This window comes from Rhinatrema bivittatum, chromosome 10 (genome assembly GCF_901001135.1).
Source record: "Rhinatrema bivittatum chromosome 10, aRhiBiv1.1, whole genome shotgun sequence".
NCBI lineage: Eukaryota > Metazoa > Chordata > Amphibia > Gymnophiona > Rhinatrematidae > Rhinatrema > Rhinatrema bivittatum.
The window spans coordinates 104,634,168-104,746,111 of NC_042624.1; the positions used below are offsets into that span (position 1 = coordinate 104,634,168).

The 111,944-nt window shown below is 42.6% G+C and overlaps 3 protein-coding genes across 4 annotated transcripts; all 3 read left to right on the forward strand.

The window, feature by feature from the left end:
• Positions 1 to 16,906: 16,906 nt before the first annotated feature.
• C10H1orf87 (chromosome 10 C1orf87 homolog) lies at positions 16,907 to 44,073 on the forward strand. The gene is made up of 12 exons (XM_029618632.1): positions 16,907 to 16,990; positions 17,635 to 17,783; positions 18,029 to 18,188; positions 24,098 to 24,235; positions 25,255 to 25,518; positions 28,059 to 28,180; positions 29,286 to 29,427; positions 30,797 to 30,894; positions 32,701 to 32,771; positions 38,597 to 38,652; positions 40,855 to 41,038; positions 43,329 to 44,073. Exons 2-12 carry the CDS (start codon positions 17,689 to 17,691, stop codon positions 43,487 to 43,489), a joined length of 1,491 nt encoding a protein of 496 aa, XP_029474492.1. The 5' UTR covers positions 16,907 to 16,990; positions 17,635 to 17,688; the 3' UTR covers positions 43,490 to 44,073.
• A 4,633-nt stretch (positions 44,074 to 48,706) lies between these two features.
• PSMA4 (proteasome subunit alpha 4) lies at positions 48,707 to 78,916 on the forward strand. 2 transcript variants are annotated; one of them, XM_029618439.1, is made up of 10 exons: positions 48,707 to 48,859; positions 54,232 to 54,316; positions 54,400 to 54,424; positions 60,472 to 60,514; positions 62,619 to 62,781; positions 66,049 to 66,126; positions 69,774 to 69,862; positions 71,809 to 71,939; positions 76,574 to 76,697; positions 78,592 to 78,916. In XM_029618439.1, the coding sequence occupies exons 3-10, from the start codon at positions 54,422 to 54,424 to the stop codon at positions 78,747 to 78,749; spliced, it is 789 nt and encodes a 262-aa protein (XP_029474299.1). In that variant the 5' UTR covers positions 48,707 to 48,859; positions 54,232 to 54,316; positions 54,400 to 54,421; the 3' UTR covers positions 78,750 to 78,916. The 2 variants fall into 2 exon arrangements, with proteins under 2 accessions (XP_029474299.1, XP_029474300.1); XM_029618440.1 differs by lacking the exon at positions 48,707 to 48,859 and adding an exon at positions 48,905 to 49,196.
• Positions 78,917 to 85,452: 6,536 nt separating this feature from the next.
• On the forward strand, positions 85,453 to 109,899 carry LOC115099988 (cytochrome P450 2J2). The gene is made up of 9 exons (XM_029618110.1): positions 85,453 to 86,124; positions 90,635 to 90,797; positions 91,917 to 92,066; positions 95,148 to 95,308; positions 96,119 to 96,295; positions 100,201 to 100,342; positions 103,111 to 103,298; positions 104,284 to 104,422; positions 107,661 to 109,899. The coding sequence occupies exons 1-9, from the start codon at positions 85,915 to 85,917 to the stop codon at positions 107,837 to 107,839; spliced, it is 1,509 nt and encodes a 502-aa protein (XP_029473970.1). The 5' UTR covers positions 85,453 to 85,914; the 3' UTR covers positions 107,840 to 109,899.
• Positions 109,900 to 111,944: the final 2,045 nt, after the last annotated feature.

Here is a 111,944-nt window from a genome sequence, read left to right on the forward strand (position 1 = left end):
CAGAGAGCCATGCTGGATATGCATCGAAAGTGAAGTATCGGACACAATTGGTTTGGGGTAGTAACCGCCGTAACAAGCCAGCTACTCCCCACTTTGTGAGTGCGAACCCTTTTTTCTTCTCCCCTGCCGTTGAAGCAGAGAACTATGCTGTATATGCATTGAAGGTGAAGCATCAGGCTTATTTGGTTTGGGGTAGTAACCGCTGTAACAAGCCAGCTACTCCCCTCTTTGTGAGTGTAAATCCATTTTTCCACATTTCCTCTTGCTGTTGAAGCTTAGAGCGATGTTGGAGTCACAGTAAGCATGTGTATGTTTATTGAATAAGGGTATTGTCTCCAGGCAGTAGCCGTCATTCTGGCGAGTCACCCACTCTTCATTGGCGGCCTCTTGACTTTATGGATCCACAGTGTTTATCCCACGCCCCTTTGAAGTCCTTCACAGTTCTGGTCTTCACCACATCCTCCGGAAGGGCATTCCAGGCGTCCACCACCCTCTCCGTGAAGAAATACTTCCTGACATTGGTTCTGAATCTTCCTCCCTGGAGCTTCAAATCGTGACCCCTGGTTCTGCTGATTTTTTTCCTATGGAACAGGTTTGTCGTTGTCTTTGGATCATTAAAACCTTTCAAGTATCTGAAAGTCTGTATCATATCACCTCTGCTCCTCCTTTCCTCCAGGGTGTACATATTTAGATTCTTCAATCTCTCCTCGTACGTCATGCGATGAAGATCCTCCACCTTCTTGGTCGCCCTTCTCTGTACCGCTTCCATCTTGTCTTTGTCTTTTTGTAGATACGGTCTCCAGAACTGAACACAGTACTCCAGGTGAGGCCTCACCAAGGACCTGTACAAGGGAATAATCACTTCCCTTTTCTTACTCGATATTCTGTATTTGGTGAGGATCTGTATTTGGTGAGGATCTGTCTCTGCTCTGTGCATGTGACCAAGGTGAGAGATTCTGCTAGCTGTTGTATCTTTGTAGGGATCTATAGCAATCAGGTTTGTTTTGTTTCCCCAGTAGGTGGTGTATTGGTATTCTGGGATCCCGTGTAATATTTTCGGTGCTGCTTTTTCACAGGTAGGGTTCTTGTTTGAGTTCTTGGTGTTACTACTATTACGTTATGATAAGTTTGCAGTATAGATTTTGAGTGTCTTTTTTACAATGTGTCTGGCAGTGGAAGGAGTTTGTGCTGTGAGGTGCCTGTCTGGATGTGGTGTGGTGTGGTATCTGCCTCTCTCTGTGTTTTGTGTGTATCTGATTGTTCCTTTCAGCAACCTGAAGAGAATCCAAACAGGAATTTTGAGCTTCTGGCTGGCAGGGTGATTGCCTGCTATTTGGCAAACGGTTCAACAGCTGATTGGTCGGTGAGAAACTTTGACACATATTATATACACGATGCAACCCAACTTTGGTGGGTGGGGGGGGGGCTCAACAAATTGTGTGGATAGAAGGAGGGGCCGAGGCCCAAAAGGTTTGCTCCCCCCTGATCTAAGCGAACCACCATTCACACCACCAGATGGATTCTCCGGGTCCTCTGTAGCCCCATGAGAACCCAAGGGTTCACGTGTTGCCTCTCGGCAACATCAAGGAAATGCCTTGCTCCACCGGAAAAGAAAAGGCAGAAAAGAGAGAGAAAAGAGTGCAGCTTTGTACGGCGCAGTTCCTTAACTACATATCATCTTCCCAATCCTTCCTTTCTCCCCCTACAGAACAACTCGGACTAATCACCGTCCCCTAACGCCACATTTCTAGTTAAATTAAAAAAGGATTTATAACATTTTAAATCATGTACAATCGACTGGTTTAATAAATAGATTATTCCTGGTTCAAAATAAACTTGGCATGTAGGCTTGTGCAAGGAATTTATGCTGTATCAATGAAGGCATCAGAATTTACTAATCTCATTTTAATGATTAAAATATTGCTTTCATCTAAGACTAATGCATTCGCAAACCCCCTCAGGGGAGGAGGCAGGCTGGATTAGCTGCTGCAGGAGTACGGTGTCTCATGCTAAGCTCCGACAGCTGGGATGTTAGGGGTGGAAAAGAAAGTGGGATGGGGGGGGGGGCAGGTCTGGGGAGTGAGGGCCTGCAGCGAGAGGAGAATTGGTGCGAGAGTGAAGGGGGGACAAGTTCGTGGAGCAAGGCTGGGAAAGAGAGAAGGAAAAAAACGGTAGGAGGGGGACGCAAGTGGGAAGGAAAGACGTGGACCAGAGAAGGGAAGGGGCATAAAAGCTAAAAAAAAAAAAAAAAATGCGAGGCCAGAAGAGGAGGCAAATGAGAAGAAGGGAGAAATGACACGGGACTCCCAATCTGGGTGACCTCTTTATCAAAGTAGAAGGATGAGGAAAGAGTGACTCAGAGTTAGTGAGTGGTGGCGGAGGAAGAAAACCCCTACAGGCCGATGCAATAAAGGTGCGCGTAAAAAAACAAAACGTGCGTCCAAACTGGGCGCCCGTTTTTTACCACGCGCACCTCCACCTCTCTTGGGCGCCCGAATGCAATAGGCAAATGAACCGCCGCACTAAAAAGGCATTGGGCGCTCAGGAGGCGTGGCTGTGCGCGGGTTAGGAAAACGGGACTCTCAGTTTTACGAGCTACAGGTTAGGAAAATGGATGTTCTTAAGCTGAGCATCGTTTTCCTAATCTGACCACCGGCAAGACTTATTTTCTTATTTTCTTCATGTTGCTGCTTTTTATGGCTCCTCCTACTTAGTATTGCAATGATATTAAGGCGAAGGAACCACAGAAAAGCAGAATTTTCTGTTCAGATTATGGGGCTCCTCAAGTCTTATTTACAGCTCCGGGGCTGGCGTTAATTTTTAAGGATTAAAATGTGCAATTTAAGCGCACGTTTTTTTGTTTTCTTTACATTAGGGGTACTAGCTAATAGCCTCGTCAACATGGCTTTTACTTGTGATGAGCGCTATTAACTACGCGCTGGTTTGGACGGGTGTTCTGGACGCGGTGATCCACTTATTGCATCAGGGGTTATGGATGCCCGTCCAAAATGTGCGGCCAACCGCAGGTTAACCTGCGCACGGTATTGCATCGGCGTCCTAGTGTTGAAGATTGGGTAATGGCTGTGGCTTTTGAGCTGTCCTTTGTTTTTGCTATAGGGCTTGCACTATTTTCCTGTTTGCCCTCTATTGATTGCATTCATCTGTACCAGTTATTCCAGTAAAGGATTTATGTTTTGAACACCAGGCTGTGTGGCAGTGTGTTGTCTTTACTGGAAAGTGTCAGGAGAGAAGCCATGGGAGCATGGGTCACAACTTGGCCCCACAGGAAACCCTACATCCAACGAGAGGGGTTATATAGGTACAGTATCTCTCTGTCTAGCTATATATATATATATATATACATTTATTTATTTATTTTTAATTTTTATATACCGACCTTCTTGCATAAAATGCAAATCAGGCCGGTTTACATTGCAAACTGAACAAGCAGGAAATATAATTCCTTAGTCGGATACATAGAACATCTAGAATTAAAAATGTAAAAGCAAACTTTTTAGACAGCTTAATAGAGGTTAATTAAATAACAAACATAACTAAACTTATTTTACACAAAGCACGAAAGTTAGCACGAAGGGGAGCACAAAGGGGAAAGCCCCTTTGTCGCGCCCCTTCGGCGCGCGACGCCCGATGGAACGGCGTCTTTTACCGGCTCTGCCGTTAGCATGATGATGTCATTTTGTGGGCGGGTCTCATTCTCTCTGAGGACTCCCTCCGTTGTCAGTTTCAGTTTCATGGCGATTCTTTTTCATTTTTTTTTATGTTTGTTTCAGCCCGGGATTGTCTCTCAGGGCACCCGATGCTAGTGGGCTGCCCCTCACCCTCGCTGCCCGATGGAACGGCGTCTTTTACCGGCTCTGCCGTTAGCATGATGATGTCATTTTGTGGGCGGGTCTCATTCTCTCTGAGGACTCCCTCCGTTGTCAGTTTCATTTTCATGGCGATTCTTTTTCATTTTTTTTTATGTTTGTTTCAGCCCGGGATTGTCTCTCAGGGCACCCGATATATATATATATATATATATACATACATATATACACACTAAATGAGGTCCCCACTTTGTGCTTACCTAGATTCTATTTCACTTTCAGTAATGCTAAACAGTAAAAGAGCTTGCTTTCGCAATCCATTGAACCTTGCAATTTTTCTACCTTCTGATCAGATCCATTTGTCTTTCCCATCCTGTTTTCTACAAAAATAACCCTTTCACTCTCTTTTTGTAGAAATAAGGTCAAAAAACAAGCTTCAGGAGATACTTTTCATTAGAATAACTTTAGCGAGCTCTGCTGTCTTCACCAGTTCCGGGAGGAGGCAGCACAGTCACATTACGACATGAGGTTGGCTGCATAAGCCACGACAGCAGTGTTTCCGAACCCTCTCCCGGAGGCACGCCTATCCGGTCAGGTATTCAGGATCACCACAATGAATATGCATGAGATAGATTTGCATATACTAGGTCTCCAAAGCATGCAAATTTACCGCATACATATTCATTATGGCAATCCTTAAAACCCGACCAGAAAGGTGTGCCTCCAGGAGAGAGCTGGGAAACCCTGCACTACAGCTCAGTAGAGGGATGGGGGTAGGGGCTTGACAGAGAAAGTAATTTTTGGACTAACACAGCAACCACAGTACTACTGGACTCTTTTTGGAGAGGGATGTGCCAGACCCATAGCATGATCAAAAACCTTTTGAATACTGACCCATTGTATCTCCTAGGGTTGCACATGCAATAAAGAGCTGCCACAGGACCTTACTCAGAAAAAGACTTTTTCCCATTTTCTGCCTCTGGAAAATATCTTTATTGGATAATGCCCATCATCTAAACAGGCCATGATTTCTGCATACAGCAGAGCACAAGAGAGATCATCCGATGTTTCACAACTAAACATCTGCTGGGCAGACTAGACGGGCCATTTTGGTCTTTATCTGCCGTTATTTTACAGTGTAGCACTTCTTTAAATGAGTTTGAAGGCCAAATGGTGCACATGTCAGAGTGAATTGAGGGGAAATTCAGAGAGGACTGACTAGTGTTGGAATCAGGCTGCATGCTGCTGCACTCGGATCATATTCCAGTGTCTGTCTTGACTGTTTAGGTATTTGTAAATTGTTATCCTACTCATCTCTCAGTCCTATCCAGAGTAGACAAACTTTGGTGTCTGTTTCTTCAGATTGGAGGATATTTCGTGGTCCTGATTAGCTTAATTGTTCTTCGATAATGATGTATCTAAATCAAAGCTGCCCAAACCTGTCTTGGGGACCCCCACAGCCAGTCAACTTTTCAGAATTTATCTCATGCTTATTCATGGTGGACAGTTTGATCCCCAGGACAGGGCTGAGCAGCTTCGATCTTGATCCACTATCTCCCTCTTGAAGTAGGGAGGATAATATGGCCAATCTGACAAGTTTTCATCTCGTGCGTTATCACAATCAAGATAAACCTTAGATCCAGAGGGGGAGGGAGGAAGTATAATAATATTTCAATGTGTTCACTGTGAAATTGTTCTTGCTTGGACAAAGAATCGGCATGGGTATTGTCTGCTAAACTAAGACAGACAGATGATATTTTGGGGCCCGATATTCAAAGCGCGTTCAGCGCTGTTTAGCTGGATAAGCGGGACTTATATGGCTAAGTAGCAGCCTCTGAATATGCGTCTACTTTCAGCAGCCACTGCTTAACTGAACTGGTTACCCGCACAAAAAGTAGGCGGATACTGGGTGGATCGGGACGGAGCGAGTTAGCCATATACGTTACTGATAGATCTGAAATTTAATTTTTGTGTTCCTTCAGAACTCTGGGGTGCATACCATCCAGTCCAGGTGATTTGCCTCCCTTTAGTTTGTCAATGTCCCCTACTACATCTTCCAGGTTCATTGAAATTTAGTTCCGTTCATCTGATTCATCAACCTTGAAAACCATCTCCGGAACTGGTATCTCCCCAACATCCTCATTAGTAAGCACAGAAACAAAGAAATCATTTAGTCCTTCTGCAATGGCCTTATCTTCCCTAAGAGCCCCTTTATCCCTTTGGTCATTTAATGGTCCAACCAACTCCCTCGCAGGTTTCGCCTTGGATATAATTAAAAAAAAATTTTATTATGAGTTTTTGCTTCTACGGCCAACTTAATTTCAAATTCTTTCTTAGCCTGTCTTATCAAAATTTTTGTTATTATTTTTGTGGTTTTTTTTGCTTTAACAGAATTTGTGTGTTTTAGTGACATTTTTCTCCTATGGCTTGTAATATGAAGCTGCTATTTCCAAGCACCATTTCCTGAGTAAGAATTCCAGAGCTGTGCTAGAGAATGAGAATACACATCTGTGCGTGCACCAGAGTGATGTGCGGTGGTGAGTGACTGCAATTACAAGTGCTACCATAGAAACATAGTAACACAGAACAGGTGTTCGGCGTGCTTCCGGGTGAGTTCTTGTGATGGAAGAGCTGGATGGGAGTATTAGAAAGTGGGGAAATAAACCAACACACGGAAAACATGAAAGCCTGTCATGTCCACTGCATCACATATACACTCTTGGCTCTTCAGGTCTACCCCAGCAAGCACAGTCTTCATGCTTTACATCTGCCGTTGTACACACCGCCTTCACTCATCCTATCCCACACAGCACATGCAGTCTTGGCTTTTCAAAATAGTTAGGAAACATTTCTCGACAAAATATTTGAAAGAGAGGCGCACCCCCTCTGTGCCGGGCATAGTTCTGCGCTTCACATATCAAGTAATAACAGCCCTCTTTCAGGTTTTTTTAGTTAACCACAATGAATATGCATGAGATAAATGTACATACATTGGGTCTCCAAAGTATGCAAATTTATCTCATGCATATTCATTGGGGATAGCCTGAAAACCCGAATAATAGCTGTGGGCTTTCAGGTTTAAGAAACCCTGTAGGAAGTAAATGTTGATCATTCTGTGTTAAATTCTCTCTTTATTTTATCACATTTATTTAATCATTCAGGCTGGAGGCGATGTACAGATCATAAGTTGCATAAAGTAAACACAAATCAGAAAGTTACAAATATACCAAAAATTATGTAATCCCCCTGCTCGCAGCACATAAAATCAAAACCAGGTGTGGAGCAGTTCTGATCCTTGCTCCAAGTCTGTGGCTTCAAAACTTGGTGGGATAAGATGCCGAACTGAACCTGGCTCAGAGGTTTGTGGGGGGTAGATCTCTGGCTAGGCAAGAAAAAAAAAACCTCTTTTCCTCTTTGTGACGAACTAAGCCATCTCTCCCTCCCCTGTCAAATTCTTCTCCTCCTATTCAAACGTTCCTTGGTTGTCTCTGCTGCATTGAACCCATGACCTTGGGATCAACAAAAGAAGTCTCGCACATTGTTTTTATGGTTCCAACTTATCAAACTTGTATATATTCTTCTGGGGGTTCCAGCAGTAATTAACACACAAATGATGAGTCAAGCTTCCTGGGGTAAGTTTCTAGAAAAGTACAGACAGTGGCTTTTACCTTCCACTGCAGTTGTAATGGGAAAAAGAATGCAAATTCAAAAAAGTAGCAGGTCAGTGACCTGTCAGAAATGTCAATATTGTGCGGCAAAACTCATTATGAAAGAGTCTTACCAACAAGAGCACAAGGTCAGTAGATACGGAGAAAGATCATGTAAGATCTGTTTGGGTTTGAACGAGGATCTGCCCTGTTTGGGGGTTGGAGCTCTGTCTCTGAGCCATGATGTGCAGAGGCAGTAAAGGCTTCCTTACTCTCTCAAACTCTGATTTGCATCTAGGATCCAGCTTTTAGAGGATGGAGGACCAAGCCGTGAAGTTCTGGAGGAGATCCACGAGTCTCATATTTCTGTAGGTTGGGGTAACTGCACCTCTCAGTTAAAGTACTGAGTTACTGTGTGCCCTGACCTGGAGCAGACTGAACTGTGAGTTTGATTTCTGACTCTGTTTAAGTTGCTATTGAACTTGAATCTCCTTGCTCCTGATATATAACCCTGCAAGGGTAAGCCAGGACATTTTTACTTTCTGTTTAAGTAGTATATACTAAACTAAAACTCAGTTATGAAGTCCTAGATTAGAGTAGCTTACCTGCAGGTGGCCCTAGTAGCCTGACAGATAACTCTTCCTAGCAAAAGACGCATTGATGAAAAAATAATATCATTGCATGCAGGAGTGTCCCTGGTAGACAAGAATCTCAAAGGACTGAGGACGTCAAAAATAATGAAAAACATGTTTAAACCTCAAGCTGAATCATGCTTGGCTAACAGAAGAACTTCAATTTATATACGCCAATAAGCAAGTTGAAAATAGCAGCAGAAGCATAAAAGCTGCTGAGATACGAAGAAAACAGAAATAAGAGACATCAAAATATAACTTTTAGATGGATCCCAAATCACTTGTACTGGAAACTGGAAAAGAGCGTTAGTGCTATTAAAAGACTACCAGCCAAGCCTAAATAGAAGGAGGCCGATATCCAGCGCCACTTAGCCAGATAAGAAGCGACTTTGCTAGCTCAGTGGTGGCTGCTGAATATTTGGCTACTTTCAGTGGTCACCACTTAGCTGAATAAATACTTATCTGGCTAAGTAGATAGCTGGAGATCTAATGGGCAGATTTGGAAGGAGCCACTTATCCATATATCGTAGCTGGATAAGTGCCAACATTCAGACTTATCCACCTATGGCATACAGCTTAATTAGACCTGCTTAATCGCAGCCAGATATGAGGTATCCGGCTAAATGGTGATTTTTATGGGAATATTCAGCAGCACAGCTGTGCTGCTGAATATCCCTTATAAATTAGCTTGATAACGCTTATCCAGCTAACTTACATAGCTGTTCAGCTTTGAATATTGAGGCCAAGAGTTTTAGAGAAATTGTACGAGGATCCGCAGAGCACAACAGAGAAGCAGAATGGCTTACCCAGCATATAGGAGAATACAGAAGAAGTAAACATCAAAACTGTGAAATGGCCTCAAGCAACAACAATACACCTGGAAACCAGGTTAAAAAGAGCTCCAAATGGGAAGAGCCTTGGCCTTGATGGGCTACTTTTGGCTCAAATATTTAACAAGTTTCTACCAAGACCTGGCAAACTGGAAAATCAATGGATGAGGCAACCAGAATTAACACCAAAACAGCTAATAACAGGAAGAACACTTCTCTTCCTAAAGGGAAACTCAAAATACATCCTAACAAATTACCAGCCAATAATGTGCCTACCTACAACCTACAGGCTGTCCACTGTGATGGATGCAGATAGAATGCACGATCATACAAATATTACCATCATCATCACGGTGACAGAACAGAAGGGCAATGAAAAAGGCTCTTATGGAACTAAAGAGCAGTTGTCATTGAACAAAGCTATTATGGCCAGCGGTAAGAAAGGTCAAAACCTGAGCAGAGCATGGACTGACTAGAAAAAGATGTTGATAATATCTCGCATTCTTGGAAAATAAATTGCCTTGACGTGTGCAGAGTGAACCCTGGATTGACTGAATACATTAAGTTTACCATGAAAATGTGGCAGACTACACTCTTTCTCGGTTATGAAAATGGGCACTATGTCATTCCTGATATCAAGATCCAGCAAGAAATATTCTAGGGAGATTCACTATCCGCACCCCTGTTTTTTTTCTGGCATTGAATCCACTGAGTCCTCTCTTTAATTCCTTGGGCTATGGATTAAGCCTTAATACTAGAGATACTAATGATCCACAGATAACACCAGTCCTGCTATTTGTAGATGATTTGAAGTGTTACAGCTCCTGTGAACATCATTTAGTGGAACAACTCCAAGTAGTGAAGAACTTCTCAGATAAAACCAAGATGACATGTGGCCTGGACAAATGTGCTAAGGTCACCTTTCCTTTCAGCAAAGAATACTATAGACGACTGAAATTTATACTGAAGTGCTCTAACAGCACAGAATAAGATATAAGCCATTAGTCAACTTGCAATCCCTGCCCCCTCCTGCAGTTTTGGAATTGCAGACTGGCCCAATAAAGATCCCAAGCAGTTGAATGTAAGAACAAGAAACATCTTTAGGTCTATCCAGTAATCTATAAGAATCATAGTATGCCAAGATTGTACATTCCTAGAGCTAAGGATGCTATGGGTCCTATAGAAAAAGATTATGCATATAGAGCTGCGATTATAAGCCCTCAAGCATAGCTAATGGTAGCAACAGATCCAATTACTCAAAAAGTGCCAAAATCAGTCTCCATCCTTAAACCTGGATAATCGTTTTGCTAAGTAGAGGGAATGAGTGAGAATCTGAAAGAACACAAGGAGAAAAAAGAAACAGAATTTGTAAAACAAGAAAAGAATCAGAGCCCGCACCCAAGCTGCAGCAGTGCAGTATATTATGGTGGCTCAGGCGGCTGGAGCAGTGTCGCAGCAGTCAGCTGGAGTGGAGCAGGGCTGCGAGCCACACATCAGCAGACTGCGTGGCCTGAGCAAGAGTAGGCTGCAATTGCAGGGTCCCGCAGCTACCAGAAGCTGAAACAAGGTCTGCGCACCCACCCAAGAAAGAGTCCTGTCCATGGTCCGGACTGAAGAAGGAACCTATTTCTACTACTGTATGTGATTAGGGGAGGGGAGGAGTACGTGAAGAAACTGTGTGTGTGTATATATGTGTGAGTGCTTGAGTCAGTGTGTGTGAGAGAGAGAAGCTGTGTGTGTGTGTGTGTGTGAGTATTTGTGTGAGCAAGGGAACATGTGTGTCAGAGAAGGAGTGTGCGAGAATTGTGTGAGGGAAGGAACATGTGAGAGGAAGCGTATGTGTGTGTGTATGAGGGAGTGTATGTATGTGTGAGTGAGAGAGTGTATGTGTGTGCGAGGATATGAATGAGAGGGGGAGCATGTGTGTGTGTCTGTGTGAGAATGTGAGAGAAAGGGAGCATGTGTGTAGAAATGGCAGTGTGTGTGTTTGTGGGTGTGTGTGTATATATATATATATCGTAACTAACAGAAATTAGGCATTGTATATATAAATGCAAAATGCTCAATGAATATACCAAAAAAGCTTCCTGTGTGGGAAAAATAGCACTGATGTACAATTTTGTCTTGTGGGAATTTTGCCTTTCCAACTACGAGCTCAAGGTGAGCTGCCGATTCAAGTTCAGTTGGAAGTTCCCTGCCCCAGAGAACTCATAATCTGAGTCTGTAGCTGAGGCAATGGAGGGTGAAGTGATTTGCCCAAGATCACAAGGAGTGACAGCGGGAGAAGCAAGACTCAAAGCTTGGCTTCCCTGACCACTCTAATCAATAGCCTACGACCCCACTCCCATAAAACACAGGATTCCCAAATAAAATGACAGGGCACCAGGGCTGGAAACTGTAGCCTGCTCATTGATCCCACCCCACCCCATCCTGAAAATGTTCAATGAAAATCTAACACTTGGAGAAGATTTCCCACATATATTAACTTAATGCAACGGGTGGCACAGTTACCATGCTGTACTATGAGCCAAGGCATGAGTTTTTTCTCACTGCCAGAAGCTGGCATTTCATTCTTTCCTCCTCTGTAAATCAATGCTGCCACCTTGTGGACAAATTATTGCCAAATTAAAATAACCCTTTATAAAATTGATTTCCCTTTAATGGTTCAGGAAAACAGCAAACCCTCAAAAGGGGCGGCGGCCAGTCTTAGACAGAGGTGAGATCTGAGGTCATCTCATTGGATGCCCGACAGTGTCTGGGTGTAGATTTCTAGCTTGGAAAGTGGACTGTTCCAGGCTTTGACTGATGAGGACTAATGAGAATGACAGTAGTGGAGAAAAGATGCCATTACCGATCTCGGTTTCAGACTGATCAACTTAAAACGGTGCGTGGCAAAAAAAATAAAATGATGTTAAGGAGTAACAATGGGTGAACTGGTCAATTCATATAACTTCTATGTGGGATTTAACGTGACTCAGTTGAACCGAACCCGTTTTGATTCTGATACCAGGCCCAGATTTCACATTAAGCTATGCAGGACCCTGATTAGGGGAGCTAGGGCTGTGAGGGGAGCCCACCACCTCCTTTGCAGGGTGGCTCTCTCTCTCTCTTAAGCACTGTTCAGCCTTAGCAGCAATGTCCCATCGAATCCACCTCAAAGGCGCAGGGGCCGGAAGGCAATACTGGACTACTGTAGAACTGCTGCCAGCCTGCCCCAGTGCCTTTAAGAGGGCAGGTTCCATGGGACACCACTACTAAGGCTCAGCGGAGCTTCAGAGAGGAGAGGTCAGCCTGGGTGCCCCTTTCACTGCGACTCGGTCCTCGCTACCACGCCACTGAGCAATCGCCTCCCGCCCAAGAAGCATTGACCAGCTAAGTCCGGCCCTGGCTGGTACACAGCAAACTCGGAGTCTCACAGCTGATGGCTTAACCTGCCAGTAGATTTCCAAAATGCTACACAAATGTCAATGTTGCTTTTGCGGTGGCGGGGTCACGAGCCTAACCTTTCATCCCTGAAAATATCAGAAATGCACTCGTAAGCATGAAGAACAAGATCTTTATCCACCCCGATAAGGTAAATTGGACGTTTTTCTCAGCTTTAAGGAGGGTCGTAATTAAGGACAGGTGAGAGAGACGGGCAGCCACCTAGGGTAGAAAGACTCATGAGGGCAGAAAAATGACTGAAAGGCCAGCATGGACCAGTGCACAAAAAATCCAGGAAGAGCTCTGTCCCTGTCTGGGTTGGAGGGAGGGAAGTAGAGAAAGAGGACTGGGAGGGAGTGAAGACTAGGGATCAGGGGAGGGACTCACTGACACAGAATTGCTTGCCTGCATATCCCTGGCACTAGGGCACCTAGTTACAGCCCTGACTTAAAAAAAAAAAACTAGGCTGAAAGGCAACCTAGGAGGATGGAAATAGGAATGGGAGTCTGGTGCCTCTCCACTCACCTGCCCCAGAGCAGAAAAAGATGGAGAGGAGGTAGACGAAACCCAGACCTTCAAGGCAGCAGGTGTTAGCGGGAGAATAACCTGAATTATATCGCCCCCAGCTTTAAAAACCTTTTGACTCCAGTGTTAGAAACCATCCTCTAAATGGCTGCCGACCCCCATATTGAAAAGAGGGGCAATCACTTTGCGCTCCAGAAATAGTTCTTTCCTCTTCTCAAGGGATTCTTTTAGAGATTCGTCCCCCTAAGGAAAAGGTCTGACTTACAGAGACAAGTAAAAAGGCCGTCTCGTGTGCGGGGCCTTGCATTTAGAATACTGTTCCTCATGAATCGCAGGGCTTAAAGGGCTCTCTAAATCAGGGATAGGCAACGCCGGCCCCGGAGGGCCACAAACAGGCCTGAGTTTCAGAACATCCACCATGAATATGCATGAGATGTATTTGCATACAATGGCGGCAGTGCATGTTAATCTCTCTCATGCATATTCATTGTGGAGCCCTGAAAAACAGATCTGTTTGTGGCACTCCAAGACCCCGATCTAAACGTTCATAAGATGAGCAAGGCCTGGCTATTCTCATTAGATTTTAGCTGATTTAGAGTTAATGTCTGGTTATCCTGATGTAGCTCTTGCTGCTTTATGCTCCAGCAGTTTCCAGTTGAATTTTGTATATCAGCTGTTCTCCCTAATGCATTTACATGTTTTATTTTAATTATTTATTATAATTATTAGTATTATTATTATTATGTGCTGATGTGACTTCTTATGGTTGGCGTTTATTATTGGTTTTATGTGATTGATGTTTACCAGTGCTTTGTCTGTTGATAATTATATCACAGAATTTTCAATAGGAAAAATGCTGAAGCAAAACGCTTTGATAAATCTGTCCCAAATGAATTGCTGCCTTCTTTCAGAGCAACTAGCAAGGAGGAAATTATGACTCCCTGTACTTTTCAATATTAAAACACAATTTGTTTAATTAAGGACCAGTCTGGTGATAGGACTGTGCCTTGCCATGTTGAGGACAGGGGTTTGATTTCCAGGTCAGGACTTCTGCTTCACCTAGGCCAACTGGGGCTGCAGAGGCAGCATTCACAGCCCCTGAGAGAGAGAGAACAAGTTCTGGTCATTACTCAACAGTGACACCTAGTGACTGGGCATATGGTCCACATTTGCCAGCCAAGGGCTTATGCTACAATGACTGGACTGAGTTTGGAGGAGGTAATAGAAAGCATAGAAAAGTGACAGAAGATAAAGACCATATGGCCTATCTAGTCTGCCAATCACACCAACTAATTCAGCTTTACAATCCCTACCATTCCCTCAGAGATCCACTGTATTTATCCCATGCTTTCTTGAATTCAGATACTGTTCTTGTCTCTACCACCTCCATGGGGAGGCTGATCTATGCATCCACTACCCTCTCTGTAAAGAAATATTTCCTTAGATTACTCCTGAGTCTACCCCTTTTCACCCTCATTCCATGACTCCTTGTTCTAGAACCTTTCCTTTGAAAGAGGCCCACCTTCTCTACATGGAACCTTGGAGGTATTTAAACGTCTCTATCATATCTCCCATATCTCGTCTTTCCTCTAGGGTATATATGTTTAGATCTTTAAGTCTGTCCCCATATGCTTTAGAACAAAGACCACTGACCATTTTAGTAGCCACCCTCTGCGCCAACTCCATCCTGTTTATATCCTTTTGAAATTGTGGTATCCAGAGAAATAACCCTGGGATGTTACAAATGAAGGCTCATGCTACCATGGTCTGATGGGAATCTGGCTCTGATTGAGCTAGAAGCCCAAAGAAACATGAAGAAACTACCAGGCCCAAAAGAAAGAGAGAGAGAGTGCTGAACTCAACAAGCCTTAAAATCAAGAGACAAATGATTTGATTTGCTGCAGCTGTTATCTACTAGAAAAGCTTTCAATTTCCTTTAAAAGCAGCTATCCTATGTTGCTTGTGAACGTTTTTTTCTGGCCTGCAGACGGCACTTAGTGTTATTAAGCACCATTAAACTGGCAGCTATTCTGTGTGTGGAACTTTTGCCAGGTTCAGTCAATTAGACAATACGCTGCCAGGTCTAACAGCAAAGACTTCAGTGTTGAAGTTTTTAACAATTTACTATAACAGTTTTGAGAGGAACTTAAGCTGATTGATAGTAAAAGGGCAAACTCTGACTAGAAGGTCTTCCTGATATTACTAAGGTTGCACATTTATCATAAGAGTCATGCAAAGCAGGAAATCTCTGACTGTTGATACCTTCTGCGAATTACCACTTATTTTCCCCCTTGTCATTGATGCAGGTTTTTGCCAAATACCTGACTTTGCTATAGAGTATGTTATGGTGGTACAACATTAGGACGTTCAGGCTTCAATGAACATCTATGCAAATACTTAAAAAAAAAATCAGGGGGTGGAAGTATTTAATAAGAATGGGTGAGCCTTTTTAGAGTCAATCCCCACCCAATCAATCTCAGTCCTCGCTCCAAGTCAGTCTATCCCTAATAAATATGCATGAGATATATTTGCATTAATCATAATCTGAAAACAAGAGCAGCAGGGGTGGTTGTACAAGAAGTGGTTTGAGCACCAAACGAGAAAGACTGAATAATTTGAATAAATCGGAGCCATTTAGGACTTGATTCTGAAAAATCTAAGTTATTTACAAATGAACTCAAATCTTCCTGCGGTTCAGATCTTTCTGAACCAATTCCGGTGCAACCATTGGAAGATCTGTACAAGTATTTGAAGATTGGCACTCTCTTTGAATACTTTGAATGTTCAGTTATAAATCTGAACAGACTTAAAAAAATCAAATTAGAATCCATTAATGTTGGTTCTGATTATCTAAATAAACATGAGGCAAGCCTTTAAAGACCCAGTAGGGTATGAAGGGGTTCCACACATCCCAAAAATGTATATAGGTTCTTTTTGAATGATATGTGTGGCCTTATTTTGACTTCCAGGAATACTTTCACATTGAATAAATGCAAAGTTTCAACTTCCAAAATATAGAATAGAATGGACCCCCTGATCATGCTATTGTAAAAACTAAAAGATGGTGACTGGTACTGGTAGTCTTTGAATAGTAAACTTCCCATGCTGTGTTTTTTTATGATGAGGTAAGCCTCTAAAGGCTATCACATGTAATTATAGGTCAGGTCATAAAGGTCCTTTACAATACATCAGGGAATAGCCAAGGCAGAAAAATGAAATGTGAATTTCATGCTTCTCTCCACTCCAGTTCCCAAATTAAATACATTTAATTTAATATTTTTTAAATCGTCATCTTTTTTGAGCATTTAGAAAATAACCTTTGCTATTAATCAAAACTGATATTAATAAGGAATAGTAGCTTGGCACTATTTAGTGTTTGGGTACTTACTGGGTACTTGTGACTTGGATTGGCCACTACTGGAAACAGGATACTGGGCTTGATGGACCCATGGTCTGACCCAGTATAGCATATCTTATGTTCTTAGACTGAGTACCAAAAATGCCCCTAAAATCTATGGCTTTTCTTTTACTCCAACCAATCCATGATCATCTCCCATGTATTTCAGAGTATGCCAACCCGGACGTTAATTAATTGAGTTTTCTGGAAAGCAACTAACAAAACAAAACAAAAAAAAAGTGGCAGGGTCCCTAGATGTACTAGGACAATGTGGCAAAGCCAAATAATTCTATCTAATGGGGGGGGGGGGGGGGGGTCCTATCCTCCCACCTTTCCGTGGTCCTAACCGAGTGTTTCCTCAGCTGGAAGTACCGGTGGTCATTCTAAGTTAGGCGGTGCTGAAATTGGCAGCCCTTCTGTTTGCCTTCGTATTGGCTCTCCGCATCCGCCCAACAACAGGCGACAGCGTCCTTAACAACTTCCCAGAGCCCGTCCCCTCCCCGCCTCCCCGGCAATCTGGAGAAGAGGATTGGCCAGAAGGGCTCTTCTCTGGTCCCCGCCCCCCAGCCTCAGCCAATGGCTTCCTTCCAGCCGAACACACCTTCGAGCTTCCCGGTGTCTCCAGGTCCTGCAACCTGCTGCTGCCCCTGCTGAGGAGCTTTGTAAAAGCCATCGAGGGACGGCTGGAGTAGCGGATCAGCGGATCTGGGTAGGGATTAAGTTCAGGCTTCTCCGGGCATTGATGGGAAATGGTGTTTCCGGCGGGGGGGAGGTATTTTTAGAACTGATCATCACGAATCCTGATACCTCGATTACCCATTGTGTTGATAGGTTCTTTCACCTTGCCTGGAACTTAGATTTGGGCATAAGTATATGCATGATAAATCATTCAGAGCCCCAACTACCAATGCATACCAAAGAACAATTAATTGAATTGCGTTATAGAGTTTTTACTTTTATAGTTTTGTACTCTGCACGGTATACAAGAATTGTGGTGCCTAGCCATGCCTACTGAAGTTACTTTTGAGTCTGTTGGAGTGAAGGGAGCTCGAATAGAGAAATCAAATTAGCAGCAAAACAATCCCGCATCTTGTACCAACAGCTGTATACTTGTGTAACAGTTTAAATGAGACAAAGATGTGCTTTCCTAGCTCTGTAATCTTTCGTGCGCCTCCAAATTAAGCTGCAGGAGTGCATTTATGTCGTTTGAAATATTTTGCACGGCTACATCGCCTGCTAACGCAATTCTAGAACCAAGCTCCGACTTGTACTTTTAATTGCAACAGGAACACATTGCTCCTGAAAAGCAGCCGGCTGCAAACTTTTGAAAGGAAATTTTGATTGTAACCTTAGGTGGAGCCTTGAATGGATTCTTTGAATTTCTAGCTGTGGACCATTTCATCAACCATGGATATTCCTTTTGGAACTGATGCAACTCCTGAAATAATTGTAAAGATCATTGGAAGCAAATATGTACAATATGTTGTGGAAAAACCTGAAATGTGAGTTTGATATTCAGAGTTGTTTTGGGTTTTTTTTTGTTTGTAAATATATATAATTTTTAAATCTAAATGTTTATTTGGTATTATTCAAATGAAACAGCTGTAGGTAAAGTCATCTTGTGTATATTTGTTCAGACTATTAGAAACCAATTTCATAATCAGGATAATATTGCTGCATGATTGTCCTTATTTTCTACCTACAACATGTTCCATCCTATGCTTTAATCTTTCCTTTTGTTATATAGCAAAGCAAAGCAGTGGGTGAAAAATGACACTCAAGCAGAACAGGTACCAAGCATTAAAAGGCAAATGGGTCAAAGTTCTGTAGATCCTCTCTGTAAAGAAATCAAGAATAAACAAGGGTATGAGGAGCAGGACAAAGGTGTGGAGCACAAGTTTACACAAGTAAGTGCAAGCAACAGCGGATTTTTGGAAGACAATCGGGCTGATACAGTAAAGTCGTGGGAGAGCGGGCAACCTCTCCTGTGCGCGCGATTCAGTATGCAAATTAGGTGCAGCAGTAAAAGCAGGTAAAAGGAGGCGCTAAGGACACTAGCGCGTCCCTAGCGCCTCCTTTTTGACCGGAGCGGTGGCTGTCAGTGGGTTTGACAGCCGACGCTCAATTTTGCCGGCGTCGGTTCTCGAGCCCGCTGACAGCCATGGGTTCGGAAACCGGACGCCAGCAAAATTGAGCGTCCGATTTTTTACCTGCGAGCCGCGGGCCGACTTCAAATTTTTTTTTTTTTTTTTTTTACTTTTGGTAACTTTCGGGGCCTCCGACTTAATATCGCCATGATATTAAGTCAGAGGTGCACAGAAAAGCAGTTTTGAAAATGCTTTCCCGGTGCCCAAAGAAGTTAGCGCCTACCTTTGGGTAGGCGCTAATTTCTGAAAGTAAAATGTGCGGCTTGGCTGCACATTTTCCTTTCTGAATCGCACGGGAATACCTAATAGGACCATCAACATGCATTTGCATGTTGCGGGCGCTATTAGGTTCTGGGGGGTTGGACGCGCGTTTTCGGCCCCTTATTGAATAAGAGGTAACGCTAGTGCGTCGAAAACGCGCGTCCAATCGAGGGTTAACAGTGCGCTCCGTTGGCCGCTCCGTTGGCGTGCACTGTAGTGTATCTGCCCAAAAGTGAGTTCTGTGCATTTGCTGTACTTTAAAACTCTTCTTAGCTCTCTGCATGAAAGATCCATAGTGATGTGAATGTGATCAGAGTTAAAACCAAGAAAACAAAAAACCTCCAAATGAGCTTAGTTTAATTAATGCTGTTACATATTGCTGAATGATTTCTGCCTGGCTTAATTTTCTCTGTGTTCCCTAAGTGGCTCAGAAAGGTTGAGAGTAAGTCCTTTTTGAGGTAGCTGTTGCAATAAGAATTGGAACTGTGAGGTGGGTGCCTTCTTTTCATATTATTTAAAGCAATAAAGACCCATTTGGGCAGGCATTTTCCTGCAGGTAAGGCCCGATTTACCCAAAATTCAGCTTAAAAAAATATAATGCTGACTTTGGTAAACTAAAATGTTCATATCCTATTTAAAAAAAAAAAAAAAAAAGCATGGCTTAGAAACCCTACATATACCATGAGAACTGAATAAATTCACTTTACCACTTTATGATGGCTTTAAGACTGGTCCCCCGCTCTGAATCACATAATGCATTATCAGCATCATTGTAATGCACCTGACTCTTCTATCCCTTTCCCTGATATGCAAGGTCATTCTCCTGGTGTCTCCAACATCTGGAACTGAATGGAGGAAGCCCACTGAGCATGCTCCCGGCATGGTAGCAGCTCAGATTTAGGGCAAGAAGCCAAAGATGCTTGCCAACACTTCAGAATGCCTCATTTAAATATCCTCCCAGTGCTTCTATGACCCAGCCCCCATAGGAACCATTAAGGGGAAAAGGGAAAAAAATAAAGAGAAATCTTTTTTTATTTTTTGTTTAATTCCTGGTAGGGAAAAGAACACACTGGCATAATTAGAAAGAAGGTAAAGCAAACACTGTTCAGGAGCTAGGGATGGCTCACGTGCATACAAACGTCCAAAAAAAGGTAACTGAAGTGCCTCATGGCACCCGTCCCTTTGTGGGTCTGGAGTAGCTGCACATGAACTGCAATGTTTCATTCCATCTGTGACAAAATAACGAGGTGTCCTTTTATCTCCCGTTATAACTGAGGCAAGTTGTTGATAATTTTATTATTCGTGTGCATAATAAAGCGGAAGCCACAATCTTCAAGTGGAGCAGTAACATTCTGTATCTTCCTATGGTTGCCATTGACATAATAACTTTATTCTTATTTCCCGCCTCAGTGTACCATGCTCAACGCGTGTAACGATGGAGAAAAATTGCAATTATAGTAAAGAGTAAAGCATTTTGAACGTCTTGATCTTCCTGGTGTCAGCAGCCTCTCTGCTTGGTCTGATTAAGACCTTCGTGGGGGGTGGGGGATGTTTAATAAGGACTTCATCCCTGCCTAGAATCATGCAGCCCACTAGAGGTAATATATAAATTGCAGACAGTATATGCCTGTGCCGTCCCCCGGAGTCATAGTAAATGGCTCTAAACTTCTCACAGTCAGATGTGCTTTCACCGGTTAGGGTTAGATTACAAAAAAAAAAGAAAAAAAAAGAATGAAATTTGAAATGTTTCATCCAACAGAATTTGTTAGGAAGTTTATAGTTGAGCTAGAAGATGTATATTTATAAATAAACAGACTGTACACACAACTGATTCTTTACTGAATTTTAGGCAATGTGTCAGCCAATCCAGCCTTCAAACACATGGGAGTGTTTCATAACAAACCGTCATTTGGGAACTGATATGGTGCGACATCTTGTGCCTTAAAATTCTTTTCGGAGAGTGATGACAGGGTGCCCAACTAGTAAAAAAAAAAATCCCCATACATTTCTTACAGCAGCTAAGTATAAAGCTAGCTGAGACACTGAGAACAAGCCGCTCAGAACCATGTGGTTACTCTTGTGTTTAAGTCTTGGGGGGGCTCATTTACCGCAGGAGCATTGGGGTACGCAGAGAAATGGGGTGCACCGTGCCGGAGCCATAAAATGAGCTCCGCGGTTACTTAGAGGGAGTCAGATACATCACAAGGGACGACACAACTCGTGCACCATTTTTAAATGGGTCGTCACTGGGCTCCGCCAGACCGGGAAAATAGTTTATGTAAACCAAAAAAAAAAAAGACCCATTAGAAGCCCATTATCAGATTTTCTCAATGTGGATAGTTTTGTGAGGCAACCATTAGTCCAAACAATACATTTTCAAAATTGAGGAACTGCTCAGCTGCGATTAGATTTAAAGTGCTAAATACCTGAAGCGGATGCTGGTGGTCATTTTCTCTACAAATTTCACTGAATAAGCAGGGGGAGATTTTCCCTTCTCGTGCAGTTCCCTTCCACATCATGAGAACTGTGTGTATCATATTGAAATGGCGAGGCATAGAATACAGGCAGCAAAGCAGCAGCTAGGCTGGCCCAGTAATCAGTGGCAGGTCTGTGCACCTCCATTCCAAACAGGCCCCAGTTTGATCCCCAACTCAGGTCTTCCAGACCCTGGGTTGGCTGGGCTGGGGGATGCTGCAGAAGCAGCACCCAGCATCAGTGGCCAGATTAGAAATATTGAGACGGTGGCTCTATTAACACAGGGAAAAATCCCCTGAGTAGTTGTGAATGAAGGCTTGCGACATAAGAATCTCAGCACTGGTACTGACTGAGGAGACTACTCAGTCCAAATATATTTTTTTTAAGACAGCATTGTTTTCAGCACTAAAGGCTTTAGTACTGTTTTGTAAATATATATTACGGCATTAACACTTTGCAAATGAGCCCTAGGGTCTTTATTGCATGTCGCCATCATGACTGGTGAAGTGTGGTTGTATGGCAAGAGTGTCAAAATAATCCAGCTGTAAAGGTCACTCCATTTCCCAACCTTCCCACCTGGATATTCTCGCTCCCTTCCCTGTGGACCTTTCTCTTTCCTGCCCCTATTAATCAGTAGGACCTTCTTTCTCCTCCCCCAACCCAGGACTGGCACTTCCATTAGGCAAACTAGGCAGTCGTCTGGAGCGCCAACCCATTGAGGGTGGCAAAATCCCCAGCACGAGTTCCCCGGTCAGTGACCAAGGACAAAAAGCAGAGTGGGCCAGTGGGGCCATAGATGGAGCACATCCGGCTCGCAGCTGAAGATGACAAGAGGGCTCAGAAAAGCTGCAGGTGGAGCTCATCCTGCCCCTGACCAAAGATGAGGTGTGCAGTCCAGCAGAGCTACGGGCTGAAGATGAGGCGTGTAGCCCAGCCTACCCTGCCCTCAGTCAAAGATAAGGAGGCCACAGGCGGTGAAAACAAGAAGGTCCAGGACGGCTGTGGGCAGACCTCATCCCACCGATGGCTGAAGATGAAGAGAGTGGTCCAAGACAAAAGGCTGCGAGACGTGTGGCCCAGTGCGGCAGTGGGTGCAGCCCATCCTGTCTGTGGCTGAGGATGAGGAGAGCAGTCCAGTGGACCTGCGGTTCCAGGCCATTCTACTACCCACAGCCAAAGATAAGGCATGCAGCCCAGCAGGGCCTTGGGCAGAACGTGAGGCGTGTGGGTCAGCAGGGCCGTGAGCAGATCCCATCCCACCTACAGTGATAAGAAGAAGGCTTGGGAGAGTGGCCCAAGACTAAAGCTCATCCTGTCTGCCATGGAAGAAGACAGGGAAAGGCCCGGAGTGAGAAAGCAAGGGAGCCTATTGTGTGTGAGAGCGTGAGAGAGAGAGAGAAAGAGAGAGTCTGTGTGTGTGTATGTGTGTGAGAGAGCCTGTATGTTTGTTAGAAAGTGAAAGAAAGGCATGTGTGTGTATGCATGAAAAAGTGTGTGTGTATGGGCATGTGTATATGAGAGAGGGCATTTGTGTGTGTGTGTGAAAGTGAGAGTGTGTGTAACAGCATGTATGTGTGTGTAGGTAGGTATATGAGAGAGAGAGGAGAAAGTCTGTGCACAACAACCTTCCCTCCCCAACCCACCAGCTAATCTACAACAATCTTAGGCATCTGGAAATCAAAAATTCCCATGATTGGAAAGTGGGTAGACTTGTATTCTTTTATTTAATATTTTATGAGGAATGATAATGTTTCTGTTTTTCCATTGTTGTGCTGCATACAGAATCTGGCTTGTTGTGGTTTCCAGTTTTTGTCAGCATGTTTTTATTTAGTCTTTAGGGCCTCTTTATTCTGTATTTGGTGAGGGTCTCTCTGTGTTCATGTGTGACCAAACCTGAGGTATTCTGCTAGCGTCGTGTGTCGTTTCTGTGTAAGGAGCTATAGCAGTTTGGTTTTTCCTGTTTTCATAATAGGAGCTATGTTAGGTGTGTTAGAGCCTGGTGTAATATTGCCTTTTCATTGGTCAGGGTTTTTGCTGTTTCAGTGCTGGCAGTTGGTGCTGTTTTGATATGAGAGGTTTACTATAATGTAAGTGTAATTCAGTTTACTCATGGCTTTCTGAGGGCCAAGCACACATCCATCACGTGTTACAATAGGCTTAACACCATATGGTTTCCAAGTGTCTTTCTTGCATTGTAGCAGGGTTTTCTGGTTGGTGTACTGCAGTGCCTGTAAATGTAATATATATGTTGTAAGTTATATTTTTACCTTAGGAAACTGTACTTTGAATGTCCTCTTAATGTAAAATCTGTTATTATAAATGCATATTTGGGTGTGGGGTGAACCAGGGGGTGAGGGAACAAGGCTTTAAGATTTGCCTAAGGCACCTAATATCCTTGCAGAGGCTCTGCCACCACTCCGTGGACCTTCTTTCTCCTGTTAGCCCTCTCCATGAGCCTTCTGTCTCCCCTTCTCTCTCCTCTTCCCCCCCCCCCCCCGACCTTTTCTCTTATCTCTTTGTCACACCACTGATTTTTTTTTCTTTTCACCCCCCCCCCCCCCCTCACCACCTGCCTTCATCCCCACCATGGGTCTTTTTTAATTCTCTCCCCATCTCCCTGGATCTCGCTCTTGTCAGTCTTGAGTGTGACTGCAGCGGCAGCAGATTGTTAAGGAGGGCCAGTGGTGACTGAGCTAATCCAGGCTTCCGGGCCATGCCCCCTCCAGGCTTCCGTGTGTGAGGCAGGACCTGGGTGCATGGGTTAGCCCAGTCCCTAGCCCAAGCTCCCTCACACCCTGCTGCCTTTACCACTAGTGTTGCCAGAGTCGGAATGAGGCGACTCTGCAGGTCAGTGAATAAAAGGCATCATGGCCTTCATGTGGATGTGAGAGCGAGTGCATCCCTTTTGCCTGATTATTGTTTCATGTTCCAAGGTTTTTAAAGGGCCAAATATTCAGTGCATCACAGCCCCATCTGGAGATCAAACTTTGTCCTTCATTCATGTCAAGAACCTTCCCATTGACTATCATCAATCAAGACAACAGGCAGAAATGCTTCCAGGAGAGCAGCAGGTACCTCTAGCAAAATATTATTTATTTTATTTATTTTGAATTTTTCTATATCGGCGTTCATGTAACAAGTACATATCACATCGGTTTACATTGAAACAGAAGTTGCATAAGAGCATTACATGGAACAGAGGTTAAAATGTAACTGGGATCCATGAAGATAAATATCTGGGTTAAATACAAATTGCTAAAATAACATTCAAAGAATAGCGTCACAATAATAATAACATCAAATAATAACAAAAATAACTGATAGTAATAGCAAACAACTAATAAATAATTATAAATGAACTCAGGAGCGTACATTGAACTGTCGTCAACTTTGTTTTCAAAACAGGCTCATACATTTGTACCTATGGAAAAACACTATTGAAAGTAGGGCCCTTTGGAGAAAAATATTCAATTAGTTGCGTAGCTGATAATGTACTTACGTATTTTTTAGCTTGCACAAACCCAGACAGGTTTCAAACACAAGGCACCTGCCTACGCTGTGTTTTGAAGATCATCCTGTTGTATGGCGCATGTGGCCATTTACCCAGTGTTAAATGAGGATGTAAAGAGCAGGCATTAGCAGCATGCCTCCTACACAAGTACACTTTATTACTTGAAATATACGGGTGTGGTTTCCAACCATGTCGCCAAAATATCGCTTCCCCCTTCCTCCCCCCACCTCTTCCAATTCCTGGAACGCGGCCCAAAGTATCCGTGATATGAAAACAGATGGGTACTTTCTGCTAGCTAAAAATCCACTTAGGTCGATACGGCAGATTCATTCTATTTATTTGTAGCCATGGAAAAGGCACCTAAACCTTTGCTAAGTTTACCTCCTTGTGTTTTAGAGACGCAATGGTGTTATTTAAATAACAATGTCGTTTGGTTCATTGCAGTCTTCAGTTAGGCAATGCATGCTGATAAGCAGGCTGTACAATTAGGAGCCCCATTTATTAAGGGCTAGATTTTTCTTTTTTTGCTGGGGACAGAGTGTGAGAAATCTAGCTCGTGTCCTTTTTTGCCTTTGTCAGGATGTCTCTCAGAGACCACCTAGCCCGGCCAGTGAAGCTGATAGTCTTTTCTCTGCCGTCAAGAAGGAACTCCAGCTGCGTCCATTCAGTTTAAAGGCAATAGACGACCTGCAAGCAGAGATCACAACCCAAGACCCCGTCTTGTCTGGTTTTCTTCCTCGCTGGCAGATTAATCATCTCTTCTTGAAGCATCAGTTCCCTCTCCACTCGCCAACTGTGAAGCTGCTTCTTGAGAGGTTTAACGGGACAAATGATCCAGAATTGGTATGGTCCTCTGGAGAGTCTGTTTGTTAAACATACCAGCGTTGGTCCTTATGTACTGGTCTCTTGGCTGACTTGAGAATTGTCTATAACTGGAGTGTATGTAGCTGAAATATAGCACAACTTACCCTTCTGAGGGGGGCTAATAACTTGGGCAAGAAAAGTCATTTTCTCTATAATTTAGGGATTCATGAGTAATGGGGACTCCTCATTTTCCGCCTAGAAGCACTCTGTCAGTCTGCCGAGTCCTATCGGAAAGCTTCATTCTCTGATAGGCCCCAGAAAAATATGAGCGTCCAAGAAGCATGTCACTCACAACTGATCTTGAGATTAGAGAAATAACTTTTTAATTTAAATGCTCAGTTCTCCATAGTAAGGCCATACATTTTAGCATTATACCAAAGGATAAAACACACCAGCCTTGAATATGTAAGCTTGTCCATAAAGGCATCTTTCAGCCCATTACCTGTTAAAATCAAAGACTCCTGATGTTAATAATTACTATGAGGTCAATATTCAGTGAAATGGCTAGCGCGGGCCTTAGGCATAAGCAATGTGGTAGGCAACTGATGCTGGTACCAAATTTTGGGGGTCATTCATCATTTTGCTATAAGGCCTTAACGTATGCCGATGAAGACTAATAGGTCACTTTGCTATTTATACCACTGCAATAGGGGGAACTTTTACCTTGGGGTGGGGGTTGGGGTAGGCTTAGGGGGGCACTTTTACATACACAGTCAGAGGTACAACCTGCAAAGAATACAACATTTTGTGTCATTTTGCATGCTGAAAGGGAAAAGAGAAGTAGATTTGTACAATGTACTCTCGGTCTAGCTTGATTGAAGCTATCTAGAGAGTGCATTAAGCTAGGCTGAGAGTACACTGCACAAATCTACTATTCTTTTCCCTTTTAGCAATCCAAATGACACAAAATATTCAGAGATGTATTCTTTGCAGGTCATACCTATGACTGTGTATATAAAAGTGCTCCCCGAAGCCTACCCCAACCCCCAAACCGCCATCCTGAGGTGGTCTAAATAGTAAAATGACCTATTGGGCTTTCTCTCTCTCTCTCTCCCTCTCTCAACCGCAAAATGTGGTAAAAACATTTTTGGCCGGTACCCCATATAGCGATAATATTGCACATTGCGATCACAATTTGCGGTAAATACCTATGCGATGCGGGAGCTGGGATATTTGCCTAGCCACACCCCCCTTTCTTTACCGCGGGTGCTATGCTTGCTATAATTATAGCAAAATGATGAATCTAGGCCTTTGATAGGCGCTGGAGCATGGCTGACGCTACCACTGTCCAGGCCTGCCGACCCTTTCATTCAGGCTGCACCAGGAGCTTGAGCTAAACTCAGCACGGGCTTCAGTGTGTGTGCTCACAGACCTCCCAGCTGCAGCCCTGTTCCCTGCTCCAGTATGGGGCTTCCTGTTACCAGGGAAAGCCGTGAGAGGGGCAGGGACACCACAGGCCCTGTGCTGAGTTTAGCTGAAGTTCCTGGTGCAGCCCGGAGGACGAGGAAAGATTCGGCAAGCCCAGAGATGAGAGGAGACGTGATGCAGGAATCCAAGGGAAGGGGGAAAGATCTGGATGGGGTCCCGCACCCTCCAATGATTCCTAGCAGGAATGGGATTTGCACACTCTGACTATGGGTATCTAAACTTTAAATCCAGCCCTGGGCAAGCATCACATTTATCTGGAAAAAGTTCTATGCATAACTTGTCCATGATAGTCAATAGTTCTTATGTCTCCCACTGGATATACTGAAATAAAGTTACAAGTGCAATTTTATCCTTGTAAAGTTAGGACTTTGATTTTTACATCCAGACCTATGCACATAACTTTATCCAGACAGTGCTATCACATGAGTAAATTTTGCATGCACAAAAAAATTGTGTACACAAAATGTATGCATTTGGTGGAGAAAAATATTCAAATCTCAGTTTTTGTGTGTGCAATTCAGAAGTTCCACTTACAAAGGCTTTCATTATTGACCTCTTAGCCGATAGCCACAGATGTAATTGATTATGCCTCAGGTATACATAACATATTCAAGGTTCTTTTATTTTTATTTTGAGTTCTTCCCTGTGGTTCCCATTACCTCTCCTTATTATTTGGAATATGCCAAAGGGAGGCATTTTATACATGGGTTTTGAGTTGGCTGTGTTAAAGTTTTGCTTGAAGTAACTGCAGTACATAAGTACAATTTAATATAATGAAATAGCTAATAATGATAAACTCTAATACTAGAGTTTTGCATTCTGCTTGACTCTTATATGATTATACCTGTCAATACTTGAAAAGGGTGAAAGAGTGATGAGAAAAAGAAGCTGCATTTGTTACTGAAATGCACTGGAGTAAGAGAGTCTTTAGGAAGCAGTTGTAGGAAAATGCTAATTTTTGGTCAAAAGAGAATGAAATGGCAGTCTAGTGATAGAGTTGGGTGGAAATAACACCTAGAAGGGACAACCTTTTTTGGTTCTTTAGTCTTTGCACTGCATGATGGTGTGATACCTATTTCTGTTTCTTCTAGGTAAATTACGAAAAGTTGCTTGAGTTTTTGAGGTTATCTTTGTCAAGCAAAATTCAAATTAGTAAGACAATTGCCTCTGGTCTTCCTGTGGACAGTCAGACTTTGATGGATCCCCCAAAAAAGTTTGTTTGATATTTTCATTATATCAAATACATTTGTATTCACATTTTTTTCTTAATTTCAGAAGTTCAATCTAGGTCTAGCAACAGTAATGCACACTCTGTCTGTAGTTAAAAAATGTAATTCTGTATTATCAAATAAAGGGGGTTAGGAGCCTCTCTGACACTGAAAATGAGACGTACGAACAGAACAGTGGTCTCTTGTGAAGATCTGAGGACCGACAGAGAGAGGAAACTCACTCCAAGATGAGAATTGGGCAAAGTTCTCTCCACCTAGCTTGATGTTACCCAGGTAGAGAGTGCATCAAGCTAGGTGGAGAGAACATTGCCCAATTTTCATCTTGGAGTGAGTTTCCTCTCTCCGTCGGTCCTCAAATCTTCACCAGAGACCACTGTTCTGTTCGTACGTCTCATTTTCAATGTCAAAGTGGCCCCTAACCCCCTACACTAATACCTAACCCTCACCTCGAGTTACTAGGTGGGCCTATCATAGGGATACAAATACCTATCTAGGGAGATGACATTATGGCCAGGTTCTCTCTCTCTCTCTCTCTCTCTCTCTCTCTCTCACACTCAGGAAATATAACAGGCCTGGCACCTATCACACAGTCCAATAATGCTACCACAATTTGTGCTAACTGAATATTTGCATAAACCACACCCCCTTTGCTACCACATTTTGATAAATCCAGGCCAAAAGTCTCTATATGTGAGGATCATTTTAAGATAAGTTACTTTCAGTAGCCCTATTCCATGCCAGTAGGAAAAAAAAACTTGATAAATCAGACAGATCCTATATCTCCTAATTGAATATTTGACCTTCTTCTTATCCACTAGATTTTGTTCCTCCATTACACAAACTGCTACAAAAATATGTTAATCTTTACAATTTACATACATAAAATCATATTTTCTTTAAAACATTTGATTCTGATTACTATTTTGATTTCCTTATTCTGAAAATACTGTACTTCCAAATTTCAATACATTGCATTTTTTACCATCTAAAAATATTTAACATAATTGGACTTCAATTTTACCCCATGAACTAAAGTCATCTTTATGTTATAGTCTTGCCCTTCCAACCTTGTTTTGACTAACTTTCCAGCTTTTCAACTAAAGATGAGGGAGCATCATGGATTTTGAAGCAAGTTCTAAAGGAGCAGGAAGGTCTATTGGATATCGAAAAGATCAAACTGGCTTTCCAGACTAACGATAGAGCTTCCTCTGGTCTTCTCCCACATGGTGAGGTAAATATGTCCAAGATCTGAAAGTGACAAGTTCACAGACAAAGCGTGCTTTTTGACCACAGCAATAATTAACGAGCCTTATCCAAAAATGATTTTTCTCTAATCTTTGCCAATAGAAAACAATCTTTATTGAATAAGGCATTATGTTATCTATTTCAATTGCCATTTTACTAAGTTCTGTATGAGTTATTTGCTACCAATGTGGAAACTTGAATAAAAAGTGATTATCCTGCAGGTGGTCAAACTTGTATGGTTGACAACTGGGAAATATCCTTAAGCTAGACAGAAACAACTTTGCAGATTTGATGGACCAATTAATCATCATCTGCTATATTACTGTATGGTGAACAAATAAAAACTAAAACAAACTTGCACAAAGGTAATGTGAATATAGAAAAGTTATTAAATAGTTTAAGTTGTCTTTTTATAAAACTTTCTCAAAAAATCCTAAGCATGACTAGCAAAGCATTGCATGACGGAATAATCCCTAACAAAATATATATTTTTTTAATTCTGTGTAAATTGCTAGTGTTAAGCGACAAGACGGTATTCATTCTTCTGAAAAGATATTTGAAGCGTCATAATTACCTTTTAAGACTTTTCTGAAAACCACGAAGGCGTGCTGCTGTGATGAGTTCTGAGGCAGCATGGCACAAGAAAAAAGTAATTTATGGAAGTTGTCGGAAAAGCATCGCTGGATGCACCTTAGATCAGGTGTCCCACCTTTCCTGCAAGCAGGGACCCTTCCACGGCTGTCTGGAGTCACCACGAAAAGGGAGAAGATAAACTTTGGACCCTCCCCCCCTATAAGTGCAGTCACAAGCTGGCTTCAAACTATCTTCCCCACTATGTACCATCTTATTCCCTTCACCGGCAATCATACACAGGCATCATCTCCTCCCTGTCCCTCACACCAGGCAGGCAACGTCAGGTTTCCGAGTTCTCTCTTCACTGGCATCTGCTCTCAGAAACAAACTTCCCTCTCATGTCCAAGATGCCACCCCTCCTCTTTCTGCCTTCAGAAACCTATCTAATCCATCTTGCTTTCCCTTGTATATTTTTGTATACTGGCACCCTATTCAAATCCGTTATGCTTGTTTTCTTTTTAACGTAAGACATCTTGGTCAGGATATCATTTGCAAACTAATTATGTAAGTAAATGAGAGAGAGGTATTTTCCAGGTATAATCTGACAACACTGATGATAATAATACTTGATACAGTAAATTGTGGCATTTATATTTTGCTCCAGGGCTTTAAAGTATACTTAGTATTTATTATGGCATACCACCCTTACTACAAGATGTCATTCAGACAGGTAATGCTTTTCTGAAGCCTTTAGTACATTTTGAAATGTCTTTTCTCATTAGATTGAAGCTATCTGTCAGAAGCATGGGCTGCTTGTTCCTCATTCACTTTTTGAAGCTGTACTTAACAGCAACAATTTGAATGAAAGAGGTAAAATACGGTAGGTTTTTTACATTTTGCTCACATATTCATTCTTCATTCTTCTTGCTGCTTTACTCATCATTAGTTATTGGAACGGTGATTTTCTTTCTCTTTCTAAGCAAGTTGCAGAGTTGAGTGGCACGATATAGCATGCCACGTTATCTATCTTCAGGCACCCGTAGTAAGAATATAAGAACATATGTAAAGAAAATATAAACCTGTAAGGATTAGGGGTGTGCATAGCAAAATATTTCATGTTGTTTTTTTGTTTTGTTTTGTTTTAGTTCCATTTAGAATTTTCGTTTTAGGATTTGTGTCATTTTTAGTGCGAACTAACTCAAAATAGGGTGTGTTATTTCAATTTAGTGTGCACGATGTTGAATTAGTGTGCACTAAAAAGAAAAAAAAGAAAAAACCCTAAATTTTGTGGGGGCAGGTGTCATTTTATTCAAAATAAAATGGCATGAAACGATATACACAATGTAGTTTCAAATCCTAATAAAGATTGTGGATTAAGTTTGACTGAAGAGTAACATGCTGACAAATCAATTGCTGTTGGCTTCAAATAGAATGTAGCCATTTTCTTGATTCTGGCCTCAAAGAGGAAATACGGTAAATTGACATTTTTACCTGCCTAGCATTTCACCCATATAAATCTTCTGTCCCTAAAATGACTGACTGGGTTATAAACAGATTGAGTGGGAGGTGACAAAAAGCAGACGAGAAAAGAGGGATTACAGTGGTGTGTGGCGGGGGGGTCAGTCCTTGGTCCGTTTCGCTTCAACATTTTTGTTAGCAATATTGTGGAAGGGCTCTCAGGAAAGGTTTGCCCATTTGCCGATGATACAAAATCTATAATAGGCTAGACACCCTGAAAGGTGTGGAAAACATGAGAAGGGGATCTAGTGGAGCATGAGGAATGGCGAAGAGTCTGGCAGCTAAGATTTAATACTAAGTGATGCAGGGTTTAGCGTTTAGGTTCCAAAACCTCCAAGGGAACGCCCAATATAGGAGGGGAAATTCTTCCTTGCTCGAAACAAGAGCTGGATCTGGGGATGACCATCCAGAAGGCTGCTTGGAAAGTAATAACCAGCAGGTAACACTCCCACTGGGCAAGTCTCTGGTGAGACCTCATTTTGAAGTACTGTGTACAAGTCTGGAGACCACACCTTCAAAAGGATATGAACTGAGTAGAGTCTGACCAGAGGGAGACTACTAACATGGCAAATGCTGTTCATCATAAAGCATATAGGGATAGAATTGAAGATCTATACATTTATACCCTGGAGGAAAGGAGAGAAAGTGGAGCTATGATAGAGACATTTAAATACCCTCCAAGGAGTAAATGAGCAGGAAGCAGGTCTCTTTCAATGGATAGGAGGCTCTGAAACGAGGGGGTCATGGAATGAGGGCGAAAAGGGATAAACTCAGGAAATATTTCTTTCTGGAAAGCATGATAGATGCATGGAGGTGGTGAAGAGAAGGACAGTATCACAAAATTCAGGGAAACAAGGGACAAGCACAGCTGCTCTCTGGGGGAGAGAAAGGGACTATACAACTGAGCAGGAGATGTGGATGGGCAGACTGAATAGGCCAAATGGGCTTTATCTGTCCTCAGGCTCTAGATTTCTATGAAACAGAAATTCTTATTTGATTGCATATCATATAAGACCTGATTGAAACCCCAGGGCTGCTGCATGTCTTCTGAATAAAGCTCTGAGGATTGGGAAGGTTAGGATAAACCTTGTCACTTGTCTGGATATAATGCGGTTTTGCTTCCAGGATGTCTCTGCTGTGCCTCACTCCAGAATGTCTTCTTGTACAGGTGGCATAATTTTGTCGAATTACTGAACAAAGCTCAGGCTGATGCAAATTCGCTTCTGCTTATTCCAGCAAGTAAGTCCACCGGTCCTGTCACTCTCCTCCTCCTAGATAAACATCATAAAGCGACAAGCGGGGCATCATTTCTCCATCCTCCTCATGTTTCTCCTTTCAGATCACCCCCATTTCCTGGCCTTATCGCAAGCAGCTTACCCCAGCAACACATATGTCCTTAATGGGGTGGGGAATGGGGTGTGGGGGATAATTCATTCTTCATCTTCCCTCCATCTCTGGGCTGGAGTGCTTGACCTCAGTGGTGGCATTGACCCCAGCCAACCCTGCTGGAACAGCAGACTCATACTTGAGTCTTCTATGCCCAGGTGCACAAAATTGTGACCTGAGCCACAAGGCCAAACCAGAGCTCATCTTTGTTAACACAGATTATCCGAGGACCAGATGTAAGGGGAAAACTAAACCATGCAAGCATGCTTTGGACACTTTTGAGAAGTAGCATGGCTTTTGTCCCAGGGGCTTTAATTTCCTGCAAATTCTGGAAGGGAATACGTTGCAGAAGAAAACTGTGCAAGCAGATTCTTCTACGAAAAGCATTCTGAGACTTTAGCCTGATCCTTAAATTTGGTCTTTGAGGGTAATGCTCAATAGTGCCCATAACTCAGCACAAACACTCATAAGAAGGTACAAGTAAAGTTACACCTGCCTTTTATAAAAGCCGCGCAGGGGGAGCGGCGAAGTTTATAAAATACTGCATATCACTGCCCCAAACGAATGCCCGAATGTTTCAGTACACTCACATTTTTTTTAAATGCAGAGATCTGCATGGTTTATATAAATATTTTATAAAAGCATGCGCATATGCTCTACACATTAAATAATTATAATGTGCGGACTTTTATAAAGTTGGCTGATGTCTATGGGTGTCTCTCGCTTATGAAAATACTTTCTTGTGCGCATACTTCAGAGCACCAGCTCACTGAGACCCCCACCAGTTGACCAAGACTTTATTATTTGCTCTTGTCCCTCGGAAAGTGAACTTTATGAAATGTCTCTCTCTTTAGTTTGAATATTTATATGGGACATGGTTGCTTACACTGTACATATTTTTTATTTCAATGGACACTGTTTCCTTCTCTTCTCCTCGAATAATAGGAGTGAAGGATGGCTTGTAGGAGTTCAGCCCAAACACTATGCTAATCCAGTAGTCTTACAATGGGATATTTTAATATTCTCTTGCTGATCAAAATTTGAATTTGGGCATCAAAATCATGGCTGTGGTGTGCCCCTGCTAATGTGAGAGATGGCACATCTTACAGCATTGGAACATGTTCAGGCTCCAAAGTCTGGATTTGAACCTGTAACCATCTGGTTGCAGTCAAACCAGCTGTCTGGCGAACCGCAAGCCCCCCCTTTTTATTGTTCCTGAATATTCATTGAGCCCGTCGTTTGAAAATGTGTACAGCAATCTGTCCTGCTGCACATAAATTCCACTGCCATCTCACTTGGAATCATTAACCGAGAGAGAGATTAAGGAAGCATTATCAAAAGCAAGTCATTGCTGACCCAGAGCTCATCAAAACACCTTCAGTTTTGGAAGAGGAAGGATAAGTATTTTGAATAGGCAACAACACCATCAAAGAGTGCTACCTTCTCAGTGTGTAAATTATGTCATCTTCTAGCACTGTACTTGGCTCTCAACAGTCTTCACAAAGTCTACGGGCCAGATTTAAGGAATCGGCAAAAACAGGGGAAACTCCATTTAGAAAAGCCAAAACGTCTGCAAGCCACTTTACTTGCACAGTCATGAAACGGTGTTGCCTTTATGCAAAGGCTTCCATGTCCTGCAGCGAGGGAACAAAGCTCCTGTCACAAAAACTGTGGTAACCCATGCTGCCTTCTTTAGAAGGTCAGGAGGGTTATTCAAGGTGAGAGGTCAGCCCTCCATATCAGGGCCGAGCCCCTGGACTCGCCCAAACACTGGCTTGGATTCTGAAGACAGGAGGAAGGATTGACCTTCAAGGTCCGAGGCATTTCAGATGGAAACAGTTCCAAGGCGACACTGCACACAATGTTTTGGTGTTTCAAAAAAAAAAAAAAAAAGTCTTTACAATGAGGATTTTTTTTTTTTTTTTTAAGTAAAAGAACTGCAAAATTAAAACATCTTTGTAGCAGTTGAGAAGTTACATCACAAACAGAATAGGAGCTTCTGATCTTCATGGCACCTCTTGCTTCCCTTCTCTGCATTTTAGGTTTCTTTGTACTGGTGCTGGGCTTTTTTTTTTTTTTTTTTTTGGTACCTGATTTCCCAAATGCCGAAATCTTTCTCCTCCTTCCTCAAGACTCCTGGGTCAGAGAACCGGATGGGCAACTTTCTAATCCTTTCTCCTTTTCCACACTGCTTGGCACCCTAGGATGGGCACTTGACCCTCACTTCCTGCTACTCCTGAATAGATGTTCGTTCACACACCGGAAGCGGGCTCAGGGTCTTCCCTCCCCATTAGCCACAGACCAAGAGCCAGAGAGTTATTTACTCAGAATGGGGATACTCACCACTCCATGGCTGGATCTCTCAGGAGCAGCTACTTCTGGGCCTGATGTGGAAAAAAAAAAAAAGTTGTGTGGAAAAATTGTGCTCTGAAAGTCAGCACACAGTTTGTTTGTTAAAAAAAAGAATTAAACTCCCAATGAAATAAGCAAATAGTAAGTTAAAAAAAAGCACGTAAACCCGAGTTAAAGTGTGCACTCAGTCTTTTGCGTAGGTTGAGCGCACACTTTAACTCTAAGTTGGGAGGAAGGTGGAGAGAATTTCTGCGCACAGGAGCAAGATGCGACCTCTGGCACCGCAGGGAAAGAATGCACAGGAGCAGAGGAAAAGCCGCCTTCCCGCCTCTGTTTTATGTGCAGAAAACATGCACTTTGTGCAAAAAGCACGTTTTCTCTGCATAAATCTTGACTACGGGCCCCGGCACCAGAACTCAGCCTCTGCCCATAGACTAACGTTAACCCTGGAAACTTTGCTCCGCCTCTGATTAGGAGCTAAGTTTCCAATGCTAAGAAAACACTTGCTCAGCCTACGCACCTTCCTGCCTGTTGGTGGTGGGGATGGCTAATGCCTTCATTAGCTTAGGCTTTACACGAGAGGGCACTTACCAAAGTGAAATTTTACGTGCACATTTTTTTTTCTGCACAAAATTCCTTGCTGCATCAGCAGTGAATGTGCAGACAACTGTGGGTAAAACTGTGTGTCCTGCAGAGCCATATTTATTTATTTATTTTATTTAAAAATATTTCTATACCTTCTTTCACAAACACAGTTTGACCAAAACTGTTCACAACAATTTCAACAAAAACAAAATAAAAATATATATAAATAATTAAACATAAATCAACTAAAACAAATATAGTGTAGAAAATTAGTAAAATAGAATAAAAAAATAAAAAAAAAATAAAAAAAACAGATAAGAAAAAAAATACAAAGTATATTTATAAACCCTAATTCTAAAAGAAACTATACTATTTTTACCACAAAACGATACAGTCAGAAATTTTAAAGTAAAAATAAAATAAAATTTTTGTCATTATTTTGCAAGTATGCACCTTAGACTGTTGACTAACAGGCAGATGGTGTGACTCTTAGGTGTTAACCAATCCTTCCGGGTTGTTCTCTGAAGGCTATCTTAAAAAGATACATTTTTACTGCCTTCTTAAATTCTTTGTGGTTGGTAATTTGCCTTAAAGTATTGGGAATTGAATTCCATAACAAAGGACCTGCCACCGAAAAAGCTCTCTCTCTCTTGTTATATTTAATCTCGCCAGCCTAACTGAGGGAACATCAAGCAAGTATTTATTCTCCGATCTGAGATGTCTAGTTGGCTTGTATAGTCGTAATGTAGTGCAGAGCCAAGTTGATTCCAGATCATGTATTAAAGATTGAATTAAAGATAATACTTTATATTTCACATGGAATTTAATAGGAAGCCAATGTAAATTACATAAAATGGGAGAGATATGATGTCTCATAGGTGAGCCTGTCAATAATCAAGCCGCTGAGATTTGAATCTGCTGTAGGGGTTTTAGAGTGGAGTCAGGTAAACCCCAAAAAAGACTTGCAATAGTCCAAACCAGCAAAAATGATAGACTGGAGGACTGTTTGAAATTCAAATTTGAATAATAATGGTTTTAATCTTTTTAACGTATGTAGTTTAAAGAAAGAATTCTTTACTAAATAAGAAACATGTTGTGTTAAAGATAAATTAGTATCTAGTTGTATTCCAAGGTTACGTCAGCCTCTCTGTGAAGCAACAGAGGCAGCACAACAGGGACTTCAGAGCATGACTGCTGCACTCTGGAGGCACTGAGGACAGAAGGTGGACTTTCCCCCTTCCCCAAACTCCTATGGAGAGACAGGAGACTGACCTCCTTCACTCCCCGCAACCCCTTCTGACTAGGATTTTCTCTAAAGTCTCTGACCCACACCCTGGCCGCCACTCCTGGAGGGCAACACCCCAGCAAATGGTTCAGCCCACTCACTACTCTGACATCATCAATATGTCCACCAGCGGGGGGGGGGGGGGCAGACCTTAGTGAAGAGGCCGTAGGCCCCCTTGGCACAAACTAAAAAAATGACTTCTGGTTACAGCCTCACCCCTCCCCTGGTGCTGAGCAAAAATCCAATCTGGTTGGGCTCAGCACTGAGAGGGTACATTCCATCTAGATCTCTCCATTCCCAAAATAAGGCTCTAGTAGCAATTCCATCTGTTACAAATGCACATTTAGGTGAGATTGGAGAGCGCGCTTTCTCGGTGGCAGGACCTAATGCCTGGAACAGCATGCCAGAACAATTAGGAACTCAGAGCAATATAACTATCTTTGAGAAAAAAATCTCTAAAGATGCGGTTGTTACAGCTGGAGTTTGGAAGGGAATGTTAGCGGAGTCCCAGATAAAAAAGGAATATCCTTGCACCGGTGCAGATAGAGTCTGAGCCAGAAAAAAACAATGTAATGTATTTCATATGTTAGGCCCTGATGTGATTTTATATTGGAAACCGCTGTGATGTTATCATGAGCGGCGGTACAGAAGCATTTGTTGACAACACTACTACTGCTTTAGAGAGAGATAGGAGGCCCACCTAGTAACTCAAGGTGAGGTTTAGGTAGTAGTGTAGGGGTTAGGGGCCACTTTGACATGCAGAGTGAGACGTACGAACAGAACAGTGCACTCTTGGGAAGATTTGATGTCCTTCGAAGTGAGGAAACTCACCCAGAGATGAGATTTGTACAATGTTCTCTCAACCTAACTTGATGGACTCTCTACCGAACGACATCAAATCTTCACAAGAGTGCACTGTTCTGTTTGTACGTCTCACTCTGCATGTAAAAGTGGCCACTAACCCCTACACTACTACCTAAACCTCACCTCGAGTTACTAGGTGGGCCTCCTATAGAGATATAAAAAGCTAACTACTACAAGGGCCTTATAGCTTACTGCAAAGTGTGAAAAAGTTAATTCATTTTGCGGTAATACCTATGCAAAGTGCTAAGATAGTGTACATTGTGATAAATAGGCTATCACCATAAAATACACCCCTTTTCCTATTGCATGCGATAGGCGCAAAATTGTGTGACCAAGCCGACCCACAAGCATTTTGACGGATCCTTAAATTTGAGTCTAGGCCTTTTCATTTAGGAGTTGTGGCTTGGCAGGGAGAAATCTCGGTAGTGAGGGAAGGGGAAAAGAATAGACTTGAAAAGCCCAATTCCAATTTCAGGTTTATTTTTATATCAGTTTTATACGTTGACCAGAAATAAGGGAAGGCCTATGGGGGAGGGGGGAGGAAAAGGACTGAATGGAAGAAGATTTTGAAGACATTTACTTTCTCTTTAAGGGAAAGAGAAGAGGAATCCCCATTCTGCGGGTGTGCTCTGCGAGGATCCTGACACGGTAAGAATTCAACAGTGCTGACCTGGCAGGACTACGGGTGATGCGAGGCAGCGGATGTGCAATACCGAGGCTATGCAGGTGGCCTCTCGCATGCAATGTCTTCCAGCACATTAGCCAGTGTCTGATGTGCTGGAAGACACTGTAGAATCGCTAACTTGAAGCCAACAAAAGGGCAGTTGGCGTGATTGTTTTGTAATGCTTATTGTCATGGTTGCATTGCATGTAGGGCTGAAGTCCACACGTAGAAAGAAGACGCAGTCTTCAGCTTTCATTTTCAAAGCGGACCTACGCGTGTTACGTCTGCTTTGAAAATGAGTGGGCATGCGCGTACCCCTGTACAGCCTGTGTGCGGACATTTCCACCTGCTTGGGAGGCCTCCTTCAAGCATGCATATAAGTGTGCGCAAAATTGGTTCTGCGCAGGGAGTGTTGTTAGCTCTGGGCACACGGGGCCCATGCCCCGAGTCTGCTTAACAGAGTCTCAGCTTCTCCTTTTTTGTATTTTACCTGCTTTAGGCTGTAAGAAAAAAAAAAAGAACCAACCGTGGCTCTGCCCACGATGGCTGTGTTATTTTCCAGCCAAGCAAGCTGAGAAGTTTTGCATACCTGCTTCCAGCCAGACAGCCCTGTAACCCCACCCTGGGATTGGTCCTTAGGGGTTCATAAGGGATCACCGGGGATATCACAGTGTTCCCAAAAATCTGAAGGCTGTTAAGTTGTGCTGTGCACCCTGGAATGAGGGGTTCACAACACTGGATGTTTTTTCCAGGGATTCAGACAAATGACTGGGAACAGATTGTGGTCTCCCTTTTATAACAAGTTTTGTATCATAGTGAATTCGCTTAACTAAAAATGAGCTCCAGTGCAATTTTCCTTTTTATTTAGCTTAGCTTTCTGTGGAATACAAGAGAGTGAGAGTGTTAGATACAGCACTGTCATCGCATGTCCTTGTGAGGGGCCCACTGGGATCCCTAGGAAGGTGGGTGTGGCCTTCTAGAAGAGCTCTGAAGTTGGATAAGGAGAGAGGAACCTACCATCTGTCCCACAACACCCCCCATGTGAGGCTGCTGCAGTGGTTCTTTCCTCTACCTAATCAGCCAGAGAGCCCTAGAGGAGCTGTGGATTTTTAAGTTGGTAGTCCAGCAGGCAGGAGTTAGGGCCGGTCTTGTATTTATTTTTGTTTTAAGTTCTCTTTCTTTCTGGAGAAACTTTAGGCCCAATGCAGTGGGATAAGGATTTTTTGAAATTTGAAAGACTTTCTAATTGAGTTTTGTTTTTGTTTTTTTTGGGTGGGGGGGGGGGGGGAGAGAATGAGAAGATTCTTTAATTCAGAACTTCACTTGAAAGGAATTCTTTCCAGCCTTCCTCGTCTAGTGCTTAAGAGAACTGAAGTCTTTCACTCGGTTCCCCCTGAGGAAAGAGAAGTTGTGCCTTTCCGGCAGAACTGTTTGTTGAGGGGAGGGTACCCATCCGGCACCCAGCCTGAGAGGAGAAGAAGTGACACCCTCAAAGTATTTAGCTACAGCAGATACCTCTCTGGTATAAAGAGGTACCTAGCCAGAATAACTAGAGAACAAAGAGAGGAATGCAAACAGAAGGAAAAATCAGATTCAAGGACCAAACAGGGAACTCTAAACTGGAGGGCGCATCCATGTACAGGGTCCTGAGACTTCCTAATTTCAAGAGGAAAATAGCTGGGACCCCAGTAACAGAGAAGAGGGACTGCACAGTTGATGTTTGGAATATTTATTTATGGACTCTGGAGTTATCAAGGAGAAAGTGTATTCTGTGGCAGATTATCTGACTTGAGCATCCCTATGAAAGACTGTGCGCTGGAACACCACTCGCGTGCCCTTCTGGTTCTTGTGCGCTTGAAGGCAGACACACACAATACCCAGGGCCTGTATGGTAAATGCTTCCCCCTCCCCCCATGGAGAATCCACTCTACATGGCTTAAGGAAAGTGGACATTTTTGGACAAAGAGTTAGTCCTGGTATTGAGCGTGAGGGTCTCAGCTCATTGTATGTCACCTGAGTCAGGTTACACCTGTTTTTCCTTAAAGTTCTTCAGCAAAATCAGTGTCTCTACCTTGTATGGTGTAGTAGCACCCAATATAACATTCAGTAGCATTGTTCCTTCTACAAATAATTCATGGTTAAATATGAAATGTCAGCACATGTTCTTTCATTAATATGATTTGCAGAAGGAAGCAGAGGAGCGTTTTACTGAAATTCCAACATCTGCAGCTAAGACATCTGGAGGGAAACCAAGACGTGCAACACAGCCTGTCTTCCAGCCCACTAGTAATTCAGAGGAGCAGGAGGCCTGGATAGACCGCTTCAGGAAAGTGGAAAAGGCGCTTCAGCTCTGTGACACAAGAAATACAGGTAATGTCTACGTTTTTATTGTTTCCAGTGGAAAAGCATTGTACGCACGTTCAAAAATATCCTTCTCCTGGGATCTGGTTTGTCCTGTTGGTTTCATCCCAAGAACTCCAAAGCAGAATTTCAGTACAACTGGGACAAAGACTTGAGATTTTAAAATGCTCTGACATGTTATACAATGTGAGTCCCGCGCACACATTCCCACTGGATTTTAATGTCCGCATGTGCATGTGCGGGCAGATGGCCTCCTCCGCGCATGGGGGGGAATTTTAAAAGAATCACGCGGTGACGTGATCGAGCCTTTGCCCACTTCTCTCACCGTCCGCTTCAATGAGGAACTTCCCTAACCCTAACCTTATCCTTCCTCCCTCTTCCCTCTTCCCTGACCCCTAAACTAAACCTATCTATCCCCAATTTTTTTTTTTTTAATACTTAAGTGCTCCTCCGAAGCAGAAGTAAACTCTGTGCTGGCTGGCTGCCGGCGCGATCTTCCCCGGGACAGCGTCTAATGGTGCTGTCCCGGGCCGCCCCCCTGCCCCACCCAGAACCCACCCCTGGCCCTCCCCTTTTAACATGCCTGGCACTTCTGTGCATACTGGGGTTACGCGCGAGGCTGGGCCTGTTCTAAAATGTGCGCGGCACGCGCGAGGCCCGGCCACGCACATAACCCCTGATTTTACCGTGCACAGCGCTTTTAAAATTCAGGCTTTTATGTGGACTTTCTGTAATTTTAGGGCGACGTGGTCTTAGCACAGTTTTGCACACTTAAGTACGTCGGCCTCAAAATCAGTTAAGAGGAAAGCAACAGAATAGTGCAGAGGTGATTCCCTTATAAGACCAATGAATGTTCCGATGTAGCTTTGAAGATGGCATAGGTTCTCTCTCCTAGCAACCTTCTTTTCATCAGAAAGACATTCAAAGAAAAGAGTATCTTGTTGTTACACATAAACTATGCATTGTCACAACTGCTACTTCAGTTCAAATCAGTGCCATGCAATAAGTCCAGTTTTACTGCATGCTTTGAGTCTGTATCTATGAGGATCCAACCCTCAATGACTTCAGCCTGTAGATACTGTAACATATTCTCTAAATAATAATAATAGGTAACACTGGAAGGATTAAAGCATGGCACACAAAAAGCTTGAAAACATCGCTTTATTTTCCTTAATGGTTAGCCACCAACTAAATCTGCAATCCTGTGTATTACTGCTACTAATGGGAAAAGATATGCCTGAGTGGGCATGACAAAAATAATATCCTTTATATCTTTCAAGCAAATCACGAAGCTTAATCAAGATGATAAAGCACAGAGAGATTTATTTTTACAATAAAAAAAATGTCTTATATGATGCGGTACCCATGCTGTAAGTGGGTTGGTCATTAGGCACTGGCACATGTGCCCCAATCCCGTGTGCCAGTTCCCTGAATGCCACTTTGATCTGCCCCACAAGCCCCTATGTCTTTAAAGGGAGGAGGGGGGGGGGGTGACTTGGATGGGATGCTCCCTCCCTTAGAGGCACAGGGACTTGCGGGATGGCTCCAAGGCATTGAGTTAGAGAGAGGGCTGGCCCTGAGCCTGCATTGCATCTCTGGAACTGGATCCCCTCTACAGAATCAAATAAGTAACTGCCTGACACCTCTGCTCTGTACCGGTCCCGTTCAGCGCCACACACGAGCCCCTCCCCCTTCCCATACCCAGAATGAAGAGGGGCCCGAAAAGTACCAACTCTCTTCTGTTGCTGGGCTCATTATATTAGATCTAAGATACTCCAAACTGGAAGCTCACCCAGTACCCTTATGATGCCCTGCACAAAGAGAGCAGGGCTGGATTCAAGGAAAGGCAGAGTGCCGTGGAGGCACAGGGTCCTAAAGCAAGCAGAAGCAGGACCCCTCTTTGGCCTGGATACTTGGCGCCTTCAAAATATGGCACCTGTGTTGCAATTGCCTAAATCCGGGGCTTGGCTGTCAGTACCATGTGAGCTGCATGGGCCACTGGTGCTTCAAGGAGCAGTTGTCTTCAGGGGACGTGGTGGGAAAAGGAAGGAGATGGCTGAGAACAAGGGGAGGGGAGGGAAAGAAGGGGAAGAGAAGGGTGTTTTACGGCCATGTCCTTCGCCCTGCGTAGTCAAGATGTGGATACACTATTCAGCTGAAACTGGGCCTCGAGCAGTATAGGATCACGATACCAATGGGTCAGCATTAGTGAATGAAATAGCACAATAAGCGGGACATACACTTAGCTGACAGCAAATTTAAAAGTTCAGATCAGTAAAATATTTCTTTTTCTTTCTAGGCATGGTGGACAAGGAAAGAGCAAAACGACTGCTTCAGAACTACAACATGATTTTTGATTTACGACTAAGCCCTTTGAAAATTGACCAAGCGATTCGTGATTTCCATTCTGGAGAAACTGTGATGTTGAGGCCAATGCTTCAGTACCTAAAGGAGCTATAAAAGAGTCTCTGCATTTAACTTGGGCAATGCGCCATGATTATCCTCTGCTTTACTTCATGCTAAATCGCCAGGAGGCCGGCTGTTGCACATCTTGCGCTGTGCGTGCAGTGTGCTTCCTCCCATTTTCAAAGAAAAAGCAGTAAAAAAAAACCCCATAACTGGACACTTTGGCTGGAGGAAACATTTTACCACAAGGTACAGCAAGACTGCAGCTGCAGCGCTGGTAAAAATCTATGAACTTGGTCCAGGTGCAGACCTGCAACATGAGGCTTCTAAATCTGCAAGCTCACACACTTTCACCTGCTTTTCTATGAATTTGTTTTCAAATGATTTCATAGGTTAACAAAAGACATCAATGATATTTCCATCCCTCCCACTCTCCTACTTTGTAATTTTCAGCTACTTACTAATACAGACATTTTTACTAAAGCATGTTAAAAATGAGCACTAGCATAGGGCATGTGACATGGTATTTACTTAAGAGGGGTAAGCCTTTTATAAGTACAGCATTAAGTTGGGCCTTTTGTACTGTCTTTGTCTCCATTCTGTGTCTATTGGCAAGAAGTTAAGTAAAGAAGTTTCTAAATGTGGTTTTACTGTGGCAGCTACTGTGCAAGTTACCTGCGGTAGGAAGATGTCTGCTTTACAGGCCACAGTAATGAGCGGTAGGACACTCCTGCTCCCCCTCCAGCGCATCTTTCCTTCCCCGAGCAGAACCGCACCACCTCCTGACAGCAAAATCCCTAGACTTTCACCTCAGCCTTCCTGAGCACCTTCCCCCAGTCACCCAGAGCATCACTTCCTCCACCTAAGCAACAGAATCCCCCCCAACCCTGGGACATCACCACCTTTCCCCAAGCAGAGCTCTCAGTTTCCTCCACACCCCAGAGCATCACCCTCACCCCCTGAGCAGGACCACCCCCTCCTCCAGAGCTGAATGAAACCTGCAACAGCTGGAGATCCTCCACCTGGCTCCATCATCTAGCTCAGTAGTTCTCAATCCAGTCCTCAGGACACAGCTGGCCAGTCAGATTTTCAAGATACCCATAATGAATATGCATGAGATAGATTTGCATACAATGGAACCATATTCGTTGCTGATATCCTGAAAACCCAACAGCTCAGCTCCATAAGTCCGGGAGCCATCCCTTCAATCATACCCTCGGTGCCGGTGCCGGAGCTGGAGGTTTCAAAATGGCGCCGATCGCCTTTGCCCTCACTTTGTCATAGGGAGCGACCGTCGCTCCCTGTGACATAGTGAGGGCAAAGGTGATCGACTGCCAGTATGGCGCCGATCGCCTTTGCCCTCACTATGTCACACAGAGCGACCGTCGCTCCCTGTGACATAGTGAGGGCAAAGGCGATCGGCGCCATTTTGAAACCTCCAGCACCGGCACCGGCACCGAGGGTATGATTGAAGGGATGGCTCCCGGACCCCCCGCTAGACCACCAGGTACATGTAAAAGGTTTTTGGGGGGGGTCGGGAGGGTGGGAGAAGCAAAGGGGTAATTTGTAAAGGGTCGGGGTGGGGTTTTTTTTATCGGGCCATCGGCGCCATTTTTATCAGTGATAGCCAAAATGGCGCCGATGGCCCGAGAGCGGGAGATCGCGCCGGGACCCCCCCCCCCCCCCCACTGGACCACCAGGTAATTTAACATTTTGGGGGGGGGGTTCGGGAGGGTGGGAGAGCAAAGGGGTCATTTGTAAAGGGTCAGGGTGGGGTTTTTTTTATCTGCTCAGGCCTCACTTAAAAATTAACAATGTGAATTGGAATCGGAACCAATTCCAATTCACCTCTCTAACGATCCGATTTTTTTCTCCCACCATCCGAACCTGATCGTTAAAATGATCGGGCACACGATTCACATCTCTACTTACAACACAGGATACTGGGCTTGATGGACTTTTGGTCTACCCAGTATGGCAAGTCTTATGCTTTTGTGTTCTTAAGCACAAAGGGGCGGATTTTCAGAGCCCTGCTCGCGTAAATCCGCCCAAAACTGGGCGGATTTACGCGAGCAGGGCCCTGCGCGCTGGTGAGCCTATTTTACATAGGCTCACCGGCGCGCGCAGAACCCCGGGACTCGCGTAAGTCCCGGGGTTTTCGGAGTGGGCGTGTCGGGAGGCGTGTCGGGGGCGGGGCCGGAGCGTGCGGCGTTGCGGGGGCGTGTCGGCAGCGTTTTGGGGGCGGGTACGGGGGCGTGGCTACAGCCCGGGGGCGTGGCCGCGCCCTCCGTACCCGCCCCCAGGTCGCGGCCCGGCGCACAGGAGGCCCGCTGGCGCGCGGGGATTTACGCCTCCCTCTGGGAGGCGTAAATCCCCCGACAAAGGTAGGATGGGGGTTTAGACAGGGCCGGGCGGGTGGGTTAGGTAGGGGAAGGGAGGGGAAGGTGAGGGGAGGGCAAAGGAAAGTTCCCTTCTAGGCCGCTCCAATTTCGGAGCGGCCTAGGAGGGAACGGGGGTAGGCTGCGCGGCTCGGCGCGCGCAGGCTATACGAAATCGATAGCCTTGCGCGCGCCGATCCAGGATTTTAGCCGATACGCGCGACTACGCGCGTATCTACTAAAATCCAGCGTACTTTTGTTTGCGCCTGGAGCGCAAACAAAAGTAGGCTGTTCGCGCTCGTCTGAAAATCTACCCCAAAGAGCGGGATCTTGGGGTAATTGCATCTGAATATCTTAAGAAGGCCAACAGGTGGCTAAAGCGACGGTAAAAGCCAGAAAGATGCTTAGCTGCATAGAGAGAGGAACGGTCAGCAGAAAAAGGGAGGTGATATTACCCTTGTATAGGTCTCTCGTGTGTGCAATTCTGGCGACCACATCTTCATAAGGATATAAACAGGATGGAGTTGGTCCAGAGGGTGGCTATTAAAATGGTCAGTGGTCTTTGTTCTATAGCATATGGATATACACTTAAAGATCTAAATATGTATACCCTAGAGGAAAGGTGAGATACGGAGATAGGATAGAGATATTCAAATATCTCAAAGGTTTCCATGCACAGAGGTGAGTCTTTTTCAATGGAAAGGAAGTTCTAGAGCGAGGGGTCATGTGATGAGGGTGAAAGAGGGGTAGATTCAGGAGTAACATGGTAGTGACGGCAGAAAAAGACCAAATGGTCCATCCAGTCTGCCCAGCAAGCTTCTCACGGCAGTAAATGCCGCTCCATGCAGGTTACTCCATGTTTATGTTTAAGGGTAGTAAATGCTGCTCCGTGCAGATTGCCCCCATGATTCTGTTAAGGGTAGCAACTGCCGCTCCATGCAGGTTACTCCATGTTTATGTTTAAGGGCAGTAAATGCCGCTCCGTGCAGGTTGCCCCCATGATTCTGTTAAGGGTTGCAACTGCCGCTCCGTGGAGGTTACCCCCAGGCCCACTACCCCCATGCTTTTTTTCATTCTTTCCCATCCTCTTAGGAAATATTTCTTTACAGAGAAGGTGGCAGATGCTTGTAACAGCCTCCCAGTGGAGGTGGAGGAGACAAAAACAGTATCTGAATTCAAGAAAGCATGGGATAAATACAGGGGATCTCTAAGGAAGTGATGAGAATTATAATGCTAAAGTAATTGGACAGATGGGCAGACTGGATGGGCCATACAGACTTTTTCTGCCGTCATGTTTCTATGTTTCTAACTAGTTGGCCGGATAAATAGTTATCCTGCTGAATGCAGGTGGATATTAGCTTTTTTAGCTTTTACATATCAACATTCATGGGTACATCATGCCGGTATTCAAATGCAGCCACTTGGCTGGATAAATTGGAACTTATTTGGCTAAGCAGTGCTGAATATCTACCTCAACGATAGCTTCCCATTAGAAAAAATAAAAGGTGACTTAAAGCTAGGACCACAAGAGAAGCTAACAGAGGATCACTACAGATATGTAACTCCTTTCATTTTTATGGGAGCTTTTTTGTAAGAGGTTCCTTTGTTTCTCCTGCTTAATCCCTTTCTCCTTCTTTTCACCAGCTGAAAAGTTATATTCAAATATTTCAATTCTTCATGAATTTTGCAGCTGTTCTGCTTATTCTGCATCCTAAAGCAGTGCATTCTGTAAAGAGCCTTTAAAACTTTTCTTACTGCTTTTAGTTTGAAACTTTTCTCTCTACTTTCACCCATCCCTTCTTTTCCCTTTCAGGACATGCCCAGTGCTCCGCCCACATTTTACGCTGGTCAGTTTTAACGATGAAAGGCTGGCCTTTAAATACTGGTATTCTGCCAAGTACTGGCCTTCACAGGTGCTGCTCTTCCCTCTGCTCATACCCGTTCTTCTGTGTGCAGGGGCTAGTCTGAAGCCCAACAGTGGCAGTAGCCACACATTGTGAAAGTATGCAGGCTAGGGACGGATCCAGAGCATGCTCCACTTCCATGCCCTGTCTCTCTTATGGAGGCCACTACGAGGTCAGGGAGTGGAATGCATGACCCATGCACCGTCTCATGCCGCTACCACCACCAACTCCTGCATCAAGAAGGATGTATCCATGAGGAATGGGGTAGGCAGCTGTCCATTTTTAAAATTTTTAAAGCCCAACTGCAATCACTTTATATTGCCCTCCTTCCCCCTTCATCCCACTTGATTTCTTCTTCACCCTCCTTACACAACTCCCTCATGTTACATAAGATATGCCACCCTGAGTCAGACAAAAGGTCCAACAAGCCCAACATCCTGTCTCTGACAGTGGCCAATCCAAGTCGCAAGTACCCTGCAGAACCCAAAGAGTAGATCTTGCCCGTCTAATACATAGACATATAACCAGGGTGCCAAATTCTGAAAACACGGGATGGGACTCCGCCTGCTAATCTCCGATTTCCAGTATTGAAACTCACCACCCCAGGACCTTTACCTATGGCATCCTTAATCTTAAATCCGACCTGACCTTTCCCTGCACTAACTCTTCAGGCTTCCCCTCACCTTGCAAACACTTCTCTTTACATTCACAAACATGCATTGTCTCGAGCCATTCATCTCTCCATCCATCCATCTCTCTCTCTCTCTCTCTCAATCAATCTCAATCTCTCTCCCCCCCTCTGCCATCTCTACACGTCAAGGGATGTCACTACCCAGGGTAAACGGTAAGAGAAGAGCCGGCATCTCGGACACGGCGGGCCCTTCTGTGCCTACGGCCTAGGAAGCTTAGTGCTTGAACCAGGCCCGCTATGGTAAGAAAGGGGGCGGGTGCTGCTGTGAGGAAGTCACCGAGGCGCGCGGCTCCTCCCCGCGAGCCTTTTCTCCCCTTCGCTTTCACTTTCGCAGCTCCTCCCGCCCGTAGGCCTGCGGCGCCGGGCCTCGCTGCGCATGCGCGGGCGGCCATGTTTGGCTTTCGGTGAGTGACTCGGGGCTCTACGCGTGGAGTTTGGCGACGGGGACGCGGTAAGTGGTGGACCTGGGGCACCGGGCATCATCCCGCCGCTCCCGCCTTTTCTTCTTTGCCCGGGGAGAGGAGCGCGGCAGGGCCGAGGCTGAACGATTCTCTTCTGAGAGGTGTCCGGCAGGGCCCGAAACCGGGCAAGGAGGAGGGGGATGACTCTGCAGTCCGGGACTCTTGACAGCGCTGTAATACCGGGGATCCTCCTGGGATGTTACTGCTACCCAAGTAACGTTAATGATTCGGGCTTGGCTTTCTCGGAGAGGGAGAGAAGCTCATTCCCCACCGACCTCAGATGCTACTGAAAAAAAGTTGGTGTTCAGTGATTGATCCATAGGGAACGTATGTATATATATGTGTGTGTATTATATACATACACACACTCTCTGTTAAACACTGCATCATCTTTTTTTAGTGGCTTCATCTTTCTTTCATGTATCTATGAATGTACATAAATAATATACCACACCTCTCCGCCTTAGATCAAACAGGAAATAATCCTTATTTTTGTGAAGAGTTGATCCCCTTCCCCTAACCCCATGTGCAGAAAGAGAGGTAGTACACCTGCATGTGAGTTAGCAAATTTGCAAAGGCGAACTACCTGGGTAGTTTCTCTTTGAAAATTTCGTTTTGGGCTGATACACGCGTACAAAAGTACCCCAATACTTTGTTGCTAGACGGCTTAGTGAAAACTGTTCCTAAATTTTTATCCATGGGAAGAAGACAGAGGTTTTTATTCATGCCAACAACTTTAGCAGCTTTTATGTTGAGGCATATTTTGTTTAAAGAAAATAATATAATGGGAACATAGAATACCATGTCAGAAAATGACCCTAAAGCTCATCTAGTCTGTCCAGTTTACTTGCAGTTATAATACTAAGTTGATCTCTAGCTTGAAATGGACAAGCTCTTCATTCATTTATGGGCTCTAGATGGGGAAACTATAACCAAATGGCTAAAAAAGCCTGTAAGATGAACTCTACAATATACAGAATATAATTGATAAAGGGGCATGATTTCAGTTAAATTGAATTCATAATTGTGATGTAAATATAAAAAGTCAACCATTTAAATGACTGACACAGTTAATTATTTAAACATTAATAGGAAGCTGCAGTGATCAGCCTTCATCTGCTGCAACCCCCACCCTGATGTGGCTTGTGTTTTTTGGACCGGCCAATAGCAGCTCAGCATGCCTGAATATCTGAGCAGTTGGTTTTATAAGTGAATATCTGAGCAGGCAAAGCCAAATCCAGAAGTCAGACAATAATCGCCAAAGTCAGCCATAGACCTAGATAGCGCCAGTTAATATTAAATGGCCTAAATAGTAAGATTTTAAAACCATGACAGTAATTTAAATCAGGTATTATTGCCAGCTTTCTAATAGCTGCTGAACTCCACACCAACAAAGCTCGCCACCATCTATGGACCTTTTCTGAAGGAGAGGTCACTCCTAGGCCCGACAGTAACTGTGGCATTAAAAAAAACTATGAACTTACACAGGCCAAGGACTGAGCCCATGAGTGCTTCACTTCCGGATATAAGCTAGGTTGGGGCAGGACCTGGGAGCAGAGAACACGCCTTCATGGTTTGTTTCTACCATTGCTGCTCTTGGACTCTCCTCCATAAGAGCAGCTGCACGGTGAGGGGAAATTTGTGGAAGAGGAGATGGCTGCTTACCCCTCCCATTTTTAAAAGTTGTCAATCTCTAGTTAAGACAGAGAGACAATAAAAGAAAGGATAGAGGCACAGTAAAAAAAACAAAAGAGTGGAGTGGACCGGAAGACATTCAGTATACACACCGCTTCCTATATTCCCTCACACTTTACTTCAGGAAATTTGTATAACTTCTGGATATGAGGGAGATCCTATCTGGGAATATTTTTAAACAAATAAAATAGAAATTCATTCCTTGGGTAAAAAGGAAAATGTATCAGATACAAGAAGGAGATGCAGGGCCTAGTTAAAAGAATCAAACATCATAATGTGAAGTGTTTATTGGGCAAAAATGATGTAGACGAAGATATGAATAAGTGTGAAGAACAATGTGGATCAACTAGTTAGTAAATTAAAGAAGTCACATTGCAGTGAATCATTCTCTATGCCTTTTACTAGAAGTGAAAGCCCAACATGATTTAGTGGAAGATGTATCAGTGGAAAACTGCCATTTTAAAGTTCTTGCCAGCCACTGGCCTTCCTTTAATGAAAATCAGCAAGAGTGGCCAACTCTGCCTTGCTTGGCCCAGCTCCATCACCACACAAGAACAGAACAGCAACAATTTTATACGACCTGTGTCTTTGCATATGTGACCATATCTGCTGAGAAACAAAAACTGTGAAAGCCAAGAACTTTACAGAAGTAAATGCTGGTAGGTCCTTTGGCTAAGGTCCAAGCTCATGGTGTGAGCTATGAGCTGAGGACTATCCCTCCTCCTCTTCCTATTGGCTGTACAATGTGGAAAGTTAACCCCTTTCTACCCATCCCCATTGGGGTCATGTAACAGTTTGATCCTTGGTCAAAGCAGGAAGTTTAATCCTCCTATTAAAGAACAAAAATTAAACTGAAGGAAATTTCTAAAACTGGGAGTGTCCGTAATAAAGTTGCATGCCTTTTATTCCAAAATAGAGTAGCATCAAGTGGTACAAAAAAAAAAAAAAGAAAATACTGCTCCATGGAATTCGCTGATACTTAGTGCTTCCATTTCACTTATTGACATAAAGTGAATTTTAAAATCCTTATGCGTACCAAAGCCAGGAGATGCGTGAGTATCTTGAGCAGGTGCATGCTATGTGAATTTTAAGAATTGGCAGAGTACACACCTATCTCCTGGTACAAATAGGAAAGGTAAAAAAGTGGACGGGGATGTAAGCAGTCTGGGTAGTAACATGAAATGTGCCCGTAAGTATTTATACACACAAGTGCGCGCCGCTGTCCCCTACCACGTAACTTTACTTCTGCTATGGGTGGCGTATAAGTAACAAAACAAAAAACCGAGGCTAGTTAGGATTTTAAGGGTTGGGGCTGAAAGGGAGGCATATTAACTAGGGGGGTTAGAAAGTCCTATCCTCTAACTGGGTGTACTGGGAGCAGCCTGGGGAAACTGGTAATTGCATCGGTGTGCATATCTGATAAAATCCCCCCACTTACGCAGTAGAGCCGGCATTTGTGTGCAGATGCAGGCATCCATATAAAATTGTGCACACGTACGCGCGTCAGCCGATTTCATCAGATGTCATCAGAACACTCTGAGCCTCACCCCTCCACCCTTTCCATCAATGATGCAAGCTTTGAGGGAAGGGGTGCAGGAGAGAGGTTAGTTAGGAGGGGACAGTGGCCGTGCACATGGCACCAGGCTAACTCCGGGCAGTTGGCATGGGCCAATGTCTTTTTGTTAACTGTTGCTCTTTTTTCATTCGTTTTGTTTTATTAGTGTAGCTTTTTTTTTTTTTTTTTTTAAATATATATATTATTTTACTTTATTTCCTTTTTATTTTTTGCCTCTGAATTTTAAGATAATTCTAGTTTCTTCATTGGAATTTGGAAAAACAAGACTTGTTTTTAATAGGACAATGCATGAATTATGACCGCTGGATCTTTGTTTACACTGCTCGCTTACAAGGTCATTCATCAAAATGCATTAAGGAGTTATCTCAGGTGTTAGAACCCTAACGCCCGCAATAACGCCATAACACGTGTTATTTTTCATATCGCGAGATGTGTATGCAAATTTTCAAAATTTAGTCAAAGGGGAGGAATTTGGCGGAGTTTATGAAAATATGGGGTGTTTAATGTTGTGTGTGATAGCGTAACACACGTTTTAACCCCGGAAATAACTACACCTTTTTTCCTGACGTTATGCTGTGTGATATTCCCGATCCAGGAATTGCGATATTTATTGCAAATCCCGTATTGGGCGGGAGAGGTTTGAAGTGGAATAGAGAGAGAGAGTTCTGGAGTGGCACACATATTTGTCATCTATTTATACCACGGTAGGCGGGTCAGCTAGTAACTTGAGGTGAGGTTTTGGTGGTGGTCTAGGGTTTTGTGGGCAGTTTTACATGCACAGTCAGAGTTACAAACAGCACAGTACACATCCGTGAAGATCTGATGCGATTTGGCGTGAGGAAAGGTACACAAAGATGAGATTTGTACAATGTACTCTCGCCCTAGCTTGATAGCAGCTAAGTAGAGAGTGCATCACGCTAGGGCGAGATTACATGTGCATGGCCATTGTCGTCGTCCCCCCCACCCCCCCAATCACGTATAGCAAACACTGGCCGCTTACCCTAGACCTCACCTCGAGTTACTAGTTGACCCTCCTACGCTGGTATAAATAGTTTACTTATATGAGAGCCTTCTAAAGAGTCGCTCACTCGCTCTCTCTTGCCCGAACCGCCATTGGCAATAAAAACCTTTTCGGTCATTAACGTGCCTGCAGTGCATTACTCAGCATGCGATGTACAAAATACTGCGGGTGCAATAAATGTAGCGCTTATTGCGGAATTTACCTATGCGATGCGGGAGCAGGGAAATTAGCCCCCTTTTTTACTGCGGGCGCTATTTCCACTATATTTATAGCATTTTGATGAATCTACAGCTTAGATAGCTAGCATTCATTTTTGCGTTATTTTCTGGACCAATTTTTTGCATTTTTCATTTTTTTAAAACTATTTCTACCAATAACAGAAGCAAGTTATAGATTGGGGTGGCTAGCTTTGGTCCCCGAGAGCCACAAAGTGGCCAGGTTTTCAGAATATCCATATTGAATATGGATATGAGAGATTTGCATACTTTGAAGGTAGTGCATGTAAGTATATCATGCATGTTCACTGTGGATATCCTGAAAACCTGGCCTGTATGTTGCTATTGAGGACTGGAGTTGTCCACCCTTGTTATACATGTTTTTATAATTTTACAAGTAAGCCCACATTTTCTTACAACTGTAAACAGTATTGAAATCCAACAGTTGATGTTATATTGCAGTGAAACCAAATAGGTCCTCCAGATAACTCACCCCATGCTCTCTGTCCCCTCAGTGTTCTACCTTCCCCGAGTGCTCCCTCCTTCTGAGGCAGCCATTTTGGCATTCTCTCTTCACCCAGCGCTAAGTGTCATACTGCAGAGACCTAAAGGTGTGCGTGCATGCTCCCTTCTCTGCAGAAGTCCTCATCTCTGTGCCATCAAAATAAAACAACAAAAAATAGCCAGTCAAGACGCTGGTTAACTGAGCATTCTGGATAGTGATGCGAAGGATAATGGGGCTTTTAACGTATTTAACTGCACTAATGTGGACAATGAAGCCTTCATATTCCAACAGACAGAGTGAGAGAGAGTATGTAGTTCTGCTTTACTCTACCTTTACTTTCATTTTTACAGAAGACAATTTGGACATAAAGGAACTGCTAATCTCATTTGTATGATCCCATAAGAAAAAAACATCTCTCTAATTCCAGTGTACTCTGTGAGTATCTTGATTTGTTTATTGCTCTGTTTTTCTGTAGCCCCTAGTTATGTATGAACTAACAAATATTTTCCATCTTTCAGAATAATTTAAGCTACAAGCAAAATGGTAAGTAAATTATATACATGAATATGCTTATTGCTGTTAACTGTGCATTATGTTGTAGAGTTTAAGAAACTATGAGCGTCTGCTTTTTTAAGATAACAAAAGATCTTAACTTCGACAATTGCAAAAAAAAAAAAAAAAATTCAACACCGCAATTTCACAACAAAAGGATAACATGTCACAAAACTTAGAACCTATGTAATAATTATCTAGAGCAATCCACAAAATAAAAGAAGATTAGTTAACATTTTTCTTCCCCCCCCCCTACCCTCTCATAGAAAACAGGCTGTTAAATTACCTTTTAGCATAAAACTGAAGAGCAAATCAATTCAGTTCCCATCAGACTGGGTGTTCACTGGAATTTGCTTCTGTTGTCTCCCAGTAATCATAGTTTCCAGATTTCTTCAAAGAACTTTGCGTTCCCTTCTTTAATGCTGTCAACTTACTCATTTAATATACTTTTTCCAATCACTTATGGACTCTTCTTACTGGTGGGATCATGTTTTTCCTCCAGTAATATGCTAATTCATATCTGGCCGCTATAGCAAATTGCTGTAATAAAGCTGTCGCCAAAGTATCCACATCCGAGAGAGGTATATTCAGTAACAGAAACAGCGGATCCCTTGCTATCCGCTTCCCCACAATGCCGTACATTAAATTCAGTATCTTAGCCCACTATATAATAACCTCCTGAAGAAGGTGCCCCCCTCATGCCACATCATCTCCAACAATTGTCCCCCACTACAGGGTATAATTTGTGTAAATGCTCTGGGGTCAAATCCCAATGATACATTACTTTATAGCTATTTTGTATTATATGAGCTGGTATGCTATTTTCCTGGTGTATTGATAACAGAGGTCCCAGGTCTCATCTAAATCTGCCCCAGATCATGTTTCCATGCCACCGCATGTCATGGTTTTTCTTTTAAATCTTCATTTAAGATACTGTGTATTCTTGATGTTCCTCGTGTTATCCAGTCACTGTGGTCACAGTGTCTTCCCTTTTGATAATGCACTAATCAGCTCTTTCTGTTTCATATAGTGATATGCCTGAGGACAATAATAAAAGTCTTCGTTTGGAAGTACAAATGATAGCTGTGCTTTAGTGAATGATTGTATACCTTTGCGCATCCCTTTTCTTCCCATCTAGCAAAAGTAATGGTAGTGGTACCCGGCTCAAAGTCCCTATTCCAATGGAATGACGTTCTGAAATCATATTTTCTATCAGTCCCTAGAGACCAGCTCCATTTATCCCATATCTCCAGAGTCATTCCTGCAATAGGGGGCAGCACAGCAGGTAGGAATGTTTCCTTTTGGAGTAGCCAGGTTAGTCCTTCGGAGGTGATTCAGCCATCATGGCTCGTTCCATACAAACCCACCATTTTAATTTTTCTGTTTTTATGCCAGTCTGTAACCACTTTAAGCTGTGCTGCTACATAGTACCATTTTAGGAAAGACACACGAGTCCTCCCCTTTTGCTTATTTGATACATCCCTCTCCCCACTACCTGGGGGGGTTCTTTTCCATGTGAATCTAAACAGCTCTCTCTGCCATATGCTACATGATTCCTCTGGGATGCTAATTGAGAGGGTTTGAAAGAAATAACAGAATCTCGATAATCTATTCATTTTTATAGCTGCATTCCTTCCAAGCCATGTGAGACCTCCCCTATCCCGATGTTGTAGATCTTGTATAATTCCCTTCAGTAGCCCCTCATAATTCAACGTAAATAATTGGTCTAACTGGGTGACAATTCTCCCTCCAAGATATTTTTCATTCCATTTTTACCACCTTAAATGTGAATCTGCTTTTTATAAATGCTATTTGGTTATCTGAAAGTGAAATATTTAGCAGTTCTGACTTCTCTTCATTAATTTTGTATGCTGAGACCCCACCAAATATCACTAGTTCTTGCATTAGAGGTGGAAGGGAAACCTCTGGTTGTGCTATTGTGAATAAAACATTATCACCAAATAATCATCTTCTACTGTAAGTCCTTGAATCTCTGCTGAACATCTAATTCTCTCGCCAGAGGTTCCAAATAAAGCTTGAAAAGGAGTGGTGACAAAAGACAGCCCTACTGGTGCCCCTACATATAGGAAACATTGGGGAATACCCCGTTTATCTTTATGCAGGCAATTCACTCTGCATAGAACTTTCTCAGCCAGGTTATGGAATTCCCTCCCAACCTCATTTTTCCCCATAACCGCAAATAATCCCCAATGCACCATATCAAACACGTTTTCTGCATCAATTGTTAGAAAAACGGAAGGGATGTTTGATGTTGTGCCCACCATATTAAATTGAACACTGTATGAAGCTAGACTCCTTGGAACAAACCCCGTTTGATTATGTATCAATGAAGAAACTTAAATTCCCAATTTCCAGGCCAACACTTTCGCCAGAATCTTTAGATATACATTAATGAGCGAAATGGTTCTACATGACCCACATAATGTTACATCTCTTCTGGGTTTTACTATTACAGTAATTCCTGCCGTATTTGTATCCGCTGGTATATAATTGTCAATCAGTGAAGAATTAAGCGTAGAGACCAGTGGTTTGGTAATAACCGTAGTTTTATAGAATTTTGTGGAGAAGCCGTATACTCCTGGTGCTTTACCATTTAAGGTCCTTGATCACCTGTTCTGCTTCTAAATCTCTTTCCTTGTTTAGTCCCTCCTTTCCCTCCATTGTTGACAACTTAACCCCCTCTAAGTATTTGTCTGTATCCTCCTCTTTGATATTCTGGTCGGCAGAGTACAATTCTCTATAAAATTGGGAGAAGCAGCTACTAATTCCTTCGGTATCATGAATCATATTTCCCACTCTCTTTGATATTTAAAATCTGAGTTTGTGTCATTTTCTCCTTTAATGTCCTAGCTAATATTCTGCTAGCTTTGTTGTCCCCTTCAAAGTATTCCTGTTTGACTTTTATCGAATTGAAAGGCAATCTTTCATAGATCTAAACTCCAGCTTTTTCCTAAGAGATTCTAATTGAGACCTAAGGTGTGAAGAAGCAGTCCTCTTGTGATATACTTTCAATTTCCCTATTTTCTGCAAAATGGATAATTAATTGTTTTCCCTCTGCTTTTTAACATACAGTGCTCTTGCAATGATTTTCTTCCTAGCCACCACTTTCAGGCAGTCCCATAAGGTAACTGGGGAAACTTCACCATTATCATTATCCAGTAAATATTCCTGCAAATCTGACCTTAGTTTATCACAAAATTCTTGGTCATCTAGCAGGCTTTCATTGAGTTTCCCGAAGTCTCTCTGTGTTACCACCTGGTAATGATAAAGATAAACCAAATGGTCTGACCAAGTTATTGGTCCTATCTCTGCCTCTTATCATTTGAGGAACCATTTGAGGGATTTATCCACCAAGAAATAATTCTCGAATAGACTTTATGAACCTTCGAGTAGAATGTGTAATTGCAGTCAGTAGAATGAAACAGTTTCCAGATACCAGTCAGCCATCAGTGATTTCAAACTCTCTTCCTATGAAGCCATGAGAATCATTACCTGCCTCCAAAGTTATCCAAGTATGGGTACCTCGTTAAATTAAAGTCCTCGCCAAGTATAACATGCCCCTCAGCCCAGCTTTCAAGGACCTTAGAAATGGAATCAAAAAACGCTCCATCTTTTAACAGTAATTTCCTTTTAAATTGAGTATTTAAAACCTTTTACATTTAGGGATGCAATTTTTACCCTTGCCATTCATATACCATCAGTGTTAGAATATCCTCCTATGTATCCCTTAAACCCTTTAACAAAGTCCTTTCTTTTCCCCAATATCTCTGACACTAATCTGCACCCATAAGCTTTGTTCTTCTGATTTGCATTATCACAGAATAGCTTACCAATGGTACCATATTGAATCCCTCCACCCACCCTGTCCTATCTTCTCCATTCCTCCTCCTTGAGGAATGACGTCTCCACCACCAGATTCCACCCATAGATATTCCCCAAAACCAAACCCCCTCCAGCAGATTTATTTGTACAACATAAATATCCTCAAATGTTGTTGCAAAATGAACAATCTAAACCAATGAGCCACTTAAACTGCATAATGTCACTCGTCACCCCAAAATTGTCTAGACTCATCCTCAAGGTGTGTCTGTGAAACGGGCACCACCAAATGAAAATCGGAGGCTTCTTTGTATCCCATGTCAAGCCACTGCATCTCTTGAAGAAGATGATCCTCCAGACTTTCTCCGCAGCCTCCTGCCACCATGTTGTGCCTGCTGCCATTTGTTGGGACCACTTTTGCTAGTGGGTGGAGAAGAGGCCCCATTACTAGCTGGTGACTGCTGTAGCAACCCTGCTGCGAACAGAATTTCTGCTGCCTCTTCCACTGTTTTGACCTGAGAGGCCGCTTCATTAATTGTAAAGTGTAGGCCTAACAGGAACAACCATATGTATCTGTGACTTTCTTCTTCTTGGAATTCTCTTCTTTTTTTATTGTCATCGGAGATAGATCCTGGAATATCTCCACCTTATGGCTTTTCCATTGGATTTCTCTCATTTTTCTCACTTAGCTGAGGACTTTTTCCTTTGATATTAAATTTATGAAAATCGGCCAGCATGTCTCTTCCCAGATTTTCCCTAGGCTGAGCCAAGGATCTATGTGCCCTTTCCAGATCTATCTTAGGCATCTCCCCTGCCTTCTCATGTCCCTCCAGGATTCCCCTTATGCAGAGGTTCCCCCTCTGTAATCGCTTTTCTAGATCTTCAGTGTGGTCACTCAGTCATTGCATTTACCACCCTGTGATTTTTCTGCCATGCTGCATCATGCTCATCCAAGTGACCCTCCACACGTGCCCCCAGGTCAGTGAAATCTTCCCTGAGATCGGTCACTGTATCCAAGATCTCTCTTTTTTTTTTTTAATAGTTCTTATATCGTGGCGCAGTCCATTAAACCAGCTTTGGAAGTCAGCACAAGTTAGCAGATCTGAACAGTTTAAATGAGCCACATCAGGCTTAGCTGCGCCATTGTTCCAGCCTACCTCATGGGCTCCATCTTCCATGCTTTCATTGCCTGACTGGGCCACCTTCCATCAATCCGCACTGGAGAGGCATATGAGAAATGACTAAAATCAGTCTATCTTTTTTTTTTTTTTTGCACATCGACATCACGCCTGTTGCCGCCTCTTAGATCAGGTATCCCCATTAAGCAATTGTTGCAGATTGCTGCGATAATGGAGGATTTGTTAGGCTGGAATCGGGAGCATGATGTCACTTCCGAAGTAGGAAGAATGAACGTCTTCCAACTACTGATTGCTGATAAGTGTAGCACTATATTTTATATGGGTGTTATATATGAAATCTATTGGGTTGTGATTAGCAATGTGAGAGGTTAATACACTAACTTAACCTGCTGACAAGTTAAGTTTTATCCGGGTAACTCCCTGCCCAAAATTTAGCCAGATATAAATGATGGAGGCATTCTGGGGGTATGGTTACATTTTAGCCAGTAAGTGTTGATACTCCGCACTATTCATGTGAAATTAGCTAAGTAAGTCTGGTCCAAAAAAACACCTGTCCTGAAGTTACCTGGATATATTCAGTGGAATACTTAATCTGAATGTGTTACTGAATATCTGAGTAACGTTATCAGGTAACTCTTCTGTTAACTGATCTCACAAGGTTTTTTTTTTTATTCACTGGGTCTTACAATGTGTAGATTTTTGTTAAAATGTGGCTCTCAATATGGATTTGTCTGAGGCTATTAGTGAAATGTGTCTCTGGTTGCATTGCATAATGCTGCTGGATTTTCTAATCTCTAAAAAGCAATACAAAGTAAACTAGTGACCTTTCTGTTTTGAGGTGAATGCAACAAATGTACAAATAGAAAATTGTGCAGTGCTCATAAGTATTGCTACGACATTTTGAGTGCTTCCTAGCACTAATGCAAAATGTATGTTAGACACAAGTTTTTTTTATTTTTACTCTTTTTTAGCCATCTTACATATATTTTAAAATCCATTTTCTCTGGTATATAAAAGAATGTATTTGCTCATGCCAAAAATGTGTTGTTTTTTTTGCAGTCTCGAAGATATGACTCGAGGACCACTATATTTTCTCCTGAAGGTACACATGTCTTCTGTAAATGGGAAAATATTGACCGTTTAATTTAAGCCATATGTAGTAGCAATTTTCAAAAACCCATTTACATGCACTTGCCCACGTAGAACCTATTGATAATCAATAGCATATCTCTTTGCAGTTTTTGAAAGCACATTTACCTGCGTAAAACCCAGTTTTAAGTGTGTAAATCCTTTTGAAAATTACCCCCTAAGTTTGCACCTGAATCGGTGGAGGGTAAAGTGATTGCTGAAGGCCAGAAGTTAGCAGCAGAGGGATTTTGAAGTCTGGCTTCTCCTGGTTCTCAGCTTGCCGGTCCAACCACTGGGTGGCTGCTCCACTCCAGACACCCAATTATCCTCAGCAAGTTGAACAAAAAAATAAAAAGAGAGAAGCATTGAAAATGTGGCCTGCGGGATTTACCTTTTTGAGGCCGTGCATGCTAAGCACCAGCCAGTGTCAACCTTTATATAGGATACACACAGCGTGCCTAGAGAGAGAAGATAGCATAAGTCTGTCCAACAAGTGGTGCTGAGGTAGGTCTCCAGAGAAAGTATCTCCTCCAATCCTTGGGCCAACGAGAGTTCCTTCAGCATTCTTTTTTAATAAATAAATACATAAAAAGGGTCAAAGCCTCGGGTCAGAGCTGGCTCTGCACTTTACTTTGATTAAGAGCATAAAATCTTCACCTTTTTTATGTTATGTCAGTTTTGTAATTTTGTGAATGTCAGTTTTGCTTTATTTACAGTTTTGTTTCTTAAATATAGAAGGTCGAGGCAATTTTTTTCCTTGTCTTAGTGCTGCTTTCTGAGGATCCTGAAAATAAACAGATAAATGTTTTCGAATCCCCACGTGTGCCCACGCTGCCAAAAAGAGAGAAGACTGCCTGCTAATCATACAACCGGACAGTAATTGAGTTTGAGTGCTCATGGCAGTAAAATTGTTGACCCTGGCCGCGCTTTGTAAACTTCCTGCTGCACGGAGCTCCCCTGTTCTTACAGTGCGTTTACCTGGCGGTGCTATTTTTGGTCCCTGCCACATTAGATGTTTTTGTCCAGCCACAGCATGTAGGAAATCCTGGTGTATGTGCCACTGAGACATGCCTGCAGCCATCAGCTGGGGTTTTATGATAGAGAGAACTCGAGACAGTGATTCATTTTTAATTGAAGCGTTTTTAAACTATATAAAAATAGGATTTTTTTTTTTTTTAGAGCTGGTAACTATAAATGACTATGGATATTGTCTTTTATTTTCCATGATGTCTTAACAAATAGAAAAAAGCAGGTACAAGTAGAAGACTTGCTACTGAAATGTGGTGACATGTGAAAGTGAGGGGCAATTTTTCAAAACGCGATGGGCCGCATCTCAGCGATTATAATTTAAATGAGGGAAAGGGGAGGGGTTTGAGTGGGATTAAAAAAAAAATTTGGGGGCCGGTTGTGCTTGGGCGATAATGTTTTTGTACACATTATAATGTTTTACACATTATCGCCGGCAGTAATGCCAGAGATAGCTAAACCTTTTGCAGGGGCGCTATGGGGACAATAGTGTGCGCCACAGCTGCAACTGCAGTGGGTGTACGCTATCACCCCCTCCCGCCCCTTTTCTAGCCGTGGCTCTTCATTCCACTATATTTAACGGAGCCCAGCTTAATCTCCCCACAGTGGTACTGTGACCTAGATATAATATTGCAGCATCTCGACACCACAATAAGGTTGTGGAAAGCTGGCAATAAGTGTTTCACACAAACGCTGCTGTGCCTGCCTCCTCCAGTGGCCTATTGGCTGATAACCTATAGGCTGTATGAGAAGCAGTAGCGCCTGCAAGACGTCCAGCCTTCAGCCAGTTGGAGTGCTGGCGAGTCGCTGGCAAGCTTGGAATTTCCAGTCCCCAGTGGTGAGCTAGTAACTAGAAATGTGCATCTTGAGATGAACCATAATTTTGATGCTTTAAAAACAAATCTTGACCTTGACTTCACTGCAGTTTCAAACTTAAAAAAAAAAAAGTTAGAAATCAAGGCTTGTCACACCATAACATAACTGCAGTGAAAAAGAGCTGAATGCAAATACAATGATACATTTAAATTTGTGATGTGTTGCCTTTTGTCTAGGGCGCTTATATCAGGTGGAATATGCTATGGAAGCGATTGGGCATGCAGGCACCTGCCTGGGAATTTTAGCAAATGATGGGGTTTTGCTAGCAGCAGAGAGGCGCAACACCCACAAGCTACTGGATGAGGTTTTCTTTTCAGAGAAAATCTACAAACTTAACGAGTAAGTTTTGGAAGTCTGTGAACATATGCATTGTTCTAATCAAATTCCTCTGCTTCTATTGTAAGTATAGATATAGAACTTTGAGCACTTGTAAAAAAAAATATATATTTTTTTTCATTTTCCCTCTCATATCAATATTTCATCTCTTAGAAATGTTCTCTGCACCAATAAACACACTTTCCCGAAACAATCATTTGGTAAAAATATCTGGTACTTAGGTCTTTGAAACCTATGCTACATCAGGAGATTCTGAATTGGTGCTCAGTATCTTTGCACTGTTCTCACTTAAATTTATTTATTAAAAAAAAAATTAAATTCATAGACTGCAATATTCAGTATTCTATGCATTGTGCAACTATAGCAATAAAAAAAAATAAACATATAAAATGCACCAAAAATAAGAACAAACAGCCACCATAATGAGGATGAAACTTCTAGAATTAAATAAAAAGACAAAAACAACAAACAGCCATGTATATAACAACAAAAATTCACTGCTCCAGTATCAAAGGGTACTAGTGTCCTGACCTTACTACTTAAAGGCCTGCTCAAACAGAAACACCTTCAATGTGGATAAGCGTACCGCCATTCTTAATTGCTGAGAAATTGAATTCCACAGTAATGGCTCAGCAATGATGGAAATCCGGTCTGTAAATTTTGAGACGAGAAATAAAGGAGTCTGGTGTGTCAGAGCTGAGTGCTTTATGGATAAGCACCAAAATTTTAAAAGTAATTCGATACTGTATTGGAAGTCAGTACAAGGGAAAAAGAACTGAAGTTATATGATCTTTTAGCTTAGTTACAGATACAACTCTAGCAGCTGCACTCTGTACAAGCTGTAAGACTTTAATGGTCGTGAACGGAAGGCCCAGATAGGCCACATAAATTAAATACAAGAGTCTGCAGGATGCTGGGCTTGATGGACCCTTGGTCTGACCCAGTATGGCATGTTCTTATGTTAGAAACTAGCTTACAGAATTTAGCACATATAATCTCAACTTTATCCTTAACAAAACAGGAAAACTGATCACAAGTAATTGGTGGGCAAGCAGTACTTTTTCAAGAAGTCCCCATCTGAAAATTTCACTGTCCAAAACAATTCTTTAGACCTATTCAGAGCAGATGTAATATAATGTTTAAATGCTACAATAGACTATCTTTGTTCTTCAAATAATGAAAGATAATGAGCTATCAATTAACCTCATAGTTTTATTTCAGAACAACACAGTAAAGATTTTCCAGCTTTAAATTGTGATGTATACCAAGGCGTTATGTGCTGACGGCTCTTTCCTGTAGATCTAACAGGAGCAATATCATCTAGAACATAGGTTAATAGCTCATAACATTTGAGCAGAGTTAGTATCAATGTCAAACTCAGAACTGGACAAAATTGGCAACCGTAAAGAACAGAGCGAGTCCATATCCATGGGGCCACACAAGATTTGACTAAAAAATGGTCAGAGTAAGGAACCTTAATTCAAGTAGGGTTCCAAGAATCAATTGGAAACCGATCAGGATTAAAAAAAAAAAAGTTAAGTCCAAGGTATGACTTTAATGAAAGCGTTTCAACCTTATTCAGTTGTACCCGTCCTAACAATGACATGATGTCAAGAAAACCTTCACATGTTAATGACAGAGGAACTTGGTCGATATATAGATGAAATACTATTTCCATAGTGAAACTTTCCATTGCGTTTCACGAGAGCTGCAACCAATAAGGGTCCCGACTTTTACGGTTTGGGGAACAGATTAACATGGGGGTAACTTGCTGATGCAGCGCTTACTACTTTTGTTACTGAGCCTGATACTTTTGATGCAACTCCAGCATTGCTCTCTGCTTCCACGGCAAGGGTTAAGGGAAATTGGATTCAAACAGCATCCAATGAGGGCCCTGACTTTTACAGTCTGGGAAACTGATAAGCATGGGGGTGACCTGCACAGTGCAGCGGATACTGGCTTAAGCTTGCTGGGCAGACTGGGTGGATCGTTTGGGCCTTTTCTGCCGTCATTTCTCTGTTCCTGTGTATGTTCTGTGTCCTGGTTTCGCTTACCAGAAGCCTGAGCCAAGTACCCGGGTAGCCTTAATGACTTCAGTTAATATGGACCAGATGTATCATGCAGTTTTTCCATAGACACAAAGGGGGCAATTTTCAGCCACTGAGCAGCTTGGCTTGTTAGCCCGGATAAACTTGGCTGGCTAACTAGCAGGGTATTCAGTGGCATGGTTGCGCCACTGAATATACCCAGCTGTCTTAAAGACAGCTGCATAAGTTAAGCAGCTAACTCCGAATATCAGAGTTAGCCACTTAACCTCTGCGGCTGACTCCACTCTTCCCCGCAGTGTATGCCCCCTTCTAATGCACCTAACTTCTAGCTGAATAACTCATTATCTGGCTAGAATTTAAGTGCATAAGTCTTAACTTTTGAGTTATTTGGTTAAATGGCTTTTGAATATGGACCTCAAAATGTAGAAAAAATACTTCAATATATCTGGCTCTAAATGTCTTAAATAAGTTACAAACTGAGAAACATTTCATATGGAAGATAATGTAGAAAATACTTAGTATGAATTGAATAGCTCCTAATGCGAGATTGAATGTTATAATGTCTCAGCACTTCACACCATGGATACAAATCATATATAAAGTGATTAAAAAAAAATTCTATAAACACTTTTTCATTTTCATAAAACCTTTACTAAAAAAAATAATTATCCACATGATTATGAAAAGGTGTATATATGAGATTCATTATTCATAAATAACAGATCCAGCTTTCCTTAAGGAAAAAATTCCATTCATAGAAGACTGCTGAATTCTATTTATAGCCCACACCAATTCTGTAATTGGTAGATTATTGTGTGTTTTCTTTTTGGTTCATTTTATTATATGATCATAACATATATTGGGCTGTATGTTTTTGTGGGGAAATTAAGTCATTAAGGAAATTGGAGCTAGTGCAGTAAAGAAGTATTTTGAATATAGTGCAATTGAAAAGTATTGATTGTGGACAACTTGTTTTATCTGTTGCTGACTTCAGTTGAGTTTGTGTCTAATCAGAGTCTGTTTGCGGCTTTGAAATTATACATAAAGCTGTTTTTAATTTGCACAGATTTTTTGGTATGTTTCTTTTTGTAACTGCAGATTGAAGAAACTTTAAAATTCTCTCCTTTTTTTTTATTTAAAGGCATGCACTAGAGCAGCTACCACTGTTGGATGAATAAGTAATAACTGGAAACTTTTTTTTTTTTTTTTTTAAATCTTCCAGGGATATGGCTTGCAGTGTTGCAGGTATAACTTCAGATGCCAATGTGCTGACAAATGAATTAAGATTGATTGCTCAGAGGTAAATATTTTAATAATTAAAAAAAAATAAATCTCTGTTTAAACTATTGAAATTATAACGATTAGCTGTTCAGCATGGATGGGAGGGCACAGTGCCGAGCAGAGCCTGGTGGCATGGTGGCAGCTATAAGTTAGTAGGAGGCAGATGGGGAGAAGCAGCAAAAAAATGTTGGAGATAGTCTGGCCTAGAAGTGCTGCATCGATACAAGACTATGAATGTCCCCCCTTCAATTTAATAAAGTCATCCTCGAAGCCACAAACGCACTATCACACAATCTATCGCTCATACGCTGTGCTGCTTCTGAATTCTAATTTGTGTGTGTTTAGCTCACACCTTTTCGTCGGTAGCTCAGCGTGAGTTATATTCAGGTACTGGAGGTATGGCCAAGGGTTTAGAATGTAAGTTTGTATCTGAGCCCATGGAAAGGGAAGTGACTTACCCAAGGTCACAAGGAGCACCAGTGGAATTTCTCAGCCCACTGCTCTAACCTCTAAGCTGCTATTCCACTCCAGTCATCTTAATTCACTTTTTTCAAAATTTTTTTTTGCACATAAAATCCACTAAGCTTGAGGACAGTTATTAACTGCAACGCAGTCCTTGCTTCGATCATGTCTGCATCAGGAGACGCCCACTGTCATGCAGCCATGCCGTTAGGTGTCCATCTTGTGCCTTCGTTCTCCATCAGTTTTACTGCAAAATAGAAGGAGCACACTCAGAACATTTAAACCCAAACTGGCCATTCACACATATCTATGTCTTACTTTCGGTTGTCATTCAATTCTTTAGGCATCAGTGAGCATATCTGGTTTTACAGTGGAAAGGAACACAGTCGAGTCATATAAAATAGTCTCAAACACCAGTATTGCCCTCATGAATTGTTGCTAAGTATTGTAATCCCCCAAAATAACCAAATTAAATAAGTGCCACACCAAATCCTCATTTCAAACCAGCTGGTTGCACAGAATTTAATATAAAACTCCAAAATTTGCTCACAATAATTAGACATTCTAATATATCATCACCTTGTACTGCCAGTCTCACTTATTCTATTACAGTCCATCTTAAATCAGAAAATACAAGCCCCAACCCAATGCAATAGAACACAATAGGTGTGTTTTGTTTTAACTGCACATTTTGTGTTACGTTTGTTTGAGGATGGCTTTATTGAACTGAAGGGGGAGGATATTCATACTGTTGTATAATTTTTTTTCCTTCCCTGCAAAGGATGCTTTTTTTTTTGTGTTGCATCAATGCCATGTTGAGAGCAATGATCCTGCCACTGGGGCCATATCCAGAAAGCACCACTGCCAACCCAGAGCCTCTCTCACATCTACCTGAGCCCACAGCAAGTAGCTCCATCCTCCACCGCATGCTTTCCATGAGGCTCCTGCTGTTGTAAGGGATCTAATATGTTAAACAGTAAGGCTCAAGACTAAATATTGTACTTACTGGTTAACTCTTCGATATTTTATTTCCTTACTCGGAGATGTATTAGAAATGTGTAATTTTATGAAAGGTATTTAGGCTCTTAACACTGTGCTAGATAGAATAGTGTGTGCAGGCCAGCAAGTTTAGAATCTGTGACAAAACTTCTAACCTGGATGAGAAGCTGGTTGAGAAACAGAACTCCAGACAGTGGTAGTCAGTGAGGTCACAATAATTGGTGCTATGCCCAGTCTTGTTCACTGTTTTTGTAAATAATGTTGGGGACCAGCTATTTATTTATTTATTTATTTAAAGGCTTTTGTATACCGATAACCGTTTGCACATCGTATCTGTTTACATGGAACATTGTGATTATATAGTGTAGAATAACATTTACATGGAACGATTGGTAGCATATAGAGTTAAAATATATATATTTAGAAGTGGAAGTGTGCCTGTTTGCAGATGGTATGAAAATTTGCGACAGTAGACTTTGGTAGAGAAAGCTGATTTTTAAAATCTTGGAAAAAAATTACAGATATGGAACTAGATCTTAAAAATAGCAAAATCATGTATTTGGGATGCAAGAGCTAAATACCATTTTGTAGGTGAAGAACTAGTAATTGCCAATCAGGAAGGAGATCTGGGGGTCACTATATCTGATGACCTCAGTGTGGCACAATGTTTGGGAAAGCCAATAGTACACTTGAATGCGTAGAAAGAGGAAAGTAATATTACTTCTTTACTGATCTGAGACCTCATTTTGAGTACTATGTTCAGTTCTGGAGACCACAGCTACAAAAGGCAGTTCACATGAGGACCACAAAAATGGTACATGGCCTACATTGTAAGAGAGATGCTGAGAGGCTGTGATGCACGTCCTCTAGAAGAAGGATGGGAAAAGGGGATCTGGTACAAACATTCAGAGTCTTGCAGACTTGGATACAGGGTCAGATGGAAGCATTTTCCATAGAATGAAAAGTTCAAATGGGTAGACTGCATGGACCAATTGGTGTTTTTCTGCCTTTTCTGTTTCTATATTGCAAATGGTTGACTTTAATAAGGGCTTCTAGAAGCCCTCAGTTGTATTTCAGTAGGTATTCCATGGCAGTAGCGCACCATCTTAATCTTATATTTATTTATTTATTTATTGTTTTTGTTATACCGAGTTTCATGACATGCATCACATCAACCCGGTTTACAATTAACAGAGTGTGTAAAGCATAACGTAACGTAAACAATGTTCTCAATAAACGTAAACAATGTTCTCAATAAGAACCTTGAACTTTAGATATAGTGGATCAGATAGAGGATGTGAGAAAGTTACAATAAAATAGGGAAATTAACTTGGAGCTGGAAGAGGGGAGAGATAGAACCGAGCAATATTTACATTTCAGCCTATTAATGTAATAGAGTAGCAGAGTAGTAGTAGTTTATTGGTAGTTACCAAATTCCCGCATCTTTATCTAATTCTTCTGCAGCAATGCTGTAGTTTTTTCTTTTTTTTTTTTTTTACACAAACTTGCCTTTCATCCTAAGAATGTTAGTGCTTTTACAATTAATAGAAACATTTTCCAGTTACTAAAAAATTGAACTCCCTTAATTGTGTCTGGACCAGCAACTCTGTTTTCAGGAAGAGAAATGTTCTAGTACTTAAAAATCATGATTAAAAAATTTGCCTCTTCCTATGAAGTAATTGTAGATAAACTTTCATGTCTTAAAATAGTTAAAAAAAAATGGAGGCCATCAGATATATAATTTGTCATACAAAACATTTTGCCACATACTTTCCAATACAATGGACCAAAAATGTTTTTCTTTTTTTTACATTTTTAATACAAGAAAGTGACAATAGTAGTATTCTGATTGCTACATGCTTGTATAGTGATTTACTGAACACTTCTAAAGAGGGATGGGTTAATTTTCTCTTGTGATTACTTGATGATGCATTCATGATGTCTCACTTTTGCCCAGGAAATACAATCTCCTAATAATACATTTATTGTCACTTAAGAAATAGTTCAACTTTGCTTTAGAGAGAGGTGTTGCCAGGGCTCTTATGGTAAAGGTCTATGGCACTGCTGACGCCCAAACTTGTTTCAGCTACAAGCCTAGATGATGAATTTCTAAAGTGATTTCAGAAACTAAATTCTTTGTCTTCCTTTACATACACTCTGACTGCTGTAGTGGTTTTCTAATAGTCATTCTTTTTTAAATCCTAGATATCTTCTGCAGTATCAAGAGCCTATACCGTGTGAACAATTGGTTACTGCTCTGTGTGATATCAAGCAAGCTTATACGCAGTTTGGAGGTACTGAGTTTGTTCATTTTTTTATCTGATAAATAGGGCCTGGGAATTTTTTGTTTTGTAAGGCTCTAAGCCGGATATGGATTTTCCTTCAGGTGACTCTAAAAATTGTGGAAGCTATTGTAGCTGTCAGCAGCAGAAGGAAGTTGACACTGCCAGTAGTGAGGCATCCTCTCTCAGGCTTCAGGCCTTGTAAAATAAAAATCCTCAAATTATTATTTTTTTTTTGTAAGACTTACAGATAAAACAGTGGTTCTCAATCAGTGGGTCCCAGGAGACTTGTGCATTATTTCAGCTTGGTCACGCACCCAACTTCGTATTTACCAAGCGAATAAAAATCTTCGTTCAATGCACAAAAATCTACTTCAAGTACCAACCTTCACAATGGCTAGACTTGATATGACACGCAGACGTGCTTTTTCAGTAGCTGGCCCCATAATATGGAATTCGATACCAAATGATATTAGACTACGAATTATAAGGAATTTAAAAGGAAAATTAAAACTGTTCTTTTTAACTGGCTTTTAACAATATTCAGGTTTCATAAATGCACACTATTACACAACACGTGTAATCCAGCCTATTCACTGATGTAATTGGCTGAATAAGTTGAGCTAATTTATCACTAATGTGTTAGGTGTATACTAATGACTTTGATAGTTTATTTTTTGCTAAAGTTGAGATGTTCCTTATTCTTTTTAAGTACATTAGATATGCATAATGAAATTTAAAAAAAAAATTAAAAAAAATCAGCAAATAAAACAAAGGTGTGGGTTTCAGAAAATGTGAAGTGTATAATAAAAGGAGGTGTACAAATGGAAGTTGAGAGCTAAGCAAAGAATTTAAAATTAAGTTTTAGGGATGTGCAGGCCAAATGTATTTGGGTTGTTTTTTTCATTGAGGATTGTTTTTTGGTTCATTTCCCAAACTGAAATAAAACATTAAAATAGAATCAAAACGGAGCCTCGCTAAGGCCTTCCAACCCCCTTCCTGTCCTCCAAGAGAACTGTGGGACCCAGGCCTACTTAGCTAGACTGAGTTGGGGGCCCAGCCAAGAGCCTCTCTGGCCTCAACTTACCCCTTCTCTGGTGGTCCTGAAGAAAAAGGGGCAGGAGCGATGCCCCTTTTGCTCCTGCCCCACTGTGATGCTTTAAAAAATGGAGCCAATGGTCCTGAGGCTAACACCAAATAGAAATTACTTTGGCACTGGCCTCAGGTTCGCTAGTGCCATTTTTAAAAGCATTGCAGCATGGCAGGAGTGAGTGGGCATCACTCCTGCCCCTTTCTATCTTCAGGACTTAGGGGTAATTGAGGGCTGGGGCAGTCCCAGGTGCCAGCAAATTTTTTTTTTTTTGGAGGTGAGAGGTGCCCGGGAAGGCCCCATCTGGGTTTGGCTCATTCAGCAGATTAAGTTCATGCCTCATAGCTTTTTGAGGGGAAAGGGAGCGAGGAGGCCCCAGGAATCTGTGTGAGCTGGAGAAGGTTTTAAACTATGACATGAAAATATCCCTAAATTTTCACTTTTGGTTCAGGTGTGCCATTTGTTTAAAACACATGCACATTCCTATTAAGTTTAGGAATGATGAAATATATAGAAAATATATAGTATTTAGGTACTACCAGTAGATTAGGGGGATCTGTTTGCCCCAGCAAGGGGGCAAGATCACTGAAAGACCTAAATTTAGCTGGAACACAGTTTTGCAAAGTTACGTAAAAGAAATCCTCCGAGGAGAAGGGATTAGAGTGAAGGAGGGTTTAGTGCATGATTGATCAAGACCAATACCTTACAAGTTGATGCAGAAAGCGAGTAGCAGCTAGTGAAGTTTGAGTAGAAGTGTGGGATTTAGAATGAGCTCCTGCTTTGTAGTTTTGAAGAATATTGGCGTTTTCTGACTTTTGAGTGTGTGTTTAAAGTCATTTTCATCAGTAATCGTTGTGAATTTTAACAGGAAAGCGTCCTTTTGGTGTTTCACTTCTTTATATTGGCTGGGATAAGCATTATGGATTTCAGCTGTACCAGAGTGATCCCAGTGGAAATTATGGAGGATGGAAGGCCACCTGCATTGGAAACAACAGTGCTGTAAGTTTTTAATGTATTGAAAAAAGCTGCTAGCAAATAGGAGTTCCTTAATGTAAACCAAACTGCACGATACATCAAGAGTTGCCAAGTGCCAAACCGGCTTGCGCTAATGTTGAGTGAGAAGAAAGATGGCAAAGAATGTGGAGGCCGTGTTTTCTGAGGAGGTGGTGAGAGGTGGCTCACGGCTGCACAGAGAAGGGGGCAATAAGGATGACTAGGGATAGGAAACAGTTTCCATATGAAGAGAGGACCCAGCTAAGACACGTCAACTGAGGGGAGATATACCGACAAATATAAAATCAAGAAAGAAATGGAGAAAAGTGTGCATGCTACAAGAACTAGGGAGCAGCCAAATCACCTAGGAAATGGCTGAGTTAAAATAATCAAGAGGAACTACTTCTTCCCACAATGCGTAGACAGCTTGTGGAGGTCATTGCCACAGAACGTTTTGGTGGCAAATAGTATAGTGTAGTTCAGAAAGGGATTAGACAAATTTGTGTGGAAACATTTCTGGTTGACTATTAATCATGTTCTCATATATCCAGTTTGACTTTTCCAGAGAATGATGATGTCAGGGCAGGACGTCAGCTTTTACTCCATCTCCATCTGCTGGTAGAGGTGCATAACCCAGTTGTGTAGATTATCCTGCCTTCCTTAGAGAAAAGGAAATTATCGGGTGGAGTATTAATTTCGCCTTTCCATGATATAAAGCTGAAGGGGAGGCTCACTTCATTAACCCACAGAGTGAATAGATGAAAGGACAATAACATTTCAGAAAAGTGATATACAAAAACCTTTTACAGGATCTTCTCCAAAACCGCAAAGTGGCAAATGAAGGAACTCCTTAGCAGTGCACCCCTAGCTGGCTCTGTGTTATGGAATATGTGTAGGCAGGCCATAAGTAAGGGTAATCCACTTAGGGAAGAACAGATATAATTCTAGAGATCCATACCACAGGGATCTCTCTTAATATTTTTCTCAAAAATTGTAAGCCTGATAAATGGCTTTGAAAATAGCCATTATGTTTATCTGGATAAATTGATCTGATTAGAAAATTCCCTCCTTGCTCATCAGCTTGGAGAAGACATGATTTAGAGGGTATATGATGGAGGTCTATAAAATCATGAGTAGGGTGGAACAGGTAAATAGGGAATGGCTATTTACCCTTTCAGTTAGTACTAGGACTAGTGGACACACCATGATTCTGGTAGGTAGCAGATCATATTTTTTTCACTTAATGCACAATTAAGCTATGCATTTTGTTGTTGGAGAATGTGATCAAGGCATGCAGCCTAGCTGGGTTTAAAAAGGGGTTGGACAAGTTTCCAGAGGAAAAGTTTATAAATGATTATTAGCCAGGTGCCGGCAGGGAAACCTACCATTTTATCCCTGGAATTTAGCAACAAGGAATTGGTTGTACTCTTTGGGATCTGCCGAGTATTTGTGACCTTATTTGGCCACTGTTGGGCTCAGTGGATCTTTCAGGTCTGCCCCAGCCTGGCAAATCTTAGTTCTCTCTACAAGATTTGTGCAAAAAGGCTATCCGCGGGGAGTAATAAGGAGGGCGTATAAGAGAGCCCGCTTCGCTAATAGAGATTTGTTGTTACTCTACCAGCAACGTCCCTATAATCAAGATCTGACTTGCACTTTGAAATATTCACGTCATGTGAATGAAGTGGTCAATATCGTACGTGAACATTGGAAAGTTCTAATGTTGCATACGGTATTTCAAACCAGTCCGAGATTCGCCTATTTCAGAGGACAGAATATTAGGGATCGCATTGTTCATTCCCGGTTTTCTTCCACTACAAATCGGTTTCCCTCTGGAGGCCATCAAGCATGTGGGACTTGTGATATGTGTGGACAAACCCTTACAGGAGAACAATGGCGGGCGCTCCATTCAGGAGTCGTGGTTCGGCATGACAGATGGACTTCGTGTGATTCAATGAGCGTTGTATATGTCATACAGTGTCCCTGCAACTTGGCTTATGTTGGCCGCACTAAGCGAAAAATACGTACGCGGTTGATTGAACATAGAAGTTGCATTAGCACATCAAAACTTGCCGCTCCTTTAGTGCAACATTGTATTAATCAACACCACCAATTTACTGACTTGCGGTGGTCCATTTTGGAACAAGTGGATCAAAACCCTAGGGGGGGGAGACATACAGTCCTATTTGAACCGACGAGAACATTTCTGGATTTTTCACCTGAACACTGTGGATCCTAACGGATTAAATGAGAGAATCAACTGGTATTCTCTCATTTGACTAATGTTGTATTTCTAATAAGACTTGCGCGTTCCACCATATTGACACAACTAGAATAGATCAAAATATCCGGATAGTTGTTGTGTGTTAAACTATATAGTTGTGATACAATGTGCATGGACAGCTGTAATACCTGAATAGGCTTTCAGGAACCATTTTCAATTGTTATGGGTAAGAGGATGCGATCGAGAATCAATGGTACATGATGTATCAGTTCACTCCGGGAGAGGATGTGACAGAGAACCGCCGACCTGGGATGCACTATGCAGTTTTCAATCAAACAGCGCGAGAGGACGTGACAGAGAACACAGCCGCTTTTGATTTACCAACACGCATCGGGAGAGAACGTGACAGAGAACTGCTGCCCTGGGACGCATCATGCTGTTATATAGAACGGCTGTGACAGAGATTGCCGCTTATTGAAGCGCCATATGGACAGTTATTTTCCCAGTTTCTTTCACAATTTGTGAGTCTAGAGCATGTGATTTAGGTATATAAAGAGAGATTATAATCAGACTGACAGCGTTTGGACGTAAGGACGTGAGAGGGAACTACTATCCGTCACCGGAAGAGGTGGTACTAAGCGCTGGTACTCGTATAAATAACTTCCGTTTGTCTGCCATTGTTGAAGCACAGCGGGCTGAAATGCAGCCTGTTTGAAAAAATTGACCGGCACGGAATAAAGACGCCGCAAGAAGAAGTTTGCTACAAGTATCTGAATCGGTTGCCTTCTTTTCCCCTGAAGCAGGACAGCGGTCCGAAACATGGCCATGTCGGGTTACCTGGAACCTTTTCAGTGCGGATAAGTACCCGTTTTTATTTTTGATTGGCAAGTGCCTAAAAATTTTTTGAGGAACTTTGAAAAAAACTTTGAAAAACATAACAAAAATTGAGTATATAAATGATTAAAGCAATAGTGACCCCTATGAGAAACGGTTTGAACACATAATATGTCTACCCGTGAATAGAGGGTCTTACAAAATTTGTTTGGCGTTTCTGGGTGTTATGTTAATTGTCTAACTAGCTTGACTTAGCCTCAAACAAGCCTGTCTGTCTAGTGATAGGAAAATCGTCCCACGGCAAACACTCACAGTTATCAAGGACACACTTCCTTATTCCAACACAAATTTTTGGACGTGAGATTCATAGACCTTCATACTAGGCATCATAGTGTGGTAAAATTTTTACCTGTGTCACTCTGCCTTCTATATAATCATAGGTCAGTCCATTTCATTTTTTGTATTTTTCTTAATGCAATTAAAACACCCGGTGATATAAAACTTTTTTTCAATTGTGGATTAGAATCATTAACCAAACTTATCTGTATATCGCCATATTCAGTTCATGCTTTTTTGCTTCTTCCCGTATCTGGTCTTTGTCAAGCTCTGATGCCCTTAGTTAAATCAGCAATACGTAAATTATTCATGGCAATTTTCAGCAATATGAATTGCCCAATTGGGCAATTTTCAGCAATATGAATAATTTATGTATTGCTGATTTAACTAAGGGCATCAGAGCTTGACAAAGACCAGATACGGGAAGAAGCAAAAAAGCATGAACTGAATATGGCGATATACAGATAAGTTTGGTTAATGATTCTAATCCACAATTGAAAAAAAGTTTTATATCACCGGGTGTTTTAATTGCATTAAGAAAAATACAAAAAATGAAATGGACTGACCTATGATTATATAGAAGGCAGAGTGACACAGGTAAAAATTTTACCACACTATGATGCCTAGTATGAAGGTCTATGAATCTCACGTCCAAAAATTTGTGTTGGAATAAGGAAGTGTGTCCTTGATAACTGTGAATTGTCTAACTAGTACACGTTGAATTTTTTGTTGTTGAAATCTTATAGTCTTACATTCCTTAGAGAGGTTAAAAGTACCCAGGGCTTTCACAGCTCATGTACCATGGGAAAAAGGTGTTCCTGAGGACGTGGAATGAAACAGCATACACAGTGTTTGATTTTTGAATATGCATGTACTGTTTTACCTATGATTGGCTACACATAACTAAGTATAAGCATGTAGTTTCCTTTTGAAAGGTGGTGAGTTAATTCGTTTTAATGTAAAGTCCTCTGAAACAGGTTTTAGAAAGAGAGTGGGGGTTTTTTTATAATTGTACTGCTAAGTCACAAAGAGGAAATGTGAAAATGGGTGGTTTTATATCACCAAATATTTTTCTACTCCCTATAAGTAAAATATTCACTTTTCAAGAAAGTTGAATCCTGACTCATTTAGGATAAAAAGAATTGCTACATGAGTGTCTAAGAGCTCTGGAATCAGGCTGCCTAGCAAGGCATTTGATACTTACTGTATTTATATATATATATATATATATATATGGTCTAATTTGCAGGCCGCTGTATCAATGTTGAAACAAGACTACAAAGAAGGCGAAATGGGCTTGAAGTCTGCCCTCGCTTTAGCTGTCAAAGTTCTAAACAAGACCATGGATGTCAGCAAGCTGTCAGCTGAGAAAGGTAAGGGGGCTGCGTTAGCCAGTGCAGCGTATTTTATGTTACCTGATACCTTTGTGTAAAGATGCTGTCCGGTGATGAGCAGGCATTAATCAGCCATAACACATGAATGTGTCTTCCGGCGCCAAAGTGGACCCAGCTGTCGGAACATGCATGGGAGATGCGCACATGCCCGCTGCCCCAGGCTGATCTACCAGATGGATATGTCCCCAGTCTCTCTTCGTTTTTGGTTTTGATCTTGTTAGTTGGCCTAATTCTGCCTCGTTACATCTTTTTCTGCTGCCTCTGCAGCACCTCAACAAAACTTTCTGGTTCTTAAAATAAAAAAAGAAATAGAAAATTCCAAGGCCAAGGAAACTGTGGTAAGCAGTTTTAAGGGCCTGTATTTGTGTGTGCCATGTGTCCATTATGGATATTCGAGTTGTCTGGGTCTAGATAAAGACTCCTGCAGCTGTAGTTGGATGGCCACGAAAGCTCAGAACCACTGTGCCTGGAAGATGGAGGCCCTGTGGAAGTGGGCGCCAAGGTAGTGGAGTGGATTACAAACTGACTGTGTGTAATGGTAAATGGAACCTACTCTGAAGAGAGAATGGTGCCACAAGGATTGGTTTTAGGACTGGTTCTGTTCATTATCTTTGTGAGCGACATTGCAGAAGGGATAGTAGGTAACGTTTTGTCTATTTGCGAATGATACTAAGATCTGCAAGAGTGGGTATGCCTGAAGGAGAAGAGAGAATGAAGTGTTTTGTTTTGGTTTTTTTTTTTTTTAAGATCTGTTTATTAAACCACAAATGACAGTACAGCAATCCCACAATTTTGGGTACAAAATATACAAAATGAAAAAAAAAGTCTAACTGTATGAATACAAGTAAACAAAACACTTTAACAGTACTCGATCTTGCGGCTTATTATTTTGCCATATTTTATAAAACAAAACAGCGCACACCCCATCCACCATCCCTAACCATTCACCACATGCATCCTTACTCACACACCAACACTCATCCATCAGCCAGTATTCCCAGTTTACACAAAAGAAGGCCTTAGCCTCCAGGATAAGTATAATCTAACATTATAGCTAAACGCAGCAAGTTATTTCAAATACAAAGAACCAAATCCCATAAGAATAAAAAAGTGATTTAAGAAAGCTTGAAGACTTGGCAGCTGGGATTCAATGCCAAGAAGTGCAGAATCATGCATCCAAAAGAGCTGTATGTGATGAGGGGTGAAAGACTGATGTGCACGGACTGGGAGAAGGACCTTGCGACAATAGTGTCTGGCAATCTGAAGACCAGAGCTAAAGCGAGAATGCGGGGCTGCATAGAGAGAGGAATAACTAGGAAGAAAAAGGAGCTGCTAGTGCTCTTGTAGGAGCTCACCTAGAGCCCTCCTGGAGACCATATCTCAGAAAGGATAGAGACAGGACGGGGGCAATCTCGAGAAGGGCAACCAAAATGGTGTATTGTCAGTATTGGAAAACTTATGAGGAGAGGCTGAAGGATCTAACTATGTATTCCCTGGAAGAGAGGAGGTGCAGGGGAGATATGATGCAGATTTTCAGATACTTGAAAGTTTTTAATTTAACATTTTTTGTTCCCCTTTTTCCCTCTCCCCAGTCCCCCAGTTTCTCCTTTGCTGTCTCGTGGTAGCTCCTGGTCTTAGTCTTGGGCTCTAGCTCCAGCTCCTCTAGCCATGCCTCCTCTGCTTGGACCTGGTGGTAGTCCTTGCATTCTGTAAACCCTCACAAAATGAAAAGACGTCTGTCCTTAGTTAAAAAATTTTTGGTGGTTGTTGACCAATGGAGATAATTTGCACTTGAGCCTGTCAACCTTGTATTACTGAAAACACAGACTGCCAGGGGCCTGGACTTGCTAATTAATTTTCAATTATGTTTCAGTTGAAATTGCAACATTGACGAGAGAGAATGGAAAGACGAAAATAAGAGTTCTGAAGCAAAAGGAGGTAGAAGAGTTAATAAAAAAGCATGAGGAAGAAGAAGCAAAGGCCGAACGAGAGAAAAAGGAAAGAGAGCAAAAAGAAAAGGATAAAATATGAGTGCATTTTTATAGACGATTTGACTATTTTCATTTCTGTACTTTCTTGTGCAGTGAGTGACAGTAATTACTCTTCAAGCATACTTGTAACATAGGGTTTGATTCTTAATTTCAGAATTAGTTCTGTGTGTACTTTTTTATTCTGGAATAAAACTTGAAGAAATTGTCTCATTTTATTTTTTTTTAACAAAATATATAACATAGTAAACGACGACAGCTTAAAGACCCAAGTGTTCCTTTCCTAGTGTGTAGCAGATGGACGCAGGACCAATGGGTATAGTGTACTGATAGCAGTTGGAGATTTCAATCTAAGGCCAGCACTGCATATTCTGCTCTTCAGTATTTCTTCGTCTCCATAGCAGTTTGGGAATCTACACACGCTTGCCCAGCGTTAGAAAATCCAAAGATGAAAGAAATAATCTTACCTCTACAGATGAGCCCCGCTCTCCTGCGGTGATACCTAAGGGTCCCTCCCCCAGTCGAGAATTCCTGAGGGGATTTCCGAGATCCCTCAGAGGTAAAGCTTCAGTCTGGTAGCCGGTTCCCGGCATTTATTTATTTATTTTTTATATACCGACCTTCGATCTAGGATATCACATCGGTTTACATTCAGGTACTGTAGGTATTTCCCTATCCCCAGAGGGCTTACAATCTAAGGAGGCAATGGAGGGTAAAGTGACTTGCCTAAGGTCACAAGGAGCGACAGTGGGACTCGAACCCTGGTCTCCTGGTTCGTAGCCCCCTGCTCTAACCACTAGGCTATTCATCCTCCCATGGACTTAGCCCCCAGGACCGGGAATGGCTGAGAGGCAGCAGGTGCAATACAGAGTGTGGCGGTGAAAGTATTTTTCCTCTACCCCCCACAGCCAGAGACCGGGAAGCGCTGAGACAAGGTAAGGTAGAAAACGTTTCTTAAAGTCTCCGGTCTCTGAGGCTCGGATAGCCGCACAGATCGCCATCCGGCGTCTGTCCTATCGGGTTGAGCAGCCCTATCCAGGCTAGACCCCAATCAGGTACGAGGGTCCTCCCACGTGGAGACCCTTCGGGGGAGCTGCCATCTTGCCCGTGTGGTCGTTGGTGCCATTTCCCCCCTTGATCGCCGTATTCTCTGCACAACTGAGCCGTGCGCACAGCGGCGAGTCGGGCGAATAAACTACTTGTGCGCACGGCGGCGGGTGCATCTCTATAAGCGCACATGGTGGCCTGCACGCACATCTTTCGCAACTTGCACGCACAGCATCGGCGAACCCGGAGCGCATATCTAAGCCTCCCGGCGCGCGCATACAAGCGCACAGATGAGTTTTGAATGACTATGCACACAAATCATGGCACCATCTGCCAAGGGACAAGCCCTCTGCCCAGCCTGCCACCTGAGAGCTGTGAAACACGAAGTGGCTACTGCCCTGTGCCTACAGTGCGAGGAGGTTCTGAGGGAACCGAAACAAGGCACCCCCCCCCCCCCCCCCCGACAGTAGAGGAAATCCGGCTCCACTGACGATAGTACCCCAGACCTCTCTATCCCCGGCACGGCCCCCTCAGATGGGTCCCTCTGGGAACGCCACTGGTCTCAATATGGACCCAGGAACCTTTTCCTGGGTGGAATTCTTCAAAGGGCTGCAAACCTTTGTCCAGGCACAATCGGTGCCACCAGTGAGACAGCCACAGCCCCCAGCAGAAGACCAAAACATTCCAGGCCCCTCTCGGCCTCCCTAAGACGTACCTCCTCCAGACAAAAGCTTCCCCTAAGGGGACACGGACACCTCGGAGGAAGAGTCAGACTCCCTGGAGGAAGGGGAAATCCCTCCAGGAACGGAACCATACTGAACTATGATGAGTTTCTTCTCCAAAGACGAGTTATCAGATCTCGTGTCTCTGAGCCTGAAAACACTGGCCATCCCAGGCACAAGCACCACGGGTTACATTGGCAACTCTCCAGTCTTCAGGTATAATAGATGATTTTAATGACAGGTTACAAATTTTAACTAATAGATCAGAAATTTCATTTTTGAGTTCCTTTAGTACCCTATCCGGTCCAGGTGATTTGCTACTCTGGTTTGTCAATCTGGCCTACTACATCTTCCAGGTTCACAGTGATTTCATTCAGTTCGTCTGACTCATCACCCCTGAAAACCATCTCCGGAACTGGTATCTCCCCAACATCCTCATTAGTAATCACGGAAGCAAAGAATTAATTTAATCTTTCTGCAATGGCCTTTTCTTCCCTAAGAGCCCCTTTAACCCCTCCGTCATATAATGGTCCAACCGACTCCCTCACAGGTTTCTTGCTTTGAATATATTTTTTAAAGTTTTTATTATGAGTTTTTGCCTCTACGGCCAACTTCAGTTCAAATTCTCTCTTCGCCTGTCTTATCAATGTTTTACACTTAGCTTGACAATGCTTATGTTTTATCCTATTTTCTTCAGATGGATCCTTTTTCCAATTTTTGAAGGATGTTTTTTTGGCTAAAATAGCCTCTTTCACCTCACCTTTTAACCATACCAGTAATCGTTTTGCCTTCCTTCCACCTTTCTTAATGCGTGGAATACACCTGGACTGCGTGTCTAGGATTGTATTTTTAAACAAAGTCCATGCCTGTTCAACACTTTTAACCTTTGCAGCTGCACCTTTCAGTTTTTTCTATTTTCCTCATTTTATCAAAGTTTCCCTTTTGAAAATTTAGTGTTGGAGCTGTAGATTTACTTATTGTCCCTATTCCAGTTATTAGTTTAAATTTGATCATGTTATGATCACTATTGCCAAGTGGCCCCACCACCATTACCTCTCACCAAATCCTGTGTTCCACTAAGAATTAAAACTAAAATAGCTCCCTCTCATGTTGGTTCCTGAACCAATTGCTCCATGAAGCAGTCATTTATTACATCCAGGAACTTTGTCTGTAGCAAGTCCTGATGTTACATTTACCCAGTCAATGTTGGGGTAATTAAAATCTCCCATTATTATTGCACTGCCAAATTGGTTAGCTTCCCTGATTTCTCTTAGCATTTCATCATCTGTCTGACCATTTTGTCCAGGTGGACGGTAGTATACTCCTATCACTATACTCTTACCCAACACACATGGGATTTCTACCCATATAGATTCTACTGAGTGCTGACGTCAGATTGAAATCTGACTCCATCTCCAGCTACTATCAGGAGTACACTATACCCATTGATCCTGAGTTCATCTGTTGACACTAAGGAAAACGAAATTATCAGGTAAGTAATTTCTCCAATTCAGTCTGTTCAACAAGTCGCTTAGGGTAATTTGTGTTATTTTTAGATCATGTTCTGAGACTGAAACATGCACCTGCATGTAGGTAAACAGGCCCCAGTTTCAGAAAAGATAACCTTGAATACAATACTATACAGGTAAATATTAATCTAGGCACACTTATCCCCTGCCAGTCATTAAGGTGTGTACATACTAAACATTTTTCTGTTAGACATTAAATGGGAAAAATCCTTTAGTACATCAGCCATTCAGTGAGTACTTTTAATGCAAAATCATTGATCTAAGACCATCTTTCTAGAAAAGACATGCCCCAGTACAATCCTTCAAAAAGCATCTCCTGTGCTGGTTTGATCTGTCCATATGAAGGCATAATAACTTGTTAGAAGACCAATCGAGTCCTGGAATTTATCCAATTGTAATTCACCTGAACCTTATCAGTGGCTGTCACAGAATGTGGAGAACTTCACAAAAAGTGTTCCTCTTCATCCAGTCAAACCAGTCCAAACGCATGGGTTATCCCCACCAACCAACAGATGGAGGCAGATTAATGGGTTTGCTGACAATCTGCCAAAATTCTCTTTCTCCAGCAGATGGCAGAAAAGCATCCTCTGCTGTTTGCCTAAAGACTGATTAGGCTGAATGAAAAGGAAAAGGTTATAAGACAGCTCCTGGAGGTGAAAGGCTTGTCCTCCCTTGGTTGCACAAATCATAGGAGCAACAGAATTATTCAGGCAACTCCTGAGGTGAACGCCTGGGCCAGGGGCCTTCTAGGTTTATTTCTATAATTGGCTAGCATGAGATTAGCCTTTCATCTACCCCCACTTTGCCTCTCTCTACTCACATAGACTATTGGGCTTCCTCTCCAAAATAAAAAGGGGAAACTTCTCTGGTTTTTGTGTTTGTGTTTAATCTCAAAGTTTAAAAAAAAAAGTGAAGGAAGTGAACGGAAGAAGAACAGTGACTTCTGGACAAGGGCACGGTGTTAGTTACTCTTTGGGGAGCAGACTGGGTACTTCGTGCCCACGACGGTGTGTGTGCTTGCTTAGCCACTTTGGCTAACTCCAGAGACCACGGGAAAGAGATAGTGGGGCGTGGGCAATGAGGGATTTGGCATTCCCCTATGAGGGTGAGCTTGTAAAACTTGCCGTGTGTATGTGTAGGAGAGGGAGAAAAGTTTGTGTGAGGCCCCCTTTGAACCCATATGTAGGGCTACACTAAAGAATGTGATTTTGAAGGTGGTTTTCTTGGTAGCCATTTAGAGTTACAGGCTCTGTCATGTCGTGATCCTTTTCTTAAGATATCAGATGGGGGTGTGTCCTTATGAACGGTTCCATCTTTTCTTCCGAAAGTGGTATCTTCTTTTCGTATTAATCAGTCAGTTGAGCTGGCAGCTTTTTTGGACTTGTCTGATTCAGAACCAAATGCTCGTGAGCTGCGACTATTGGATGTCGTGCGTTGCTCCGATATCTTAAGGTCACAAATGGTTTTTGACGATCCGATCATCTTTTCATTTTGTGGAGCGGTCCGAAGAAGGGGCTTCAAGCTTCCAAGACCACCATCGCCAGGTGGCTTAAGGAAGCTATTGGATCCGCTTACATTCTCAAAGGTAAGCTGGTACCGCAGGGCTTGAGGACTCATTCCACTCGATCTCAGTCGGCCTCTTGGGCAGAGGCTCACTTGGTATCGCCACAAGAGATTTGTAGGGCGGCGACTTGGAAGTCGCTGCATACTTTTGCAAGACATTATCGACTTGATGTGGCAGATCTGAAGTCTCTGTCCTTTGGCGAAAACGTATTGCTCACGGGACTCTCCAGGTCCCATCCTGTTTAGGAAGCTTTGGTACATCTCAGGAGTCTGGACTGATCCGTACATACAGGGAAAAGAAAATTTGGTTCTTGCCTGATAATTTTCATTCCTGTAGTACCAAGGATCAGTCCAGAGTCTCGCCCGGGGTTAAGGAGGATGGAGAGTCGTGCGCTTTACTGTTGTACATTACAGATATCAGAAGTTGTCAAGTTCTCAAAGTTTATATTTCAATGGGTTTTTTATGATGGTTTGTTTGCGTTCAGCTTTGGTACAGATTAATACTGAGGAACTGCAGGGGCCATCAGGATATATAAAGCAGTGTCAGTTTTACTTTCTCTGTCTCCACCTGCTGGCACGGATGTATGAACCCAGGAGTCTGGACTGATCCTTGGTACTACAAGAACAAAAATTATCAGGTAAGAACCACATTTTCTTATGGGCAGGCCAAGTGGGAGACCTTTTTGCCTCAGAAATCTTGCAAGTGGGTTTGGCAACATCCCAAAGTACAGAGTAACTGGCAATATCCCATGTGTCTGGATTGGCTGAATAAAGAGTAAGGAGAAATGCATTCTTACCTGATAATTTCCTTTCCTTGAGTCCATTCAGACCAGTCCAGAACCTTCCCACATCTGCCAAACCATGAATATTCTGTAGTGGTAAATAGTGAAGAAACAACTTGCATGAAACCTCTGTACATAGTTGGTATTACTTATTTCTTTTTCTTGGCAGCCCCCTGGTATGTATGTATGTATGTATGTATTTATTTATTTATTTAACATTTTTATATACCGCAATTCATGTAGCAAAGTTACATATCATTTCGGTTTACATTATAACAATAACAAGCATGTAAGAATGCGATTACATAAAACAGGGGAGTAAACTAGGATAATAGTGAACAGGGTAATAAAACCATAAGGTATAGAATAATAGTGATACTGCGATTATTTTGAAAGATTGGCTATAGCTCTGGGTGTGAATTAGGTTAATATAGAATGCGGACCATGAATCATTTATTTGTGATGAAGGATTGTAGAGTTGGAGTGTTGATCTACTATATAATCTGATCGGTAATCTAGTGGGGAGTCTGATGAAACTTTATTTATTTATAAAATAAATAAAGTTTCACATTTTTGTCAGCTTGTTACAGATAACACTGGCAGACTGAGGTCAGCACGGATGCCTATATAGTGTGACCTCGGTGAACCTGTTAATCTCTGTCTCCAATTGCTGGTTGGTGGGCATAACCCATGGGACTGGACTGGTTTGGATGGACTTAAGGAAAGGAAATTAGGTGTAAGAATGCATTTATTCTTGCTGATGCCTTTCTTTCTCTGTGCTTTAAGGAGAAAAGTTCAGAAGTGCTACAGAATACATACATATGCCTGATTTTGACTACCTTTCTTTTTCTCCTCAGTTTCCAAATTTAAAGGAATAGCCGCATGCTTCATACAATTGAAATCTTGGTTTTCTATGTATATTATATATTTTCTTCCCCCACCCCCTTTTTTTTTTTCTATGGAGTAGGCATGCATGAGTATTTGAAGATATTTAAGTGAGCAAACATTTTTTCTTACTTGCCATTTGACCTGACATTACACTCTGAGCCTGCTTAATGTCTTTCTTCTGCCCAGTTCCAGATCCTGATGAAATCAGGAAAGGGAGGGACTGTATTGGAGAAGAGACAATGAGATTCAGGCATATTTTAACGAAGCTGCTACTATGCTGCAAGCTTGGACGATGGGGCTGGCTTAAAACCCCATCTAAAGTCGTCCCCCCCCGATCCCCCCCTCTGCCAGCTATCTTGAAATATGCAGGACCACCTTAAGACAGGATGCAATTATTTTCATTGGCTGAAGCCTGTGTAAATTTCTCCAAGCCCTGATTTTGGGTGAATCAAACCCTTCCTGCTTGTCCAAATACTATTTCTGTGTTCTGTGTGTTGCGCAATGCATTGCTGCTGTGGTGTTTTTTTTCCTGCATGTGTTTATGCTGTGATGAAACCTATAATCTTTAGCCTTGCCCTTGTTTGAACGGAGCATTACAGATTACAGCGAGAGGGAGGGGAAAGCCAGTTCTGACTGCCTGGGCTACAGGGAACAGCGCCTCGTGGACGGCAGAGGACATGGAGCTGCAGCTTTCCTCCGCTGTGACTTTCTTTTTGCAAAACGTGACAGTTCGCAGTTTTTTGATATTTTTAGCAGTGTTTTGCCTAACTGCCGATTATGTGAAAAAGAGACTACCAAGGAACTTTCCTCCACGTCCCTTCTGCCTGCCATTGCTGGGCAATATTTTGCAGATGGATTTTAGTCAACCTCATGCCGGAATGCAAAAGGTGAGGAGGGCCTGGTTGTGCCTTTTTTTTTTTTATTTTTTATAAACATCATGCAGTAGTCATGGGAGCTTTGAAAGATTTTTGTCCTTAGGAAAAAGCATTATCCTTTCCTCTCAGAGCCTCTGCATTTAAAAAAAAAAAAAAAAGTTAATTATTTTCTAGAGTAAATACGCTTTTAAGTGAGAATTTGTGAGCTTTGTTAAAATTGTGCATGTGCAGGAATTTTCTCGTGAGCTTGGTGGAAAACTAGACTTTTCATTTGTTTGGAAAAGAAAAAAAACCCCACAAAACCAAATGCAGGACTTGTTTTCTTATGTGTTCTTCATCACTTTGCCTTGTCCTGGCCACGCTATCAGGGCGGAGGTTTTCCACAAGCTTTTGTTTCCTATGCAAAGCTGAGTTAGAGTAAGTAGAAAAGATTCAACACAAACTGCAAGGTGCACCTTGTGTAAACTGTGAGGACAGCATTTGGGATAAGAAAATGGCCTTCTACCATGCGAACAGTTTATTGCATTATATACATTTTTATGTATTCAGTTGAAAGGACGTTGCAGATTTTATCGTTTGTAGTCTGCAAAACTATCTTAACATGTTTTTAAGTTGGTTACAATGTTCATATATTTGAAAGAACGTATTCCTGTTCAATATTCATTACACGGGAGGGTTGTATTCATTTTTTTTTTTTTTAAGAGGAGGTTTAATTAATCCTCCTCTGGGACTGAGTGGTATTAACCCTCCAGCCCCAAGTTATCCAACAACTCATTCTCAGCTGAAAGGCCAGGGAGGCACCAAAGTCAGAATGTTGATGGGTGCAAAAGCAACTGAGCATATCGAGCCTACCCTACATCATCTTCACTGGCTCCCAGCAGAAAGCAAGATAGAATTTAAAACTATCTGCTTTGTGTACAAATGCTTGAATAAACCCCTGCACGTCTCTCTCAATGTCTCTCCCCGCACATGCCTGAAAGGGAACTCCGCTCCACCAAACTGGCTCCTGCTTTCCTCTTCTCCCCTGACCACTGCCAGATTGTCCTGATCAAGACTGTACTGCACCAGAAATGTGGAAGAAAGTCTCACTAACCCTGTACCTGGAGCCATGCTACTGTTGTGGTGCTCACAGGCCTTATCATAGGCATAACTTGTAATAAAGAGCGCTGAAACACTTCTTGACATGTCACATAAGAAGTCAGTACTCTTGTTCTAAGGTCTTGTTTGATCAAAAGAATATTATTATTGCTAATAAGTATTGTATCATATTTGGTTCAATTGTATGCTTTCCAATATAAACAGATACTGCAGACTAAATAGAAAATGCTGTATTATCAAAAAGAACTGGGCTTCAGGATTATAGGCACTAAGGGGAAGATTTTAAAAGCCCTTTGCTCCCTGAGCTAGGGTTTTGTGAAAGGGGCGGGGGTGGGACCGAGGCCTCTGGCACAGCAGCCGTGCCGGGGGATTGCGCAAGTTACGCCTGCCCAAATTACGAAATAAAGGTGGAGGGGGGATTTAGGTAGGGCTGGGGGGTGGGTTAGGGAGGGGAAGGTGGGGGAGGGGGGGGCAGAAGGAAAGTTCCTTTCCATTGGAAAAGGTTTGAAGTACATGTATCATTAAATCCTTTCAGGTATCTGAAGGGCTGTATCATATCTTCCCTGCACCTCCTCTCTTCCAGGGTGCACATCTGCAGATCCTTCAGCCTCTCCTCATAAGTCTTCCAATACAGACCCCATACCATTTTGGTCGCTCTTCTTTGGACTGCCTCCATCTTGTCTATTTTTTTTAGATGCAGGCTCCAGTACTGAACGCAGTACTCCAGGTGAGGCCTCACCAAGGACCTGTACAAGGGCATCACTACATCCTTTTTCTTACTGGTTATTCCTTTATGCAGCCCAGCATTATTCTAGCTTTAGCTATTGCCTTGTCACAGTACTTTGCTGCCTTCAGATCTCCAGACACTATGACCCCAAGGTCCCTCTTCCAGTCCATGCACATTAGTCTTTCACTGACCCATCACATACAGTTCTTTTGGATTACCGGATCCCAGATGCATGACGCTGCACAGCTTGGCATTGAATACCAGCTGCCAAATTTTTGACCAGTCTTCAAGCTTTCTTAAATCACACTTCAATTTTTCTACACCTTCAGGCATATCAGCTCTGTTGCAGATCTTAGTATTATTCACAATTAGATAAGCTTTACCTTCTATCCCTTCTCCAAAGTCCCTCACAAAGATATTGAATAGAGCCAGTCCCAAAACCAATCCCTGTGGCACTTTACTTAGCACCGTTCTTTCTTCAGAGTAGGTTCCATTTACCAATTCACACTGTCTCCTGTCAGTGAACCAGTTTGCAATCCACACTACTACCTTGGTACCCTCTCTCAAGCTTCTCATTTTGTTCACAAGTCTCCTATGAGGGACCATATCAAAAGCTTTACTAAAATCCAAGTAAATCATATTGAGCGCTCTTCCTTGATCCAATTCTCTAGTCACCCAATCAAAAAAAAATCAATTATGCTGCCTTGGGTCCATCAACCCACCAAATTGTAAAATAGTTCACTATCTTTTCTTTCAGCAGTCTCCATTAATTTTCCTACCACCTGTAGTTTCCAGCCTCCTCTCTGTTCCCACTTTTGTGAAGCGGGACCACCACAGCTCTTCTCCAATCTTCTGGCACCACTCCCTTTCCAGCGATCTATTCAACAGGTCTTAGCAGATCCACGAGCACATCTCTGAACTCCCTCAGTATCCTGGGATGTACCTCATCTGGCCCCATTTCCTTGTCCACTTTGTTCTTCTGGCTCTTCCCATACATTTTCTTCCGTTATTGGAGTTTTGTCTCTTCCACCACCATCTACAGTCTTCTCAACCAGCTTCAGTCCTGCTCCAGGATTGTCTTTAGTGAACACTGAACTGAAGTATTTGTTTAATACTTCTGCTGTTGTCTCTCTCCACACATTGATCTTTGTCACCTTTAAATTTCACTATAGTACTTCGGACCTTTCTCCTTTCTCTGATATATCTAAAAAACGTTTTGTCAGCTCGTTTTACCTCTTTGGCAATCCTTTCTTCTGCCTGACCTTTTGCTTTCCTGATTACTTTCTTCATCTCCCTCAGTTTCATCAGATATTCTTACCTGTGATGCTCTTTTTGGGATCCTTTATATTTCTTTAATGCGGTTCTTTTTGCCTTTATTTTTTCAGCCACCTCCTTTGAAAACATATCGGTTTCTTATTTCTCTTACATTTATTTACTTTTCTAACATATAGATTTGTTGCCTTTGTAATTGCTTCTTTTAGTTTGGCCCACTGTTGTTCTACCTCTCCCATTTTCTGCCAGTTTTCAAGTTCTTTCTCCAGGTACATCCCCATTTTGATAAAGTCTGTGTTTTTTTAATTCAAAACTTGGGTCTTCGGGTGACCTCTCTGTATCCTATTTACAATATCAAACCATACCATTCGATGATCACTGGTGCTCAAGTAGGAACCTATAGTGGGTAAAAGGATAGCATTTTTTGACTTGTAGTCTGGATCACACAAAACACACAAAGAAAATAATGACAGCTGACTACAGCTTATATGAAAGTATGAAAAGCTATATTTTTCTGTATAATATATGCACAAACCTAGTGCTTTTGAGAATGCCAGTGAAAATACAGTACAGCACATAAGCAAGATAAAAATCATTCCCCAACTAAAGAATATTATATACAAAAGCCTAGCAGCAGCTACCACTTTTCTGAAAGAGCACCCTAAAAACTCCTCCATTGTTGGTAACCAAGCAGATCTCTTTCGGAAGGTTGGATTTCACAGGAGATTCTGGGTCTTTGCCAAGCTGATCATGCTAATCTGTAGCTCTTGGCAGGAATCTGTAAGTCCTGCTGTGTGCCGGGGTTATGTGTCTGTGTTTTGGACATGCACTGTGGGGATCTCTTTAAGTAGCCCCCCTTGAGATATTGCCAAATTAACTGTTAATTGCATTTTCCAAAGGTCAAGTTGATTTACTGTAAAAGCATACCTAATAAATATTAAATATTAAAAATCAAACAAAATGAACACTAGAAACAACTGACCATCTATTGCTGTCTTTAAGCCATGTTTGTACAAATATCCTCATTTACAAAAATCAGGCAAAGCATCCACGTTCAGAAAAGCCCTTATCTACTAAATAAAGCAGACTGTCTTCTTAGCATAAAGCACCTGACTGCAACAGATCATTATTTTTTTTAGATATTGGGCTTAATCGCTTGTTGATATAGCCCCATCTTCAAAGCTTTTTTTTTAAACAAAGTTGAAGTTGACATAGTGGAAAGGGGCTCTCGCATAGAATTCCAAAATCTAGGCCCTGCAACTGGAAAGATCACACTCTCTGACTATATTCAGATGAACTCTGTAACCTGCCATGAGAACACTTTTTTTTTTTGGGGGGGGGGAGGAAGGTGGAATATCAAATGTTTTCTAAATATAGTGGTACATGTAAAAATTAAACTCTAATTCAGGTATGCATGTTTTTCAGTTCATAGACAGATACGGAAACATTTTCTGTCTCCAGCTGGGCAACATTTTGTTTGTGGTATTAAATGGCTTTGAGTTGGTGAAGGAAGCTCTTGTCCATCAAGGAGAAGCTTTTGCGGGACGCCCAGTTATTCCTCTTTTCTACGACAGTTTTAAGGAATTTGGTAAGTTTCCCCTTGTACTGTTGTACAGCCACATAACATTGTCATGTCCAGCATCACTGGGACAGTTGAAAATGGGTTCACTGGCATAACTTCATTACCCACGAGGGCGCTGAAACCTTCTGGGCAACAATTTCAACAAAAATGTTGAATCAGGTGTTCAGAATTTGAACAGATACAACAGGCAGCCAGTAGCTGGGGTTGGGGCAAACAGCACCTCATCAGAATACTCCATGAAGTTAGTAAAATATGATAGAAAAAGAATGAATAAGTTTAATCAAATTTTACTCATGTCTATTTATCAGTAAAGACACTCTAGGCAAGTTACAAATACAACAAATAAAAAAAAAAGTAATGACAAGCAGACATGAATAAACTCATAGTACCAATAAAACAGGAATGAAATCCATTATTCAAAGTTAAAAAATATACAACAAACCAACAAAACCCCAAATGCTATGGAAATAAGTCATTTCTTAATTGTATCCTAGTTATTCTATGATGTTGTGCTCCTCATTTTCAACAGCAGGCGATGTACAGAAGTAGAAAATAAATCTCCTTGGCACCTTGCAGATTAAAGGCCTAAGAGTTAACTGTCTTTTCCATGGGTGAAAGGGTGACTTGGTATCATCAAAGCCTTGGAATGATGTAGCCAAACAAAAAGATCTCTATTCTCCATTAATACATATTACCTTGTGCCATTAGCCAGTGTATAAAAACAAAGCCAGTTAAAAAAAAACCCCCAACAAAAACTATTTTCATTAGTTTTTGACTCTACCACTTTATCTCCTGCAACTCCACTCTACCAGTATCTCCACTTTATCTTCTGCAATCCAGTTCGATAGGAGTAGTTGAGTAAGATGAGCTAGCAAAAATTATTCATGCTTGCTTTATCTCGGCAGTGGATGAACAAATCGAAAAGAAAGGATGGAAATTATTTGCTCTGCCTGTTTGGTTCACTTTAATTAGTACTGTTGCATCAATATACTACATCATAATGGTTGTCTCTAGGTTTAAATTCCCATGTTCCTGCCTCCAAATATGTTGACCAAAAATGTATTTTTTTAATTGAAGAAAACAATCATTTGTATTCTAGTGCATACAATTTTCTGATAACCCCAGGTCTGGTACAATCTAATGGGCATACATGGAAACAGCAAAGGCGATTTGCTTTGTCAACCTTGAGAAATTTTGGTCTTGGCAAGAAGAGCTTAGAAGAAAGAATCCAGGAAGAGATCAGATATCTCATAGATGCAATTGAAGAAGAGAAAGGTGAGTACTAGGTTAAGAAAGATTTTAATTTTTCTTTCAGAAGATATCAGATTGTTATTCAGTAGTATTATGTATATTGCGAACAAACAATGCTACAGAGATCTTCCCGCCCCTTCCATTGAAGTTGATCAGTTTCCTAAATGCCCTCAAACACGTTATGTTTCCATCATTATTTTTTTTAGGTAAGATATATACAATCATTAAAACAAATTTACAGCTTTTGTTTATGCCTTGCATGCATGTTTTAAATTTCTAAGCTGTCTTAAAGAAAAAGCTGACTGTGAATACCATAGTAACGACAGCACACAAAGACCACATGGTTCATCAAGTCTGCCCAGCAAGTTTCACATGGTAGTGTCCACAGTTTCGTGTTGGTTACCCTCAAGCTTTATGTTAAAGGTAGTAATATTTACAACCAGACATGCTGCTTGAACGTGCTTTACTTTGGGTCTTGGCTGTAGAAGCAGTCCTGTGCTTTTTCCCTGATGGTTTGCATAAACGTCGGGGCCCAGCATTGGCTGTTGTCTGAATGCAATTCCCCCCCCTTCCCCCCACCATTGAAGTGGAGAGAGATGTTGCAGTTGTAGCAAAAGCATCAAGGCTAATCAGTTAATGGCAGTAATACCCATGCCTTCTGATTAAGGGTAGTAACTGCCACTCTATGGAAGTTACCCCCATGCACCCTTTCCTTCATTTCCAACCTCTAGCTTTTAGGGGTCCACAATGTTTATCCCATGCCCTCTTGAATTTGTTACTGTTTTCATCCTCACCACATCCTCCAGAAGGGCATTCCAGGTATCCACCATCCTCTCTGTGAAGAAATATTTCTTGACATTGGATCCGAGTCGTCCCCCCTGGAGTTTCATTTCATGAACCATGGTTCTACTGTTTCCTTTCCATGGAGAAGGTTTGAAGTTCATGCATCATTAAAATCTTTCAGGCATCTGAACATCCATAATCATATCTTCCCTGTACCTCTTCTGCATATTCAGATCTTCAGCCTCTTCATATAATCTTCTGATACAGCATCCACACCATTTTGGTTGCCCTTCTCTGGTTCACCTCCATCCTGTTGCTATCCTTTTTCAGTTATGAGCTCCAGAACTGACACAGTACTCAAGGTGAGGCTTCACCAAGGACCTGTACAAGGGCATTATCACCTCCCTTTTCTTACTGGTTATTCCTCTCTCTTTGCAGCCCAGAATTGTTCTGGCTTTAGCTAGTACCTTGTCACATTGCTTCGCCGCCTTCAGATCACCAGATTCTATCACCGCAAGATCCCTCTCTCGGTTTGTGCACATTAATCTTTCACCCCCCCCCCCATCACATACAATTGTTTTGGATTATCGCACCCCAGATGCATGACTGCATTTCTTGGCATTCAATTCCAGCTGCCAAATCTTTGACCAGTCTTCAAGCTTTCTTAAATCACTTTTCATTCTCTCTACTCTTTCAGGCATATCCACTCTGTTGCAGATCTTAGTATCATCCACAAATAGCTAAATTTTACCTTCTATCCCTTCCGCAATGTCACTCACAAAGATATTGAACAGAGCTGGTCCTAAAACCAATCTTTGGGGCATTCCACTCAACACCGTTTTCTCCTCAGAGTAGGTTCTTATTACGCACTGTCTCCTGACAGTCAACCAATTTAGAATGTACTCTGCTGCACACCCCTAAGCTTCTCATTTTATTCACAAGCCTCCTCTGTGGGACCCTATCAAAAGCTTTGCTGAAATTCCGGTAATTCACATCGAGTGCTCTTCCTCGAACCAATTCTCTAGAGCCTCCTCAATATCATTGTGTCACTAGGTGGGGTCACTCAGTAAGGCTTTGGTTAGATGTGTCCAGCAATGCTCAGGAAGTGGAAGTCAGTCACTTATTTCAGAGCAGGAGGGAACAACAAACAATACAATAAAACTACTTCATTCAGGAGATTAAGGGACTACATAAAAACCTAAATTTGACTTCCAGAGCTTACCTCCTTTGACACTGATACCCACAGATATACCATGATAACTAGCTCCTCCCCAGCACCTTCCAAAATCCTATCTAGGTGCTGCGTGAGATCTGCCACCTTCACAACAGGCAGGTAATTAATCAAACGATCCTCATGCCCACCACTTATATTGCTGTCTGCATTGCTAATGACTGAATCACCAATAACAATGAAAATCCTTTTCCTTCCCATTTGAATATTCGCCCCTGGAGACACATATTGAATGTGAGAGGATAACTCATCACCAGGGCAGGTGCTGGCTATGGGATCACTTCCTACACACCAAGGTACCACTCTCCTTCCAGATGACCTAGCTTCTCCAGTGCAGTGCAGGGGCTGCCAGAGTGGAGGTGGGGCCACTCTACAATGTCCTTAAAGGGGTCATCTCTATGCATTATCTCTGTGTTTCAGCTCCTCCAGGCCTGCCACTGTAGCCTCCAGCAATTGGACTTGTTATGCGAGAGCCAGGAGCTCTTTGCAGCAGGTGCATACGTACGATCTCCCACAACAGGCATTCGGTGCAAAAGGTTGGGTAGCCTACATCTTCTGCTGGATTGCTGTCTGCATCTTTTTGTTTTCAGTCTTAAAATATTAAATTCATTAAATTTAATTGGTATATTTTGATTTACACTATTTGCCAATGACCTATAACCGACCTATTTCTTTAAATTGTAGTCAGGGTTCATTTGCACTTATTTGTGTGAAGCCACTAACTCACTCCTATTATGCACATTTTTCCCAATCCCCAAAATGTGTTGTAGTCTCTCTATAAAAAAAATTTGAGTCTGGGGTGGGTGAGAAGTTGGTGTCTGTGTGCAGCAAGGACAGGGAGCACCAAACGCCCACAACTCAGCAGAAAGGTTTTACATTTTAAAGCCTCGGTCATAACCCAGCAAAACAAACTTTTAAAACTTGAATCAATCACTGCTCTGTTGATGAGTAATCATCCTTAGCTCGAACACAGTCATCTCAGCAAGCAGAATCCTCTTCACTACAGAGAAATTTCAGCACTTCTCAGGACAACCTTTCCTTCTCACAAGCTGCAACTATAACAGAATTATTATTTTTTTGTTTGTTTTTAGGGCAACCATTTGACCCTCACTATAAAATTAATATTTCCGTTTCAAATATTATCTGCTCCATCACATTCGGGGATCGGTTCGAATACCATGATAGCCAGTTTCAAGAATTGCTGAAGCTGTTTGATGAGAGCCTACGTCTGGAAATAAGCTTGGCAAGCCAGGTCAGACTCTTTAATATGACTTTCTAATTTCTGGATTGACTTGTCACGCCAACAATGGCTGGGTCAGTGTTAAAAAGAGATCAGCACCGGAAGTAAAGAGAGCAGAGCTCAGCCTGGCATAGCACAACACTGGCTCCCTGTGATCATTTTTTTTTTATGAATGTGGCCAGAAACTGAGATGCATGTTCTGTGTCTCTCCAGGGGGGTCTATTTGTAAAACGTCTGCTGTCATCCATATACCCAAGTGTGAGGCTGCGACATGCACAACTGGGCATTTTCATGGCTGCGAGCTGATCTCGCCACTGTTAAATGTAAACCCTGTAAACAAGGGACAAATACGTTTCTCCTAAACAATCATGTTTATTTTATTTATTTTTTTTTTTAAAGGTTGAAATGTTTTTCCTTTCTTAACTTTATTTGCCTATTTACGGATATAAAAGTCAGCAAATGCTTGCTCCCTCATTATACGACACCCCATATTGCTGTGGTAGTCTGTGCACATAACCCTGAAGGAATTAAAAAATACTAATTTGAACAGTCCAATGTGCAGAGAAGCAGCACAGGTGAGCCAAAGCTGAGCCACCTGCGGGCGTGTTCCAGATTTGCAGGCACGGTCATGCTGAGGGCGTGGGACAATTTTTTACACTGACATTAAAGATGGTTACAAGGCATGGCACAGACGCATGCTCTGAATGTCGATTGTGTTGTTACCATGGCACTTATCCTAATAAATTAGCCCAAAACATTGAATTTGATTCAGCGGCTGTATAGGAAAGAAACGACCACTCATTGTTCACATTCTTTTTACAGCTTTATAATGCTTTCCCAAATATACTGAGGTATCTTCCAGGAGCACACAAGAAAGTATTTTCAAACTGGAAGAAAGTTAAATGCTTTTTGAGAAAAATGATTGCAAAACACAGAGAAGACTGGAATCCATCTGAGCCCAGAGATTTCATTGACTCTTATTTAACAGAGATTGAAAAGGTGAGAGGGAATTACTAGTAACGGAAACCAACTTGTGCTCTCATTTAAGAGAAAATTATGTTTTCGTTTCATTTTGAAAATGAAAAAAATATTTTACTTTGTCTTCCTTTTAGTAGTTTTTTTTTTTTTCCAAAAAAAGAAAATGGGGGCCAGCACAGCCAGCCCTCAGGCCTCACCCCACCGAAAACAATCCATTGTCACCAAAATAAAAAAGAGAAAAGCCCGCACCATCCCAGACAGTCTAACCCCCCTCCCCCCCCCATGCCATCTCTTACCCTATCTATGCGTCCTCAGTCGATAGAAGCGATCCCCATCACTCCTGCCCGTAGAAGACCCGTGGATGGAGTAAGAAGTGGCTGGGGGAGGCTGGCACCAAGCCTGGGTGGCTTTTATTTTTAAACTTTAGCAGAAGGGGTGGGAGGTGGGGACAAGGCCTGAATTCAACATTATTACTGTCCTTTTGTTTTTCAAATAAAATAGAACAAACAGATGCAATGAGTTCAGTGCACTACCCCTGGTGCATTTTTATTGTGCACATTGACTGAGTTACTCTAGGAGATTGTGTTCCCATTTCATGGGATTGTATGTACAGCGCTTCTGCGTATAATAATGACTGAACGTGTAGCACAGTTGCGTAGACTTACTGGGGGGGGGGCAATATTCGAATGCTTTTACGAGGTCATATGCACATTTAACCCATGTAACAGTGTGGTTTGAAAAGTGCCCTGTGAATGCTGGTAGAAGTATTGCATGCGGACTTTTACCTGCAAAAAAAAAAATTGGGCTGAGGTAGGTCAGAGAAGGGAAGGGCGCAAGGTGATTGCACTGTACGATCACAGTACATACTTTTTCCCATCTGCTTCCCTGGGCACAAACATACACACTTTATGGGTGGCAAAGAGAAACGTTGGGGGAAGTTTCCCTGTGAAAATTCACTTGCAGAGCTGCAGCTACTTTAATTTTTCAAGTTTAAATTTAAAAAAATGTATACCCTGCACAATCCTATGACTCAGCGTCTCACAAGTAAAAACACACACACATGCATATAAAACAAACCAGCAATACACAATACATAGGAGTTTGCTATAAAATCCAGCCTAATTAACTTGCTAATCGTTATAAGGCTCCTGTACAGAGTGTGCTGTAAGCTTTATATTCACAAAGAGTCAGTGAGTCAAAGTACTTCACTGATACAGCTTAGACTGCTTTAAAAAGAAACGTTTTTAGTTGCTTTTTGAACATTGGGAGACCTGTTTCTTTCTGGAAGTTCTCTGGCATCCAGTTCCATAATAAAGGTCTGGCCACTGCAAAAGTTTGTTCTCAATATTTGGCTAATTGAATAGAACATTTAGTTCCCCTAGCAAGCAATGGCCTTCTGATCTTAAGTACTTGGCAAGCCTGTAGGTCTTCAACCTTGCACAGATGCTTAGTGCTTTAATAGAAGGACCAGGGAGTACTCCATGAAGTTAGCAAGTAGCTCATTTAAAACAAATTGAAGAAAATTCTTTTTCACTCAGCACATAGTTAAGCTCTGGAATTCATTGCCAGAGGATGTGGTTACAGCAGTTAGGGTAACTGGGTTTAAAAAAAAGGTTTGGATAAGTTCCTAGAGGATAAATCGATAAACTGCTATGACTGTAATTAATAAGCAATAGTAGCTTGAGATCTATCTAATGTTTGGGTATTTGTGACTTGAATTGTCCACTGTTGGAAACAGGATGCTGGGCTTGATGGACCCTTGGTCTGACCTAGTATGGCATGTTCTTATGTCAATAAAATTAAAGATACTAGAATGATGTGTAGCAGTACTGCAGGGGTACTATATTGTTTTCAAACAACTTAGGTATGCAGGATTCAGAGATGTGAAAAAAAAAAAAAGTCACAGGAGTAACTCTCAAGTAGAGAGCGGGACTAATGAGTGGTCCTCGCTTTGGCCTGAATATCTTTTCTGGTGCATGAAAATAAAAGAAAACTGTGGAGGAGATGAATATATTTGTTTACATGGCTTGGGAATTTTACTGTACTCAGGCTGTGGGAGAACATTCATCAAGAAATAGTCAATCGCAGCAGGGCCACTAAGCATTTATATGGGGGTGGGTGAATAAGTATCTTTTATACTTTAGGGGGTGATTGCACTGCTGGAAAGTCTGCAACTCATTTTTTGTTGCAGACTTCGCACCGATTTTCAAAATAAAGTTACGTGCCTGATTTTACTGTGAAAATGGTCCCAGGAGAATTACAGCTAGAGATGTGGGCGGGTAGTGAGAATAAGACAAACCTGCACTTCAAGGGTCTCAGGAACTAACAGCCTGTACGCAAAGCCTTTGATACTATTTCCTATCATAATATGGGCAGCCGGTAATGATGGCCCCTCCCCTCGGCTCCTTACAGCACATAACATTAACCAATACCACTCACAGACAAAACTGGAGTTAAACAAGGCCGCAGCTTTATTGCCAACAACAGATAAGCAGGACACCAGAGCCAAATTGTCATCACAAGTGCCCCAACGCCAGGAATCATCTGCCATGCCCCAGCACGACAACGCCTTTGCAGGCCACCAAACCTGCAACTCTCCAGCGGCCTCCCGCCGCTAAACGGGGACCCCCACCACAGCCCCCAGCAAGGGGTCCCCAATCATGTGGCTGAACCCAGTCACACGAAACTAAGCCAGAGACAAGAAAGTCCGCCATCTAGCGGATTCCTTGCTCTACATCCCACCCCCAAAAGAGTAATGGCTCTGATAACTCCGCTGTAACCCCCCCCCCCCCCCAAGCTGCGCAAACAACAGCACCCCATAACAAGAGAGGAGGGAGGGAGGGAGGGGATCGCTGAGGCAGCCTGAGCCAAAGGGGGCGGGTGGCCAGGTGCCGCCCTCTTTTATAACCTCACCCAGCTAGCCAAATTATGCCTCCCCTGATGCACCCCAGGGACACCTCTTGTCACTGCGAGCAAACGTGCAGGCACTGAGTAGCCACGTAGGGCAGGAAATCGGGCCTAGGGAGTAATTTCACAACAGCCCACATAAAAAGTCGCCAAATATACACATAAGTTAGACCAATGTGCAGAGGGAATTTACATGCGCCTGTTCACTTTGAAAACAATCCCACCAAACCTACCTCCATGCAATTACATCTTGCTCAAGTGTCCAGGAAATTTATGTGCGTTTCGAAAATTCAAAATTATGCACGGAAATCCAAATCCCTCCCCATCTCCAGTCCCAGGAATGCCTCCAACTCAGTCTGAGTCAACACACTCGCAGAAGGTCATAGCTATATAATTTTACCCCCATATCAGATGGGAAGTTTTATATGAGGCCGTTTCTGCAGGTAAAGCACAGTTTTGTTTTCCTTAATCTATGCACTTGCCTTTGAAAATTACCCCTTTAATGCACTCCTGGCAAGAAAAATATAGGATTATATATAAGTTACCAGGAAGAAAGGGGGCAATATTAAAGCACTAGGGACTTTATTGTGCATCCACTTGAGCATCCTGTTATTTTACTCCCGATTGCTCTGTTACTTCTATTATATTAGCAGATTTAAGTGGCTCAAAACAATCTCACAAAATTAATACATGAAAACAGTGGACCAGGACAGAACATGGCAACCACTCGCTGTGAAAGAGAGATTGCCTGGGATCAGAAATGTCAGTGTACAGTTCTCTGGTTTTGGCACTTTTGAACTGGGGCTGGAGGGCAGTATTTCAGTGATTTGGTCCATCTGGCAGGGAGGGGGATGGGATGACTTCCATAAAATAAGACTGGTTGAGTCCAAAGCATAGGTGGAGCCTGACATCTACCTAATTGGACCCAATACATTTCTGAAGGGGTGAAGCTGAAAAGCGCTGGAAAATCCATGTAGACGCAGGGTTTTCACCTCTTCCCTTGCTTTTCTCTCTCAAAGTTTGCAGGTGATGCCGACTCTAGTTTTAATGAGGACAATTTGCTACAATCCACTCTGGACCTCTTTGTGGCTGGAACGGAAACGACATCCACAACTCTTCGCTGGGCTCTGCTGTACATGGTCATAAAACCAGAAGTCCAAGGTAGAATCAGTAACGTTTCGAAGCGACTCATTTTCTAGCTTTGATTAGTTACATTCCTTACTGGAGTCGGAGCTGAAACGGCTCATGCATGCAGGCTGGGATTGTGCCTAGGCTGGCAAAAAACAAAACAAAAACCAAACAAACTAGGGGTTGCAGACTGGCTGAAGATTTGCTATCTTCCAGTTGTGCTGAATCTCATTCATTAGCAAACAGATCTTTGCTTCGTGATCAAGCCCTTGCCCACCAAGGCAGCCTGTAGCGAAGAAGGGAAGAGCCTAGAGCAGAAAAGCTACTTTACTCCCTAATCCAACCCCATCCTCCTTTCAAGTCAGGGACAGAGGAGGGGGTGAGTCTGTGGCAGTCAGAGCAAAGGGGGATAATTTGGGGGAGGTTAGGAGGGGCTGAGAGGGGGCATCATTGGGGGGGGTGAGGACAGCAGTGGTTGTGTGTGAGAGAGAGAGGGGAGCAGTGTTTGTGTAAGAGGGGAGTGGGGAAGGGGAGCAGTGTTTGTGAGGCACATGGCAAAGATGATGAGGTGTAGTTAAAAATGTTTGCATTAAAATACACAAAATGTAATGCAGATGTGTTAAGGCATTATTTTTTCCCGTATGCTAACTGGTAATGATCTATTTAGGATAAAGCATAAGCGTTGGCAAGTTAAATGTAAGACATGGATAAGACAGGCTAAAAGAATTTGAAAAGAAGTTGGCCATAGAAGCAAAAACTCATAGTAAAAACTTGCAGAAAGCCTGCAAGGGCGTCAGTTGGACCGTTAGATGATCGTGGGATTAAAGAGGCATATAGAGAAGAGAAGTCTATTGTGGAAAGACTAAATGAATTCCTTGTTTCAGTGTTTACTGATGAGGATGTTGGGGAAATATCCGTTCTGGAGATGGTTTTCAAGGGTGAAAATTCAGATGAACTGAACCAAATCACGGTGAATCTGGAAGATATGGTAGACTAAATTGACAGGCTGAAGAGTAGTAAAGCACCTGGACTAGATGGTATACACCCAGAAAACAAATCAGAAGCCGATCCAGTTAGCTGTATAGCAGTAAAGAAAGCGAGGATCGGTGTATAAAAAAGCCCTTTATTGGATTTTGCCCAACTCTGGCCGAGTTTTGCTCTTTTGGTCGAGAGCTGCCTCAGGGGCAATACATGTTAGCAGGACTTTTTGTGTGCCTGCAGGGCTGATGCCACGAAGATCATGTATCCATTCTGTGTAAAGCCTTTTGCTATTTCTCTGTGTTTTAAGTTGTGCACAAATCTGAATGTGCAGCACATGATGAATTAATGATTTCGCTCAATGCGCGTCTCCAAAATGGAATTAGAGCTCAAAGAAACTGTGGTGCAGCTACGGCGTGCGCAAGGGGATGCACACTTGTGCACGCCAAGCCCTAGGGGAGCCCCGGTTGACTTTCCCTGTTCCCTCCCCCCCCCCCCCCGACCTTTATTTTTCAAGTTAAGAACATAAGAACATAAGATGATAAGAACATAAGAAATTGCCATGCTGGGTCAGACCAAGGGTCCATCAAGCCCAGCATCCTGTTTCCAACAGAGGCCAAAACCAGGCCACAATAACCTGGCAATTACCCAAACACTAAGAAGATCCCATGCTACTGATGCAATTAATAGCAGTGGCTATTCCCTAAGTAAAATTGATTAATAGCCATTAATGGACTTCTCCTCCAAGAACTTATCCAAACCTTTTTTGAACCCAGCTACACTAACTGTACTAACCACATCCTCTGGCAACAAATTCCAGAGCTTAACTGTGCGTTGAGTGAAAAAGAATTTTCTCAGATTAGTCTTAAATGTGCTACTTGCTAACTTCATGGAATGCCCCCTAGTCCTTCTATTATTCGAAAGTGTAAATAACCGAGTCACATCTACTCGTTCAAGACCTCTCATGATCTTAAACACCTCTATCATATCCCCCCTCAGCCATCTCTTCTCCAAGCTGAACAGCCCTAACCTCTTCAGCCTTTCCTCATAGGGGAGCTGTTCCATCCCCTTTATCATTTTGGTTGCCCTTCTCTGTATCTTCTCCATCGCAACTATATCTTTTTTGAGATGTTGCGCCTGCCTCTGGGCAGGCATAGGTTGCACGTGCCGTTCCCCCAGCCTAGAGGCCCTACGGAGGCCTCTGGCCACACCCCCGCCCCAGACTGCCAAGCCCCACCCCTTTTTTCAAGCCCCGGGACATACGCACATCCCAGGGCTTGCATGCATCGCCGGGCCTATGCAAAATAGGCTCGGCGTGCATAGGGCTTTTAAAATCTGCTACAATATGATTAAATGGATAAGTTCCTCTAGGGTTTAAAGCCATAGATTATTATTATTATTAATTAATAAGCTATAGTAGCTTGAAATCTATTTAATGTTTGGGTACTTGCCATGTACTTGTGATTTGGATTGGCCACTGTTGGAAACAGAATGCTGGGCTGGATGGACCCTTAGTTTGACCCAGTATGCCAATTCTTATGTTCATTTGCAGTGTTCTTTTGCATATCATTACCTTCTTAGCAGAGATTTTGCATTAACATTAACACAAGCCGCTTTCCAAATGTTAACAACGCCAGTCCTGTGCATTAACAAGCGAATTGCTTGCATTATATAATGTAGGTATTTGATGTGCATCAATACTTACAAATACTATCGACAGTTTGGTACATTGGCCCCCAAGTTTGAAACCTAGAGATCTCAGATTTCTGCTGTGGCAGCAACCTTTTCTCTTCAGTGTACGATGAAGATTTCATTTCTTTCAGAGCAAGTCCAGGCAGAGATTGACCGCGTGATTGGAGTTTCCAGACAGCCACTGACAGCAGACAGGACTGATATGCCATATACCAATGCTGTAATTCATGAGATACAAAGGATCAGCAACATTATACCATTAAACGTGCCAAGAGTCACCGTCTGCAATACCACACTAGCGGGATTCGATCTGCCAAAGGTACGGATACATTTCCTATCTTCTAAAATTTAATCGATGGATGTTACTAGTTGAACCTGTTCAAAATGGTGCCAAATTAAAATGAGCCAAAATGGGCATTGAAGACTACGATATAATCTCAATCTGGGGGCAGCCTTAGCATATTTGAGAGAAAACAGAGCTATGAACAACTCGTGCATTTCTGCAGAAGCGACTGCACGTGGAGCTCCTCGCTTTTTCATGTACTCTGTCTGGGGTCGGAGGCTTTCCTGGGAAAGCAAGGATATTTACGGCGGCCTGGGACAAAGGGTTTATAACAACTCATGTATAGTTCTTCAAGCAAAATTCTATCTGTGCAGAGAGAGGTATAGAAATGCAAGTAAAGATAAAGACTGCCCCTACCCTTTGCACTCACGGCAGGTCTCAAAGGCACGCACGTGCCCACCGTCGCTTTAAAGATTGGTGCAGTGCTTAAAAATTGCACCTGTGATCGAATGCGTTAGAATTTTACTATGAAAATGAGTTCTAGGCTGGTCCTGACCATTAGGTATCTGATGAAGAGACCTACAGCGATTCCAGTTCTTAAAGTGAAACACCAACGCTTTCCTGATCAAGTTGTAGGACACCCATGTTTCAATTGTTCAACCGTCTTTCGTGAGTCAGAGTTCAAACATTTTAGACAAAGTGGCTTGAGCCTACATTTTCTCTCTCAATGTTTTAAATTTCCTTAAGAGAGAGGAAAAATATGCATTACTTGAAATTAAACTTTTCTAACCTAGCCCATATGATATTTTAGAGCAGCAGAAATTATAGAAAAATATGCTAAAAAGTGTTTTTGTAAGAATGAAAACTCCAGGTTCCTATTTCATTTATTTATTTTTTTAAAGTCTTACCCTTTTCATAGCTTGGTGCTGGGTAAGCAGTTAAGAAATGTATCAAAATTAAATAAAAGAGCTCCTGAGGCAAAAAGTGAATGTTCCCATCTCTTCTCTGTGATTCTTCTTAGGGTACTTTTGTGTTCCCCAATTTGACCTCTGTGCTGTTTGACAAGAAGGAATGGGAAACGCCCCACGAGTTTAATCCTCAGCACTTCCTGGAAAAGGACCAGTTTAGAAAGAGGGACGCTTTTCTTCCTTTCTCCACAGGTAAGCAGAAGGCACTACGGGAGGGCTGCAGCTTGCAAAAGCTGAGAGTACTTTTTACCCACCATCGTTGCAGTTTTCAAAGGGAAAATACGCATAAACTTTTACTGTGAACTTTGTCCCAAGAAAAAAGTACCAGCTGAGGTTTGCATCTGCTTCTTTTTGGGCAGATACTTTCCCTATCCAAAAATGCATGGTTTCCTCCACTGACCCAATCATGGCCCAGGAATGACTCCACTCCCGTTCCTCAAGGAACCATGGAGGCACTTTTGCTGCATAGAGAGTGGGCAATTTACAGTGCAGGAATCCCCTTTCGTGTCTACTCCTCCTATTGCTTTTCCCTGTGCAGTGGGCAGTAAGAATTGCACACATTCAAAACTAAAGATCTCTGAAACATCATCCCTTTCAGTCTTTTATAGTCCAGATTTCTTAATGTCCTGCAGTCCAGACCAGACCAATGGCGATTTCCCCTCCTACCAGCAGATGGAGGCAGAGGACCAACTCTTTGTCATTGCACCGCCTTTCTCTATAGTACGGCCTAGTCAGAGGAGACAGCCAGCAGATGGTAGGGGGATGGTCTGGTAGAAAAAGAAAAAAGAAGACGTGGAAGGCCTCTGTGTTTAATAACCACCCAGGAAGTGGTCTGTGTTCCTCCTAAGCAGGCTGGGGCCAAGGTAGGGTATCAGCAGCAAGGACGAAAGCCGATGGTGTCCGCTTTTCCCCTGTCCCCAGGGCAGTCAGGGGGGTCAAGCTCCTGCATTTTCCAAAGGCAGTAATTAGCCACAAGACCAAAGGTTGGTAAAAGATCGCCGTGAACTCGTGCTTCCCTTTCCCCTCAGAGTGCTCATATGGAGAAAGGTGCGGGACCCAGAGGATGCAAAGCATGGCCAGCTCCTTTGGTAAAACTTGTGGCAAGGAGAAAGCACAGCGCAGCCTACAGGAGGAGGGGGAGCATTGCACCCGCAGGCCTGTGGTCCTGTCGCTATATGCACCACTGGCATAGGTTCCCCCGGGGAACTTCAGTCACGCATAGATCTGCCCCTATGTGGAAACCCTTCAGGAAGGCCAAAGGTCTCTGGGTTTGAAGGGATCACAGAGCCTGGCGTTCTTGGTGCACGTCATCAAGAAAATGCACAGGGCCCATTTAAAGATGAAGGGGGCAACAGAAAGGTCAGTCCTAGAGACAGAGTCCATCCTCAAAGATGGGAATCAGTGAAATTTCACCTCGTTGCCATGAGCTTAGTCCTCTGGGAGAGGAAGAGATGCCCCTAGGTAGAGGAGTGGGAGGAAGAGGAGGCGCTAGAAGAGGGCATTTCCGAAACAGAAGGCTCAGCAGTCAGATTGTTTAGGCAACAAGAAACGAGTGTTCTTATTTCTAAAGCCTCAAAAACTTTTCAGCTGGAGGAGGGGCAGGTGAAGGAGGACATGCCCAAGGGGAACTTTGTCCTCACGGGCATTAAAAAGCCAGCAAAAGCATCTGTGCTGCATGCCACCAGTCAAGGTATGGTAGTCACAGAGTGGGGAAACGGTGGAGCTGGGACTAAAAAGCTTTAGAACTATGGAAACGCTGTATTCGCTGCAAAAGAGGGAGAAACTCCTTAAGATGCCTCAAGTCGATGCTGCTGAAGCAGCAATTATCAAAAAGGAGCACAATCCCAGCACTGAAGGACCCGCAGGACCACAAGCCGGGCACGTCTATGACGAGATCCTTTGACCTGGCTAGCCTAGCACTGCAAGCAGCAATCTGCAGGGGCTACATGGCTAGGGCAATGACCTGCTGGTTACAAAAGGGGCAATGACCTGCTGGTTACAGCAGGGACAAGCAGCAGAAGGTCAGAAGGGAACTGGGGGGTGGCCTTTTTGGCTCATACCCTATATGACCTCATCATCTCCTCCAAGTCGGTGGCTACATCTGTCCTCTCTAGGCACCTGCTGCGGCTAAGAAACTGGTCAGCAGATTCAGCTTCCAAAGCAAAATTAACCAGGCTACCCTTTAAAGGAAATCTGTTGTTTGGAGATAACCTAGCCAAAATGGTAATAGAATTTGGAGAATCAAAGCCATAGAGAGGGCCGGAAAGCAAGGCTATGGGCCTTCTGGTTCTAAGCCTCAGCTGAGTGAGGTTAGAGAATGTAGGCTGGGAAGATCAGGTGGACAGAAGGCTAAATCTTCCTGGAGACCGCAGCCCTTTTGAGGCAGTAGACAAGGAAACTGGGAGAGTAAATTTAGAGAAGCATGCTCAGGTAAAAGGACTTGTTCCAGGGAGCGACAGGTCCATACAAATGTATAATCACCAAGTCACTCAAAGTTCCAGTAATGTGTAGAACCTTTTATACCTTCCATACTGACCAATCAGAACATATTGAGAGTGTTATTTCTAGATAAGTGCAGGGCTTCTGATTTGGGAATATATTAGAACAATCAGCTAATGGGTCTGGGGTGTTGGCTGGCTGCATTCCAGCATGAAGTCAGAGTCCTTTGTTTCCTTTAATTTCAAACTAGCATTCTTGAATACAGCAGAGATGAGGTACTTCAGGAAGTCAGTGCATAATATAACATACATTCCCCTCTTGAAGGGTTTATGCCTAGAAACCCTTCACATAGGGGCGGGGCCATGGGTTCCTGTCTTAGGTTGTCCCTTACATCCTAAGCTAGCCTTAGGTGAAGGAATCGTACCTGTCCTTGGCTGAGCCCACTATTGTTCCCTACCCATTTAAGTCATGGGGAAGCTCATGCATGTCCATCATTAAGTGCTAACTGATAGCAGACCCTTTAACAATTGATAGGGCCACTCCTCGATTCCACCTTGCAAAATTTCTACAAGGAATGGACCCATATCAGACCAGTGGGTACAGGAGGTAGAACACCTAAATTATGCATTTGAGCTGAAGGCTCCAATGTGCAAATGGTATGTCAGATCTCCTTTCAGAGCTCAAAGAAAAAAAGAGGTCTGGCCTGGCCCCACCCGGTGTGCAAACTGTGCAATTGCACAGGGCGGCACACCCGGTGGGACAGCATCAGGAGCAGGGAGAGGCCTGTACTGCCACTATTGATTCTGATCCCACTGGCGGCGGAAGTGGAGGCCTGTGGTGCCACTGGTGGACCCACTCCCACTGGTGGTTGAAGGAGATCCATGGTGCTTGTGCAACTTGGGGCTGCATTGATCTGTCATGAGCACTACCTATACATATTTATATATATATATATATATATAAATTTTATTTTTGTTTTGTTTTGTTTTAGGGAAGCGTGTTTGCCTGGGGGAACAACTGGCTAAAACAGAGCTGTTCCTTTTCTTCACTGCCTTGCTGCAAAAGTTCAAATTCCAGGCCCTCAAGAACAAGAAGCCAAGTCTGCAAGCTCGTGTTGGAGTCACCCTCTCTCCACTTCCCTATCAGATTTGTGCTGTTCCACGGTACTGAAAGGCAGGCCAAATGTTATCAAAACGACTAGAGGAAGAGGAACCCTGTACTATATAAAATATAGCAGAATTAAAAAAATGCACCCCCTATCAGAGTAAACTATCACCAAAAGATACTGCACAGAAAATATAGTAAAAGCATTGTTATAGCATTGCGTAGCATTCTACTGGCCTAGGACTGTGCATTCGTTTGCTAATGAAATGAGCAACAAAAAAACCCCTCATTCTCAGGCTGATGCAATATTGTGCGCACAGGTTACTGAGTGCTTGGACATGCGTTTTGGACATGCTAGGCTAACACCCAATGCGATAAGGGGATTAGCATGTCCAAAATGTGTGTCCAAACCAGCACATAGCTATTACCTACCATGCAAAAAGTCACCGTGCACCCGACGCCCCAGGGCTGGGGTTAAGTCTTTACAAGCTGCAAGCAGTCTGAAAAATGCTCCATAAAATCACAAAAAAAGCCCAAAATATTGCTTTTCTGTGGTTCCTCCTTCTTAGTATTGTCCTGATACTAAGTAGGAGGAACCACAAGAAGCAGCATGAAAAAAAAAAAAAATAATCTTGCCGGTGGTCAGGTTAGGAAAACGGATGCCCATTGAGCGTCCATTTTCCTAAGCGGCACACAGCCACATCTCCTGGGTGCCTGTTGCCATGGACGCGCTAGTCACGCACAATTTATCCCAGGCCCGTCCTTTTTAGCATGGCGGCTCATTTGCCTATTGCATCGAGTGCCCAGGAGAGGTGATTGTGCACATGTTAAAAAAAAAAAACACGCGTCCAGTTTGGACACGCGTCCTTGTGCGCGCACTTTATCGCCTCGGCCTGTTTATTAGAAAACGAAACCAACAAGCGAAGAACCTGCCGCAATGCTGATTTGGTTTTCTTTTCCTTGTATTTTGGGACATGAATCACACGCACAGCAATCGCATCTCTTACACCCGCCGTAGGGTCTCCAAAATCAAAAAGGGGGCTGGGGATTTTTCCTGTAATTCTCGCCCTGCCAAGTCTATTTTTGAAAACAGGAGCCAGCAGGGGCAGAAGCAACTTAGGGATTTCCTGCTGCCCCATTTCAGCTTTGCTGACACCATGGAAAGGGGTAAGAGGCAATGGGGGAGGGAGGTGTTTTCATTTTTTTTTTTTTTTTTTAAATGTCAGCAGGGCTGGGGCTGTTTTGGCTTGGGAAGTGTTCGTTTTTTCCTGTGGTGCTTTGTTCTAATAATGAAATAATGAAATTCTATTAATGAAAAATTAATGAAATTGCCCAAACATTTGTACAAGTTGATTTTTCAATGAAATGATTTGAATCTGCTGGAAAATGTTCAAAAGGATTTATGTGCGTAAAAGCATGTATTGTAGCATTTTTCCAAAGCTTATTTACATGCTTAAACTGCATTTGCATTTATAAAATCCCAAGTTTAAGTATATGCATTCTTTTGAAAATTAGCCCTTGGGATGACGACATTCTCATTGTATGAAGAACAGAACATCATACAATAAATTGTTTTTAAAAGAAAAACATTGGGAAAGCACAAACAATGCTAGCCCCAATCTAAATCCTGCACAAATCTGCTTGCACTTATGATTCAAAACACCATACGTCTGTGTACAAAACATGAAACTCAGCACAAGACCAAAAAATTAAATCCCTGGGGGGAGATGTTGCTATCACTCCTTAAGATCATTTTTTGGGACAGGTAGATTTTGTGTGTGTGTGATTTACAGGAAATGCTGGAGAACCATTTTCCATGTCTTTTTTTTTTAACTTGCACATAAACACTTTCAAAATTATGCATGCAAATGCTGCTGTAGTGTAAAAATTGACATGTATATCAGCTACAGCAGATGCAACAAGATGCCACACAATTTGTGTGTGAAAATTATCCAGCAACAGCAAGTTACATGCAGAGATTGAGAGAAAAAAACAAAACAAAACACCACACAGAGGCAGCAATCAGCACTGACATTCACACAAACTCTCTCTCCATTGATCAAGCACATACAGCAATCTACCCAGGAATCTTCTATTAAATTGTTCTGTAACTGTATTCTACATGACTATCGTGTATTTTCTTTTGTCACCCACTGAGGTCTGTGGATTAGCGAGCTATAAATGTTATAAATAAACACACACACACGATAGAATTACCAAGTTGGTGGGAGCCCTCCTAGCACAGGCACATTTTGGAGCCAACATACACCTTTTCTTTGTTAGCTCAAGGCAAGTTATAATCTAGTACAACAGGTATTTTCCTGACTGCAGAGGGTTTACAGTATAAAAAGAGAATGTTCACACCTATTTGTGTTATTGGCTTTGCACATGTAAGTGGAAATGTGAAGCTTTAGGCTAGTATTTTATAAAGTGTGCAGCAGATTCCTGCAGAGTTTATATAGACTACAGCATCGGTCAGGTAGGTGAAATTTGAAATGCAATGGAAGTGCTTAGTTTCTATACCTGTATTATAAATTTGTGTCATATTTTATGCACATGTAACCCTTAGTCAGGATGCTGGTGGGTCCCTTAGGGCCATAACAGTATTTCTTTGTCAGGGCTGCCCCTGCCATCCTTCCTGCACTGCCCAGGGAGTGAGCTCTTTCGGTAGGGGAAGAGGAAGTCCTCTGTGGCCCGGGTGATGGAGAGTCCCTCCTGCTGTCTGTATATCTTTCTGATGTAGTGTTCTCCTCAAGGACAGACAGGCTGGACTCAAGACAGGGTCTTCAAATCATATTTACTAATTCCAAACGGTCAATCATTGTCCTACAAACATTTAGCAAATTAAACTGTACAGCTGAGCTATTTACACGGGGTCTCTGCTGGGGGCGCTGGTGTCCATTTCTCCAGCTCCTGGGAGCTAGCATGCCACTGCCTACTCATCTGTGCAACTGCCCAGTAGGGGGGAATCCTAGGGGGTGAGCCCCACCCCATGAAAACCACCTACCTGAGTCCAAAGTCCAATCTGATGCCCATAGCCTGTGTCCTGATCCATTTGGGGTGGCGATCCGATTGGGAATCTCTCACAGCTTGATGGTACAACCTTGATGGACTTCTCAGGAAGAAAGACCAGATGTTCTAGCTCAGCTTCCATCTCTCTTTCTCTCTCTTCTATCAGGTGGTGCAGAGGGGTGGGAAAATGCCTCCACATGAACAAAAAGGGGTAAAATCCAAAAGTCTCTGCCCAAAATTCTCATGCTGGGAAGTGTTGGCACTGGTCTTACTTCCTCTAGGGCAGCGGTTCTCAACTGGTGTGGCGCCAAGCAGCGGCAGTTGTGTCGCACACTTCCTGGTCTTCAACTGCTCTTCTCTCTCTCCTCACCCCAGCGAGACACACACACACACAACTCTCCAATGAACACTACTGCGTTCCTGCCCGGGCTAGCAGCACATTCAAGACCAGAGAGGAATGGCAGCAGTGTTCATGGAAGCCAGCAACAGCAACCTAGCCTTTTCTTCTTCCCAGCCCTGTGGCCCGGAAGAGGAAGTGATGTAGCAGGCATACAGGAAGAAGAAAGGGTCAGGCTGCTGCTGCCACTGCAGAAATCATGTCCCAAGACCCCCTCCACCTCCCGCAATCACGAGAGCACTTCCATCTTCTTTCTGAGGCAGTCGTTCACCGCCATAGACCTGGGGCAGCTAATCGACTGATTTCTCAAACAGCTGCACAGCAGGAAATGCCTGTGGCCGCATTCTCAACTGACTGCCCCTCTGCTCAGCACCGTGATGATCGCAGCACAGGACAGCAACTGAGTGCTGCCTTCTTACCGCTTCAGAAATGTCTTGCAGACCAAAAAGCAAGAGACATTGGGATGGGAAACAACAGGTACCCTCTGTTGCAGGAAATAGCTGCTACTTGAACTTTTAGGGAATTCAAGACAAGCCCCTTGTCCAAGCCTCTCTGCAAGAAAGCCAGCATGGTGGCGATATTCAGTCACTAAGGTGACACCGCCCACCTCTTGTAGCAATCTTCAAATATTTGCTAATCCCCAACATAAGCCAACGAAATGGAATTCTTTTCTTATGGGCCTTCAAGAGGGTAGACATCACTGCACTTGTGACTTTTCAAAAGCCAGGCCATAAGCAAAAATGGAAATCTTGGGATACTATA

Bases quoted from the DNA above. Each gene is read 5' to 3' on its own strand.
- C10H1orf87 (XM_029618632.1), top strand. From the start codon at position 17,689: ATGGATATTCCTTTTGGAACTGATGCAACTCCTGAAATAATTGTAAAG. The intron at 18,189-24,097 runs GTAAGTGCAAGC...TCATGTTCCAAG, and splicing joins TGGAGCACAAGTTTACACAA to GTTTTTAAAGGGCCAAATAT. The intron at 38,653-40,854 runs GTAAGAATTCAA...TATGATTTGCAG, and splicing joins TCTGCGAGGATCCTGACACG to AAGGAAGCAGAGGAGCGTTT.
- LOC115099988 (XM_029618110.1), top strand. From the start codon at position 85,915: ATGGAGCTGCAGCTTTCCTCCGCTGTGACTTTCTTTTTGCAAAACGTG. The intron at 90,798-91,916 runs GTAAGTTTCCCC...TGATAACCCCAG, and splicing joins CGACAGTTTTAAGGAATTTG to GTCTGGTACAATCTAATGGG. The intron at 103,299-104,283 runs GTACGGATACAT...GATTCTTCTTAG, and splicing joins CGGGATTCGATCTGCCAAAG to GGTACTTTTGTGTTCCCCAA.
- PSMA4 (XM_029618439.1), top strand. The intron at 60,515-62,618 runs GTACACATGTCT...CCTTTTGTCTAG, and splicing joins CACTATATTTTCTCCTGAAG to GGCGCTTATATCAGGTGGAA. The intron at 62,782-66,048 runs GTAAGTTTTGGA...TAAATCTTCCAG, and splicing joins AAAATCTACAAACTTAACGA to GGATATGGCTTGCAGTGTTG.